The sequence below is a fragment of the Lotus japonicus genome, chromosome 3 (genome assembly GCF_012489685.1).
Source record: "Lotus japonicus ecotype B-129 chromosome 3, LjGifu_v1.2".
Taxonomy (NCBI): Eukaryota; Viridiplantae; Streptophyta; class Magnoliopsida; order Fabales; family Fabaceae; genus Lotus; species Lotus japonicus.
In genome coordinates, this window is record NC_080043.1 from 40,455,414 (window position 1) to 40,599,592 (window position 144,179).

Consider the following 144,179-nt stretch of genomic DNA (forward strand, 5'->3'; position numbering starts at 1 on the left):
TTGTCAATTTCTGGGAAGCAATCTAGTCTCATGGGCAAGCAAGAGGCAATCAACCATTGCACTATCAACTGCAGAGGCAGAATATATCTCAGCAGCAATATGCAGCACTCAGATGCTCTGGATGAAACATCAGCTGGAGGATTATCAGATCCTTGAGAGCAATATCCCAATCTATTGTGATAACACTGCTGCAATCTCATTGAGTAAGAATCCTATCTTGCATTCAAGGGCAAAGCACATTGAGGTAAAGTATCATTTTATTAGAGATTATGTACAGAAGGGCGTACTTCTTCTGAAGTTTGTTGATACTGACCATCAATGGGCAGATATCTTTACAAAGCCCTTAGCTGAAGATAGATTTAATTTTATTCTGAAAAATCTAAACATGGACTTTTGTCCAGAGTGAAGATGGATCAGAACCTCTGACTATGATACTTCTTGATCAGAAGATGTCTAGTCCAGAAGGTAACTCAATCAGAGTGTGTGTGCCCACTGGTACTGACTCTAAAGCTGAGACAACAACACGTGCGTCAGAATTTCTGATGCATAGTTCCTTGTGCCCGTGTGACAGTCTGTTATGATTGCGTGTAGATATGCTTATCTCCTGTGTGTGATTGTGTATTTTACTGTTACTATATATCTTTAATTTTCAACCGTTGATCTTAAAGTGCTTTTTGAATCAACAACGGTTATTTGATAAAACCCACTATACACACACGTTCTCTCTCACTTCCGGTTTTCACTCTCGCACTCTCTGCTTTTCAAAACCGCCTCCTTCTTGATTTCTCTCTCGATCTCTCTTCATCCTTCAAACTTCATCTTCTACCTCAAACCCTCAACCTCTTCAAAATGGTGAGACAAACCAGACGATCTACTGCAGATGCACCTCAGTTCCCTCACATGGTAGTCGGTTTGGCAACGGGTCAACAAGGCTCTGAGAACCCGGCACAAGAACAAGTTCAAGCTCAAGAGCAGGTTGTTCCTATTGCAGAACGGGGCTGTGCCGTTCACTGTGTATTTCCTCCTGAGGAACTCCAAGTCCTGGCAGAATGGAGATTCAACCTCGACAACTTGGCTGCAAATGGGTTTGATCTTCGTCCTGAAGTCCAAGCTCAAGGTTGGGGAAACTACTTCAATCGACTTCGAGGACCGGTGTATGAGAAATTGGTAAAGGAATTCTGGAAGCACGCAGACTGCGATGACACTCAGGTGGTCTCTCACATTCTTGGCAGGAAGATCATCATCACTGAGAAGTCATTCGTGAATCTGCTAGGAGCAGAAACTGCTTATGGGTATCGGTTCCAACTGACGGAATCCAAGCTGAAACCCAGCACCAAGGACATCGTCAACAAGGCCCTGTACACCACCTTCAAACCGGGCAAGACGAGTTACAAGGTGATGGACCTTCACCCCAAACTGAGAATCTGGCACAAGATCCTACTCAACTGCATCAATCAGAGACCGAAGGGTAGTTCTCCAGATTACATCAACTTCAACCAGAAGGCGATGCTGTTTTTCATTCAAGACAAGGAGAAGATTTGCCTTCCCTACTTCCTGTTCTCCTACTTGAAGGAATGCATCCGGAAGTCTCGCACCACCGCCTCCATCAAGTCTGCAATCAAATATATCCCTTTTGGGAGACTGCTCTCAGACTTTCTCATTGAAAGCAACTTGGTGCAAGATTTGATCAATGCTGGTTGCACAGAGGACTTGAGCACAATTGTCAGTGATGTCTTCACTGCCAACTCTCTGAAGAAAATGGGCTTAATCCAGAAGAAGATTGCTCCTGCTCATGAAGACACATCTTCTGAGATCAGAGGAAGAAGAATGCCTCTGAATGACTACCCTCTGTGGACTCAAGCAGACCATCCTGACGCCATCAGATGCTATGTTGAAGACCTCAGGGCTCAAGGATTCGAGATTGACCTTGATGATTTTGTCAGCAGACTTCCACCAGCACCAGAGTTTCCTTCTCCTCCCAAGAAGAAAACCAAGAGGAAGATGGTTCTGGAAGAATCCTCAGAGGAATCTGATGTCCCTCTGGTCAAGAAACCGAAGAGCAAGCCTGCTGATGATGATGGTGATGATAGTGAGGATGGTCCTCCAAAGAAGAAGCAGAAGAAGGTCAGAATTGTGGTGAAGCCTACTCTGGTGGAACCAGCTGCTGCAGCGGTCAGAAGGACTGAAGCTCCTGCCAGAGTGACTCGATCATCAGCACATACAAGTAAGCCTGCACTTGCTTCTGATGATGATTTGAACTTATTTGATGCACTTCCTATTTCTGCCTTACTTCAACACTCCTCAAATCCCCTCACTCCTATTCCTGAATCCCAGCCAGCCGCACAAACCACCACTCCACCACATTCCCCAAGATCTTCCTTCTTTCAACCTTCTCCTACTGAAGCACCTCTCTGGAATTTGCTTCAGACCCAAACCTCTAGGTCAGAAGATCCAACCTCTCTCCTTACCATTCCATACGACCCATTACCTTCTGAACCCATCATCCATGACCAACCCGGGCCCAACCAAACAGAACCACAACCCAGAACGTCTGATCACTCTGCTCCCAGAGCATCAGCACGTCCTGCTGCCAGAACCACGGATACAGACTCTTCCACAGCCTTCACCCCTGTATCCTTCCCAATCAATGTCATTGACTCTCCTCCCTCCAATACCTCTGAATCAATTAGAAAATTCATGGAGGTTAGGAAAGAAAAGGTATCTGTCTTGGAAGAATATTACCTTACCTGTCCAAGCCCTAGGCAATATCCTGGCCCTAGACCTGAACGTCTAGTTGACCCAGATGAACCTATCTTGGCCAATCCTATCCAAGAGGCAGACCCCTTAGTTCAACAAGCTCATCCTGTCCCTGACCAACAAGAGCCCATTCAACCAGACCCTGAACCTGAACAATCAGTGTCTAACCAATCCTCGGTTAGATCACCTCACCCTCTGGTTGAAACTTCAGACCCTCACCGTGGAACCTCTGAACCCAATGCTCCCATAATTAACATTGGTTCTCCACAAGTGGCCTCTGAAGCTCATAGCAGCAATCACCCAGCCTCTCCTAAAACCAACCTCTCCATCATTCCCTATACTCACCTCCAACCCACATCTCTCTCTGAGTGCATCAATATTTTCTATCATGAAGCCTCCTTGAGGCTCCGCAATGTGCACGGTCAGACTGATCTCAGTGAGAATGCTGAACATGTGGCTGATGAGTGGAACAATTTGAGCACTTGGCTAGTGGCTCAGTTTCCAATCATGTTGCAGCTCCTGCATGCAGAGGGAAGTCAGAGGATTGAGGCTGCCAAGCAGAGGTTTGCTAGACGGGTGGCTCTTCATGAACTAGAACAGAGAAATAAGCTTCTTGAAGCTATTGAAGAAGCCAAGCGAAAGAAAGAGCAAGCAGCAGAAGCTGCACGTCAAGCAGCAGCTCAGGCTGAACAAGCCAGACTTGAGGCAGAGCGTCTTGAAGCTGAGGCTGAGGCAGAGCGACTTGCACCAGTTATGTTTACTCCTGCTACTTCTGCTTCCATTCCAGAACCTCAAGCTGCTCAGAACGTTCCTTCCAGCTCTACTCAGACAAGCTCATCCAGACTCGACCTCATGGAACAACGTCTTGACACTCATGAATCCATGCTGATTGAGATGAAGCAAATGATGATGGAACTTCTGCGACGCACTGACAAACCTTAGTCTTAGGATCTCTTCTTTTTCTTCTTTCGTTTACTTTGTTTTCCTTTTTGTTAAACTCTGTTTCCTTTTTTATTTACTTATTTTCATTTGTTCGTTTGTGATTCTATATACATATATCCATATATATTTGTGTCACATATGTTTGCAAAACTTGTTTTATTCATAATTGTTCTATGTTCACATCATAATTCTTTCCATCATACATTATTCCCTACATCTAGAATGGAGGATCCTTCCTCATTCTTCTGCATTCTTGGCGCTGCTCCACTATTTCCTTCTCCAGACGATCCAGTGTATACTCTATGTTGCCGAGTTTGATGCTCAGCTCATCTCTCTCTAGACTATCTTCTGTCGTCTTGAGTCTCTTTTCCACAGTCTCCTTCTCTTCCAGCAGATTCAGCTCTCGCTGGCAAAGCTCCTGAATCTCCTCCACGAAGCAGAGGAACTCCTTCAGATCTTTCTCCATCTCTAGACCAAGATCTTCTTCCAGCAGTGTCTTCGTCAGCTCTTATATGGTCTTTGTACCATCGGGATGCCTAATATTGAGGAACATATCTTCCTCAAAAGCCTTCCTTCTGAGCTCTTCTAATGTCGTTCTGTATGATGCCAATTTTTTCTTACTGAAAATTATTCGAGGTGTGAAGCTTACCTTTCTCTCCAACGTTTTTTATAGGCTTCACTTTCTCTCTGAAAGTTAATGCTCCTACAGTTTCTCGAGGTTAAGTTCTTGGTAACTGACCCTTCTATTTACTCACTTGACCGGTGGTAAACGTTCATCCCTTGCATTAACTCTTCTATTTATTTTCGCCTAACTCTGATTCTTACATCATTTTCATTTTCTTTAAACTTAGACCTTCTCTAAGGGGGAGTACCTTGTACTTCAAGCTAAGTTTTTCACACCCCAAGCTTTTTGCTTATGACAAAAAGGGGGAGTACACCCAGTTTTTGATGTGTAAGATGTGTTAGTGTGACTTATTTTTCTTTTGGAGAATTTAAAAGTTCCACCTTCATGACCATAGATGTGTCACTGGGCAAATACAAGGAATACATTTCACTTCTTCTGAAGTGATTCTAAGTTGACTCTGATACCCAAGACTCTGATACCTTGTCCATGACTCTGATCAATTATGCGCTCTGATTATTCGTTTTTCATCTATGTCATAAGCTTTTCACTCTGAACTCTTATATGTTTTAGCTCAGAATCTAGACTTTACTAACGTTTTCATCAAGTATTAGATTCAGGGGGAGCTAAGCTCAGAATCAAGCAGTGACTTGAATTCAGAATGAGCAAGATAAACTATTCACATCAGGATAAGTCTTATTCTATATCTCTAAACTCTGAGTGAATTCAGTTTAATGTTTAAGAATTGTTCATCAAAAATCTTAGTTTTGTCATCATCAAAAAGGGGGAGATTGTAAGATCAAGTTTTGATCTAGTAGTACAACTCTATGTTTTGATGATTACAAGTTAACCTTTTGATATGAACAATTGTGGTACTCTAACGTGTTTTTCTGAGTGTGCTATTTACAGGCTCTGACCTCAACTCAATCTCACACAAATCAGAAGCACTGTGTATAAAGGGTAACCCAAGCAACGCTTTCGCATTCACCATGTTCAGTATGAACAGTGGAAAAGCTTCAGAAGTTCTGAAGCTATACAAACTCTGATGAGGACTCAGTCGCTAGAAGCTCTGAAGATCCAGAAGTTCTAATAGCCAAGAAACACTGAAGGTTCAGATGTTCTGATGGTGTAGAAGACTCTGAAGATCCAGAAGCTGAATAGTGGAAACTCTGAAGTCCAGAAGCAAGAAACTCTGAAGGCCATGTTCTTCCCTCTGAGTTCAGAATCAGAAGATACAATGGTCAGAGGATCTGTGCTTTCCCTCTGACTCTGATCAACCGGCTTCACAAGTTCCAATATGAAGTATTCCCCTGATCAGAAGTCTCCTAGGTTAAAAGGTCAAGTCGCTATCCAAGTACAAAAGCAAGTGTACCTTCCTGACGACCTACCTAACGTTCTCAGCCACAGCAGAAGCTGGATTTTCCAGAACTGCCCTCCAACGGTAGCATTTCCCATGCAACGCTCAACCCTAATCCTTGGAGTATATATAGAGGCTGAAGATTGAAAGAAGCGGCTAGAAGAATAGCAAGAAGCAATACACACGCGCAAGACATATTCAAAAATATTCTAAGCCTTCTTTCATCTTGTAATTTATTTAGTTTACACTCAGCTTATTTAGAAGCAAACCCTTGTAAACACCAACCTCAAACAGTTGTTTGATTTTCCTTAAGGGACCGGGTAGGTCAGTATCCTTAAGAAGACTAAGAGAGTGAATCTTAGTGGTAGTTCCTTTAGGAGATCAAGGTTGATCGGATCCTAGAGAAGACTAAGAGAGTGAATCTTAGTGTGAGCTAAGTCAGTGTAATTGTTAGTCACTTGTAGGTTTCAAGTGCAGTTGTAACTCTTACCTGATTAGTGGATTGCCTTCATTCTAAGAAGGAAGAAATCACCTTAACGGGTGGACTGGAGTAGCTTGAGTGATTTATCAAGTGAACCAGGATAAAATCCTTGTGTGCTTTTCTATCTCTTATCTTTAGCATTTAAGTTCTCGAAAGATTTGTCAAAATCTTTAAGGTGGTAGTTTTGTACTGAAAACGTTATTCAAACCCCCCCTTTCTACCGTTTTTCATACCTTCACAGACCATAGACCATCAACAAGAGAGGCATCAAACTGATTATCAGTTACCTGATATAACCAGTTCAGTCTTCTGGTGGCCTCTTCAGAGAACTCCTGAATGAGTTGAATAAGATTTTGAGGTCGGAAGGAGGTTGCCAAGGTCAGAACAGGCTGAGGAGTTCTGGTTGCATTGGAGCTTGAAGCATTTGAGCTATCAGGTCTGGGTTGTTCTGAAGGAATAGAATCAATCTCATGGTCCTTCTCTATGCCTGAATGATCTGATTCATCCATATGCTCAGCTTCAGAGATCGTTACTGGCCTTTGCCTTGAGGTAGCAGTCTTCTCAGGTGAGGTAAAACTCAGATCCCGTGAGTTTACTGCAGAATAGTTGGACAAAGACACATAGGAAGTTTCAGGAGCATCTTGAAGCTGGTCTTCAAAGTTGGAAGCTACTTGTTGAAGAGGCTTCACATTGAAGGGCGGTTCAAGGATCTGAACATCATCATCCTCTTTTTCTTCCTCAGCAGGGATCTCACCAGTTTGAGTTATTAGGAGGGTCTATGAAGTGGATGGAGGCTTGGGAGTGAATTGTTGAACCAAGGTTCTCAGAGTAGCCTTACTTTGAACAATACCTTGAATGAAGAAATTGACAGGAGGTACAGGTTCAGTTGTGGTGGATGTGGAAGAGGTGTGAATTGGGATGGAAGGGATGGCAGTGGTAGCTGTTTGGATAGTTGATTTAGGAGCTTGTGTTTCAGCTTGTGTTTCAGGTTGAGTGGGTGCTGTTTGGGTTGAGGTAGTCATGGAGGTAGATATAGGCAGAGGTTGTTCAGGAATAACTACTAAAGCAAAATCAGAGTTAATGCTTTCAGTAATTACCTTACTTGGACTTCTGATGGGAGTGGTTCTGGTGAGTTTTGCAGCCCTTGCAGGATCAGAAGTGCTTTTTGATCTTATTTCCCTTTGTGCTTCTGAAGCAAGTATTGGATCAAGCGCTTACCACTACGCCAAAAGCAATTGCTGTTAGTGAGGGTGCAACTTTATTTCCTTATAGCACAGAGTCCTCAAGGGGCTGCGATGTTAAGCGCCATGGGGTGGGATGTTAAGCCCATCGAATCCTAAGGGTGACGCTGGATTAATAAATCCAACAATCTCCCCCCCGGTGTTAGCCGGGGGATTCGAACCCATGACCTTGCTCTGATACCACTTATTGGATCAAGCGCTTACCACTACGCCAAAAGCAATTGCTGTTAGTGAGGGTGCAACTTTATTTCCTTATAGCACAGAGTCCTCAAGGGGCTGCGATGTTAAGCGCCATGGGGTGGGATGTTAAGCCCATCGAATCCTAAGGGTGACGCTGGATTAATAAATCCAACAGCAAGGTCAGATGCCTGCTTTGATTCTGCCTCTTTCTGCTAAAGTGGACCTGTCAGAGACAGTTTCTTTCTCTTCACTAAGGGTACTTCATCAGAATCCGTGGATTCTTCAGCTTCTGAAGATTCCCTTATAACCTGAAGCACATCCTGGATGATCTCACAGTCATCCTGCTCATCTTCTTCCTAAAAAATAACTTTTCGCCTCTTGGCTAGAGGGACATCATCATCTTCAGTCTCCTCACTTGAGGATTCTTCCAAGGAGTTCTCAGAGCTTTCAGACTCAGATAGTTGAGGTGATTGCACTGAGGTTCTCTTAGGAGGTCTTTCTGGAGTGGGTTCCCTGATGACCACTGACTTGGATGCAGCTTTCTTCTTTTTAGGTTCTTCTATCAGAATCCCTTTACCCTTGGGATCTGAAGGCTTGCTGGTTGTTTTCTTTCCTCTCCTCGTTGGAATCTCAGGAGGACTGTCAGGAAGAGTTGTGACAAATTCTTCAAAGGTGATAGGATCTCCTTCTCTTCTGAGCATCCTCACATACTCCAGAATGCATGCAGGGTTGTCCTTCTTGGACCAGAGAGGAAAGTCATCAACAGGATAGTTCCTCTGACGAACCTCTTCAGATGTGTCTTCCTTCGGTTCAATCTTAACTTTCTCAATAATCTGCATTCTCTTCAGCTTAGTTCCATTGAGAGGGTCTCCAATGGTTATAGCCAAATCATCATGAAGTCCCAGATAAAAAAGAGCCTTGACCAGTCGATTCTGAGTGAAGATATCTGAGAGTAACCTTCCATACGGAATGTAGGAAATAGACCTCTTGTTCTCACCTCCAGTAGTTCTTGACTTCTCAACACATTCTTTCAGATAGTTGAAAAGTAGAAATGGCAGACATACAGGCTCACCCCTAGAAATGTAGTACATGATTACCTTCTGAGTTGCATTGAGGTAATCAGTTCCGCCTGTTCTGGGATGGATGCAGGATATGAAAATCTTCTGCCAGATCTTCATCTGGGGCTTCAGATCCTTTATAGCATACTTGGTCCTATCCATGGTCCAGTTGTCATAAATAGCAAAGTTGACAAGCTTCCTCATGCCAGGAACATTGGCATCAACGTTCTTGATTCTTTTTCCCTGTTGAAACTCCATTCCCAGTAGCTTTGCAATGGACTCTTCTGAAATCACAATCTTCCTATCCAGCACATGGGAGACGACGTAGTAGTCGTTGCAGACTGCATTCTTCCAGAATTCCACCACCAGTTTGTGGTAAATAGGACCACAGAGCCTATTGAAATAACCAGTCCAACCTTGTAAGTCGACTTGATCCCTGATGTCGAAACCATGATCTGCCAGGTTGTCGAAGTTCACTCTTGCTTCTTGGCACACAACCAGTTCTTCAGCTTTCTTGACACAAGTGACCACATTGGGTGTGTCCAGAATCTTTTGAGCTTCTTCAAATCTTTTAGTTTCTTGGTCTTTGGCAGTTTGTTTGGAAGAAGTAGTAGCACTTGCTCTTGATTTCCTCGATTTGCCCATGATTTTCCGGTAGAGAGGTTTAGGGTTCAGAGAAAGAGAGGAATGTTGGAGAGAAGAGTGAGAATGAATGCAATGCACACGAGGAGTTTGAAAACCGTATGTGTAAGTGTGTGGGAGATCGTGTGTGAAGAGTGCATATAGTGGGTTAAATGGTAACCGTTGAGATTTTAAGAAGAAAAGAGTTAAGACAAGATCAACGGTTCTAAAATAGATAGTCTGAAAATAGCATAGTGGAGGAGAGTAGGCATCATCATTATAGCAGATACACCACGCGACTCAAGGAACTATGTCACAAATGAAGTGACACGTGTATTGTTGCCTACCACAGAAGTTTAACCAGTGGGTTAAGTGCTTTTGATCGAGTATCTTCTGAAGGGGGTAACATCTGATGACTTCAGAGGTACCAAGGTCAGAAGTTCTGAAGAGAACCTTACTCTAGACAAAAGTCCATGTTCAGGTTTTCAAGAATAAATAAAAATCTATCTTCTGCTAAGGGCTTAGTGAAAATATCTGCCCACTGATGGTCAGTATCAACATACTCTAATGATAGAGTCCATGTTCAGGTAACATATAATGATACTTTACCTCTATATGCTTTGCTCTTGAGTGTAGAATGGGGTTCTTGCTGAGTGAGATAGCAGCTGTGTTGTCACAGTAAATAGGGACCTTCTTCAGAGACAAACCATAGTCCTCCAGATGATTCTTCATCCATATGGTTTGTGTACAACACGTGGCAGCTGAGACATACTCTGCTTCAGCAGTTGATAGAGCAATTGTGTTCTGTCTCTTACTTGACCAAGTGACAAGATTTGCTCCAAGGAAATGGCAGCTTCCAGAGGTGCTTTTCCTTTCCACTCTGTCTCCAGCAAAGTCAGCATCACAAAAACCTGAAAGTGTATACTCTGATGTTTTTCTATACATCAAGCCAAGGTTAGTGGTTCCTTTCAGATATTTGAGAATCCTCTTAACAGCAGTTAAGTGAGTCTCTCTAGGATCTGATTGGAATCTAGCACAGAGATGCACACTAAATAATATATCAGGTCTGGAGGCAGTTAAGTAAAGAAGAGAGCCTATCATTCCACGATAGAGCTTCTAACAAACCTTAGAGGAAACTTCCTCTTTCTCAAGAATGCATGTTGGATGCATTGGAGTCTTAGAGATGTTGCAATCACTCATGTTGAACTTCTGAAGAAGTTCCAAAGTGTACTTCTTCTGATGGATATAGGTGACTCCTGGTCGTTGATCAATTTGAATTCCCAGGAAGTATTTGAGTTCTCCCATCATGCTCATTTCGAATTCAGCCTGCATCAACTTAGAAAATTCCTTGCACAGAGAGGGATTAGCAGAACCAAAAATGATGTCATCAACATAAATCTGAACTATAAGAATATCATTCTTATAGGTTCTGCAGAAAAGAGTATTGTCACCTTTACCCCTTACAAACTCATTATGTAGAAGAAAGGAGCTGAGCCTTTCGTACCACGCTCTGGGAGCTTGTTTCAGTCCATAGAGTGACTTCTTGAGCTTGTAGACATGATCTGGATATTTGTCATCTTCAAAGCCAGGAGGTTGCTTGACATACACTTCTTCAGAAATGTAGCCATTTAGGAAGGCACTGTTGACATCCATCTGATGGAGAATGATGTTGTGATTTACTGAGAAGGAGATCAGTAGCCTTATAGCTTCAAGCCTTGCTACAGGAGCAAAGGTCTCAGTGTAATCAATCCCTTCTTGTTGACTGTAGCCTTGAGCCACAAGTCTTGCCTTGTTTCTTGTTACTTCTCCTTTTTCATTCAGCTTGTTTCTGAATACCCACTTGGTTCCTATGACATGGAAACCTTTGGGTTTAGGCATTAAGGTCCATACATCATTCTTGGTGAACTGATCTAGCTCTTCTTGCATTGCCAGAATCCAGCCTTTGTCTTCAAGAGCTTCATCAACTGATTTGGGCTCAATGAGAGAAACATGTCACTTCAGACTCAGAAGAGTCTCATCTGAAGGTTTGAGCATAGACCTGGTTCTGACAGGAGCATCTTTGTTGCCAATAATCAGTTCTTCTGGATGAGAGACAACTATTCTTTTCTTCTTCTGAAGCTGATCAGAAGTTGTTGGAGCAACTTCAGATGCTTCTGCCTTTGGAGCAACATCCTCTGAGCTGTTCTTTGGTTGATTTGCTTCCGAATAATCAATGCTTAAATCTGCAAATCTTTCAAACAGCTTTGACTTTTCTGAGCCAAGCTTATCATCAAATCTAATCTGAATAGATTCCTCAACAGTTTGATGAATAATATTATAAATTCTAAAACCTTTAGATCTTTCAGAATAGCCAAGAAAATAGCATTTTAAAGCTTTAGAATCGAATTTACCCAATTGCTCCTTAGTGTTGAGCATGTAGCAGGTACTTCCGAATGGATGGAAGTAAGAGATATCAGGTTGTCTTCCTTTGCTTAGCTCAGAAGGAGTCTTCTCCAGAATTGGTCTGATGGAGATTCTGTTCTGGATATAGCAAGCAGTGTTGATTGCTTCTGCCCAGAAGTGCTTGGTCATACTTGATTCTTGCATCATGGTGCGAGCCATCTCCTGAAGAGTTCTGTTCTTTCTTTCAACAACTCCATTTTGTTGGGGAGTGCGAGGACATGAGAAGTTGTTAGAGATTCCTTGTGAGTTGAACAATTCTTCAAAAGCTTTGTTCTCAAATTCTCCACCATGATCACTTCTGACAGTGATCACTGAAGTTTGGAATTCCTTCTGAACTTGAGTGATGAAGTTGGTAAACATAGTGTGTGTTTCATCTTTGTGCCTTAGGAACTTTACCCATGTCCACCTGCTGTAGTCATCTACAATGACTAACCCATACTTCTTTCCTCCAATGGATTCAGTTTTCACTGGTCCAAAGAGATCAATGTGAAGTAGCTCAAGGGGTCTTGTTGTAGATACCACATTCTTTGCTTTAAAGGGCTTCTTGGTGAATTTTTCCTTCTGACAAGCTTCACACAGAGCCTCTGATGAATACTTCAGACGAGGCAATCCTCTGACGAGGTTTAGCTAGCTGAGTTGAGAGATCTTCCTGAGGCTGGCATGCCCTAGGCGTCTGTGTCAGATCCATTGCTCATCATTAACTGACATGAGACACTTGACCTTCTGAGATAGCAGTTTAGAAGATTTGATTTTGTAAATATCATTTCTTCTCTTCCCAGAAAACAGAACAGATCCATCTGTTTGACTAACAGCTTTGCAGCCGGTTTGATTGAAGATTACATCGTAACCTTTGTCAGCAATTTGGCTTATGGAGAGCAAGTTATGAAATAATCCTTCCATGGAATTTTGTAAATATCATTGATAACTGGAATTTTTCCATCTTCTATGGAACCTTTTCCAATGATTTTTCCCTTCTGGTATCCTCCAAAGCCAACATCTCCTCCTGACTTAAGCGGTACTAGCTTTTGGAATATAGACTTTATGCCCGTCATGTGTCGCGAGCATCCACTGTCCAGGTACCATGACAGGTGTCTTAACTGAGCTGCATAAGATGTCTGCAACAGGAATAATTTTTGTCTTAGGTACCCATATCTTGGGTCCTTTCTTGTTAGTTTTCCCAGAAGTTCTTGGAACTTTGGGTGCAACAGGAGGATAATACATAGGAACCTGATTATAATACTTAGACATGTCAAGTTTAAACTTTCCCTTTGGTTTCACCACCTTTGGTGTAACCTTTTCTGGAATGACAGTGCCAGCGGGAACGAAATGCTTATGCAATGGTTCGCGTTTGAGCTCAGATGACTCATCTCTCATGGATTGAGAGTAGCCAAGGCCATTGTTCCCATTTTTGCTTATACCATAGATCATTGAAGCCATAAGACTTCTGTCTATGCCCTTGGCTAGGAACCTTTGAAACGCTTTCTCATATAATGTCTCATGCTTAACATCAGATGATGCAAGTTGATCTTCTAGCATGGCATTTTTAGAACGAAGAACAGAGTTGTCATTTTTAAGAGAGTAATTCTCTTCTGTGAGTTCAGAGACTGACTTCTCATGAACCTCTGATGAACTAGTTTTAACAGCATACTTTCTTTTAAGCTCTTTATGTTTACTTACTAGAACATCATGTTTCCCCATTATTTCAGACAAGGCAGTTCTTAGTTCAGATGGAGAAAAATTAGAGAATACCTCATCATCATTCTCAGAGTCTGAGTCATCTTCTGAAGCTTCATCACCTCTGCTGGTGGTAGCCATCAGAGCCTCCACAGCTTCATCTTCTTCTGACTCAGCTTCATCAGAATCAGTTGCATCGAAGGTCACGAGAGCTTTCTTCTTGAAGACTTTTCTTGGTCTCTTGTCCTTCTTTAGCTTGGGACAGTCACTCTTGTAGTGCCCAGATTCCTTGCACTCGAAGCAAGTGACTTCCTTTCCAGATGATTTCTTCTGACTAGATGAAGATTCATATCTTCCTGAACTTTTCTTTGGTCCTTTGCCTTTGCTATGTCTGTTCTTCCAGAGTTTGCTTAATTTCTTTGTGAAAAGAGATAGCTCTTCATCACCAGACGCATCTGATAGCTCTTCAGAGGAATCTTCCTCTTCTGCCTGATAAGCTTTTGCTTTGTCAGACTTTGACTTAAGAGCAATAGATTTGTCTTTCTTTTGAGGCTTATCCTCTTTAAGTTCAATCTCATGGCTTCTGAGATGACTTACGAGTTCTTCTAACTTCAACGAGTTCAGATTCCTGGAGAGTTTCAGTGCAGTGACAAAAGCCCTCCACTCCTTAGGCAAACTTCTGATGATCTTCTTGACATGATCACCAGTAGAGTAGCCCTTGTTTAGCACTCTGATTCCAGCAATCAGAGTTTGAAACCTTGAGTACATCTCCTCAATGGTTTCACCAGATTCCATCTTAAACTGCTCATATTGTTGTATGAGAGCAAGAGCCTTGGTTTCCTTGACCTCTTCATTTCCTTCATGCGTCATGACCAACGAGTCAAAGATGGATTTTGCTGTTTCTTTGTCAGAGATCTTCTCATACTCAATATATTGAGCTGAATAGCATAGACTTCGCCTTGTGATGATCCTTGAAACGCTTCTTCTGGGCGTCAGTCATTTCAGAACGAGGGATCTTCACTCCTAAAGCATCTATTGGATCAGTATAGCCTTCCATGACCATATCCCAGAGATCTGAGTCAGTGCCAAGGAAATAACACTATATTCTATCTTTCCAGTACTCAAACTTTTCACCATCAAAGATTGGTGCTCTGAGTTGATTGTTGTTGTTGTTGTTGTCAGCGGAAGTATTGGCTTGGGCCATCGTTTGTTTTTCACACAAGGTTCTGGATCACTGAACACTGTTAGGTGTTAAAATCAGAACCGGAGCTCTGATGCCAATTGAAGGTGCGAAAAACACTAGAAAGGGGGGGTTTGAATAGAGTTTTTGAATAAAGGGTATACTTTTAGAACTTTTTCCAAACTCAAAGATAAGAACTAGGTGCTGAAGGATGAGAAGTAAAGCACGCAAGTATTTTATCCTGGTTCACTTGACTTGAGATAAAATCTCAAGCTAATCCAGTCCACCCGTGAAGGTGATTTCTTCCTTCTTCTGATGAAGACAATTCACTAAAATCAATGAGTGTTACAACTGCACTTTGCTACCTGCTAAGTGACTAACAATACACTGATTTTCTCACTAGTATCCTCTTAAGAAGCTGATCTACCGATCCTCTTAAGACTAGCTAAACACTGAATCAACATTGATTCAGTCCTCTCAAGATCCGACCAACCTTGGTCTCTTAAGGAACTTTACAATGTAATGTAAAAGGTTTCGGGTTTACAAGAAGTGCTTCTAAAAAGCTGATAGTAAACTCAGATGTTTCAGCAGAGTTTCTTAGCCTCTTTCTTCTTTCTTCAGCCTTTATATACTCCAAGACTTGTGATGTAGCCGTTGCTAGGGTTTTGTCCGTTGGAGTGGCAATCTTGTAATATCAGACTGCTAGGCTGAACAAGGTAGGTGGCGGACAGACTGAGGCTTGTACGATGTCGTACTATGATAGCGACCTGTTCTTTCACCAGTTGACTTGAGATTTGAAGGCTTTAGATGAACGTTGGTGAAGCTTCTGATGAACGTCAGATTAAGGCTTGGATTCTTCTGACCTTGCAACTTCTGCTTCTGAACAAGTTCTTCAGAACTTCTGAACGTTAGAGCTAGAATAGCTTGGGTCTTCAGAACCAACTTCTTACAGGTCTTCAGAACTTGAGTCTTCTACTTCTGGACCGTTCCACTGGAACATCTGGTCTTCAGAACTTCTGACTCTGGTTCTTCAGAACCTCTTGAGAGCTTGTATCTTCAGAACTTCTGAAGGATTTGCCACTCTTCTGAACGAACATGGTACGCTTTAGAGCTCTCTTTTTAGTATCCCTTGGTTCTTCTTCTTCTGAATAAATAGGCTTGGGTTAGATTCAGAACCTGTTTGTCACAACTAAAAAAGACAAACGTTAGGGTACCACAATTGTTCATCATCACAAACCTTAATTGTAATCATCAAAATATAGAGATGCGACCACTGATCAAACCTTGATCTTACACGTTTATCTGAAGCACTCCAGATCATAAGTCAGCTGGTGAAAGGATAGGTCACTGTCATAGTACACATTGTACAGTCTCAGTCTGTCCGCCACCTACCTCGTTCAGCCTAGCAGTCTGATATTACAAGATTGCTACTCCAACGGGCAAAACCCTAGCAACGGCTACACCATATGCCTTGGAGTATTTAAAGGCTGAAGATAGAAGAAAGAAGCTAAGAAACTTTGCTGAAACCATTCAACTTATTCGAACTAATCTCTTAGCAATACTTCTTCACTGTTCTTAAACATCTGAGTTTACCATTAGCTTTTTAGAAGCATTTCTTGTAAACTCGAAACCTTTTACAAATACTTTGTAAAGTTCCTTAAGAGACCAAGGTTGGTCGGATCTTGAGAGGACTGAATCAAGGTTGATTCAGTGTTTAGCTAGTCTTAAGAGGATCGGTAGATCAGCTTCTTAAGAGTATACTAGTGAGAAAATCAGTGTATTGTTAGTCACTTAGCAGGTAGCAAAGTGCAGTTGTAACACTCATTGATTTTAGTGAATTGCCTTCATCAGAAGAAGGAAGAAATCACCTTCACGGGTGGACTGGATTAGCTTGAGCTTTTATCTCAATTGAACCAGGATAAAATACTTGCGTGCTTTACTTCATTCTCTTCAGCACCCTGTTTTTATCTTTGAGTTTGGAAAAAGTTCAAAAGTATATCTTTTGTTTAAAAACTCTATTCAAACCCCCCCCCCCATTTCTAGTGTTTTCCGCACCTTCAGTAGCGTGGTGGTTGCAAATCTAGTTAAGATGGGAGAAACAAATGGTGGTGGTGTTAGTCTCATATCTGAGCCGATGAGAGGGCGGAAGTGGCCCAAGATCTGGTGAAGATGGAAGAAACAATGACTGGTGGCGGTGGCTGAATATCTGTCACTAATGGCGGTGGATTGTGGCAGAGGAACGACAGAGGAGAAGGTGGTGGTGGGAAAAACAACGATAAATAAAAAAAAACCACTTATTTGGATAAGAAAATCACCTATTGTAGTAGAAAACTACCTGATGTTGTAGAAGTTCACATAACGTACGAAAAAACATAAACTGAGTAGAGGGGAAAGGCGGAGCAATCCCCAATGGGGGTGGAGGCGCTGTTACTAGCCAAGGTTGCCCTAGAACAATGAAGGATTTCTTTTTTAGTTCTAATTCAGTTTAGATGTACTTAGGAGTCGTGTGCTTAATTGTTAATGAATGTCTTATAAGTTATTTTGGGCATATGGCCAAAATTTTCTTCATTCAATGTATGAGTGATAAGTTGTAAGTGTCGTTGGGCAACCCATTGGGTATTAAATGAATTATGAACCTTTAAAATAACATGAGCAGGGGTTAATTATCAAAAAGCTTTAAATGTTCTCACTGAACCCCTCTGCTAGGGTTTCTAGGCAAAACATCCCAAGGGCGGCGGTGGCGAATCAGGAGGGCTCGTCGGCTGCTCGCGGTGAAGGCAATGTGGACGGCGAGGCGGAAGGCGGTGAGAAGGACGGTGATGCAGACGGTGGGTCTGGTGGAAGAAATGGAGGAGGGAGGAAGTGTTACTCTGTTTTCATTGACGGAATTGAAGAGAAGGCCGATTATCTCCATCTTCGCAACTTGGGTTCGAAGTTTGGTAAGGTTCTCAATCTCTTTGTCCAGAGACAAAGAAAGATTGGGCGACTTTTCCGTTTTGGTTTTGTTCGGTATGGGCTTCGAGACCAGGCGGTGAAGGCGATTCAGGGTCTCAATGGCGTTATGCTGGGGAATGCCTCTCTGTCGGTTGCCATGGCCAGATGCCCACGGGTTAGTGGTTCTTTTCCGTGCATTTCTGGTTTGGGAATCCAGAACGCTTCAGTTCAGGGGAAGCGACTTTCTGCTCCAGTTCATCAATGGGTGGATGGTTCTTCTCCCCCTTTTTCCCCTTCCTGGCGTGATGTTGTCGTGGGGCTTAGGAAGGGCAGAGATGTGTCTTCTTTTTCTGAGGATGAGGTTAGGATGCTTGATGGAGTTGGTTATTCGATTAAGGAGGGGACGAGAGCTCCGGTTCAGTTCCTATTTCTAGAGATTTCAAGGGCGGTTTTTGATGTGGCTAGTGTTGCGAGAGGAGCAGAAGGGAGAAGTGGTGAAACCAGTGGTGGTCTAACCCTAGGTTCGGCCCGGATGGAACGATGTTTCAGAGGCGGTTTAGTTGATGTTGAGGCGGCGAATGCAGAGGTAGTGCAGGGAGGTGAGAACTCGTTTGGCACTCGGTTTGCCTCGAGGGGGTTTTGGGTGAACGACTTGTCCTTTCTTCTCAAAGGGTCCTCGGATGGGTGTTGGCACCGGGACCTTATCTTGTCTGTTGCTCCCTCTCTTCTGTCGGTGTCTGTGGGTGTTAGGAGTGCTTTAAGGACTTTTATTCCTTTAAATTTGTTTCTTGCAGGTTTGAGACGTGGTTCTGGGCTATTGGAGAACACCAAGTCCTTGGATTTGGTATCCTCTGGTTTTTATGCAGTTGCTGCTGTTGTTTCTCCGATGCAGGTGGGCACAGAGGTTCTGCCAGTGTCCTCTCCTTTCTCGGCTATGGTTCCTTTTGATGGGGGTCAGATGCCGTTGGTTCTACTCTTGAGGAGGGATGCGTCGTGCAGAAGCAAGTTCAGCTACCACGTAGGCGTGGGCGTCCCAAAAAGGTTCCTCCTTCTTCCCAGAGTGCTCCGACTTTGGCTTGTGAGGAGCAGCGGGTTGATTTTGAGGAAGATGGCGCTACTCCTGGTAGTGGTGGACCTTACTTCACGCGCTCGAAAAAGACGTGGTTGCTTGGCAAAGTCTTGGGGTTAGAGTTCGAGGGTAGCGACATAGAGGTTATTCGTGGTTTGGAGAAGGTCTATGAGGAACATTTTAAGACTTGAGTCGTGCTTGTATATCCTGGTTGTGTCTGTGAAATAATAGGGTGTTCTTTGTGGCTTGTGCCCATGGAGGCCAGTTTGGTTCATACCGCTCTTGTTTTTTCTTGTTTTTTTGCCCGTTTAAGTTCCTGTTCGGTTTAGCGGGTTTTCTTTTTGTTCGTCGAGGTGCCTTGTTTTTAGTGGGGTGATCTTCACCCCCTGAGGGTCCTGTCCTTATGGGTTTTTTGTGATAATCAATATATATACCTTTATCTTTCAAAAAATAAAATAAAATAACATGAGCAGGGACAAATAGAAAATTAAATACTTTAATTTTTTCGGTTTCCATAGTCGACAATTGTGAGACTAATCCCTCACATCACTGTTAGTGCACTAAACTATAGGGTGATGGCTAAACAGTATTTTTTGTTCATAAGAGTTAAGAAGAATCGAACGCTCAATCATTTATTTAAGAGTTTTTTTTTTCCTTCTCATGTGTAACAACTCTTCTTTTGCCTCAGAATTGTGAGCTAGTTTGTTATAGTTTTTGGCTTCCCCTGCGCTTACAGTGGGGGTTTTGCCCTGTTTCTTTTCTTCTTCCTTCTTCTTGTACAAGGGTTGGGGCACCCCTTGTGCCCCTATTTATTATATACTCATTAAATTTGCTGAGTTCGAACCGTTTTCAGGCAGCAGTGAGAGAAATTGCCATTCCAGACAATATGAAGAATATAGTGATGGAAACCTACAGTGGAAAGGCTGATCCCAAGGAGCACTTGCTGTATTTTAACACGAAGATGGTGATCAGCGCCGCTTCTGATGCGGTCAAGTGTAGGACGTTTCCAGCCACATTCAAAGGAACGGAAATTTCATGGTTCACGACTCTACCACGAGGATCCATCACGAACTTTCGTGACTTCTCGTCTAAATTCCTTGTCTAGTTCTCGGCGAGCAAAACTAAGCAGGTGACGATTGAAGATTTGTACAATGTGCGTCAATCCGAGGGCGAGACTTTGAAGCAGTACGTGAAGCGGTTCAGCGTTGCGTCAGTAAAGATAGAGGAATCCGAGCCAAATGCCTGCACCCGCGCCTTTATAAACGGATTGCAGCCAGGAAAGCTAAATAGTAAATTGAGCCGAAAGCTAGCCAAGTCAATGGCGGAGGTGCGAGCCCGGGCGAACACGTACATTCTTGACGAGGAGGATGACGCTTTTAAGCGAAGGCGAGCGAAGGTAGAGAAGGATGGCGAACAGAGGGACGTGTCACCAGAGGACAAGCCGAGCAAGGAGAAAGCAGAGGGAAGCAGAAGACGGGACAGGAAGGTTCGGACTGGGGAAAAGGCACCGAGGGAATCTTTCTATCCTAAAAAGGAAAATTTTGAGCGACGCCGGCCCTGGCATCAGGCTGACCCTCGTCGCCGAGAGGAGGCAGGAAAAAGCTTGAACGCCCACCTGACAGAGCTGCTACGTGAAGTTAAGGCGACGCATGCAGTTGAGGAGGGGAAAGAAGGAATGACCCGCCGTGAGCAATGGCGGACAAAACCAAGTGGTGTGAGTACCACCGTTCAGCAGGACATGACACAGGGGATTGCTTTACTCTGAAGAATGAAATCGAGAGGCTCATCCGAGCAGGCCGGTTGCAGTTGAATGAACGTGGCGACCGCTGGAACGGAGAACGACAGCAGGGGAACAGGTACAGGGGGTCTCACTAACAAGACGAACGACGGCGGGAGGATCGTCGCCAAACGCCGACTACTGACAAAAAGGAGACGCTGGCTGCACGAAAGAAGGGAGCAGAGGAAACCTTTAATAAAGATCTTGAACTGTTGGTTGGCACGATAAATACAATTGCAGGTGGTTTTGGCGGGGGTGGCGCAACGGCCTCAGCAAGGAGAAGACACGCTAGGGCGGTGACGTCGGTGCAACAATACGAGACTCCTTTCGGTTTCCAGCATCCCGACATAATAATTTCAACGGCAGACTTTGAGGGGGTTAAGACGCACAAGGATGATCCTATAGTCGTCATGATGAGGATCAACAGTTTCAACGTCCGCCGAGTTCTTCTGGACCAAGGCAACTCTTTTGATATCATCTACGGAGACGCATTCGATCAGCTGGGATTAACGGATAAAGATTTAATGCCTTATACAGGGACTCTGGTGGGGTTTTCGGGCGAGCAAGTTTGGGTGCGAGGATACATAGATTTGGACACAATCTTTGGGATTGATGAGAATGCCAAGCTCCTTCGTGTGAGATACCTTGTGATACAGGTCGTAGCTTCATACAACGTCATTATAGGAAGGAACACACTTAACCGTCTTTGTGCGGTGATCTCCATGGCTCACCTGGCAGTTAAGTATCCGCTGATGTGTGGAAGAGTGGGAAAGATTGCAGTCGACCAAAAGCGAGCCAGAGAATGTTACAATAACTGCCTCAGCATGTACGACAAAAAAGGAGCTGGCGAGGGACATCGGTGTCATGAAATAGAGATTCAAGAGGGAAATCAGAACAAGAGGGGTAAGCAGGAGCACAGGGTAGGAGAGATTGCCGGGGAAAAGGTAAAGAGACAACAGAAGAATCAAAGGCAAGCAGAAGAGGTTGAGGAAACAGAAAGAAAAGGATCGTTCACAGATATTAGAGTAGAGGAACGCTGGGTAGGGATAGTTGATGATCTAGAAAGGTACAAATTCAGTAGAGGAGTGTTGGCAATTGAGCCCAGGCTCACGTCTGAACAGGAACGGCGTTTGGAAAAGTTGGTAGAGGAAAATTTTGACCTCTTCAGCTGGAGCCCTAAAGATATGGAATTTTGGGAACTTCCGCAGTTCAGGACACCAGCTTTGATAAGCAAGGGACCGAGTGTGCAGGGGGAAAGAAGAGCATTGAGCCCAGGGGCGGACTTGAGAATTCTCCAACGCCAGGAGGGGGGAAGAAAAGAACAGAGCTGGTTGGACAGGATTGGGATAGGCTAGAGGCAGGGCGAGGAGGCCCGACTTACCGCATCAAGGATAAAAGTAAGGCCAGGGCGAGACAGCGGAAATCGGCGAGAGGAGAGGTCTTCAGGGGCAAGAAAGGTAAAAGGAGCGTGCAAGAGAGTGAATTGGAAACCCGCTGGCAAGAACACCAAATCCGCGGCGGCGTGGAGTGGGTGGCAATCACGTCAGGAACAAAGGATGAGGTTCTGGGCACGATACTTTGACAGGGAAGTTCGTTGACAAGGGCGAGAGCGTAGCGGAAGGGTCAGATCAAAGCCAGTAGGATCAAAAATAAAGATGCACTATTTTTCTCCGACACGGGAGTTTTTTAATGAGGCATCCCTCGCTGTACAAAAAATCTTTTACAAATGAAATACAAAAAGGATATTCACTAGCAATACTCCTAATTCAAAAGATACGGTAGCTCGGTGGGAAAAATTCCCCGAATGTGGCAATCCCAACACGACCTTGATGTCTGGGGATTACTCCGGGAAAGTCCGGCGCGAACCGGTGCTATCCAAATAGCAACTCAACTAACACGTCACGTTCGCTTGGTGGGAAAAATTCCCCGAAGGTGGCAATCCCAACACGACCTTGATGTCCGGGGATTGCTCCGGGAAAGTCCGGCGTGAAACGCTGACCTCTCGTTGGCGATGTGTGCGGGAAAGCGACTCATTCCCAAAATGGGGCAAGTCCCTTATTAAACTAGGCCTCCCCGAAATATGGGCGAGAAAATAAACTAGGCATAAGTCTGGGTAAACCCATATGGCCATTGGACCCCCAGCAGTGTAAGCCCTTGGCGGGATGAAACCGCCATGGCCACACCTGCTCTTACGGGAAATATTGGTGTGAAAAAAAGCCTCAAAATGAGCAAAAGTCCTAGTTTCTTCGGCACACCTTCAAATCGCTACACGAACGCAAGGCGAAAATTCCTAAAAAATTGCCTAAATGGCGACGGGCGAACAAAAATTGCCTAAATGGCGACGGGCGAACAAAAATTGCCTAAATGGCGACGGAAAGACGCAAGACGAAGTCAAAATTAAAAAATATATAACAACATTAATCCATTACAAAAGGTGATATTTACAAAAGATGACAAAACATAGTTATCTTTACATTGACGATTTTTCCCTCTCAATTTCAGCAGCGGCGAAATGCTCGGCAGTGAGGCCCGGAGGATCGTCAGGGCCAACAAGCTCACGCGGGATAATCTTCTTGAAAGCTCCTATTCCATCAAGGTTAATTCCTTGATAAAGATGTTGAACTTGAGCCTTGGCAAGAAAGAAGCCGCGACCACGTTCTTCCACAACTTCAGCAGCAATGTCAGTTACCAACCTGGCTTGAGAAGTCTTGGTCTTGGAGTCCATATCTGCGAGGGCCTGGTTTTCTGCGTCAAGTTGCGACCTCACGTCAGCCAGGGCCTCATTCGTCGCTCCCAACTCGCTCTGAAGGAAAGCGATCTCTTGGCCTTGAATGATGCAAGTGGCCTTCCCAGCGTTGATTGACTCCGTTTTTGCCTTCACCTCTTCCTGAAGTTCGTACCAATCCAACTCCAATTCATCTGTCCTTTCCTTACAAGCAGCCATGTCCTCGTCGTAGTAGCTCATCTCGACGCCCACGTTGGTGAGTTTCCTCGTTTGAGCTGCCATTTGGGTCAGCAACTTGTCCCATTCTTTGTGAGCCTCCTGCGTGGCCACACGGTAACTGTCAGCCTCTTGTTGACGTTTCTCTACTTCTGCGGAGGAAGCTGAGTCTTGAGATAGTTGGGCAAAGAGGCACCCCGCTCGTAAGAGGTGGTTGAGGGCTTCCTGCGCTGCAATATCAAGGTCAGGAATCTCGGCTGCTCTCATATTGCCAAGGGAGGCGTTAGACAACATAAATTCGATAAGGGAAGGTTGTTGGCTCGCTGAAGGTCCCGCTTGGTCGCCAGAAATAGCATGGTTAGTTTCAGAACTGGGGAGCGAAAGACTAGCGGCCCTTGGGAGTTTGCACCTTCGTCCTGAGGGCTCGCCGTGAGCGAGAGAGGCTCCCGCTGGGTCCGCCTCGATTGGATCAGGAGAAGGAGTTGTTTGGGGAGAATTTTCAGAGGGTTTTTGACCAGCGGAAACCCCCTCCGGACAAGGTGAGGACTCAGCACCGCCCACGTGTTTCGGCGTCTCTTCGCTCGCCAGGTGTGGGGCGGACGCTTCGTCAGCTGAAGGTTTCTCGCTTTTCTTTTTCTTCTTTTTGTCCAGGCGTGGGGCGGATGCTTCACCAGTCGATGATTTCTCGCCTTTCTTTTACTTTTTCAACTTTCGGGGCGAGGAAGTCTCGACGTCGGATTTTCCCTCTGAACCAGGGTTAACTTCTTTGGATTTCTGGGACCTCTTCGGGGGGGAAGGCGGAGCGGCATCACCATGGAATCTGGGAGCTAGGTCGTCAGTAGGCTGCAATGGGGCGACACCCGGTGTAGCCTCATCAGTCCCCGATGCGCCGGGAACGGGGTCAGCTGAGGAAGATCCTTTGACTTTCTTTGATGGAAGAGCGGCAGTCTCGGCGTTAGAACCGGCGGCGACGCGTTTCCTCTTGCTCACCTGGGTATTGAAAACAGGAGGAAACTCAAGTGGATCGGCAGTTAGGGCGCGCTGTAGTGCGGTGTTGGTCAATCTGCAAGTGTACAGAATTCACCCGGTTTTAATTTATCGAACCACAGAGAATTGGTGTGGCAATTCAGTTTAAGCCTCGAGTTCACGGTAGGAAAGCGAGTAAAATTCAGTTTTAAAGTTGATTGTTTAGGTGATACTTAATTAGAAAACTAACAAAGATAAGGGTGTGATAATCAATGGTGAGAATGCCTTGGGTTCTTGCTTAACTAATTCAGTTCTAGTCAACCTATTCTATCCACAAAACTCTGAGTCTCTCCTTGATGTTCTAGCCTAATCAATCATCTATCGATGCCTCACATAGACAATCCTCTCAAGCCAAAAGATAAGCACAATTCCTTGATAACCTAAACATTTGCTAAAGGCATTAAGCATGCAATTCAGGCCAACAAACCTCAACCCTTCCTCTATTCCTAGTAGCAAGCATAGAAGAGGTAATCCCACAACAAGTCCCTAATCTATAACAAACTTCCGTTCTATTATAGAAAAGCATAAAGCATGGATATAGGATTCAAGGGTTTACTCAGAGGAATCATGAATAGAAATAGGAATTAAGATTAAAACATCATAAGTCTTACAAAGAACCCAAAGCAAAAGGGGTTTTAGCCAAACATGGCTATGTAATCTATACAAGATAAAGATGAAACCTGAAACATAGGGCTTAGAGAAAGCTCCTCAAGCTCTAGAACTCAAACCCTCTCTTCTAACTTATGAAAATATGATAAAATGACAAAAGGTTCCAAGAGAAATGTCTAAAAACCAATTTATAGGTAAAACAGTCGAGTCTGGGCGCTCAGGCGCCAATTCAGAGGGCCTGAGCGCCAATTCCAACTGAAAACATGCTCTCTGGAAGGTTCCCAGCGCCTAGGCGCCAATTCCCAGAGCCTAGGCGCCAATTCCAGAAGGCTCAGAAAATATAACTAGCGCCTAGGCGCTCGAAGCTCGCTGGAAAGGCTTTTTTGCTTCTTCATAACTCCTCTTCAAGCACCTTTAAGCCCTCCTTCAATTCCATGCTTCTTGGCCTTCCTTCTCCTTCAGTTTCTGATCTGAAAACAAAACCAACAAGCCAAGGAAAATATCCAGAAGCTCAAAGAGCTCATTAGCAAAGAGGACCTTCAAATAACATAAGAAAATCATGCAAGTCCTAAACTTACTTAAAATGCAAGAAAAGTCCCTATAAAACTACAAAATTACCAAAACAAAGTAAAGACTCAAAGAAAGATAAAAATGCATGAGAATGCATGAAATACTACATGAGACTCAACAAAAAGACTTAAAACAAACAAAGAAATGACCCTAAAAACACTACTAAACTTGGGTCATCATGCGGCCGCAGTAAAGTCAATCCCTTCTAGGAGGATGTGGAGTGTGTTTTCGCGAGAGGCTTCGAGCAACTGGGAGCATTCCAGGATGGGGAACCCAGCGAGGAAGCCGAGGATGGCTTTGTCTTCATTGTCCAATGATGTGTCGGCTGGTGGAGGAACGTCGCGGGGATCCTCGGTCCAGTAAAAGGGAAATGAAGCAGTCCCATCCCGGCGTGTGAAAGCTTCAGGATAGGAGGGGTGCACGATTACGCGAAAATATCGGCGCCCAGGCCCCATCTTGATATTACTCTTATAAGGATGGAGACGCTGTCGACCCGTTCGGGACTACAGGGATACCCACCAGGGAGTCTCAGCTTTTATAGATCTGGGTTCCACGCCATAGAAGTAAAAGAAATGGGAGGTTTTGGCTTCAAGGTTGATCGCATCACACAGGATCTCGTAGCATCGGGCGAAGGCCCAAGCGTTCAAATGAAGTTGGCTTGGGGCCACGTTGATTTCTCTCAAAACTTGGCAAAGAAAGGGGGAAAAGGGTAGTTTGATCCCAGGTCAAGAAAGAAGTACTCATAAACGTAGAAGAAGTGGGGCTCTTCCGCGCCTTGATCGAGTGTGCGGCACTTCCAGGTGTAAGATCAAGTTTTGATCTAGTAGTACAACTCTATGTTTTGATGATTACAAGTTAACCTTTTGATATGAACAATTGTGGTACACTAACGTGTTTTTCTGAGTGTGCTATTTACAGGCTCTGACCTCAACTCAATCTCACACAAATCAGAAGCACTGTGTATAAAGAGTGACCCAAGCAACGCTTTCGCATTCACCATGTTCAGTATGAACAGTGGAAAAGCTTCAGAAGTTCTGAAGCTATACAAACTCTGATGTGGACTCAGTCGCTAGAAGCTCTGAAGATCCAGAAGTTCTGATAACCAAGAAACACTGAAGGTTCAGATGTTCTGATGGTGTAGAAGACTCTGAAGATCCAGAAGCTGAATAGTGGAAACTCTGAAGTCCAGAAGCAAGAAACTCTGAAGGCCATGTTCTTCCCTCTGAGTTCAGAATCAGAAGATACAATGGTCAGAGGATCTGTGCTTTCCCTCTGACTCTGATCAACCGGCTTCACAAGTTCCAATATGAAGTATTCCTCTGATCAGAAGTCTCCTAGGTTAAAAGGTCAAGTCGCTATCCAAGTACAAAAGCAAGTGTACCTTCCTGACGACCTACCTAACGTTCTCAGCCACAGCAGAAGCTGGATTTTCCAGAACTGCCCTCCAACGGTAGCATTTCCCATGCAACGCTCAACCCTAATCCTTGGAGTATATATAGAGGCTGAAGATTGAAAGAAGCGGCTAGAAGAAACTAGCAAGAAGCAATACACACGCGCAAGACATATTCAAAAATATTCTAAGCTTTCTTTCATCTTGTAATTTATTTAGTTTACACTCAGCTTATTTAGAAGCAAACCTTTGTAAACACCAACCTCAAACAGTTGTTTGATTTTCCTTAAGGGACCGGGTAGGTCAGTATCCTTAAGAAGACTAAGAGAGTGAATCTTAGTGGTAGTTCCTTTAGGAGATCAAGGTTGATCGGATCCTAGAGAAGACTAAGAGAGTGAATCTTAGTGTGAGCTAAGTCAGTGTAATTGTTAGTCACTTGTAGGTTTCAAGTGCAGTTGTAACTCTTACCTGATTAGTGGATTGCCTTCATTCTAAGAAGGAAGAAATCACCTTAACGGGTGGACTGGAGTAGCTTGAGTGATTTATCAAGTGAACCAGGATAAAATCCTTGTGTGCTTTTCTATCTCTTATCTTCAGCACTTAAGTTCTCGAAAGATTTGTCAAAATCTTTAAGGTGGTAGTTTTGTACTGAAAACGTTATTCAAACCCCCCCTTTCTACCGTTTTTCATACCTTCAATTGGTATCAGAGCGCAAGTTCTGATTACCACACCTAACAGTGTTCAGTGATCCGGGCCGGTGTGAAAAACAATGGCTGCCACCACCAGTGAAACTCAAAGAGATGGTTACAACGCAAAGCCTCCTATGTTCGATGGTCAAAGGTTCGAATATTGGAAAGATAGACTGGAAAGTTTCTTTCTGGGTTTCGATGCAGATCTCTGGGATATTATTGTGGATGGCTATGAGCGTCCAGTTGATGCAGATGGCAAGAAGATCCCAAGGTCAGAGATGACTGCAGAACAAAAGAAGCTGTACTCACAACATCACAAAGCAAGAGCAATTCTTCTAAGTGCTATTTCCTATGAGGAGTACCAGAAGATTACAGATCGTGAGTTTGCTAAAGGCATTTTTGATTCTCTGAAGATGTCTCATGAAGGAAACAAGAAAGTCAAAGAATCAAAGGCATTGTCTTTGATCCAAAAGTATGAATCCTTCATCATGGAGCCAAATGAGTCCATTGAAGAAATGTTCTCCAGATTTCAATTGCTTGTAGCTGGCATACGACCTCTCAACAAGAGCTACACAACAAAAGATCATGTCATAAGGGTCATCAGGTGTCTTCCTGAAAGCTGGATGCCTTTGGTGACTTCAATAGAGCTCACGAAAGACGTTGAGAATATGAGTTTAGAAGAACTCATCAGCATTTTGAAATGCCATGAGCTGAAACGCTCAGAGATGCAAGATCTGAGGAAAAAGTCCATAGCCTTGAAATCCAAATCTGAAAAGGCTAAGGTTGAGAAGTCAAAGGCTCTTCAAGCTGAAGAAGAAGAATCTGAAGAAGCATCAGAAGATTCTGGTGAAGATGAGCTGACTCTGATCTCCAAGAGACTCAACCGCATCTGGAAGCACAGGCAGAGCAAGTTCAAAGGCTCTGGAAAGGCAAAAGGCAAGTATGAGTCCTCAGGCCAGAAGAAGTCTTCAATCAGGGAAGTCACATGCTTTGAGTGCAAAGAATCTGGGCACTACAAAAGTGATTGTCCAAAGTTGAAGAAAGACAAGAAGCCAAAGAAGCACTTCAAGACCAAGAAGAGTCTGATGGTGACATTCGATGAATCAGAGTCAGAGGATGTTGACTCTGATGGTGAAGTCCAAGGACTCATGGCCATTGTCAAAGACAAAGGAGCAGAGTCAAAGGAAGCTGTTGACTCTGACTCAGAATCAGAAGGAGATCCAGACTCTGACGATGAAAATGAGGTATTTGCTTCCTTCTCTACCTCTGAACTGAAACATGCTTTGTCTGATATCATGGATAAGTATAACTCCTTGTTGTCTAAGCATAAGAAGCTGAAAAAGAACTTATCTGCTGTTTCTAAAACTCCTTCTGAACATGAGAAAATCATATCTGATTTGAAAAATGATAACCATGCTTTAGTTAATTCTAACTCTGTGCTTAAGAATCAAATTGCTAAGTTAGAAGAAGTTATTGCCTGCGATGCCTCTGATAGTAAGCATGAATCTAAGTATGAAAAATCTTTTCAAAGATTCCTGGCTAAAAGCGTAGATAGAAGCTTAATGGCTTCAATGATCTATGGCGTAAGCAGAAATGGAATGCATGGCATTGGCTATTCTAAACCAATTAGAAATGAGCCTTCTGTGTCTAAAGCTAAATCCTTGTATGAATGCTTTGTTCCCTCTGGTACCATATTGCCTGATCCTGTACCTGCTAAAGTTGCTAAACATCCTCTTAAAAAGGGATCTTTCTCTATGACTAAATATCATGCAAATATTCCTTTAAAATATTATGTTGAGACACCCAAGGTGATCAGAACCTCTGGGGTAACTAACAAAAGAGGACCCAGAAAGTGGGTACCTAAGGACAAGATCATCTATGTTGCAGATATCCTAGATAGCTCCACTGAAACACCAATCATGGTATATGGACAGTGGATGCTCGCGTCACATGACGGGAGAAAAGCGTATGTTCCGAGAGCTGAAACTTAAGCCTGGAGGCGAAGTTGGCTTCGGAGGAAATGAAAAGGGTAAAATTGTTGGTACTGGTACTATTTGTGTAGATAGTAGTCCATGCATTGATAATGTTTTATTGGTAGACATTTTAACACATAACTTATTGTCTATAAGTCAATTAGCTGACAAGGGTTATGATGTTATATTCAATCAAAAGTCCTGCCGGGCTGTAAGTCAGATCGATGGCTCTGTTCTGTTTAACAGCAAGAGGAAGAACAACATTTATAAGATCAGATTATCTGAGTTGGAGGCTCAGAATGTGAAGTGCCTTCTGTCTGTTAATGAAGAGCAGTGGGTATGGCATAGACGGTTAGGGCATGCCAGTATGAGAAAGATTTCTCAGCTGAGCAAGCTAAACCTTGTCAGGGGCTTACCCAATCTGAAGTTCGCTTCAGACGCTCTTTGTGAAGCATGTCAGAAAGGAAAATTCACAAAAGTCCCTTTCAAGGCAAAGAATGTTGTCTCAACCTCAAGGCCGTTGGAACTTCTGCATATTGACCTTTTTGGACCAGTGAAAACTGAGTCTATAGGTGGCAAGAGATATGGGATGGTTATCGTTGATGACTATAGCCGCTGGACATGGGTAAAGTTTCTAACCCGCAAGGATGAGTCTCATGCTGTGTTCTCTACCTTCATTGCTCAAGTGCAAAATGAGAAGGCTTGTAGGATTGTGCGTGTCAGAAGTGACCATGGTGGAGAGTTTGAGAATGACAAGTTTGAGAGTCTGTTTGATTCCTATGGAATTGCACATGATTTCTCTTGTCCCAGAACTCCTCAACAAAATGGTGTTGTTGAGAGGAAGAACAGAACTCTTCAGGAGATGGCTAGAACCATGCTCCAAGAAACTGGCATGGCTAAGCACTTTTGGGCAGAGGCAGTAAATACAGCATGTTACATTCAGAACAGAATCTCTGTGAGACCAATTCTGAATAAGACTCCTTATGAATTGTGGAAGAACATAAAACCCAACATTTCTTATTTTCATCCTTTTGGCTGTGTTTGTTATGTTCTCAATACTAAGGATAGATTGCATAAATTTGATGCTAAGTCTTCTAAGTGTCTATTACTTGGTTATTCTGATAGATCTAAAGGCTTTAGATTTTATAATACTGATGCTAAGACTATTGAAGAATCTATTCATGTTAGATTTGATGATAAGCTTGACTCTGACCAGTCAAAGCTAGTTGAAAAGTTTGCAGATTTAAGCATTAATGTTTCTGACAAAGGCAAAGCTCCAGAGGAAGTTGAGCCAGAGGAAGATGAACCAGAGAAAGAAGCTGGTCCCTCTAACTCACAAACTCTGAAGAAGAGCAGAATCACTGCAGCTCATCCTAAGGAATTGATTCTGGGCAACAAAGATGAACCAGTCAGAACCAGATCTGCCTTCAGACCTTCTGAAGAGACCTTGCTGAGTCTGAAAGGATTGGTGTCCTTAATTGAACCCAAGTCCATAGATGAAGCTCTTCAGGACAAGGATTGGATTCTGGCCATGGAAGAAGAATTGAATCAATTCTCCAAGAACGATGTTTGGAGCTTAGTGAAGAAGCCTGAGAATGTCCATGTTATTGGAACGAAATGGGTATTCAGAAACAAGCTAAATGAGAAAGGAGATGTAGTCAGAAACAAGGCAAGGCTAGTTGCTCAAGGCTACAGCCAGCAGGAAGAAATAGACTACACTGAAACATTTGCTCCAGTAGCAAGACTGGAGGCAATCAGACTATTGATTTCTTTCTCAGTAAATCACAACATAATTCTACATCAGATGGACGTAAAGAGTGCCTTCCTAAATGGTTATATCTCAGAGGAAGTCTATGTTCATCAACCCCCAGGTTTTGAAGATGAAAAGAAACCAGACCATGTGTTCAAATTGAAGAAATCACTCTACGGTCTGAAGCAAGCTCCCAGAGCATGGTATGAGAGACTTAGCTCATTCCTTCTGGAGAATGAGTTTGTAAGGGGTAAAGTAGATACAACTCTTTTTTGCAAGACTTATAAAGATGATATCTTAATTGTGCAAATTTATGTTGATGATATTATATTTGGTTCTGCTAATCAATCTCTATGCAAAGAATTTTCTGAGATGATGCAGGCTGAATTTGAGATGAGTATGATGGGAGAATTAAAGTACTTTCTGGGAATACAAGTTGATCAAACACCAGAAGGAACATATATCCATCAGAGCAAGTACACTAAAGAACTTCTGAAGAAGTTCAATATGCTGGAATCTACAGTGGCCAAGACTCCAATGCATCCAACATGCATTCTGGAAAAAGAAGATAAAAGTGGTAAAGTATGTCAGAAGCTCTATCGTGGCATGATAGGTTCACTTCTATACTTAACTGCATCTAGGCCAGACATATTATTTAGTGTTCATTTATGTGCTCGTTTCCAATCAGATCCAAGGGAAACTCACTTAACTGCTGTTAAGAGGATCCTAAGGTATCTGAAAGGCACCACTAACCCTGGCTTGATGTATAAGAAAACATCAGAGTATAAGCTTTCAGGTTATTGTGATGCTGATTATGCTGGAGATAGAACAGAGAGAAAAAGTACTTCTGGAAATTGTCAATTTCTGGGAAGCAATCTAGTCTCATGGGCAAGCAAGAGGCAATCAACCATTGCACTATCAACTGCAGAGGCAGAATATATCTCAGCAGCAATATGCAGCACTCAGATGCTCTGGATGAAACATCAGCTGGAGGATTATCAGATCCTTGAGAGCAATATCCCAATCTATTGTGATAACACTGCTGCAATCTCATTGAGTAAGAATCCTATCTTGCATTCAAGGGCAAAGCACATTGAGGTAAAGTATCATTTTATTAGAGATTATGTACAGAAGGGCGTACTTCTTCTGAAGTTTGTTGATACTGACCATCAATGGGCAGATATCTTTACAAAGCCCTTAGCTGAAGATAGATTTAATTTTATTCTGAAAAATCTAAACATGGACTTTTGTCCAGAGTGAAGATGGATCAGAACCTCTGACTATGATACATCTTGATCAGAAGATGTCTAGTCCAGAAGGTAACTCACTCAGAGTGTGTGTGCCCACTGGTACTGACTCTGAAGCTGAGACAACAACACGTGCGTCAGAATTTCTGATGCATAGTTCCTTGTGCCCGTGTGACAGTCTGTTATGATTGCGTGTAGATATGCTTATCTCCTATGTGTGATTGTGTATTTTACTGTTACTATCTATCTTTAATTTTCAACCGTTGATCTTAAAGTGCTTTTTGAATCAACAACGGTTATTTGATAAAACCCACTATACACACACGTTCTCTCTCACTTCCGGTTTTCACTCTCGCTCTCTCTGCTTTTCAAAACCGCCTCCTTCTTGATTTCTCTCTCGATCTCTCTTCATCCTTCAAACTTCATCTTCTACCTCAAACCTTCAACCTCTTCAAAATGGTGAGACAAACCAGAAGATCTACTGCAGATGCACCTCAGTTCCCTCACATGGTAGTCGGTTTGGCAACGGGTCAACGAGGCTCTGAGAACCCGGCACAAGAACAAGTTCAAGCTCAAGAGCAGGTTGTTCCTATTGCAGAACGGGGCTGTGCCGTTCACTGTGTATTTCCTCCTGAGGAACTCCAAGTCCTGGCAGAATGGAGATTTAACCTCGACAACTTGGCTGCAAATGGGTTTGATCTTCGTCCTGAAGTCCAAGCTCAAGGTTGGGGAAACTACTTCAATCGACTTCGAGGACCGGTGTATGAGAAATTGGTAAAGGAATTCTGGAAGCACGCAGACTGCGATGACACTCAGGTGGTCTCTCACATTCTTGGCAGGAAGATCATCATCACTGAGAAGTCATTCGTGAATCTGCTAGGAGCAGAAACTGCTTATGGGTATCGGTTCCAACTGACGGAATCCAAGCTGAAACCCAGCACCAAGGACATCGTCAACAAGGCCCTGTACACCACCTTCAAACCGGGCAAGACGAGTTACAAGGTGATGGACCTTCACCCCAAACTGAGAATCTGGCACAAGATCCTGCTCAACTGCATCAATCAGAGACCGAAGGGTAGTTCTCCAGATTACATCAACTTCAACCAGAAGGCGATGCTGTTTTTCATTCAAGACAAGGAGAAGATCTGCCTTCCCTACTTCCTGTTCTCCTATTTGAAGGAATGCATCCGGAAGTCTCGCACCACCGCCTCCATCAAGTCTGCAATCAAATATATCCCTTTTGGGAGACTGCTCTCAGACTTTCTCATTGAAAGCAACTTGGTGCAAGATTTGATCAATGCTGGTTGCACAGAGGACTTGAGCACCATTGTCAGTGATGTCTTCACTGCCAACTCTCTGAAGAAAATGGGCCTAATCCAGAAGAAGATTGCTCCTGCTCATGAAGACACATCTTCTGAGATCAGAGGAAGAAGAATGCCTCTGAATGACTACCCTCTGTGGACTCAAGCAGACCATCCTGACGCCATCAGATGCTATGTTGAAGACCTCAGGGCTCAAGGATTCGAGATTGACCTTGATGATTTTGTCAGCAGACTTCCACCAGCACCAGAGTTTCCTTCTCCTCCCAAGAAGAAAACCAAGAGGAAGATGGTTCTGGAAGAATCCTCAGTGGAATCTGATGTCCCTCTAGTCAAGAAGCCGAAGAGCAAGCCTGCTGATGATGATGGTGATGATAGTGAGGATGGTCCTCCAAAGAAGAAGCAGAAGAAGGTCAGAATCGTGGTGAAGCCCACTCGGGTGGAACCAGCTGCTGCAGTGGTCAGAAGGACTGAACCTCCTGCCAGAGTGACTCGATCATCAGCACATACAAGTAAGCCTGCACTTGCTTCTGATGATGATTTGAATTTATTTGATGCACTTCCTATTTCTGCCTTACTTCAACACTCCTCAAATCCCCTCACTCCTATTCCTGAATCCCAGCCAGCCGCACAAACCACCACTCCACCACATTCCCCAAGATCTTCCTTCTTTCAACCTTCTCCTACTGAAGCACCTCTCTGGAATTTGCTTCAGACCCAAACCTCTAGGTCAGAAGATCCAACCTCTCTCCTTACCATTCCATACGACCCATTACCTTCTGAACCCATCATCCAAGACCAACCCGAACCCAACCAAACAGAACCACAACCCAGAACGTCTGATCACCCTGCTCCCAGAGCATCAGCACGTCCTGCTGTCAGAACCACGGATACAGACTCTTCATCAGCCTTCACACCTGTATCCTTCCCAACCAATGTCATTGACTCTCCTCCCTCCAATACCTCTGAATCAATTAGAAAATTCATGGAGGTTAGAAAAGAAAAGGTATCTGCCTTGGAAGAGTATTACCTTACCTGTCCAAGCCCTAGGAGATATCCTGGCCCTAGACCTGAACGTCTAGTTGACCCAGATGAACCTATCTTGGCCAATCCTATCCAAGAGGCAGACCCCTTAGTTCAACAAGCTCATCCTGTCCCTGACCTCAAGCTGCTCAGAATGTTCCTTCCAGCTCTACTCAGACAAGCTCATCCAGACTCGACATCATGGAACAACGTCTTGACACTCATGAATCCATGCTGATTGAGATGAAGCAAATGATGATGGAACTTCTGCGACGCACTGACAAACCTTAGTCTTAGGATCTCTTCTTTTTCTTCTTTCGTTTACCTTGTTTTCCTTTTTGTTAAACTCTGTTTCTTTTTTATTTCCTTATTTTCATTTGTTCGTTTGTGATTCTATATGCATATATCTATATATATTTGTGTCACATATGTTTGCAAAACTTGTTTTATTCATAATTGTTCTATGTTTACATCACATTCTTTACATCATATAACTCTAGAATGGAGGATCCTTCCTCATTCTTCTGCACTCCTGGCGCTGCTCTGACCTATTCTTCTCCAGACGCTCCAGTACATGCTGGATGTTGCTGAGTCTGACCTCTAGCTCATCTTTCTCCAGAATCTCTTCTGAAGTCCTGAGCTTCTCTTCCAAGATTTCTTTTTCTTCCAGCAACTTGAGTTCAAGCCGGCTGAGTTCTTGCACCTCCTCCACGAAGGCAAGAAATTCCTTCAGGTCCCTCTCCAACTCTGGACGCAGGTCCTCTTCCAGCAGTGTCCGTGTCAGCTCCGCGATGGTAGTTTCACCCTCTGGATGCCTGATGTTCAGGAACAAGTCCTCTTCAAAGGCCTTCTTCCTCAGTTCTTCTAGTGCTACGTTGTATGATGCCATTTTTTTTCTTCTGAAAATTATTCGAGGTGTGAAGCTTACCTTTCTCTCCAACGCTTTTTATAGGCTTCACTTTCTCTCTGAAAGTTAATGCTCCTACAGTTTCTCGAGGTTAAGTTCTTGGTAACTGACCCTTCTATTTACTCACTTGACCGGTGGTAAACGCTCATCCCTTGCATTAACTCTTCTATTTATTTTCGCCTAACTCTGATTCTTACATCGTTTTCTTTTTCTTTTAAACTTAGACCTTCTCTAAGGGGGAGTACCTTGTACTTCAAGCTAAGTTTTTCACACCCCAAGCTTTTTGCTTATGACAAAAAGGGGGAGTAAACCCAGTTTTTGATGTGTAAGATGTGTTAGTGTGACTTATTTTTCTTTTGGAAATTTTAAGAGTTCCACCTTCATGACCATAGATGTGTCACTGGGCAAATACAAGGAATACATTTCACTTCTTCTGAAGTGATTCTAAGTTGACTCTGATACCCAAGACTCTGATACCTTGTCCATGACTCTGATCACTTATGCGCTCTGATTATTCGTTTTTCATCTATGTCATAAGTTTTTCACTCTGAACTCTTACACCATTTAGCTCAGAATCTAGACTTTACTAACGTTTTCATCAAGTATTAGATTCAGGGGGAGCTAAGCTCAGAATCAAGCAGTGACTTGAATTCAGAATGAGCAAGATAAACTATTCACATCAGGATAAGTATTATTCTATATCTCTAAACTCTGAGTGAATTCAGTTTAATGTTTAAGAACTGTTCATCAAAAATCTTAGTTTTGTCATCATCAAAAAGGGGGAGATTGTAAGATCAAGTTTTGATCTAGTAGTACAACTCTATGTTTTGATGATTACAAGTTAACCTTTTGATATGAACAATTGTGGTACTCTAACGTGTTTTTCTGAGTGTGCTATTTACAGGCTCTGACCTCAACTCAATCTCACACAAATCAGAAGCACTATGTATAAAGAGTGACCCAAGCAACGCTTTCGCATTCACCATGTTCAGTATGAACAGTGGAAAAGCTTCAGAAGTTCTGAAGCTATACAAACTCTGATGTGGACTCAGTCGCTAGAAGCTCTGAAGATCCAGAAGTTCTGATAACCAAGAAACACTGAAGGTTCAGATGTTCTGATGGTGTAGAAGACTCTGAAGATCCAGAAGCTGAATAGTGGAAACTCTGAAGTCCAGAAGCAAGAAACTCTGAAGGCCATGTTCTTCCCTCTGAGTTCAGAATCAGAAGATACAATGGTCAGAGGATCTGTGCTTTCCCTCTGACTCTGATCAACCGGCTTCACAAGTTCCAATATGAAGTATTCCTCTGATCAGAAGTCTCCTAGGTTAAAAGGTCAAGTCGCTATCCAAGTACAAAAGCAAGTGTACCTTCCTGACGACCTACCTAACGTTCTCAGCCACAGCAGAAGCTGGATTTTCCAGAACTGCCCTCCAACGGTAGCATTTCCCATGCAACGCTCAACCCTAATCCTTGGAGTATATATAGAGGCTGAAGATTGAAAGAAGCGGCTAGAAGAAACTAGCAAGAAGCAATACACACGCGCAAGACATATTCAAAAATATTCTAAGCTTTCTTTCATCTTGTAATTTATTTAGTTTACACTCAGCTTATTTAGAAGCAAACCTTTGTAAACACCAACCTCAAACAGTTGTTTGATTTTCCTTAAGGGACCGGGTAGGTCAGTATCCTTAAGAAGACTAAGAGAGTGAATCTTAGTGGTAGTTCCTTTAGGAGATCAAGGTTGATCGGATCCTAGAGAAGACTAAGAGAGTGAATCTTAGTGTGAGCTAAGTCAGTGTAATTGTTAGTCACTTGTAGGTTTCAAGTGCAGTTGTAACTCTTACCTGATTAGTGGATTGCCTTCATTCTAAGAAGGAAGAAATCACCTTAACGGGTGGACTGGAGTAGCTTGAGTGATTTATCAAGTGAACCAGGATAAAATCCTTGTGTGCTTTTCTATCTCTTATCTTCAGCACTTAAGTTCTCGAAAGATTTGTCAAAATCTTTAAGGTGGTAGTTTTGTACTGAAAACGTTATTCAAACCCCCCCTTTCTACCGTTTTTCATACCTTCACCAGGGGCGACGACTGCTCAAGCCCCGACTGGTGATTAAGGACATCTTCGATAGATTTTTCATGGCATAACCCTCCGGCCCGGCGTGCCAGCTCGGCGATGGATTGGTCAGTGGACAACTCAGAGGGTTGGCAGATGGCTTTCAGAACGGGTTCTCTAGTGGCGGACGAAGGGAGGGTAGAAAGAATTTTGTGCCAGAAGGCATTCTTTTCATTTTGAGTAAAATACACTCACCACCCTCAAGATTTGTGAGAATAACACTTAACTCCATTCTTATCCAAAATATGCACTCCACCCTAATAATAATCTCACAATTACACTTAACTCAATTCTTCTCTAAATTCTACACTCCACCCCACCCCCTTTAACACCATCCAAAAGAGGCTAACGAAATATTCTTTTAACTCAAAATTAATTAATTTAAATATAAATACATTACATTATCTTCTAACTAAATAAAAAATATACTTTTTTTTTTAAAAAAAAAAAAGTAGCACGAGATAATCATTGCTCATTCAAGTAAAAAAATCCTTGTTATTTGGAGGGCAGCACAAATGATTTACAATAAAGCATGTTCTGGCCTTCTTGGTGTAATTCCAAATTCATAGAACTAGAACATTTCTTAAACGAGAACAACTTCTGTTTTACTTCTTCCGGATCTGAGTTACGTAGCTTCTAGCTAAGTTTGAGATCATCCTCTTCAAGGCAACAACATTTTCCATCACAAATTTAGCAAAACATAACTCAATGTGAGAACCATCAAAATTCAAAAACTTTACCACTGAGTTTACTAAAAAAATTTGTCAATAAGTTTACTAAACTTTCAAAATATAATTGTGTTATGACGATATGTGATTACCTTAGTTATTAGGTTGTATGAGCACTTAAACAAATGGCATTTTAAGTTCTAAAATATAAGTTGTTTAAGGTTATACACAGATATTAAGAACTCATCATTTGATAAATATTTTGACTGAAATACTCCATATTTAAATTTGAGTTATATTAGAGAGAGAAATATTTTGACCATAATAAACATCAAGTTTAATTATTATTTTTCATTTGGAGGTATTTAAAATATTTTATAAATATTTAGAATATTTACAAAATTATAGTACAATTATTATTTGGTTAGAGGATAATGCAATTTATTTATCATTTATATTTTAATTAATTAATTTGAGTTAAAGGAATATTCCGTTAGCATCTTTTGTATGGTGTTAAAGGGGTGGGGTGGAGTGAAGATTTCAGAGAAGAATTGAGCTAAGTGTAATTATGAGATTATTATTGGGGTGGAGTGTATATTTTGGATAAGAATGGAGTTAAGTGTTATTCTCACAAACCTTGAGGGGAGTGAGTGTATTTTACTCTTTCATTTTCATGAAGGGGATGCCCCCCTGCAGGAGGAGGAATGGCCGGGGCGTGAGATGTTTGAGCGGGGCTTTGGAGTCGTGAGGATCTTTTGGTGCGGCGTTGAGGAGTCATCTTTTTGCAGAAAGGAACTGAGACGGAAGAGGGGAAGATGCTGAGGTAATAGCTTGGTTAACTTTGCAAGGCTGTGGAGGGTTTCAAAAGTGGCAAGTGAGAGAAAGGAGTTGAATTTAAAGGTTAGGATAAGAGGCGGTTGGGAGAACGTGCCTCATCATGGCAAAGGTGGAATGATTACCTCAGGAGACGTGACGCGGTTTTTGGGGAAACGGGGGTGCCGCATTAAATGAAAGCCGCAACGGTTGCTGTCGATTGGTTAAAATTCAAATTCTCAAAGTTGTGATGTGACTGGAAGGGACATGTAAAAGGTAGCGGTTGAGATTTTGGGGATTCACTGATCCTGGCGTCATTTCAAGGCTTGACGCGTGGGATGGACGCAACATGCAACAGAGTATCACGATTCAAGGCACGTGCGTAACTATGTTAAGGCGGGCGGACTAGAAGCTTTCGCCACAAGTTTGCTTGTGGACTTGGATCGCCCGGAAGAGGAGGGCACGACTGGAGACCCAGAGTGTTGGTTGTAAAGGCTTTATTTATCAGGCCATGTTGGCCATTGTTTTTCACTTCTAAATTCTTATTCTTAGGGATGTCGCCTTGTTTTTGCTTAAAGACACACTTAGCTCTCATGCTTCGAGCTTGGTGTCTTGTGGACTTGTAGACTTGTGGACTGGGCGAGACCCCCGGGTCCCTCGCCCAGGGAACTTGACCTTTGGCAGGAAATGCGCCATGACATTGGGCCACCCTTCCAGAGGCCCAACTAGCCCATTTACGCAAGTTAAAGGCGCCAAAGCCCAACCTCACTTCTATAAATAGGGGAAATACCAATTGTAATGGACTCTTAGCTCATTCGAGTAATAAGAGCATTGAAATTCAGTTACATTTTCTCTCTCTAAGTGGTTAGAGCTTCTCTCTCTAAGCATTCTCATCACCTTCCTCATACTTTGGGTACTACATTCCCTTCCTATGTTCTAGCACGGAACAAAACGTCTCAAAGAGATGTTGTCCGCGCCACCCGTGTTATCAAAACCTGCCCAAGGCCTCCCTTTGCACTTGTATTTTTCTGTCAGCGATCATGCAATCAACTCTGTCATTCTTTAGGAGGTAAACGGAGAATATGCCAACATGTGTTTTATCAAAATCATTTTTCTGCCGGTGCACCGTGCAGAATATAAAAGTACATTAATTTGATAGAGAAAATATGTGGTAAAAAAATCTCACCGGAGGAATATTTTATATAAGTACTTTAATGTACAAACTAAAAAAAAAAATCGATATGATTTCAGTTCTTTTTTAAAAAATATTTTAAGAGCAACAAAACATAAAATTGTAAACATTTAGTAGTGAAAATGAGGTGTTGTTTAAAGAATGATAGAGAAAGAAAATTATTGATGAAGTCAAGTGAAATAAAGTTTCAATTAACAAATCAAATTTTATTATTTCCTAATGGTGTTGGGCCATTTTGTAGGTCCCAGTCCAATACATTAAAATTTATAAATTTACCCCTCATGTGTGGATTTGAATATTTTGGCCCATTAATTCCTTTATTTTTGATGATGAAATGTTGTCTGTTCGACTGCCAGTGTCAACTAGAGCTAGATTTTCTAGGGCCTCTATGAACTTCTCTAAGTGCTCATAACATGCACACTGTTGCTGTAATTCAAACTCAAATACCTCCAGTTCCTTATCCTTATTGCTGATTAGTTTGGGATTTATATCTATCTTTTTGTTTTGTAGGACTTGCTAAGTCATCTTTCCATCAAGTTCAAAAGTCCGGGCCTCTAACTATGCAATCCTAAGTTAGCTTTTTGGTGCTGATATCGATCTTAGACTTTGATGCAGAAAATTAGAATGCTTCTTCTTTCTGATCTACATGTATTGAAGTTGTCGATGCTATGTTTTTTTTTATTATAAGCTGATATTGTGAAATAGGAGGCTTCTAATAATGTCCATGATATAGTTGATTATTTCAGGAGGCTTCTGAAATTTCTTTCTTCTCAGTTAGCATTGGTTGTATTGTGCAATTTCAATAAAAGGAATGTATCAATAGAATTTAACAATGTAAAATAATTTTTGTGTTTCTATTTTTGTGGGAAGCTTGATAAAAAAATGGAATTAAATTCTGCACAGAGCACGTTCTTTTTGAATGTTGGAATATATTTTTCCAATGTCTTTTGAATGAAATTTTCTAAATCGGTTGCATCCTCTTAAAAGCTTTGTTTCAAATTAAATTGTGAAAATCGGACTTCCACGGGGAGGACATTTACATGTGAAGCTCATACGACGACGGTTAATATTTTACATGAAAATTCTTTTGAGTTGAAACTAATAGAGAAAACAGATGATGCATGCACAATTTAAATTTTTTGTACGCTGTTAACTAATCAAATTGTTAGGATGTGCCACGTTAACTAACGAAATTAATCTTAAAGTCTGATTGGTTGACTGTGTAAATAAAATTTACACTGTTAATGCAAAGAAATTAAACTCAATAAAACATATTTTAATATACTTTTAGTAAAAAGCTATTTTAGTAAACATATTTTAAAACATATTTTTAATTTAAATTCTAATTGAAAAATATTCTTTTAGAATTTTAATTTGGGGAGTTAATAACTATATATTTTTATATATATATATATAATATATATATATATATATATATATATATAATTGTGAAACTTTGATGTTAAAGTTATGTCATACAAAATTAGGAAATATTATTATATGTAGTTTCAATCATTTATGTTTAAATTTGACGGTATTCAGCTCTCACGAGGAGGAATATTTTACAAGAAAATAGTTACGTTAAAACTAATTTAAAAATAAATCATATGCACTGTTGAACAAATATTTGCTGGACTTCTTGAGAAATCTAATAAGATGTCTTCCTACTATTCTATTTTGCTTTTTCATAATCTTTATTTTTTTTCTAATTTTGAGAAATATGATTTTTTTTTTAATTTTCTAAAGAATTGGCAAATATTGATTTTAGTATATCACTTTTGTTTTTGTAAGCAAAATGTTTATTTAAGGAGGTAACCTACAATGGGTACCTCAACTGCTTGAACATATGTCATAGGGAAGGAACATTTTATATGAAAATGTTGCTGAAAATATTAATATTTAAGTATACTTTTATTTATTTCTATACATTTTGTGTAAAATCTGGTAAATCTGGACCGTTCATGATTAAATTTAACGGTCATTATTTATTCTCATATTCTCACATAAAAATATATTTCTCATATGATACATCCTCTATATATATGTGTGTGTGTGTGTGATTGTGTGTGTATAAAAGGATAAAAAACTTATAGTAATAATATTTCAAGCTCCCACAAGGAATAACGAAGATGAAAATTCTTTCATGTGAAAATTAATAGATAAATCAGTTCTGATATTTTACAGTATGATATTCTGTTAAAAGAGTAATATCAAAATTCAGTCTATTTTTATTTTTTTTACAAATTACAGGGTAAAAATCACTCACAGGAGCAACATTGTACTTGAAAACTTTCACTTTATTTTTTCAAATTACCGGGTAAAATGAATATTTTTGGCGTTAGTATATAAATAAAAGTATGAAAAATTGAATCAAAAGATTGAAATCATTTATATTTAGTCATTTCTTTACCAATCAATGTAATCATTTTCCGATGTATCAAAAAAGAACCGATGTAATTAGTGTCGTCTATACATGAATCTCTTTCAATGAAATTAGCCGTGCAGGGTCTTTGCTACATGTTTTCATATCTTTTGTGAGTAACCTATATATGGTTCTCAATTACAAATCTCTCTATTAGTAATCTATTTCAATTCTCAAACATAATTATAGAACTCAACGTGCAACGACGAGTAGAAATATTCTTCTTCAATGGTATAAATCAAGTTTTTTAAAGTCTTCATACTTATTATGATTGAAATTTTTTTCATATTTTTTGTTTTGTTTATAAGTAATGAATTGACTAATATAATCAACACAGTAGTAAACTTCGTCGTGCAACAATGGTGGTTTTCATTTTAGTAAGTAGAATTTTTTGTACCTCCCACTGTGTAAATGAAGTTTTTACCAGTTTATTTAATATTTTTTTTTTGAAATATTTATATTTGTTAAATGAGTGTATTTGTACAAAACACTATAATTGAGTTTCACAATTTATATTTTTAAAATATCTTCATTCTTATGATTGTTTTCATTCTTAATATCTCAACTTTTTCATAATCAAAATATTGATTGATGTCTAAATTATAATATCAATCTTCGTCGTGCAGCGCACAGTTTATATTCCAAGATTGAGTTTAACTCCTTCTGACAATAGCCTTCCATTCAAATTCCAAAGAAGGCACTTCCCTATAACTGTGTGTTTTGCTATGTCTATAAATAAGAGCCAAGGATAAGATAGGCATAAAGGTCAGATTATATCTACCTAGGCATGGGTTCACGCACGGTCAGCTATATGTAACACTATTGAGAATTAAATCTAGAAGAGTTAAATCTAGAAAAGGGTTGAAGATGCTTATTGTGGATGACAAATGGATAGTTTCCAATGACACTCGGAATGTCGTGTACGAAGAAGTATTTTAGAACATATTATTGGTTAGATTTTTTATCTTATATTTTATAATTCTTTGTATCATGCGCATTGTAATTAGCATGTTGTATTTTTTTTTAATTATTTTCTAAATTGTTGCAGATACAATAGATTTGAATTCAACATGGTAGAAAAAACAACAACTCTAATGCATAAGGAAGCTCTTATTGTTGCTGATTTATATTGTTGTAATATTGGGCTTTTGTTGGATTTAATTGAGATTTGATTATTGTGGAAATTTTTTCAATTTAGGTTCAATTGTATTTTTTTTATTTATCACAACAAATCTGTTCAATTTCAATGGTTTATTTGCATTTTCGTGCTTTCATGTTGACCTTTTTCTTATTTGAATTTTTGCAGTCCTTTTCAAATCACTTATTTTCAACACTAACTTTAAAGAAAATGATGTCTTATTTTTCATCTCATCCTTATTAATCTTAAGTTTAGTTTATCATTGAACCATTGTTTTCTCCAAGGTAGTCAAACTCGAGAGTTTACGTAAACTCGTGGAGTGCCCGTAAACTCGATACATGAACTCGACTCGTAAACTCGTAAGAGTTTACCTCATGCAAAAATAATATTTGTAAAATCACATTAATGGTAAAAACACCAATAAAATTAAAAATATGCGCTTAAATAACAAAATAATTGGCAATTTTAAAAATATTGCAGTAGCACACTCTTATACACAATAAACAAATAAATGTTAGAGAAAAGAGGAAAAGACACACGAAGAGGGATTGATTTGTGAATAATAAAATTGCAAAGACTTTGTCATGAAATATTGTCATTTTGATAAATAAATTATTTTTCTCCTTTTTTTTTGCTAAACTCGTGAACTCGTAAATAAACTCGCGAGGTGAGTTTATCGAGTTTACCCGAGTTCGCCCAATTTTATAAAAAAGAGAGTTTACTACGATTTAACTCGTTCTGGTTACCTAGGATCGTAAACTCGTAAGAGTTTAAGAGTTAAAACTAGAGTTTAATAACCTTGCTTTTCTCCAACTGTTCTTTCTCACATGTTTGCAATTTTGTGATGGTTTCAGGTTGGTCTCACCCCATTCCCCATAGGTGATTGTATCTATTGTGATGCTAATCATATTGAACATATGCATGTCCTTATATGATTTAATCTATCTTTTATTATTGTAACTATTAACTTAAATTAAAATAAAAAATAGAGTAAAAATTAACGATGTCTTAAATTTGCACAAAATATAATCAATATTTATTTGGAAATTTTATGATGCTGTAAAATCATTAATGATGCTATAAAATATTGAGGAATATTAAGAACTAAAAATTAAACATATTTTCAAAAAACATTAAAATAAAAACATTAATGATGCTATAAAATCATACAAAAATAGCACATAACAACCAATTTTTAATTTATTATCTAATTTGGAGAAAACTTAATAATCTATATGCTCTTTTAAGAGTAAATTATGCATCACCTATTTGTTTTGATTTATTTTGTATTTTTTATATATTTAATTCTTTTAATCTATTAACATAATGGTGGGATGACCTATATATTATTTTAAAGTATATATTTTAATATTAACAATGAAATTGTTTGGGTCTACATTTAGCAAATATATTTATTTATTATTCTTTTATTTAAATTATTTAAGATTTTTTCATGAAGAAAAATAAATATAAGAGTCCTTCTTACAATTAATATTATACTTTTTTTATAAATTAGTAATTATGAAAAATATTACCAAGTAATTTTAACATTTTAAACCTTAATGTCATTTATTTTATTATTATAATTTAAAATTCAAATATTTGATGTAAATTTATCATCCGAAAGTTAGGAGGCTGTTTATTGCGAGCTATAGGGTTGGAATGCTATTTAATTGTCCAGAGGAGCTGGTAGTTCAGAGTTTGGCGGAGCAGATTGGGAGTCGCAGGAAGCAATAGGAGGTGAGGGTTGTGTTCCTTTGAGTTTTGAGTACGAGTGCAGCCGGAAATGATGTTGTTGTAGGGACCATAGCTTATTATAGGGAGAAGAGAATTGTTGGATGATTGGTCAAACTATATTTATGAATAAATTTCTTAAGGTTTAAATAAAATCATCCAAAAGACTTCTCTCAATTAATATTAACATCTCTTATTTTTTTAGAAAATATTAATTTATATTAATTCATTCAAAAGGCTTGATTCAATGCCTTAGTGATCTAATTGCGTTTAATGTTGCTTCTAGTGGCATGACATCATTACTCATGCCTAGACGAGGAACCGTTCATTCTAAGTTTTGCATTGATACGAGCAAAGCTTCTGCTTGAAACAAATCTTGTTATATGGAATGAAGCTCAAATGTTGAAAAAGTTTTATTTTGAAGGCTGTTACACTTCGAGATTTAATGCGGATGAAAAATGAAGACATCGTACATAAACCTTTTAGAGGAAAATTAGAAATACTTTGAGGTGATTTTAGACAAATACTAAATGTAATAACTAGAGGAAGCAGACAGGAAGTTGTGGAAGCTACTGTAAACTCTTCATCATTGTGGAAGCATTGCAAAGTTATGAAATTGTCTAAGAACATGAAGCTAACTGCAGTTGAGACGGCTGATAAAGCAAAATAAATCAAATAGTTTTCAGATTGGATTCTTAAAATTGAAAATGACAATCATCCTGATTTCGGAGCGGGAGAGTATGATGTTCAAATCCTGTCAGATTTGCTCATTGCAATTAGTCCTGACCCATTAATGGAGTTGATTAAATATACATATGATGACCTTTTGTCCAAAATGAAAGACACGTAATTCTTTCCAGATAGAGCAATTTTTTTTTGACAGTAAGATAGATAGAGCAATATTGGTCCCTACATCGGAGGCTGTTGAAATGATAAATACTTACATGTTTGGCATGATAGCTGCACCAGAACGTAAATATCAGAGTTTCGACTCTGCCTTGGGATCTGATGAGGAGTCTGAAATTCGAGGTGAGTGGTTTACCATATAATTTTTGAACGACACTAAAAGTTCAGGAATCTCTAACCACAAACTATTATTGAAAATTGGTACTCCAATCATGCTTTTGAGAAATATAGACCAAGCAGCAGGTTTATGCAATGGAACCAGGTTAATTGTGGATGAACTTGATGAACGTGTTATGGGTGCAACTGTTATCATGGGAACAATTGTTAATGACAAAGTTTACATTTCAAGAATGAACTTGGTTCCTTCTGATTCCAAATTTCCAATTCAATTCAGAAGAAGACAGTTTCTAAGTGCAGTATGCTTTGCGTGTTGGGGAGAGACAGGGGAGCCCATGGGCCGATGAGCAAGACACCAAGAGATCTCGACGCCACATCTTAACCCAAAACCTTAAGGCATTAGGTTCATGGGTCCATCACCTTATAAACTCTCCCTCTCACCTTGACTTCTCCGATGTGGGACTTGACTCTAACACTTGATTCCAACAATCTCCCCCTCAAGTGTGAGTCCCTCAACCACATCACCCGTGGTCCTCCCGTATCTCCTTGGTGTCTCCTCTCGGCCTTGGCCCATGGGTCCTCGCCGTGACTCTCCCTGACAGTGGTATCAGAGCCGATGGTTTGTGGGACCATGACAGCTCCTTGTGTCGAAAGTCTTCCTAGAAGTGGGCTAGGCGGTGGGTTCCGTTGGCAGCGAACGGCGGTGCAAGGTGGATAGCTTCCGCAGACGGGAGGACCACGGGTGATGTAGTTGAGGGACTCACACTTGAGGGGGAGATTGTTGGAATCAAGTGTTAGATTCAAGTCCCACATCGGAGAAGTCAAGGTGAGAGGGAAAGTTTATTAGGAGATGGACCCATAAACCTAATGCCTTAAGGTTTTGGGTTAAGATGTGGCGTCGAGATCTCTTGGTGTCTTGCTCATCGGCCCATGGGCTCCCCTGTCTCTCCCCAACATTGCGATGACCATAAACAAAAGCCAAGGACAAACATTGTCTTAGGTTGGGCTCTTCCTTCTGAGACCCGTCTTCACTCATGGTCGGTTATATGTAGCTGCTCTCTCTAGAGTACGCTCAAGAAATGATCTTAAACTTTGTATACTAGACGATTCGGGCAAACAACAGACCAATACTAAATGTAGTGTTAAGGAAATTTATGGAAATGTTTGATGTATAGAATATAATTTCATATATTTATTCTCTTTTTCTCTTCATACATTATTATACAGTTGACTTATACATGATTGACTTATAATCATTTAAAAATTACATATATATGAAAACTAATTTATTTATTAAAAAAATTCCAATATAAAATTCCGTGCGACGTACGAGTTATCACACTTGTCTCTAACTATGTATGGATACTCATTGACACCAGTATAAATATTGGGTGTTAGTACATATTTTGAGATAAAAAAAGTAAATAAAACTCTTTTAATTGATGATTGTGAATGTGCTTACACGGTGACTTTACCAGTATCTAAACATACATGAAGAATAGTTTTGTTTGCTAATGACCATTTGTTGTGCCTCCGGTGGCCGAACATAGTTTAATCATTTCATATCATATGAGATTTTGACCCTTAAAGGAGGTCCAAGAGTTAATATTATTATAGCTTACTAAAAGCATTGGTCGTACCTACAAATTGTTCTCCCACATATGATATTCACAAAAATTTATCAAGAACCAAGCAGACACATCGCTTTCTATGGTAAAGTTTATTAATTAGCTGCTCAATGGCAACCTCAGTCAAAGAATTTTTGGGACCTACTCTAGGGACCTTTCAACAGGTAGTAGTAGTATATAGGGTTTGGTCTGAGTTTGAATATATTCGTGAGAAATATTAATATTCTTAATCATTTATGTGTCTCTTGTACGAGAGTTTAAATTTTAGGGATAATTGGTTGTTTGACATAGTATTAAAGTCTATATGATTAAGCGGTCAAGAGCTCGATCATTAGCATATGGTAGGTGATCATGTGCATTGTCTGCGCTTCAAGCCTAAATAAGTAAAGTCCAAATGGGCTCTTCCATGAGGGGGCGCGTTAGAAATAATAATATAAAACTATTGATGTGATCTTTACCCAACAGTTTAAACTTTTGGTATTAGAATTTCTATGTACAAGCGGTCTAGAGTTCGGAGTTTGATCTTTCCTGCCCCTGATAAGTGCCAAATTCACCATGTGTTTTGGTCATTCTTTAGGCACTTGTCTATTGTAATTATGAGAAATTACTTGCAAGTTAACTCTCTTTTGATTAGAATTTGTAGAAATGTGATATTTAAGTTAGAATATGTGATGCATGATTCCAATATCAATTTGAGTTATATGATGAAGATTTTTAGAGGAAAATACATGATTTAGATGAAAAGGAAACTTAGGGATGAAGAAATCCACTTAACCCTTGAAGAATCTTACTCAAGCCCTAAATCTCACTCAAGCCTTGGGGCGTTATGCACTAAGTCGGCTGAAGCATTCTTCACCTTGAAGATACAGGGCGCTTAGCGCCCATAATGGAGAACTAAGTGCCCTATCTAGATCTGAACTCTATAAACACGAAATATAGTCAGAAAAACATGGTAGCACTTGGAAAATGAGATAAAACTCGAGAAAAGAAAGAGGGATAAAGAGATTGAGAGCTTTTTCACCCTCCGTCGAGTTGGGAACACGTCGACTATGGCACAGATCATCCTCTTCTCTTAAACACTTGTAAGCTTTAAAGCTTCTAGTTCCATGGAAATGGATAGCTAAACATTTTTGTGTTGGGATGTAATGTAATCTTTTAACTTCTATGTATTCATCTTCATTCTCATATATGAGTTCATGTTTTATGTGATGATTTCAATGGGTTATGTTGCTCTTAATGCTAGTTTTAGATTGATCAACTAGAACTTGATCTTTGAATTAATTACTTTGCGGAAACTGAGTTCTTGAATCTGAAATGGGTGAACTCATCTATTGACTCCAAAGTTCTAGGAATAGAGTTAGTTCAAGAGTCAAAGAACAGCTAAGTTTAATGCTACTTGCTTCCTGAATTATTCAAGGGATTGATGGCTAGAAAGTGAGTTGATGATCTTTTTCATGAGGGAACTATGAAGAAGTTAAGAAATGGTGCAATGAAATCAAACATAAGTCGTGGTTTATATGTGAGATCATAGAATGCGGCAAGTTAATCGGTAAACTCTGATTCCAGCTGTTTTCTCAACTTGTTTACAATCCTTTTTAGAACCGTTTGTTTTACTTTCCCATGTGTTATTGATCGTTCATCAAAACAACCTTTAAACAAACTTTGAATCCACTGTTTAAGTGATTTTACTAGAGAACGAGTTGTATTTCCAATTTCTTGAGGACGACCAAAACCCTTTACGTATCCAGGATTTTATTGTTGAAGGGCGAAATAAAATATGAAAATGTTGGCAAAATCTATAGGGGTAGGGCACATAATAAGATAAAAAAAACTATAAAAATGCATGGTGTGGATAAAGAAACTAAAATTCTTGGAGAGTCGCGACCTCTGCGAACTCTCTTAGATACGCCCATGGGTTCAACCCTCTATTTACTAGAGATATGACTAAAATAATGATTATAAGTTTAGAACAATCCTCACGATTAATCTAGTTTTTATGCTATGGTTGGGTTTAACTCGAATTTTATGATGGTACTAGAGCTTATCATAGTCCGTTTATTGGGCATCCATCAAATGGTCACCTATAGATATCTAATTCTGCGAACTTCACTCTCAAAACATCCAACTCTAAAAGTGAGAAGAGTATGTTAAAGTCTCACATTAATTAAAAATATAGCCAAAAATTTGTTATACTCGATATATTAATTCTAACCCTCAACTAATTTTTAAGTAAATTTAGACCAAATATTTTAATATAAATATGACAATTTTATTTGTAGATCATGTCAAATACTGGTCCACAAAGAATCATGTTTTTATTATAAACATCTTGGATATTTTATTTACAATGTGCTCCTCATATGCTAAAATTAATTTGCATTGAAATCGATATAACTTGTGAATTTGTTTTTTCTTGCCGTTCCACATTTAATAATGCCGTGAATATATACAATATCTTTTTATAGCGTCACAAGGCGGTCCATACCACCTCCTCTTTAATCCAAAGGGTCCAAGGAGCTCAGCCCTAAGCTGACTCCTATCATATTTAATTATGACATACTCGTTTCATTCTCGTACAAAATTTGAACCATATGTTGAACGAGAGACTAGGTGCATATGAGTTATCAAAATGACTAATATATAACACTCTTTTGACAATAATTGACTTCTATATATAACCTATATCCTCTAAATTCACATATGCGGTAGATAAGAGCTAGCTAGAAAGGAAATCCTCAAATGACTTAAAGTGTCCACTAATCATTTTTTGATTATGAGATCACACTTTTCATCTCTCAAGGCATATGATCACATGGTTTCTTATTTATATCTATTTTTTTGAAACGCAGTTGTTAGGTAGACAAAGTTTGCTTGGGACATATATAATGACTATACTTCTTAGCTCAGCTCACAATGGTGACAGCTGTAGAATTCCTCTACGGGGTTTCTAATGGTCATTTGTCGATATTATATACCTTCATTTGGGCGAAAGCAAGCGGCCCTTAAAAAGTGCTATCGAACATAGTGCCCGGGAAAAACTAAAGAAATAAAAACAAAACTAAAGTTGAACCTCATCAGCCAAATCTGGTCAAATCACTAGGGAGTGTTCAGAAGCACTATAACAAAACCGTCATGAAAACTCATTGTCAGTGGTTGTGAAATTGAGCGTTGCCAAAAGATACAATGGCAGTTGGATGAACCGCTGCGTAAACCACTGCAAGCTCCCCCTCCAGGAAGAGAACGACGAGCTTCCAAATACATGGTGCTTCTTTAGGGGATTGCAAGTTTTCAATTGCTGAACCGCGCCGGTTGGGATACTGGGAAAACGAATCTAACTGTCAAGTTAGAATGGTGGAGTGACAAGTAAAAGAGAGATATGGAACGAGAAATGTGTACCTTAGGTTTTCTAAAGCTCGCCTTTTAAAGGATTGGGTTTTCAGGACTCCAAGGTTCGAAGCGTCATGATGAGCACTAGGTACACCTTGCAAGGAGAGTTGTTAGATCTATGACGTGTCATTTGATCAAATTGTTGGGGGTGTGCTAGCCTATTGTGCAAGGGCTTTGAGAGCGCCATGCTTCATCCTCGTTTAGAGGGTTGCTGACCATGGATTGAACGATGTGGATGATGGGGACGCACCACACTTATCCTATTCTGTCTCATTAGAAGACGAGCTCAAGTGCTATCTTTTTTCTTTCTTTCCATATACGTATCTTGTATACGAATTCAAGCCCCCATTGTGCTTGCATTAGTTCATTTGGCTTATTAAAAAAAACACTTATGCCCTGGATCTAGTTAGAAGGTTACGAGGATGCAGTCTGTTTGTGATGCATGCAGTTGAATCTGTGGGATGATGTCGTATATAACGGAACGTAGTTAGATAAGAGGTTTATTGATTGTTGGCTTTGTGTGGTTTAGTATCTTGAAGTATGATGCTTAAGTGTAGGATGCCATGTAGGTCAGACTGTCGTATCTGCAGCTCTTCGCTTGTTTGTAGGGGCAGTTGTACTAGACTATCGTCACTCCGATGGCGATCGGTGGTTGGAGCTGGGGTCGTGTATAGTTTGGCAATCAGTTTTCTTGAATATAAAAATAGTAGTCCCCTAACTCTGAGTAGGCCCTATCAGGAACCAGTTATCCTAAAAGTATAAGATGTTGGATAAATGATACATGAATGGTTTAATATTGTATTTCTAATGTGCCCAATTACGCAAGAGCTCAAATGGACTTGAAGCGTGAACAATGCACATCTCCATACCATGTGCTGAAATTCAATTTTTTTTTATTAGAATAATGACGGCAAGAAAGATCGAACTCTAAACCACTTAGTCATAGAGACTCCGATACATGTCATGAACCAATTATCCCAAAAGTTCAATGTATTGGTAAATGATACATGAATGACTTTATTTTATACTTCTAATAAACATGAATGTGGATGCCGAGAGATATGAGCGTCCGATTGGATGTTACAGTTGGTCTCTTTGGAGGTTTGCATGCAGGTCCGGAGATTGTTTTCGGGTCGGTCATGGAGCCGTCAGTTGATGAGAGGGTCGTCGGCTACTAGTTAGTTAAAGTCGACAACCGGTGTTTTGTGTGCGCTGAGAGGTAGTCTTCTCAGCTCACAAGAAAATCATTACGTTTGCTTCTCAGTTAACCCACACATTTATCCCTTATCCTATTAATTTGATCCAATCAACCTAAAATTTGACTCAAAAGTATATGGAATATGCATTTTTTTTTACTAGACTCAACTCAAATATCTGAACGAATCCAAATTTTTTAATGTGTTTCACATTTGCTAGTTGGTTTCACTGATCACTATTCTACTTAAACCTGTGACCACCCCTAGTTAAGATAACTTGTGTGCTATTTTAACCTAACGAAACCTCTTATATAAATAATCCCTTTATATGATCTTCCAAACTACACCAATCTCTTCCATCATTCTACTAGCATCTTTGTTCTATTCTAAATCAGGCATGGAGAATGCAAGTGAAGTGCAAGTGTCGATGCTCATAGCAATGGTGTTCTGTACCTTGTTCGTGACTTTGCAGGCTCGTAGTCTCCATGAACAATATCCCTTGGTTCAGCAAAACATCAACAGCCTAGCCCTTCTGCACAAGTTAGGCATTGACCCATCAAAGCATGTACAGATTCGAGTTGATGATAGTAATGTCCCACTTTCACCAGGAGATAGACTCTCACCAGGAGGACCTGATCCTCAGCATAATGGAAAAAGACCACCCAGCAATCATCATTAGCTTTGTGTTAGCTTATTCAAGCGCATGGTTTAGTAGCACTTTCTTCTCCCTTGAGTATTATATTTCATGGTTTCTTCGATATAAAAGTCCTACTTGTTTGGAAAAGACTGTGTTCTGGAATCTGGAGCATGGGAAGGTGATGTATGGTAGACCATTTGTGTAATTCCGTCTGCACTCCTCTTTAATGTTTTTTTCTTAATTTATTTATTCTGTATTTTTCTTTATAGGAGGTGTTTGAGTGAAGAGGCTGAATGTCAGGGTTTTGTTTTGTATTGTTTTTTGTTTAATTTTGTTTGTCTTACAATTTAACATATATACAACTTTCCATAGCTATTGGTTAAAGTCATACATGTTTTATTCTCTTCGATGGTTGTTTCCAGCTCGGTCGAACTGCTTTTCGAGGAAATATCCACTGAATAATTTATTTATTTATTTAAAATCAAGCCCCCTCTCTAATTTGGTTACAGCGTTGTAATTGGTGGTGACTACAAGAAATAGTCATTTTAACGTCAAAATATAGCGTCAACCCCGATGTTGACACTAAATTTGTCATTTAGCATTGGCTAAACCGACTTAAAGCATAAAAAATTATGGCGTCGGTCTGACCAACACTACTTATTGTCGACATACTGACAATTACCGCTGGTTCCGACGAATCCTAAAGTCACCTTCAACTTAACTTCTTCCCAACGACAATAAACGATAGATGGGGTCGACGCTACATTCACATGCCGATTTAGCATCGGCTATGACCAACGCTAAGGGCTCGAAGGTTAGCATCGACCTAGTTGACGATAACCCTCTTTGATTTCGCCACCTCATATTCCTTATAAGTCCCTTCTCTCCCTCACTCCCACAAGGCCTCACATTTACTCTCTCCCTCCTTCATCCCTCTTTGTCGTCCTTCGACACCCTCTCGCTTAGCCACTCCCTCATCCCTCCTCCCCCACCTCCATGACCCTCTCCCTTTGCTCCTTCTTCAACCTCCTCGAGCTTCTTCCTCCTCCCTTCGACGACGCCAATCGCACCCTCCCTCCTCTACCACTGTCACCTTCACGCTAGCTAGCTTGACCAAAAAGTTTACCTCCATCGTCCCTCTGTCCACTGATCTCACTACTGCGACGCCCTAATGTCACCCCCTTGCACCACTGTCGCCATTGCCTTCCCACTGCGTCGCTACCCCTCCGTCACACCGCCATTGCATCTAATAACTTCTGTTGGATCTGTCTGGGTCTTGAGCTCCAAGAGTAGCGCAGCCAATCGACTTGTACTGCTGGTATAATGATTAATTTGTGAGTTATATTTTTCTTAAAAAATTCTGAAGGTTGATTTGTATGAGTACTAGCTTGGGGTTGTCTTGAAAAAGTTTTCGTGAAACTTTTTCAAAAATTGAAATAAGAAGGGTACGGCCTTTGAAGTTGCATTGTTTAATTGAGTCTTAGTGTTGTTATTTAGTCTTTATATATGGAAAAAAGGGAAAAATCATCCTAATCATGTACATTAAGATTTGAGTGAGATGAAATGGTTGATGAATTATTTGTGGTATTTGATGTGTTTTTCATTTTGCAAGGAATAGTGATTTTTGTGGAGCAATTCTTCAGAGTTGGAGGGTCAACCATTTGAGGAAGTCTTTTTTTTTTTTGAAACTACCAATTGAGGAAGTAATGATACTCTCAAGTTATGAACCTAAAATTGAGCAAACATAAACCACATCTTTTCCTTCCTTTTATTTTCATTTTGAACTGAATTTATAATATCTGGCGACACTGGTATTGCACGTTCCATGTTTATTTAGGATTGTACACCTTTTTTTTGCTAAGACTACGGTTAACTTCAACCTCTTTTCGTAAAATGGTCCGTGTGGATTTGTTAATTGTCGAATCAAGCTATAATTTTGATATGTTATTTACAACACATGCATTTTCAATTTGACTAGTGGGGTCGTCAAGAAAACATATGTTCTTTGAGAACCATCCCATGCAATATGCAGCGCTCTTCTACAACTTCCATCAGCTCAAGCTCTTGCCTTCAATGCAATTAAGAATCATCATTGGCCTACATGTACCTTCATTCTCTTTAATGCTAACTTCTGAAACCTCCCTTCAACCTTTGCCCTTCATCAACCTTGTCCTTTCTTTGTTCTAAAAGATTCCAAGACATCCCTGCTAAGTTCAAACGCATCATATCGTTTTAAAATCTAATTTTGATCAATAACAATTTTTATATAGAAGCACTTCAATGTGAACTAAGCTTCTCAATTAATTTTAATTTAAGATATATTCAATTTGAACAAAGTACTTCAACGTCAAATCATTCCAAAAAGAAAAAGATTCAGAATTCGCAAGACCGTCTGGCACACATACAACACAAGTCAAGACACATTCGCTCCTGATCGTCCAATGCCAACTCATCATTCAGAAAAGTTGAAGACAAATTTCAAGGCGCCAAATACAAAGTCAGAATGCAACCAATTGTTAAGGATTCAAATAAGATCACGTGAAGACTATCTCTTTCCTTAAAGCTTGCTGACCAAAAAGGGAAAAGGACAACATGTCAACATCATATTTTCCAATTGTCTCATGCTTGAAAAGTAGCCAAAGTCTATTGCCACCTACTAGCTGACAAACATCACCTTTTGAGCTAAATGATGGACTTGAATAGCAAAATGCATTTAATGCATCTACCAACCGAGGCATTTGAATCAACGACCAGATCTTATCACACAACGGCTAGAACAACGACCAGATTTATCTCACAACGGCTACAACAATTGCAAGCAAGTATTTAAGGCAGATCTGAAGAAAGAAGAAAACAAGAGTCAAACGGAAAAAAGAACAAGAACATCAAAGCATTCATTTTCTTCATTCTTCTAAGCATTCAAAGCTCTTCAAGCCGAAAGAAGAAATTTTTTAAGTGTCAAATACTTAACCACCAAATCTGCTGAAAGAGAGAAAGAACCTACAGCCATAAAGAGTCAAACCTCTTCATTTATTTCTCTTTAGATTCAGAACTCTTGAGTGATCCAAAGTCAAATCTGAACCAAAACACTTATAGTTCGAGTGCTATAAATTATCTATCATAACTCTTGTAAGAAGAGAATCTTTGTAGAACCAAACGATCTTTGTAAAGATTGTAGAAGAAGTCTTGGACAATACTTGTAGGAGAAGTCCTGTAGAATACTTGTAGGAGAAGTCCTGGAGAAAACTTGTATTGGAGAAGTCCTTGATACTTGCTGGTGAAAATCTTGGTGGTGGCCAAGTACTGGATGTAGCCCATCGTTCAGGGGTGAACCGATATAATATTGTGTGTGCTGATCATCCAATAACTGTTTATATTTCCACTACACTAAACGTTTACGAAAAGCTTTCAACCCCCCCTCCCATTTCTTGTGTTATTTACTTACATCTCAATTGGCATTAGAGCTTAGTCTCTAGAACTAACATCTTAACAAGTGTAAAGTAAAGATCCATGACAGAAGATCTAGCTATCACCACGAGCTCATCCACCAACAAACCTCCCTTCTCTGATGGAATTGAGTATCCTTACTGGAAAACTCATATGCAACTATTCATTGAGTCATCAAACTATTTATGGGACATCATAGAGACAAGAAACGTCCACAAAGACGATTCTAGAGAACCAATCAAGAAAGATCAGCTGACAAAAGCACAACGCAAAGATTACCAACTCAATGCGAAAGAAAAATTATTTCTTCTATGCACATTGAGTAAGGCTCAACTAGACAAGCCAAAGAAGTATGGGATGCTCTAGGAATTGCATATGACGGTACAACAAATGTTAGACAAGCCAAAGTTAGTCTGCATGTGGCTGAGTATGAAACCTTTAAGATAAAGGAGAATGAAAGCATTGATGACATGTATGGAAGATTCCAAACCGTTATCAATGGTCTTAGAATTCTTGATCGAAAATATGAAAATATTGATCAATTCACCAAGATTCTAAGATGTCTTCCCAAGAAGTGGAGACCCAAAGTCACCGCTATTCAAGAAGCTAAGGATCTTAGCACCTTGAAGATTGAAGATTACCTGGGGTCTTTGAAAGTTCATGAAATAGAACTTGCTCAAGATGACGGAGAGAAGAAGCAGAAGACTGTTGCTTTCAAAGCTAAAAGTTCCAAAGCTGTTCAAGCTAAGGAATCGTCTGATGAGGAAGAAACTTCAGGAGAAATGCCAGATGATGAACAAGCCTTCATAAACAGAAGGTTCAAGATGTGGACCAAGTAAAAAAGAGGTAAAAGACCATCGAAGAAAGACAACAAGTTGGACCAAGGTCAAAAGAAGAAATATTTTGCCCACAGAGGTGAAAGCGGTCCAAGCGCAGACAAGAGTCACATCGTCTGCTATGAATACAAGAAGTTAGGACACATCAAATCAGATTGTCCGAATCTAGCCAAAAAGCCTCTCAAGAAACCGTTCTACAAGAAAAAGAAAGCTCTAATGGTAGAATGGGACGATTCTGAGGAAAAATCAAATGATGAAGAGTCTTTCTTTTCACTCATGGCGTCTGTAAATGAATTAGACAGTGAGGAAGACGATGAGGTACAATATGAAAACCTTAAAGAAGAATATGATGAACTACTTGCACATTCTTATGCATTATCTGAAAAATACAAGGCTTTAAAGAAGCAGTTTTCAAACCTACAACAAAAGCATGAAAAAGTTTTGCAAGAAAAACATTCCATCGTTCAAGAAAATGAAGTTTTAAACAAACAAGACTCTACAAAAATAAATAACTGCTTTAAAGAAGAGAGTCAAGGTTTTAATTGATGATCTAATAAATTTCACTATTGGTCATGATAATCTTGTTAAATTGTGTGGAAACAACTGTGATCTATATGATAGAAGTGGTTTAGGATTTGATAGTGAATCATCGTCTGGTGAAACAATATCTGATATATCATTTACATCATCTACCTTTAAGCAAACCAAGTTTATTGTGAACTGTACAATAGAGCAGGATGGAAAGAAGGATTCTTATGAAAAGAAGACACCTTCTAAGTTTGCAACTAACCACTCAGGACCCAAGAAGATTTGGGTACCTAAAAAGTCAATTATCCATGTTGCAAATATGCTTAACAGGACGAAAGAAACACCAACAATAGTACCTGGACAGTGGATGCTCACGACACATGATGAGAGAAAGGTCTATGTTCCCAAAGATCCAAGCTAGAAAGGACAGTGCAACAATCTCTTTTGGAGGTAACCAGAAGGGATTCATTGTTGGAGAAGGTGATGTTGGTAAGGAACCCCTTCTCGTAATAAATAATTTCATGTTAGCTAAGGGGCTAAAACATAATCTACTTAGCATAAGTCAATTATGTGATAGTGGGTTCACTGTTTCCTTTAACAAAGTGAAGTGAAGTGTCACTGATTCTAATGATGAAGTCATCTTTGAAGCTCAGAGACAAGGGAATCTATATAAGACGAACTTGGAAAATCTAGGAAATCAAAATGTAACTGGTCTAGTATCGTCAGAGGAAAATACTTGGCTTTGAAATAGGAAGCTAGGGCATGCTTCCTTAAGGACCATTGCTAATATAGTCAGTCATGACTTAGTATGTGGTCTGCCAAAGCTATCTATCAAATCTGATGTTACATGTTCTGCTTGTGTTCAAAACAAACAGCACAAAACCTCTTTTCGTGCTAAAAACTTTGTTAGTACTAGCAAACCTCTGGACTTATTACATATGGATATGTTTGGACCTACTAGAGTAGATAGTATCTCTGGAAAAAGATATTGCTTTGTCATGATAGATGACTACAAAAGATTTACTTGGGTACACTTCCTAAGAAACAAAGATGAAGCCATTCAAGTGTTCAAAGCTTTTAGCAAGCGAGTTCAAAATGAGAAAGGCTACTGCATCTCTACTATTCGTAGTGACAAAGGACGAGAATTTGTCAATGAAGAATTTGAGAAACTCTGTGAACAAGAGGGAATCACCCATCAATTCTTAGCTCCAAGAACTCCTCAACAAGACGGTGTTGCTGAACGAAAGAACATATCTCTTCGGGAAATGGCAAGAACAATACCCAGTGAAACATCACTTCCAAAGTACTTCTGGGCTCAGGCTATTGATACAGCCTGCTACATTTAGAACAAAATAATGATACGACCTATGCTGAAGAAGACTCCATATGAGCTTTGACGTGGAAGGCGACCAACAATATCATACTTTCATCCATTTGGGTGTAAATGTTTCATTCTTAACACAAAGGACAACATTGGAAAGTTTGATAACAAGTATGACAATGGAATTTTCCTTGGGTATTCCATTTACTCTAAATCCTATAGAGTGTTCAAATCTAGAACTCAAGTTGTGGAAGAATCAATCAATGTCAAGTTTGATGATAATAGTTCAACGGTAGCCGCTGATCGTCTGGAAGAACACTTTCTAAACCTAGACCTATCTGATAAAGGTGTAGATGACTCATCCAACGAAGCTCAACCTTCAAACGCCTCACATGAAGCTCCATCTAATCAACCTCAATCGTTCAACTCTCAACCGTCTGGTCAGATAATGACCTCAAGTGGAATCTCTCTTCCTGGGAATGGAGATAAAAGACAGATTATCCACCAGAGAAAGTCTTTGGCAGTATTTTAGAAAGAGTGAGAATCAGATCAACCTTCAGAGAAGAATCCAACTGCGTATTCATCTTAAAAATTGAACCAAAGTCAGTAGACGAAGTTCTACAAGACGAAGGATAGATTCTCGCCATGCAAGAAGAATTGAATCAATTCGAAAGAAGTCAAGTCTGGACACTTGTACCAAGACCCAAAGGCAAAATTATCAATGGTACCAAGTGGATCTTCAGAAACAAAATGGATGAAAATGGAAAAGTCACAAAGAACAAGGCAAGATTGGTAGCTCAAGGGTACAATCAACAAGAAGGAATAGATTACACTGAAACGTTTGCTCATGTAGCCAGAATTGAAGCTATTCGAATCCTCTTGGAATTTGCATGTGAACATTCCATTAAGTTATATCAAATGGATGTCAAGAGTGTAAGATCAAGTTTTGATCGAGTAGTACAACTCTATGTTTTGATGATTACAAGTTAACATTTGAGTATGAACAATTATGGTACTCTAACGTGTTTTTCTGAGTGTGTTATTTACAGGCTCTGACCTCAATTCAATCTCACACGAATCAGAAGCACTATGCTTAAAGAGTGACCCAAGCAAAGCTTTCGCAACATCTATGCTCACTATGAACAGTAGAAATGCTTCAGAAGATCTGAAGTCATACAAGCTCTGATATGGACTCAGTCACTAGAAGTTCTGAAGATCTAGAAGTTCTGACAACGAAGCAACTCTGAAGGTTCAGATGTTCTGACGGTGTAGAAGACTCTGAAGATCCAGAAGCTGAATAGTGGAAACTCTGATGTCCAGAAGCAAGAAACTCTGAAGACCATGTACTTCCCTCTGAGTTCAGAATCAGAAGATACAACGGTCAGAGGATCTGTGCTGTCCCTCTGACTCTGATCAACCGGCTTCACAAGTTCCAACATGAAGCATTCCCCTAATCAGAAGTCTCCTAGGTTTAAAGGTCAAGTCACTATCCAAATACAAAAGCATATGTACTATCCTGACGACCTACCAGACGTTCTCAGCCACAATAGAAGCTGGAATTTCCAGAACTGCCCTCCAACGGTAGCATTTCCATGCAGCGCTCAAACCCTAATCCTTGGAGTATAAATAGAGGCTGAAGATTGAAAGATGTGGTTGGAAGAATTACACACGCGCAAGCTATATTCCAAAACCTCTAAGAATTCTTTCATTTTGAATTTCATTGTGTTTACTATTATCTTTTCAGAAGCAAATCTCTTGTAAACATTCTTTGTTAAACAGTTTGTTTAGTTACCTTTAGGAGATCAAGGTTGATCGGATCCTAGAGAAGACTAAGAGAGTGAATCTTAGTGTGAGCTAAGTCAGTGTAATTTTTAGTCACTTGTAGGTTTCAAGTGCAGTTGTAACACTTTACCTGATTAGTGGATTGCCTTCATTCTGAGAAGGAAGAAATCACCTTGACGGGTGGACTGGATTAGCTTGAGGGATTTATCAAGTGAACCAGGATAAAAATCCTTGTGTGCTTTTCTATCTCTTATCTTTAGCACTTAAGTCTCGAAAGATTTGTTGAAATCTTTAAGGTGGAAGTTTTTAATTGAAAACGTTATTTAAATCCCCCTTTCTACCGTTTTTCATACCTTCAATTGGTATCAGAGCGCAAGTTCTGATTACCACACCTAACAATGTTCAGTGATCCGGGCCGGTGTGAAAAACAATGGCTACAACCAGTGAAACTCAAAGAGATGGTTACAATGCAAAGCCTCCCATGTTCGACGGTCAAAGGTTCGAATATTGGAAAGATAGACTTGAAAGTTTCTTTCTGGGTTTTGATGCAGATCTCTGGGATATTATTGTGGATGGCTATGAGCGTCCAACTGATGAAGAAGGCAAGAAGATCCCAAGGTCAGAGATGACTGCAGATCAAAAGAAGCTTTACTCACAACATCACAAAGCTAGAGCAATTCTTCTAAGTGCTATTTCCTATGAAGAGTACCAGAAGATTACAGATCGTGAGTATGCAAAAGGCATTTTCGAATCTCTGAAGATGTCTCATGAAGGAAACAAGAAAGTCAAAGAATCAAAGGCATTGTCCTTGATCCAAAAGTATGAATCCTTCGTCATGGAGCCAAACGAGTCCATTGAAGAAATGTTTTCCAGATTTCAGTTGCTTGTAGCTGGAACACGACCTCTCAACAAGAGCTACACAACTAAAGATCATGTCATAAGGGTCATCTGATGTCTTCCTGAAAGCTGGATGCCCTTGGTGACTTCAATAGAGCTCACAAGAGATGTTGAGCGTATGAGTTTAGAAGAACTCATCAGCATACTGAAGTGCCATGAGCTGAAGCGCTCAGAGATGCAAGATCTGAGGAAGAAGTCAATAGCCTTAAAATCAAAATCTGAGAAGGCTAAAGCAGAGAAGTCAAAAGCTCTTCAAGCTGAAGAAGAAGATTTTGATGAAGATGAGCTGACTCTGGTCTCTAAAAGACTCAACCGAATCTGGAAGCACAGGCAGAGCAAGTACAAAGGCTCTGGAAAGGCCAAAGGAAAGTCTGAATCCTCAGGTCAGAAGAAGTCCTCACTTATGAAAGTCACATGCTTTGAGTGCAAAGAATCTGGGCACTACAAAATTGACTGTCCAAAATTGAAGAAGGAAAAGAAGCCAAAGAAGCACTTCAAGACCAAGAAAAGTCTGATGGTGACTTTTGATGAATCAGAGTCAGAGGATGTTGACTCTGATGGTGAAGTCCAAGGACTCATGGCTATTGTCAAAGACAAAGGAGCAGAGTCAAAGGAAGCTGTTGACTCTGATTCAGAATCAGAAGGAGATCCTAATTCAGACGATGAAAATGAGGTATTCGCTTCTTTCTCTACCTCTGAACTGAAACATGCTTTGTCTGATATTATGGATAAGTATAACTCTTTGTTGTCTAAGCATAAGAAGCTGAAAAAGAACTTATCTGCTGTCTCTAAAGCTCCTTCTGAACATGAGAAAATCATATCTGATTTGAAAAATGATAATCATGCTTTAGTTAATTCTAACTCTGTGCTTAAGAATAAAATTGCTAAGTTAGAAGAAGTCATTACCTGCGATGCATCTGATAGTAAGCATGAGTCTAAGTATGAAAAGTCTTTTCAAAGATTCCTGGCTAAAAGCGTAGATAGAAGCTTGATGGCTTCATTGATCTATGGCGTGAGCAGAAATGGAATGCATGGCATTGGCTATTCTAAACTAATTAGAAATGAGCCTTCTGTGTCTAAAACTAAATCTTTGTATGAATGCTTTGTTCCCTCTGGTACCATATTGCCTGATCCTTTACCTGAAGTTGCTAAACCTCCCCTTAAAAAGGGATCTTTCTCCATGTCTAAATATCATGCAAAAATTCCTTTACATTATCATGTTGAGAAACCCAAGGTGATCAGAACCTCTGGGGTAACTAACAAGAGAGGACCCAGAAAGTGGGTACCTAAGGATAAGATTATCTATGTTGCAGATATCCTTGATAGCTCCACTGAAACACCAGTCATGGTATCTGGACAGTGGATGCTCGCGTCACATGACGGGAGAAAGGCGTATGTTCCAAGAGCTAAAACTTAAGCCTGGAGGTGAAGTTGGCTTTGGTGGTAACGAAAAGGGTAAAATTGTTGGTACTGGTACTATTTGTGTAGATAGTAGTCCATGCATTGTGTAACACCCCGATTTCGGTGGCGTCACTTTAGTAACCAAAAATTAACTTAATGCGGAAAAACGTGAATATTTTTTTTTTGATAATATAAACAAGACTAAAATAAATAAACGCAAATGCGAGAGATAGCAGAACTAATACACAATATATATTACAGCCCCCGCTGTAAGTAGCAACCTCGTCACGAGTAACCTCCAGTGACGGAAAAGAGAAAGACGTAACGCCCGTAGGCAATATCTACAAACCAAATATAAAGGTGAAGTGTCCGCAACACCATCCCTCAAAACTGAGAATAAGCTGACCCAATGGTCTGAAAATAGACCTCCTAAGTCCAACCAACTCTCTGTGATTCCCGTAAGGAAACCACACAAAAAGCTATAGGTGGGAAACTACCCTGTCCCCAAAGAAACAAATGACAGTCAGAGCTACGACTCTACTCCTACACTAATCCTAATCTCGAGGAGCTCACACTAACACTCAGTCCTACGTGTTAGCATGATCGTCGTCTGAATCGGAATCCAGAACGACCAAGTCTACATACACTACCTGTCCTCCTCTCGCAACCGCGATGCGCTCCGGTGCTGGGCTCACGGGCTTAGGGCCCGATCCATGATCATCTATAACAGCAACGGTGGGTGAACTGGACTCTGCTGAATGCACTCCCACAGGCTCCTCCTCTGAGGGGTCCTCATCATCCGAAGACGACGGTGGTGGTGGTGCTCCTCCTAATCCTGGTCCGCAGTGTACACCAGGTGGTAAGTTGAAACTGACAGTACATCTCCGCAGCACTCCTGACGTCAAGTGTCCTACCCTATCTACATGGTCCTCCATGATCCACCCCGAGTACGTCGCTCGATGGCTAGCGGGGTCAACCACCCACGAACCGGGGTCATCCTAGTCTATCATCTCGTATCTAATCCCCCCCGAAGGGTGGACCATTATGAACCAGTCCGCAATGGACATCTGACAAAAAGCGTTGTCCGCCAAAACACACACAGAAGACGCGAGGGTCAACTCCAAAGAATTATGTAGATAATAAACCCAATAGGTACAGATAATAAATTTCCACTTAGGCTTATAGTTAGTGATAACATCCTAGGGTTGCATATTCCACAAAGAACATAAACGACAATAATAACACTTAACATGTTCCAAATAGGATTATCAAGTAGCAATCACACTCATTAACTAAGTCAGTATGCATGTTGCATGACATGATATGACGGTTAACCCAGTTAACCAAATGCATTCCGGAACGGATGGACATCAACGGATCAGCCCTAGCACCAGCCACGGTGGGACCATTTCGGCCCGCGTGCCTCTTACTCCAACAACAACGGTAGTCAGATCAGCCGTAACCCGTAGGTCTGCCATTTCGGTCTGCTACAAGAGTCGTCTACAAACGCTCTTACACGGAAATCCGGGTCTTATGACCATTTTGGAATCCGACGAGGTCCAGAGTACGTCCTGTGTTAATACCTCATTAATGTTGCATGAATGCAGGATGATTAGTCAAACAACGTCTCCGATCTCACTCGACACGTCGCCACGTGTTCTAGCTAAATTAATGTCTCTAAAAACTTACCCTAAGGTAACAGTCGATTCTGCGACAAAAGACACATCTTTCAACAACATACATAACTCATGATGATCTCCAAATCATTCGACTCATCTCAATCCGATGGTCAAAACTGCTCAACGAGCAAGAGTATCAACATACTCGGAAACTATCAATTTCCCGGTTTATCCCTCGGATAACCCAACAACACAACTGCTCCAACAGCACAAGAGTATCAACATACTCAAAAACTTCTCAACTTCCTCAACACTTGGATCCGACGACACTTCTCGTTTTCCAAAACTAAGATTTGCATCCTAAGCTTCCTTTCGAGTTTAATATCATTATTTGAAGATTTAGAGGTTGTTTAATGTCTTATGAGTTTTCTTTACAAAATAATATCCTTTTAGTCTTATCGCAAATCCTATAAGTTCTCGGGATCTCCTAATCCCCAAATGACACCAGAGAATGTCTCGATCCATAAAACACCATAACAATGCCCGAATCTCATTCGTCCTATCAAACTTTCTCAAACTCTCAAAATAAAATCGGCATGACCTGCCCGCTATTCTCACTACTCAGAATCACAGATATCAGCGAAAGACATAATTACATCATCACAGTCAACAAACATGTCAGAATAAACACGTAGCACTTAGCATATAAAGCATGCACCACACATCCTAGATTACCCACATAGCACATAGCATGTAAGTCAATCTCAAAAACAGTCAGTAGATGAATCATCTACATTGTCAGCTGAAGCCTCAGAAAACATTTTTCCAATCAAACACAACCAAGTGCATAAACAGTAAATCAATGTCGAAAGCATCGAGCCTAAGCATTAACTAGAGATTCAGTGAGTAGCCCTCACCTGAAGATTCTCCAGGGTGATCTTCTAACACTTCTTCACACTCGAAGCCTTGTTCCTCAGGGAAATCCTCAAAAGCACCTTCAAAGTAAAACCACAGAATTCTATCAAAATCTATCGGAAACTAAGCTATCAATACTCACTAAGGTTACACGAAGTAGTACATACTCCGAGGCACGATAATCTAGCGCGAAAGGACAAGTTTTTGAAAAAGGAATTTTCCCCCTCCCCCCTTAGGGTGCTCGGCCACTTTGGTTAATTAGGTGGGTCGATTTTTCTTCGATCAAACTTGGTTCCTATGCTATCATTAGCAGTAACTAAGGGTATTCTAAACTCGGAAAAATTATCTGATCAAAAACTGTCGCAGGGGTATTTTGGTCAATATTTTTAGCTCAGAAATTCAAAACTGAAATTTCAAAATGCAAATTGGATGGGGACGTCACCAACGACGTTTATGACAACTAATCCTACTAGCACTAAGCTAAGGCGATAGTTTTCAGCCCAAAGGACGAAGCTTTGCCCCAAAATGGGTATTTTCACCAGAATTGAAACTCGACGGTAGTTTTTCGAGAATCGGCGAGGTATTATTAGCTAAACATACTCAGGAGAACGTAGGGAAGATGTTTAGAATCAAAAATGAAGTATTCAGGATAGTTTTGCAAAAACCTCAAAACTATGAGCACAGAAAGACATAGAGAAAAGCTATGGAAAAAGCGATCAGAGGTAAGGATTAGCGACTATACCTCGGCACCTTGAAGTAGCAACTGTTTAATCGATGATCAAGCAAGAAATGAAGAAAATATCTTCTTCCTCTTCCTTCAATGGAGCTCGCGGCCTTGGAGAGAAAATGGAGGAGTTTTTGTGATTTTTCTCACCTTTCTTGCTATATATAGAGGTTGGCAAAACGCGGTAAAATGAAAGTTTCGTGAATCTGATTTTTCCGGCATCATTCTCCGTGAATTCTAAGATAGGTTTTGGCGAAATAATTCCAAAACTAAAATGAGGTCTCCTTGTATTTTTGGTAACTAATGCAAAGTCGGTGTAAAACTATTTTACCCGATAAGTTACTTTTTGCATCGGATGTCGGAATAGAAAACTTCCTTCTGAAGAAAGATTGAAATCATTAAGAGAAATGGGTGTACGCGTGTAGAATCTTCATTTGAAGCTCTGAATAGAAAAAGTCTTCATTGTCGGTTGATTCTAGGGTTTTGAAATACCAGGGTTTCGGTTTCGACAAACTTCCGATGATTGGAATCGGACGTTCGTAGATCCTAGAGTTTCGCCTCGAAACGATGGTTATATATGGAATAAGAGAAGTTCTAACATTTCTCTGAAGATTTTTGGAATAAATTCCTACAGTGTTCCAAGGGTGGAACTTAGTCTTTTCCTATGGTTCTTGTCCTAGGTTTAAGCGAACCGATCGTGCTATACCTTTATCGATTCGGATACAATCCTTAGACTTTTCCTGAACTTTCTCCTTCATAAATTTATTTCATTTAGTAAACTCTTGTTCAGCTTTCCCTTCACAATACATCAACCCTAATCGTGAATAAGATTTTATTCACTTAGTATAAGCTTAAAAACTTGGGTCTTACACATTGATAATGTGTTATTGGTAGACGACTTAACTCATAACTTATTGTCTATAAGTCAATTAGCTGACAAGGGTTATGATGTTATCTTTAATCAAAAGTCCTGCCGGGCTGTAAGTCAGATCGATGGCTTTGTTCTGTTTAACAGCAAGAGGAAGAACAACATTTATAAGATCAGATTATCTGAGTTGGAGGATCAGAATGTGAAGTGCCTTCTGTCTGTTAATGAAGAACAATGGGTATGGCATAGACGGTTAGGGCATGCCAGTATGAGAAAGATTTCTCAACTGAGCAAGCTAAACCTTGTCAGGGGCTTGCCCACTCTGAGGTTCGCTTCAGACGCTCTTTGTGAAGCATGTCAGAAAGGCAAATTCACAAAAGTCCCTTTCAAGGCAAAGAATGTTGTCTCAACCTCAAGGCCGTTGGAACTTCTGCATATCGACCTTTTTGGACCAGTGAAAACTGAGTCTATAGGTGGCAAGAGATATGGGATGGTCATTGTTGACGACTATAGCCGCTGGACATGGGTAAAGTTTCTAACCCGCAAGGATGAGTCTCATGCTGTGTTCTCTACCTTCATAGCTCAAGTGCAAAACGAGAAGGCTTGTAGGATTGTGCGTGTCAGAAGTGACCATGGTGGAGAGTTTGAGAATGACAAGTTTGAGAGTCTGTTTGATTCCTATGGAATTGCACATGATTTCTCTTGTCCCAGAACTCCTCAACAAAATGGTGTTGTTGAGAGGAAGAACATAACTCTTCAGGAGATGGCTAGATCCATGCTCCAAGAAACTGGCATGGCTAAGCACTTTTGGGCAGAGGCAGTAAACACAGCGTGTTACATTCAGAACAGAATATCTGTGAGACCAATTCTAAATAAGACTCCCTATGAATTGTGGAAGAACATAAAACCCAACATTTCTTATTTTCATCCTTTTGGTTGTGTTTGTTATGCTCTTAATACTAAGGATAGATTGCATAAATTTGATGCTAAGTCTTCTAAATGTCTATTACTTGGTTACTCTGAGAGATCTAAAGGCTTTAGATTTTATAATACTGATGCTAAAACTATTGAAGAATCTATTCATGTTAGATTTGACGATAAGCTTGACTCTGACCAGTCAAAGCTAGTTGAGAAATTTGCAGATTTAAGTATAAATGTTTATGACAAAGGCAAAGCTCCAGAGGTAGCTGAGCCAGAGGAAGATGAACCAGAAGAAGAAGCTGGTCCCTCTGATTCACAAACTCTGAAGAAGAGCAGAATCACTGCAGCTCACCCAAAGGAATTGATTCTGGGCAACAAAGACGAACCAGTCAGAACCAGATCAGCCTTCAGACCCTCTGAAGACACCTTGTTTAGTCTGAAAGGATTGGTGTCCTTAATTGAACCCAAGTCAATTGATGAAGCTCTTCAGGACAAGGACTGGATTCTGGCCATGGAAGAAGAATTGAATCAATTCTCCAAGAACGATGTTTGGAGCTTAGTGAAGAAGCCTGAGAGTGTCCATGTAATTGGAACAAAATGGGTGTTCAGAAACAAGTTGAATAAGAAAGGAGATGTAGTCAGAAACAAGGCAAGGCTAGTTTCTCAAGGCTATAGTCAGCAAGAAGGAATAGACTACACATAAACTTTTGCTCCAGTATCAAGACTAGAAGCAATCAGACTGTTGATCTCTTTCTCAGTAAATCACAACATAATTCTACATCAGATGGATGTTAAGAGTGCCTTCCTAAATGGATACATATCAGAGGAAGTCTACGTTCATCAACCCCCAGGTTTTGAGGATGAGAAGTATCCAGACCATGTGTTCAAATTGAAGAAATCACTCTATGGTCTGAAGCAAGCTCCCAGAGCATGGTATGAGAGACTCAGCTCATTCCTTCTAGAGAATAAGTTTGTAAGGGGTAAAGTAGATACAACTCTCTTTTGCAAAACTTACAAAGATGATATCTTAATTGTGCAAATTTATGTTGATGATATTATATTTGGTTCTGCTAATCAATCTCTATGCAAAGAATTTTCTGAGATGATGCAGACTGAATTTGAGATGAGTATGATGGGAGAACTCAAGTACTTTATGGGAATACAAGTTGATCAAACACCAGAAAGAACATATATCCATCAGAGCAAGTACACTAAGGAACTTCTGAAGAAGTTCAATATGCTGGAATCTACAGTGGCCAAGACTCCAATGCATCCTACATGCATTCTGGAGAAAGAAGATGCAGGTGGTAAAGTCTGTCAGAAGCTCTATCGTGGTATGATAGGATCACTTCTATACTTAACTGCATCTAGGCCAGATATATTATTTAGTGTTCATTTATGTGCTTGTTTCCAATCAGATCCAAGGGAAACCCACTTAACTGCTGTTAAAAGGATCCTAAGGTATCTGAAAGGTACCACTAACCTTGGCTTGATGTATAAGGAAACATCAGAGTATAAGCTTTCAGGTTATTGTGATGCTGATTATGCTGGAGATAGAATAGAGAGGAAAAGCACTTCTGGAAATTGTCAATTTCTGGGAAGCAACTTAGTCTCATGGGCAAGCAAGAGGCAATCAACCATTGCACTATCAACTGCAGAGGCAGAATATATCTCAGCAGCAATATGCAGCACTCAGATGCTCTGGATGAAACATCAGCTGGAGGATTATCAAATCCTTGAGAGCAATATCCCAATCTATTGTGATAACACTGCTGCAATATCATTGAGTAAGAATCCTATCCTGCATTCAAGGGCAAAGCACATTGAGGTAAAGTATCACTTTATTAGAGATTATGTACAGAAGGGCGTACTTCTTCTGAAGTTTGTCGATACTGACCATCAATGGGCAGATATCTTTACAAAGCCCTTAGCAGAGGATAGATTTAATTTCATTCTGAAAAATCTGAATATGGACTTTTGTCCAGCATGAAGATGGATCAGAACCTCTGACTATGATACTTCCTCATCAGAAGATGTCTAGTCCAGATGGTAACTTTATCAGAGTTTATGTACCCATTGGTGCTGACTCTGAAGCTGAGACAGTAAACGTGTGTCAGTATCTCTGATGCATAGTTCCTTGTGCCCGTGTGACAGTCTGTCATACTAAGTGTAGATGTGCTTCTCTCCTGCGTGTGATATGTGTATTTCCTGTTAATATCTATCTTTAATTTTTAACCGTTGATTTTAAATTGCTTTTTGAATCAACAACGGTTATTTGTCAAAACCCACTATACACACACGTTCTCCTACACTTAAGTTTTTACACTCTCTCTCTTCAGTTTTCCAAAACCTCTTACCCACGATTTCTCTCTCGCTCCCTATTCATCTTTCATCTTTCATCTTCATCTTCAACCCAAAACCTTCAACCGACTCCAACAATGGTGAGACATACCAGAGCTGAAGCTGCTGAAGCAACCAGGTTCCCTCACATGGTAGTGGGTCAAGCTACAGGCGAAATGGGTCCTGAGAATCCGATTCAAGGTCAAGCGTCGGAGAGAATGATACCAATCGCAGAACGGGACTGTGCAGTTTACTGCGTGTATGCTCCTGAAGAATTCCAAGTTCTTGCAGAGTGGAGATTCGACCTCGACAATCTTGCTGCAAATGGGTATGACTTGCGTCCTGAAGTTCAAGCTCAGGGATGGGAAGAGTACTTCAACAGGCTCAGAGGACCAATCTATGACAAATTTGTCAAGGAATTCTGGAAGCATGCCGACTGCGATGACACTCAGGTGGTTTCCCACATTGCCGGAAGGAGGATAATCATCACTGAGAAGTCGATTGTGAATCTGCTGGGTGCAGAAACTGCAAATAGGAATCGATTTCAACTGACAGAATCGAAGCTGAAACCCAAAACCAAGGATACAACCAATAAGGCTCTGTACACCACATACACACCAGGCAAGACTATCTACAAAGTGGTGGATCTTCATCCCAAGCTCAGAATCTGGCACAAGATTCTGCTACACTGCATCAATCAGAGGCCAAAGGGCAGTTCCCCAGACTACATCAACTTCTGCCAGAAGGCGATGTTATTCTTCATCCAAGACAAGACGAAGATCTGTCTCCCCTTCTTCCTGTTCTCTTACTTGACGGAGTGTATCAAGAAGTCCAGAACTACTGCCTCCATCAAGTCCGCCATCAAGTATATCCCCTTTGGGAGATTGCTGTCAGATCTCTTCATTGAGAGCAACTTGGTGCAAGATCTGATCACGGCTGGATGCACAGAGGATCTGACCACCATCGTCAGTGATGTCTTCACTGCTAATTCCTTGAAGAAGATGGGTCTGATCAAGAAGAAAATAGCTCCTGCTCATGAAGATACGTCTTCTGAAATCAGACAAAGAAGGGTGCCTCTGAACGACTATCCTTTGTGGACCCAAGCAGACAATCTAGAAGCTATTAGGTGCTATGTAGAAGATCTAAGGGCACAAGGCTTTGAGATTGATGTAGATGAATTTTTTAGAAGATTGCCCCCAGCACCAGAGTTTGACTCTCCTCCCAAGAGGAAAGTTCAGAGGAAGATGGTCTTAGAAGAATCCTCTGAGGAATCTGATGTCCCTCTAAAGTGGAAAAAGAAGGCTGACCAGCCTAAGAGGAAACATGAAGAAACCACCAAGCCATATGATGGTGATGATGGTGATAATGAGGATGGTCCTTCTCCTCCCAAGAAGAAGAAGAAGCAGGTCAGAATAGTGGTGAAGCCTACAAGGGTGGAACCTGCTGCTACAGTCATCAGGATGGATACTACTGCCAGAGTGACTCGCTCTGTCGTGCGTACAAGTAAGTCTGCTGTTGATTCTGATGATGATTTGAATTCATTTGATGCACTCCCCATCTCTGCTATGCTCAAACGATCTTCAAACCCACTCACTCCTATTCCTGAGTCCCAAACAGCTGCGCAAACCACTTCTCCACCCCACTCACCAAGGTCTTCATTTTTCCAACCTTCTCCAAATGAAGCACCTCTCTAGAACATGCTTCAGAACCAACCTTCTAGACAAGATGAACCAACCTCTCCCATTACCATCCAATACAACCCATTAACTTCTGAACCCATCATTCCTGAACAACCAGAGCTTAACCCAACAGAACCTGAACCCAGAACGTCTGATCACTCTGTCCCCAGAGCATCAGATCGTCCTGCTGCCAGAACCACTGATACAGACTCCTCCACTGCCTATACCCCTGTATCATTCCCAATCAACGTTGCTGACTCCTCCCCATCCAATAACTCTGAGTCACATCGTAAATTCATGGAGGTCAGAAAAGAAAAAGCGTCTGCCATCCCTGAGTATTACCTCACCTGTCCAAGCCCTAGGAGATATCCTGTACCTAGACCTGAACGTCTAGTTGACCCAGATGAACCTATATTGGCTGCTCCTTTACATGAGGCAGACCCTTTGGCTCAACAAGCTCAACCTAACCCTGTCCAACAAGAGCCAGTCCAACCAGAACCAGAACAATCTGTGTCTAACTACTCCTCGGTTAGGTCACCACAACCTCGGGTTGAAACTTCTGAACCACACCTTGGAGCCTCTGAACCTCATGTCCAAACCTTTGACATTGGCTCTCCTCAAGGTGCCTCTGAAGCTCATAGTAGCAATCACCCAGCCTCTCCAGAAACCAACCTCTCCATAGTTCCCTACACTTACCTCAGATCCACCTCTCTCTCTGAGTGCATCAATGTTTTTAATCATGAAGCTTCCTTGATGCTACGCAACGTGCAAGGTCATACTGACCTGAGTGAGAATGCTGATTGTGTGGCTGAAGAGTGGAATAGTCTGAGCACTTGGCTAGTAGCTCAGGTTCTCATTATGATGCAGCATCTGACTACATAAAGGGATCAGAGGATCGAGGCTGCAAAGCAGAGGTTTGCAAGAAGAGTGGCTCTTCATGAACAACAACAGAGACATAAGCTTCTTGAAGTTGTTGAAGAGGTCAAAAGAAAGCAAGAGCAAGCAGAAGAAGCTGCACGTCAAGCAGCAGCTCAAGCTGAACAAGCAAGATTAGAGGCAGAGAGACTTGAAGCTGAAGCTGAAGCCCTTAGATGCCAAGCACTTGCACCAGTGGTTTTTACTCCTGTTGCTTCTGCTTCCATTCCGGCTCATCAAGCTGCTCAGTCTGTACCTTCCAGTTCCACACAGCCAAGCACGTCCAGACTCGACATCATGGAACAACGTCTTGATACTCATGAGTCTCTGCTAATGGACATGAAGCAAATGATGATGGAACTTCTGCGTCGATCTGATAAACCCTAGTCTTAGGATCTCTTCGTTTTCTCTCTTAACTTTGTTATTTTAACTTCTATTTATTTTCTTTCAGTTACTTTAGTTGTTTTGCTTTGTTAATTGTTATTTATCTTTGCACATCCATATATATATATATATTTGTCACCTGTGTTTGCACAAATTTTCTTTATTCATATTCATTATGCTTTTACATCATACATTTATTTTCCCTAAACTCTAGAATGGAGGATCCCTCCTCATTCTTCTGCACTCTTGGCGCTGCTCTGACCTCTCCATCTCCAGACGATCCAATGAATATTGGATGTTGTTGAGACTGCCATTCAGCTCATCCCTCTCCAGAATTTCTTCTGTTGTCTTGAGCTTCTTCTCTATGGTTTCTTTTTCTTCCAGCAGCTTTAGTTCAAGCTGGCTGAGTTCTTGCACTTCCTCCACGAAGGCAAGGAATTCCTTCAAATCATTCTTCAACTCTGGACGCAGGTCCTCCTCAAGCAGTGTTCTCGTTAGCTTTGAAATGGTCCTTGTACCCTCTGGATGCCTTATGTTAAGGAACAAGTCCTCCTCAAAGGCCTTCCTTCTGAGCTCTTCCAGTGCAACCACGTATGATGCCATTTTTTTTTAAAATTGATCGAGTTGTGAAGCTTACCCTCCTCTATATTGCTTTATATATGCTTCATTCTCTTCTTGGAAGTTATTGCTCCTGCAGTTTCTCGAGGATAAGTCCTTGGTAACTGAAGTTCTCTTTACTCCCGTGGCCGGTGGTAAACGTTCTTCTCTTGCATTAACTTCTTTCTTAATTCGCGTAACTTTCATTCTTACCGCGGTTAATTTCTGCGTCTTTTCACTCAGACCTTCTCTGAGGGGGAGTACCTTGTACTTCAGGATGAGTTTTTCACACCCCATGCTTTTTGCTTATGACGAAAAGGGGGAGTACACCCAGTTTTTGATGTGTAAGCTGTGGTAGTGTGATTTTTTTTTATTTTGGAGAATTTAAGAGTTCCACTTTTATGACCATAGATGTGTCACTATGCAAATACAAGGAATACATTTCACTTCTTCTGAAGTGATTATACTTGACTCTGATATATATTTGACTCTGATATCACTTACCGTTGACTCTGAATATTTATGCGCTCTGATTATTCTATTTCATCTATGTCATGCGCCTTCACTCTGAACTCTTACATTATTTAGCTCAGAATCAAGACATTTCTAACGTTTTCATTAAGTCTTAGATTCAGGGGGAGCTATGCTCAGAATCAAGCTGTGACTTGGATTCAGAATGAGCAAGATAAACTATTCACATCAGGATAAGTCTTATTCTATTCTCTAAACTCTGAGTGAATTCAGTTTATTGTTTAAGAATTGTTCATCAAAATACTTAGTTTTGTCATCATCAAAAAGGGGGAGATTGTAAGATCAAGTTTTGATCGAGTAGTACAACTCTATGTTTTGATGATTACAAGTTAACATTTGAGTACGAACAATTATGGTACTCTAACGTGTTTTTCTGAGTGTGCTATTTGCAGGCTCTGACCTCAATTCAATCTCACACGAATCAGAAGCACTGTGCTTAAAGAGTGACCCAAGCAACGCTTTCGCAACATCTATGTTCACTATGAACAGTAGAAATGCTTCAGAAGATCTGAAGTCATACAAGCTCTGATATGGACTCAGTCACTAGATGTTCTGAAGATCCAGAAGTTCTGACAACCAAGCAACTCTGAAGGTTCAGATGTTCTGATGGTGTAGAAGACTCTGAAGATCCAGAAGCTGAATAGTGGAAACTCTGATGTCCAGAAGCAAGAAACTCTGAAGACCATGTACTTCCCTCTGAGTTCAGAATCAGAAGATACAACGGTCAGAGGATCTGTGCTGTCCCTCTGACTCTGATCAACCGGCTTCACAAGTTCCAACATGAAGCATTCCCCTGATCAGAAGTCTCCTAGGTTTAAAGGTCAAGTCACTATCCAAGTACAAAAGCATATGTACTATCCTGACGACCTACCTAACGTTCTCAGCCACAGCAGAAGCTGGAATTTCCAGAATTGCCCTCCAACGGTAGCATTTCCATGCAGCGCTCAAACCCTAATCCTTGGAGTATAAATAGAGGCTGAAGATTGAAAGATGCGGTTGGAAGAATTACACACGCGCAAGCTATATTCCAAAACCTCTAAGCATTCTTTCATCTTGAATTTCATTGTGTTTACTATTAGCTTTTCAGAAGCAAATCTCTTGTAAACATTCTTTGTTAAACAGTTTGTTTAGTTACCTTTAGGAGATCAAGGTTGATCGGATCCTAGAGAAGACTAAGAGAGTGAATCTTAGTGTGAGCTAAGTCAGTGTAATTGTTAGTCACTTGTAGGTTTCAAGTGTAGTTGTAACACTTTACCTGATTAGTGGATTGCCTTCATTCTAAGAAGGAAGAAATCACCTTGACGGGTGGACTGGATTAGCTTGAGGGATTTATCAAGTGAACCAGGATAAAAATCCTTGTGTGCTTTCCTATCTCTTATCTTTAGCACTTGGTTCTCGAAAAGATTTGTCAAAATCTTTAAGATGGAAGTTTTATATTGAAAACGTTATTCAAACCCCCCCTTTCTACCGTTTTTCATACCTTCAAAAAGTGTCTTCCTGAACGGTGTAATTGAAGAAGAAGTATATGTAAAGCAACCACCAGGATTTGAAGAACCGTCTACGCCAGACCATGTGTTTAAACTCAGAAAAGCTATGTACGGTCTAAAGCAAGCTCCAAGGGCATGGTATGATCGTCTAAGAAGCTTTCTTATGAAGAATGAGTTCTCAAGAGGAAAGATAGACAACATGTTGTTAAAAAAACAACTAAAAGATGATTACATACTTGTACAACCCTATGTTGATGATATCATCTTTGGAGCAACAAGTGACAAGCTTTGTGAATAATTTTCTACTCTCATGCAAAGTGAATTTGAGATGAGTATGATGAGCGAACTGAAATTCTTTCTAGGTCTGTAAATTAAACAAGAAAAAGACAAGACCTATATCCATCAGATGAAGTACATTAAGGATATGCTCAAGAAATACAACATGCACAAGTCTAATTAAATTAGTATTATATGTATCCAAACATCGTACTGGACAAGAATGATGAAGGTTCACCTGTTGATCCAACGTCCTAGAGGGGAACGATAAGATCACTTCTATACCTAACATCCAACAGTCCAGACATTATGTTCAACGTTTGCTTATGTGCAAGGTTTCAGGTAAACCCTCAACAATCACATCTCAGTGTTGTCAAAAGAATCTTTAGATATTTGATAGGTACTGTTAATCTTGGTCTTCTATATAAGAAAGGTACTGATTTCCAGTTAAAAGGATTTTGCGATGCTGATTATGCTGGAGATAGAGTTGACCGAAAGAGTACCAGTGGAGAATGTCATTTTCTTGGTGACTGTCTAGTATCTTGGACTAGCAGAAGACAAAGCACCATATCACTGTCCACTTCTGAAGCTGAATATGTTGCGGCTAGCTCTTGTTGTATGCAACTTCTATGGATCAAACATCAACTTGAAGATTACAACATCCATGAAGGAAACATACCATTATTATGTGACAACACCAGCGCCATCAACATAGCCAAAAATCATGTCCTGAACTCAAGAACAAAGCATATTGAAATCAAACATCTTTTCATCAGAAATCTGGTGGCAAAAGGACATATTGATATATATCATATGCACACTTGAGATCAACTAGATGATATTCTTACCAAGCCTCTCCTAGAAAGCAGATTTACTCATATGAGGGAACGAATTAATATGCTCTCTGCATATTAAAGGTATGAGAAACATGTTTTCTATGTTTGCAGGTACCGTTTGATGAATCTATCGTCTGACAAAGATCGCATACCGTCTAATCAGACATCGTTCAATGAAGAAGCATATTGGTCGTTCTAATCGTTCACTCACAGCTGGCCAAAATTGTAAAGTTCAACATCATCATATCTAAAGCACGTGCTTCAACAGTTATTCTTTGAAGAGTCATATCGCATTAAAGGCGGAACAGTTATTCAAGCAACTTTTACAGCGCGTGGAGCCACAACTAATTGTTTATTATTTTCTCTCTCTAAAAAGAAACAGCCAGTGTACAAGTTTCTAAAATCGTCACGTCAAACCCTTAATCAACATATATCTTCAATACTTCAGAAGTGCAACCACACGCCATCAATTTCTATCACTTTCTTCCACAAGCAACATCATTCTCTCTGAAAACTCTCTACAGTTTATGCAATCTGCAATGGCCGGAGCACTAGTAACCTCATCCAAGGCACCTAGCAAGAAGGGTGGCAAGGCTATCTACACAGCAGAAGAGATGAACATCTTGAGACAAAGGGCTGCAAGGATTCAACAACAACGATCTGTCCAACTTCAAGAAATTGGAGTTGTGAGGATTGAGAAGTTGGGGGACAGCTCCATTGTTTCCCCAAGGTATCTGGATATGAACATCTTCTTGTTTGTGAAAATCGGTGGACTTCCTGATCTTTTCCATCAGGACTGGGAGACCCTATACATGGTGGCACAAAAGGAGGTTTATGTGCCGCTGATCAAGGAATTCTCCGATTGCGCTGTGATCGTCAACCGGGATACGATCAGAACAAGAGCCAACTACAAGATCATCAGTGTCACATTGAATGATGTGGCTGAAGCCTTGAATGTAAGGCTCGATGAAGGAGAAATATATTATGCAATCTGGGATAGCAAGGTTAACGATTCAAGATGGATTTGGAAAGATGTAAAGGAACCATTATGTGTCGAAGTTAGCAACTTGATAGACTAATGCAAGTTCAACAACGTTGTGTTCAACAAGGTACTCTTGCCAAAGGAGGGTGCAAGGAACCATGTGAATGCACATGCAAGGTACGCTTTATACAAGATCCACAAGAGGGTGAAGGTAAACCCTGCTTATTTAATCTGGAACTACTTAATCAAATTTCTGGAAAAAGAACCAAGGACATCTTCCTTTCGGTTCTCTGCTGACCACAATCTTGGAGAAGAAAGTTCCAACTGCTGAGTATTTAGGATTAGCAGAAAGATTGGATGAAGACATTGTCTTTCCAACCCCCATAAAGCTAGGAGACGTAAGCAAGAAGAACATTGCTTATGATGATTCTGAAGTTCCTGGGGAATTCTTGAAGAAGAAGAAGAAGATTTCTGAAAGGAAAGAGAAAGGTTGAAGCTGTTGTACAGTCTGGCGAGGACAAGAAGAAGAAACAGAAAATTATTTCTGACAAGGAGGAGAGGACTGTCTGGTAGGGTTGTCCCCAAAGTGCTCAGGATTTCACTGTGCAGTGATGATGAGGCTGAACCGTTTGGAAACCTTCCCAAGGTTCCCACCAGTGAACTGTCCATAAGAATCACCAGAAGTGGAGCACCACTACCACCACCTTCTCATCCCATTGCTTCAAGAATAAGATCTGGCAGAGGGTCCCCAGTGACCAGCAAGCCAGCTGAGCCTGCAAAGCTGAAAAAAATAAGGAAGCAATTTGAAGAACCTGTTGTGGAGGTTACCAACCCTCGATCCCCCAAAAGAAAAATCTTAGCAGATGAGGCTGATGAGGCTGTGGAAGAGGAAGACATTGCTCTCCATACAAGACTAGCTGAAGCTCTTGGCTCTTCAAACCCTACTCAAGAGGTACACACTGAATTCTCGCAACAAGATTTTGTTAATTCATTGTTCAGTGAGAATGTTGAGTATCAAATCCTTGAAACTCCACCTCATCACACACAACAATCACCACCTCATGTCACCACACCATTCACTGAACCACTCAGTCTATGACCTTTAGAAATCCAAACCACTGAAACACCAATTGTTGAACACACTGTTCACAACTCACCACAGTTCAAACCATTAAACACTCTTGAGTCCTCTGATGATGAAAGGACAATTGATGAACTGTTGAACAACAACAACACCAATATCTCTCAACAAACCACCTCACCCATAACTCCTTCACCATAAACACCTGTAACTGAACAAGATGCACCAACTTCTGAACAAGCCCATGCATCAAGCTCTTCCAAAACAGCATGTTTTAGCACAATCCTTTCTGTTGTTCCTTGTTGTCATCAATTTTATCAAAAACAACCTGATGTCCTAGCCGATGTTGTGACATCTGCCTTGGTAAAGGCCAGGACATCCGCCCCAGCTGGCATGCAAGTGGGTCCATTATAGACAAAGACCTGTAGCTTGACGGATCGAGAGAATTACCTTGAAGATCAAGTGTTCTTAAGAGTGTAAGTTGTTCTTTGTCTTTGTTAGTTGTGAACTAGTCTCGCTCACTGATTCTATAAAGTGAGACTGAGTTCTGTGTTGTGTTTGAGTGTCAAACAAACCTTGTGTTATTGTTGTTACCAATCACTGTGGCAGTGATTGAGGAAAAGTGAGAGGAGCTCTCATACTTAGGCTGTGGTTCTAAGTAGAATACCACTGGGTAGATTAGGTTAAGAAAAATGAACTTGATGTGTTCATGTGGGTCTGTAATACCTAGTTCTTGAGATAGTGGAATTCCTTTTCATTGGGCGAAAGCTAACCAGACGTAGGTGTAGTTTCACCGAACTGGGTTAACAACTTTCTGTGTCCTGTTTCTTTTAGTTTTTTTTTTTTTGTGTTCATGCTTTTCAGTCATATGATGTTCTAATCGATTGTCCCAGCATCGTGCAGGACATTTGTTCTAAGGGATCTAGAATTTCAATTGGCATCAGAGCAGGCACCCCTGTTCTGTGTGGGTGAGCTCCAGGGAGATATTTTCTTGATCTCATGGACAATAAGGAGGGAGGATCGATCAACAGGCCACCAATCCTGGATGGCTCCAATTATGATTACTGGAAGGTTCGAATGATATCCTTTCTCAAGTCTATTGATATCAAAACTTGGAAGGCTGTTGTCAAAGGATGGAAGCATCCTGTCAAAGCTCAAGTAGAAGGAAGTACATCTACTCCTGAAGAAAAACCTGAGGATGAATGGACAAGTGCTGAAGAAGAAGCTTCTCTGGCAAACTCAAAAGCAATGAATGCTATCTTCAATGTTGTGGACAAAAACATGTTTAGATTGATTAATACTTGCACTGTAGCCAAAGATGCTTGGGAGATTTTGAAAACAGCACATGAAGGTACAACCAGGGTGAGGATGTCTAGACTCCAGATGCTCACTACTCGTTTTGAGAACTTGACAATGACAGAAAATGAGACAATTTATGAATATCACATGTGTGTGCATGATCTGTCAAATGCTTCATTTGCTCTGGGAGAACCTATGTCAGATGAAAAGCTTGTGAGGAAAATCTTGAGGTCTGTAACCAGCAAGTTTGCAATGAAGGTCACTGCTATTGAAGAAGCTCAAGATATCAGCAGTTTGAAAGTGGATGAGCTGATTGGTTCTCTGCAGACTTATGAGTTAAAGTTGGGTGAAAAACCTGAAAAGAAGACCAAAAGCATTGCTTTTGTATCCAACACCACTGAAGGAGATGATGCTGATAGTGAAAGTGAGAATCTATCTGAAGCTCTGTGTAAGACCCGAAATTTAATAGACCGCTTATTTACTTAATTTCTTTAAATTAAGATAACCCGTATTATTTATTAATTATTTTTGATTGAATATTATTCACGCCACGACGGCAGGAAATACCTTAAGGAATACTTTCCATACAATCATTTAATCGCGTGTTTATATTTATTATTTCTATATTATTTTCTTAACTCGAATCTAATCGCGATTCGGGAAAATTAATTAAGTAGTAATTAATTTCAATATTTTGATTTTATAAAGTTATTTAAAAGTAAGGATTTAATTATAATTATTTTTGTGTGTATTATCTTATTTTAATTTTGATAATTTCTATTGTTAAATTATCTCCTTCTTCAATGAAGAGATGACCTGTTCTAACAGGTCACCATTCCTTTATTACTTGTGATAGCCTATCAAGCATCACAAAGGAATATTCTTTATTCCTTTCCCTTCCCAACCACTCATTCAAAATATCTATTTTTCCTCTTATCCTCACCACACATTCAAATTTCTGATCACACTCTCTCCACGTGGGCCCCACCCACACCCAATCAGATTTACTCTCTCTCTCTCACATTCACTCTCTCACTCACGCTCTCCCTCTTCCACTCTCGACATCTCTCTCTCACTTTCTCCTTCTTCACTTCTTCTTCTTCTTTGCAACAAACACCATCACCATACTTCTTCTTCCCTCCTTGGCTAAGCAGCCGCCACCCATGGCCAACCACCGCCACCACCGCGCTCTCCTCACGCGAGCCAGAGCACCACCACCTTCTCCCTCACGAACCAGCCCCATCAAGCCATCATCTTCCTCTTTTCCTTACCTCTGGTTCAGATACGAGCACACCACCAACGTCCAGCACCACCGCGAGCACCACCACCACCAGGATTGACCAAAAACGGCGCCAAACAGAGGAGTTTGAAACCCTAACTTCAGCCACCTTCAAGCTTCGATCTCCGGCGAACCCCTTAGCTTTTGGAGAAACGAATACCACCACTGAACTCCCCTCATCATCAGCTTCAAAACCCCTAAAGAAATTTCTGATTCTGACCATCTCCGCCGGAAACCGCCGCCAGCCGCCGTCAACCACCGTCTTCTCCGGCCAACCTTCGCCGGAGAAGGAACTGAACTCAGAAATAAGGAGCTCTCCTCCTCCTCTTGCTGAATTGATTATCAATTTTGGGTAAGAGATTAATCCTCCCTTCCAATTTCTATTTTACCCCTTTCAAAACCCTAATCCATGCTCTGATTCATCTCTTATTTTGCGTGTCCAAGTTTTGTGTTATTGCCGTCAGCCTTGATGATCATGCTTGGAGAGGGCAGCCATGACCAGCCAAGGAGAACCTTACCACTGCCTTCAACTTTGATAAGGTTGGCATTCTTATCTAGATCAATTAATTCTAGGGTCTTTATGCTCCTCTAAGTCATATATCATTGTCAATTTTGCTGTCCATGTACCTTGTAAAATTAATGAAAGAACATAGAATAGTGTGTGTGTGTGTGGTGTGAGTGATAGTGTTATGGTTGTTGATTTCTGAGGGCATGCGGGTTCAGCCCTTACTGTGCTTGAAAAGCTTTTGCGAAAACTCACATAAAACTGTTGTTGTTTTCAAAAGTAGTAGTCGCTGTTCTGTTAAAATCGTATGTTTCGGTTAAGATTTTCTAACTGTGTTCTTCATAAACGTTGTAGCTTTTTCTGTTAGCAAACTTTTGCCACTGGTTTCGTGTCGTTTCGATTTCCCTAGCTCAAGTTATACGCATTTTGGTGAGCACGGGTTAAGCTGTCCCGTTTCTCACGAACTGCTGTAGTATTTGATTTTTCGTGAATTTTGTACTTTGAATCTGGACTTGAAAATTTATGAGGATTTACAAAACCTGTAGATGAAGCCAGGATAAAAATATTAGATTTTTCTGAGTTTATTTGACGTGTTTTAAAATTATCCAAAGTCGCTGTACAGTTTATAATCGTTTGACAAAATTAGTTATTTCAAGTGAAAAGAATTGCTTTGGGAAAAAGATGATAAAACCTTTTATTTTAAAATTATATTGCAAGGTTTGGAGTAGGAAAACATCTTTTGAAGCTTACTTATGCACGTTGTTTATTCGTTATGAAAATCTTTGAGCCTTTATGCACATTTATTCGTTAAAGAGCGATTGCGAAAAGTTTTAAAAGTCGAACGAGTCTTTGGAGTGTTATAGAATAAGTGTTCGAATATTACCTCGTTTGAATGGATGCTTAGGAATAACAAGATTGGATAGAGTTAGAGCAATTAAGTTTGGATTTCCGAGTGAGGAATTAGACTCCGAAAGGTATTAATTAGAATGGATTAAGTTGTGATGAAAATCTTGATGTTGGAAGATGACTTAGGATTGAATCTTGAATTCCAAGAAGTTTATGAGCTTTACTACAAATACTTGATTTTAGAAGGTCTAGATTTGAAACTTTGGAAGTTCGAGGACTTAGAAGTAATTAAGGGATTAATTGAGGACTAGAAGCCGTTTCTTAGAGATTGAGGACTAATCTATAAGTTTGGGATTTTTGTAGAACCAAGTGGAGTTTCAAAGAGACTAGGGTCTTTGCCTAACGAGACATCCCGAGTTTAAGTTTAAGAGAAATGATTCGATTGTTTTGAAGGAGCTTATGAGTCTTGAATAAGTACATAATCATTAGGTAAGAAGAATTGTTTGTCTTGGAAGTTAACTATGGTTTATGGATTACTTGATAAGAGTTAGTGGATTTGATAAGAATTGATAATGATACAACGTTGGCTTGAGGAATAGATTGTGAGAGCGAGTTGAGACATTAAGTTGTTGTAAGTGACTCGATAAATAAGTATTCTTTATTTGCTCTTTCTATTTTAACAAAGATATGAGTATTTGGTTTTAAAGCTGATTTACTAAGTCAAAAGCTTTTGAAGCATTATTATTGTTTTGTTGTCATTTCGATGACTTGTCTTAATTTCAGCGATTGATCCTAATGGTTTATAACCATTGCGAAGATTTAGTTTAACTTGTGTTTTCTTTGAGTCTTTTGCTTGAGGTTGTAGCTCTAGACTTAAGTAGTAAGTAGCGCGATTAGTGATTTCGTTCAGTATGCTTATGAAAGGTACGAAGAACGGAAGCACCTTGCATCGAAGCTACACAATGGAATAAAGCGAGTCTACATGGGGAAAGCAAATATGTGATTGGATTGGAGTTGCAACTTAGTAAGGGAGTTGGCTAAGGTGAGGGCAACTTACTTACTAGCTATTGCTTTGTAGGCGTCGATCAATTCGACTTGGTTATTGTGTTGATATTGAATACTGCTTTGGTTTTGATTATTGCTTGGAACTGAGAAAATGATTTATGGAGGTTTCGGCCAAGTGAACTTATATGAGACGTGTGTCTCCGTTTTCTGAGTGGCTTCGGCCGTTTACTGGTTTCTGTCTTATCGCTTTCTAGTGGATATGACAGGGTTATGTTTTGCAGCACTGCATTAATGTTTCATCGCTCAATAGAGCTTGATGTATTTGTGTTTATGATTAAATTGTGCTGACTATATTCGTGCATTTAATGCGACTTTCGGAGTGTGGATTACACTTATCTTCGTCATGGCAATGACGGGTTTGTTTTGGGAATGTTTGATAGGTCGAACCGAGGTTCGAGCCTTTATTGTTTTAGGATCGAGACCTTCCCGGGGAATTACTTGGGTTTATTGGGATCTTTTTACTTATAGGGTTTTGGAACAAAAGAGAAACGAAACTTGACTTCATAAATGAAATTCATAATGCATTAACCAAAGATAGAACATCTTCAAATAGTAATAACAATTTCTTGGAAAAGACTTAGGATCTGAATTAAGTTTGAAAACAGGAAGTGTCGGCGATCCTAGCGTTGTGACTGGGATAGTCACTGAGTGTGGATGACACTCCTTGCTCCTTGAGCATTTGGTTCAGTCTTCAAGAGGATGAGCTGTTGTGACGAGAAGTCACAGAATGCGAGCAGCATTCTCTCTAATCGTTGATGAGTTGTTTGGCCATCGAGATGGTGAGCCAGGGTAACTTGAAAGGTCACTGAGTGCGAGATGCATTCTTTTGCTCGTGGAGCAGTTTGATTGGCCATCGTGACGGTGAGCCAAAGTGACTAGGAAAGTTACCAAGTGCGACTAGCACATCTTTGTTTACCTTAGGGTATTGTAGAGACAATGTACTTTGGTGAGGACGTTTCGTTGTTTGGCTAACCATATTGCATTCATGCATACATTTTTTGGAAAGTGTGCTGCTTTCCGAAGGACGATCTCAGATCGGACTTCATAGGAGCGTGCTGCTTCACAGGAGCGAGATGCTTCATAAAAGCGAGATGCTTTACAGGAGCGAGATGCTTCATAAAAGCGAGATGCTTTAGCGGAGCGAGATGCTTGGCTCGTCCCATCCATCGAGATGGTGACATTTTATCCGGATCATCTTTTGAGCATGACATTGCATTGGCACGCCATGCACCTAACTATATTTGTTGATGTGTTGAAGATCCAATTGTCATTCGTGATTCGATGTTGATAAATATGCTATGTATATACCTTAGGGTAGGCAATACATAAGTTATACGTATATATACAACATATATATATATATATACCCCCCCAACAAGGTTAATGCCTTCTCAGGGGCTGTCAATGACTCAGATTCCAGTGGTGATGAAATGACATTTGAGGATTTTGAAGACACTTACAAACTCTTACATGTTAAATGGAAGGAAACTTGCAAACATCTGAAGGAGCAAGAAGATGAGATGAAACAAGTTAAGACTGAAAATGAAAACCTGAGGGAGACCATTGATAAACTGCAAGATGACTTGGATAAATGGAACTCAAAATTAAAGGATCTTGAAACTGTTGAAAAAGCCAAGCTTCTGTTAACTATAGCTGATCTTCAAGAGAAAGTAGCTACACTGACAGCCAAACTGGAAAATACCTACAAGTCAGTGCGTATGCTGAACAGTGGATCTAATATGCTTGAAGAGATTCTGGAAGAAACAAGCAAGCAAGGAAAGAGTGCTAAAGGCATTGGTTTCAGTTACAAGTCTGAGAATGGAGGTAATCAGAAAGCATCAAGGAAGTTTGTAAGAGCTAAGGAAAACTCTGAGTTTAAAAACCCAGAGAACCATCAGATGTCAAGCCCGATGTCACAACATATGCCTCAACATCCTACTACTCAGAAGGCTACTGCTCAAATTCCATGGAGATGTCATTATTGTGGTAGGTTTGGTCACATTAAGCCCTACTGCTTCAAGCTATACGGATATCCTCAGATCCAGAAGGTTCTCAAAACATCTAAGAAAGCTTGGGTACCCAAAGGAGAAGTTTCATGTCTTATAGCACACACATCTTTTAGAGTCTCATCAAGTGAAGACTGGTATTCTGATAGTGGCTGCTCAAAACACATGACTGGGAAATTTCAAGGAATATTCCAGCAAATCAGTCACCTTTGGAGATGGTGCTAAAGGAAAAATCAAAGGCATTGGGAAATTGGTAAACTCTGGATCTCCTAATCTGAACAACGTTCTTCTTGTCAAGGGGTTGGCAGCAAATCTAATCAGTATAAGTCAGTTGTGTGATCAAGATCTGGATGTGATGTTTAGCAAGACTGAATGCATGGTTACCACTAGTGATCAAGAGATTGTGATGAGAGGTGTCAGGTCCAAAGACAATTGCTACATGTGGATTCCACAAAAGAAAGCCCGAGTGTCTAGATGTTTGATATCAAAGGTGGATGAGTTGAATCTATGGCACCAACGTTTAGGTCACATCAATCTCAAGAGTATGCAGAAAGTTATCTCTAAAGATGCTGTTCGAGGGCTACCAAAACTGAAAATAGATGAAGAAAATATATGTGGAGAATGCAAGATTGGAAAGCTGACCAAAACATCTCATGCAAAGCTTCAGCATCCAACTACAACAAAAGTCCTTGAACTTCTTCACATGGGACCCATGCAGGTAGAAAGTCTAGGAGGTAAGAAATATGTTTATGTCTGTGTTGATGATTATTCCAGGTTCACTTGGATTGACTTCATGAAGGAAAAATCAGAAACCTTTGACATATTCAAAAAACTATCTCTGAAACTTCAAACTGAGAAGAATTGCTCTATAGTAAGAATCAGAAGTTATCATGGAAGAGAGTTTGAGAACTCCAAATTCTCTGACTTCTGTGATTCAAAAGGAATAAGCCATGAATTCTCAGCTCCAATTACACCTCAACAGAATGGAATTGTTGATAGGAAAAATAGGACTCTTCAAGAATCCACCAGGGTTATGCTTCATGCAAGGAAGATTTCCAACAAGTTCTGGGCAGAAGCCATGAACACAGCCTGTTATATTCACAATAGAGTAACCATTAGAGCTGGAACCACAGTCACTCTATATGAACTCTGGAAAGGAAGGAAGCCAACTGTGAAACACTTTCATATCTTTGGGAGTAAATGTTATATTCTGGCTGATCGTGAACAAAGAAGAAAGCTAGATCCTAATAGTGATGAAGGAATTTTCATGGGATACTCTACAAACACCAAAGCTTACAGAGTGTACAATTCTCGAACAAAGGTAATGATGGAATCTGTAAATGTCTCGATTAATGATCAACCAAATGAAAGAGAAGACACTGGTGCAACTGAAGATGATGATGGTCCACATGTCACAGCCGATGTCCCAACTATTGACCTCGACATTGAATCAGAAACCAGTTCTGATGAGCAAGATCACCAGATGACCTCTGCAAATAAAGCTCCATCGATCAGAATTCAAAAGAATCATCCTCAAGAGAATATTATTGGTGACCTCAAAGAAGGAGTTACTACCAGGGCTAGAAGCTACATTGCTCATGAGTGTATATCCAAGTTAGAACCCAAGAATGTCAAGGAGGCTCTGACAGATCAATACTGGATAAATGCTATGCAAGAAGAACTTGATCAATTCAGAAGAAATGAAGTATGGGATCTCATTCCTAGGCCTGAGGGAGTAAACATCATAGGAACCAAGTGGATTTTCAAGAACAAGTCAGATGAGAATGGTGTAGTAACTAGAAACAAAGCAAGACTGGTGGCTCAAGGATACACTCAGATTGAAGGAGTAGACTTTGATGAAACCTTTGCTCCAATGGCTAGGTTGGAATCCATAAGACTTTTGCTTGGTGTTGCCTGTCTTTTGAAGTTCAGATTATTCCAAATGGATGTCAAAAGTGTCTTTCTAAATGGCTATCTGAATGAGGAAGTTTATGTTGAACAGCCAAAGGGATTCACAGATCCACATCATCCTGAACATGTCTACAAACTCAAGAAAGCATTGTATGGATTAAAACAGGCTCCTAGAGCTTGGTATGAACGTCTTACAGAGTTTCTGGTGAGCAATGGTTATTGCAAGGTAGGAATAGACAAGACATTACTTGTGAAAAATGAAAGAGGAAAACTCATGATTGCACAGATATATGTTGATGATATTGTGTTTGGTGGGATGTCGAACACGATGGTGGAACATTTTGTCCAACAAATGAAGTCAGAGTTTGAGATGAGCTTAGTTGGTGAATTGAACTACTTTCTGGGACTTCAGATCAAACAAATGGAAGACTCCATGTTTATTTCCCAGAGTAAGTATGCTAGGGGCATTGTCAAGAAGTTTGGACTTGAAAAATCTGGACATAAAAGGACTCCTGCTGCTACACATATCAAGCTGTCTAAAGACAATCAGGGAGAGGATGTTGATCAAAGCTTATATAGAAGCATGATTGGAAGTCTGTTGTACCTCACTGCTAGCAGACCTGACATTACCTTTGCTGTTGGTGCTTGTGCAAGATATCAAGCTGCTCCAAAGACCAGTCATCTCTTACAAGTGAAAAGAATCATTAATTACATAAATGGTACTTGTGACTATGGGATTCTTTATACAAATGATACTAACTCTTCTCTTGTAGGGTATTGTGATGCAGATTGGGCAGGGAGTGTTGATGATAGAAAGAGTACATCTGGAGGGTGTTTCTTCTTTGGAAACAACTTAATCTCTTGGTTTAGCAAGAAGCAAAACTGTGTGTCTTTATCCACAGCTGAAGCTGAATATATAGCTGCTGGAAGCAGTTGTACTCAACTTATTTGGATGAAGCAGATGCTCAAGGAATATGAAGTTGAGCAAGATGTCATGACATTGTACTGTGACAATTTGAATGCTATCAATATTGCCAAGAACCCTATTCAACATAGCAGAACCAAACACATAGATATCAGACATCACTTCATCAGGGAATTAGTGGAGGATAAAATTGTTACTTTGGAACATGTCCCCACAGAGAGACAATTGGCTGACATTTTTACCAAACCCTTAGATGCTGCTACATTTGACAAATTAAGAGGAAATCTTGGAATTTGCCTCTTCGAAGGAGCATAGCAATTAAAGCCCCTTTTCTGTCTAACGGCTAGTTTCCTCGTAACTACCATTAACTGCCGTTGTGACATCATTGCTTCCTTCTCACTCAACTGCTATATAATCATCACAAATGGCTACATCACAATTTCACCACAAGTTGCCAATCTTTCTCTAACAATCTCTGTTTCTCATCACTTACATTTTTCTCGATTTCTTGTATTTGTCCTTTTGCTTTACCAGTTCATCATGTCTTCAAGAAAGAAAGAGTCTGTGAAGGGAAAGATAGAGAGAACTGCTGGTGGTGCTAGGGTTATGGGTTTGCACACAAGTTCTTCCACTCAATCCAAGAAGAACTCAAGAACTCCTGCCAAGAAGCCCTACAAGTCTCGTGCAACCTCATTGCAACATCCTGAAGCCCCTGCACCTGAGGATGTTTCAAACACTTCTGTCTCTGCAAATGATGAAGACGATGTCAAGACATCTTCCCATGGCTCCGATGAGACTTTGTCTGATAAGCCTGCCAAGGAGGTTTCACTCTCAAAGGATTCTTCCTCTTCATCCAAGAATTCTGATTCCAAGGCTGCTAACTCAACGGATGTTTTGTCAGAGGAGTCGATGAAGACCCCTCCCATTGTTCATGATGTCTCTGATGATGAAGACTTAGAGGATGTGACTCTGGCGAGTGTTGCTGCCAGAATGCTTAAACGAAGAAGAGCATCTGTTGAAGAAACCCCTGTTGTCCAGAAGAGAAAAGCCAAGATCACTACTGGGTCTTCAAAATCAAGAACAAAAGATGTGTCAGGGAAAGGCAAGCAGAAAGCTGTGGAATCGTCTAGGAAGAAAGCCAAGAAGACTACTGGGAAAAAGCAGAAAGCTTCCAGAATTGATTTGGAGATTGAATCAGATGTTGAAGGCGATGTCCTGGACATCACTGCCTCTAAGAAGAAAATGTTCTCTGGTAAGCGTATTCCCTCAGATGTTCCTAATGTTCTTCTAGATAATGTGTCTATTCATGCTCCAGAAAATGCCTTCAAATGGAAATATGTCTATCAAAGGCGTGTTTCCAAAGAGAGGGAGATTGATACTGATGTGTTAGCCTGCAAAGAGATCATTGCCTTGATTGCAAAAGCAGGGTTGAGGCAGACTGTGATGAACATAGGAAAATGCTATGACAAGCTTGTGAAGGAATTTGTTGTCAATCTCTCTGATGATGTTAATAATTCTGCCAGTCCTGAATTCAGGAAAGTGTTTGTCAGGGGTAAGTATGTGAATTTCTCTCCTGCTATCATCAACCAAACCCTTGGAAGAAGTGTGGTTGAATTTGTTGAAGAAGAACTTTCTCTGGATACGGTTGCTGAGGAATTGACTGCTGGAAGAGTAAAGAAGTGGCCTGCTAAGAAGCTTCTGTCAACTGGGGTTCTGAGTGTGAAGTATGCTATTTTGAATAGGATTGGAGTGGTGAATTGGGTTCCCTCTAACCATACTTCTGCTGTTTCTGCTATGCTTGTCAAGCTTATCTATCGCATTGGGACTGAAATTGCCTATGACTTTGGCAACTTTGTGTTTTCCCAAACCTTGAAGCATGCAGAAACATGTGCTGTGAAACTCCCCATCTCTTTTCCTTCTTTACTGACTGCTATCATTCTGAAACAGCATCCTAATATCCTCACTGTTGATGATGTTCATGTGCCCAAAGGCCCTCCCATCACTTTGGACCAACGGTTGTTCCTGGACCCTCATGACCTGGACATTGATCTGCCATCCAGTAGGACATCTGTTCCTGCCTCTATGTCTGCCTCAGGAACTCATAGTGTCATTGCTGAACTTGAGGCCATTTCCAAGGAATTTCAAGAGACCATCAGGATTGCTGCTGCTAGGAAGCTAAAGGTGGATGCTCTCATCCAAACTCTCAAGGGGGAAGCTGGTCAAGAGGGTGAGCATGCAGCTGATGCTGAGAAGGAAGGATCTGCAGAACATGTTGAGGAAAACTCCTCTTCTTCTGATGATTAGTGCCTGTCCTAGTCTGCGTACTAGTTGACTTTTATTTGGCTGTGCTTACATTCTTTCCACCTTTGCCAAATTTGTGCTAAAAAGGGGGAGTAGTAGTAGTGTGTTGTAGTGTTTTTTTTGAAGACTTGGTATTCTGGTTATGTTCTGTAATAAGTATGAAGCTTTGTGAAGACAAGTTCAGGCGATCTTCTATGTTCAAGTGCTTCAAGCTAGCTTCTGTTCAAGTGTTACCAAGTGTGGTTGTTTTAGTTTGTACTGCTATGCATATGGTTTCTATATACTTCAGGCAGTGTTTATTTGGATGCATCTTTTGAGGGGGAGTTCCTCCATGTTTTGGCTGTTGTGGATGCATTGGTTTGAGGGGGAGTATTTCTGCTGCTGACTCTGATGATTTTTTTTCCCTCTCAAGTAGTGAAGTTGTTTTTAGACAAAAATTGACAAAGGGGGAGATTGTTGTTCCTTGTTATCATCAATTTTGTCAAAAACAACCTGATGTCCTAGCCGATGTTGTGACATCTGCCTTGGTAAAGGCCAGGACATCCGCCCTAGCTGGCATGCAAGTGGGTCCCTTATGGTTATGTTTTATGGTATGTTTTGTGCTTACTTGAAGGTCAAGTAACTGAATGTTGGGAGCCAATTGCGGGTTGTTAATTGTTGGAACAAATTGTGATTAAAAGATTTGTTTCTATTTTATTTGTTGATCACTCATATCAGATCTTGGAAGATTCTCTACTGATAGGAGTTGGATCAAAGTGTTCTTCAGCCCAAACAAACCTTAGTCGCTGCTGCTGAAGTATATATAGACAAAGACCTGTAGCTTGACGGATCGAGAGAATTACCTTGAAGATCAAGTGTTCTTAAGAGTGTAAGTTGTTCTTTGTCTTTGTTAGTTGTGAACTAGTCTCGCTCACTGATTCTATAAAGTGAGACTGAGTTCTGTGTTGTGTTTGAGTGTCAAACAAACCTTGTGTTATTGTTGTTACCAATCACTGTGGCAGTGATTGAGGAAAAGTGAGATGGGCTCTCATACTTAGGTTGTGGTTCTAAGTAGAATACCACTGGGTAGATTAGGTTAAGAACAATGAACTTGATGTGTTCATGTGGGTCTGTAATACCTAGTTCTTGAGATAGTGGAATTCCTTTTCATTGGGCGAAAGCTAACCAGACATAGGTGTAGTTTCACCGAACTAGGTTAACAACTTTCTGTGTCCTGTTTCTTTTAGTTGTTTGTTTTTTTTTTGTGTTCATGCTTTTCAGTCATATGATGTTCTAATCGATTGTCTCAGCATCGTGCCGGACATTTGTTCTAAGGGATCTAGAATTTCACTTTCGTTCTCCCAAGTTCGAAAGAGGTGTCTCCAAACGTTCGTGTCCTCTACCATAAAACGCAGACGAACATCCAGAACACCTAAGGCTGCGACTTCAAGGATTTCCAACACCGTTTGACAAAACGGATTGGACGAGCTCCAAATAACCAAGTGTCTGTCTCATGGAAAGAACCGTCAAACGTTGGGTATGTCTACACGTTACAAGCTCGCAAGGAACCTGATTGGAGAACTTGGAAATTGTGCACCGCTGAAGGATATGTTGGAACTTCATTGTTCTCTCTAGTGCGGCTACTGACTACCCTAATTGTAAAACTGGGCAACTGGGTGTTCATATTGCTACCTACTGATATCCCATAGTCAGTATTACATCTTGAGAAGTTCCAGCTGATCAAGGTCGAACCACCACTTCGTGAAGATGGTGAGTACTTTGTTGAACTTCCTCCAGAGGATGACCCTGCTGCTGAACAATCCAAGTCTCCTCAGATGACGATGATGAAGAAGAAGGAGAAGAACAAGCAAATGATGATGTTGCTGAAGTGAACCAGAATCAGCCCTGGCAAATGAGTTTGTCACTGAGGAAGCCTTTGAAGGATATAGAGATCATATGAACCATCAATTGCTCTGCATTGCGTCCAAGATTGACAATCTGCTAGCCAGATTTAGTTGATGGTCGTTCTCTATCTATTTTTCTATCTCTTTAATTGCATCCGACAATATTTATTTTCGTTTACTATGCTATAACTGACTCATGCTTCTAGCTGTTATGTTGTACTGTTTAACGTACTCTATCACCATGCTATGATGAATATATGCCTGCTTTGCTAACCTGCTTTGACACCACTTTTTGGCTATACTTGTTTGTTGGTTTATAATCTTTTTAATAATTCCAAATGGGGAGAAGTTAGAAAAGTATTTTAAAAGTATAGAGGCATAAAGGTTTCAAAGTTTCTTTTAGAAATTTGAAAAATATGTTATGTTTTATAATACTTAAAAAGGTTGTTTCTCACAGGGGGAGGTATATAGTAGAAAAACTTATAACGTTTTGAAAAACAAAGAACCTCAACCCCTTCTTCCAAATTCTTTTTCATAAGATGAGGTCAGTTTATATAGAACTCAGGGGGGTTTATGTTTTCTTTAGAAAAAATTTAACTACCCTCAATCCTTTTGTTAAAAATTGTCATTATCAAAAAGGGGGAGATTGTTATGTTCAAACGCATCATATCGTTTTAAAACCTAATTTTGATCAATAACAATTTTTTATATAAAAGCACTTCAATGTGATCTAAGCTTCTCAATTAATTTGAATTTTAAGATATATTCAATTTGAACAAAGTACTTCAACGTCAAATCATTTCAAAAAGAAAAAGATTCAGAATTCGCAAGACTGTCTGGTACTCATACAACACAAGTCAGTATACATTTGCTCCTGATCGTCCAATGCCAACTCATCATTCAAAAAAGTTGAAGACAAATATCAAGGCGCCAAAGACAAAGTCAGAATGCAACAAATTGTTAAGGATTCAAATGAGATCACGTGAAGAATATCTCTTTCCTAAAAGCTCGCTGACCAAAAAGGGAAAATGACAACATGTCAACATCATATTTCCCAATTGTCTCATGTTTGAAAAGTAGTCAAAGTCTATTGCCACCTACTAGCTGACAAACATCACCTTTTGAATTAAAGGATAGACTTGAACAACAGCATGCATTTAATGCATCTACCAACCGAGGCATTTGAATCAACGAACATATCTTATCACACAACGGCTAGAACAACGACCAGATTTATCTCACAACGGCTACAACAATTGCGAACAAGTATTTAAGGCAGATCTGAAGAAAGAAGAAAACAAGAGTCAAACGGAAAAAAGAACAAGAATATCAAAGCATTCATTTTCTTCATTCTTCTAAGCATTCAAAGCTCTTCAAGCGCAAAGTAGAAATTTCTTAAGTGTCAAATACTTAACCACCAACTCTGCTGAAAGAGAGAAAGAACCTACAACCTTAAAGAGTCAAACCTCTTCATTTATTTCTCTTTAGATTCAGAACTCTTGAGTGATCCAAAGTCCAATCTGAACCAAAACACTTAGAGTTCGAGTGCTATAAATTATCTACCTAAACTCTTGTAAGAAGAGAATCTTTGTAGAACCAAACGATCTTTGTAAAGATTGTAGGATAAGTCCTGGACAATACTTGTAGGAGAAGTCCTGTAGAATACTTGTAGGAGAAGTTCTGGAGAATACTTGTATTGAAGAAGTCTTTGATACTTGCTAGTGAAAATCTTGGTGGCGGCCAAGTACTGGACGTAGCTCATCGTTCAAGGGTGAACCAGTATAAAATTGTGTGTGCTGATCGTCCAATAACTTTGTTTATATTTCCACTACACTAAATGTTTACGAAAAGCTTTCAAAAACGTATATTCTTTTAGAAAAATTAATTTTAAAAAGAACACAATTCAACCCCCCTTTCTTGTGTTATTTACTTACATCTCAATCCCTTCATGAACAATAAATGTAGGGCTGCACACTAAATGAACCATAAAGTCTATCTTGTAACAACAAAACATCAAATAATGAACATCAAGCCATGAGAATTCAGATTATATATTCAGGACATGATAGAATTCCACATTTCCAATCTTGCCCTCAATTCCTCTAACATGCTAGACCTAGGACCAAAGTGCAAAAAGACTCAACTTTAGGCTAAAATGCAATAAAGACACTAAGAAGAACTAAAATGCAAATAATGATGCTAAAAATATAAAATGACACAGCTAAGACTAAAAACACTAAATGAGACTCAAAAAGATAAAAATAAAGACTAAAAAGAAAGATAAGACATAGTAAAAAGACCATATAATCTCAGGTCATGAGTAGGCACACAACGTCACCGTCTCTCCCAACCTTCTCCTTGTCTATTGCTCATCTTGAGTAAGATCATGAAGTATGGTGTGGTAGGTGCACAACAACACTATATCTCCCAATCAAGTGGAGACTTGCCTAACAAAAATAAAAAGAAAGTTTAATAAGGCTATGTTTAGTTTTCCGATAGGGAGGGCTATATAAAGTTGTCATCATATTTGGCAATTTTAAAAGTACATTCACCAGACTCAGTTACATGCCTAAACACACATTCATCTCAACCCAACTCATGAGTCACATTTCCGTTGGCCTAAACACACATTAATCTCAACCGCATCCAGGTGAAATGCAGCCTTGTTTATGAAGTGCTCTTTTCTGGCTCAGTTTGTTTAATCACGTGCCTAAATAGGTTGGCCCAAATAGACCGAGTTGACAATTACCATATGCTTTAAGCATGTAATTGGTTGTATATGGGCCCAAGCCCACAAGTTGTCTCCCATAATCCGCGATGTGTGCGGGTTAGGACCAAGTAAAGTAGACTCTCATTTATATATGAAGCGAACTTTTTTGACTCAATCCATTTAACTACAGTCCTAAACGGGCCAAACCTAAATGGATCGGACATAAACCGACCGGGTTGACATACAGCTCAAAACATGAGTCAAAGTGGTTGAGAGGGGGCGCTCTTGGACGATAGTGGTGGCTTGAGGACGTTCACAATGGAAGTAGAAGGAGGTGTGGAGGCGGCCGCGCAAAAGGGTTTGACAGCGGTTGCATGCGCGAAGGTTGTAAGTAGGAGAATAGAGGTTTGTTAAGTTCAGAAAAAAAGGAAAGACATATGTGGCCGTGAGGTTGGAGAGGACCTTTTTCACTAAATTTTAGCATCAACCGATCATACTCTATTTTTTTTATACGAGAGCTACCATTAGATCATAAGATCTTAAGCCTGTAACAGGGCTGTGTACAGACATTCTGGGGCCTAAGGTGAAAATATTAAATGGTTTTTTAATATAAAAATCTTAAATAGACTTAGTATATCATAAAAATTATAACTTTTTTTATATTAATGTTCTAGCTTTTTGAGCTGTAAATCATTTATCAAAGTTTTATAATTAAGTCAGGAAAGCGTAAGCGTTTAATCGAGGGAGAGAGTGAAAAACTTAGAGAGTTAGAATAAATTAAGGGATAAAAGAAATTTATTTTTTAGGATAAATAAATATATTAAACTATATTGATGGTTTTTTTTAATAGTTTCAAAAGAAATGGTAATTTTTTTGACATATATAAAAGAAATGATAATATTGGTGTAATTTCTCTTTTTTTTTGAACCAATGAAATTTCTCTTTTAATTGGCTGATATTTAGGAAAGATGAAAGGTTCTTATTTATTTTATTTTGGTCCACTATGAATTATTATTTTTATAGGTATTACCAATGAATCTAATATCAATCTATTTCTAATATATATCACTCCAAGTCCCAAGTTTCAATTTGGCTTCCAGTTTCAAAAACAAATCCGTAAATGCTACTATCTTTTTTTTTATCAAAATAAATGCTACTATCTGTTTGGTTCCAGACGCTGAGATTGCATGCATTTTTAGCAACAAAAGAAAAAGATTGGGCCTTATATTTTTGCACTACAACATTTTTCACTTTAGGTCACGCTAATTTCTTCGACGGAGAAGAAACCGTGGCCTAAATATAGTATATACCACGGTTCAAAAGTTGTGGACGTGTGATGACCACGACTGAGAAAAACCGTGGGATCTACATTGTATACCACAGTTCCACAATTGTGGGTAGTTCATGGCTACAACTTTCCAACCGCGGCAACCTAATCCCACAAATATAACCGTGGCATAAAAATCTTCATCTTAATTAACTAATTAAACCGGGCCTAATAATACTAAAAAAATTCCTTCCGCCAAAAAGTAAATGATTAATTTTTATTAAAAAAAACTTAAAAGTAATAAAATTAAAATAGTAGAAATTAAGTTAAAAAAAATAGAAAATAGAAACCCCCAAAAGTGGAGGGGAGGGATTTTTAAAATCTGATTTTGTTTGGTTCAAACTTCTGGAGGGGAGGGGAGGGAATTGGAGGGGAGCAAAATCCCTCCAACCTCAATTTTTTGTTCCACCCAAAAGTGGGGGAATTAGGAGGGGAAATAAATTTCAGACAAAAATAACCCTGCACAAATTTTAAAATTCCAATTTTTTATCTTAGGGTTTCCCTTCTTTTTGTTAATATTCCACCGTCACACTCACTATTGGATCCTGGCTTTCCTTCCTCAGTTACTCTAGTTCTACATTTTTTGAATCCGTTGTTCTCTGTTCCATTTCCTTCTTCCAGGTGGGTTTTTCATCTTTCTTACAAATTTCCCTTTTTTCTTTTTCCTTTTCCATTTGTTCAATGTTATCAAATTCACACCATTTCGCAATAACCTAGATCATTGATTTTCGCAATAGGCTATATACTGTGCTGGCCTTGAGATTTTATATAACTCCTTTGAACTTTTTCTGAGATTTTCTCCTTGCTTTTGCACTGGAACGAGTAGTGCTGTCGATTGAGGTTTATGGTAATTTTAATTATAAAATCTCTCCCCTCCCCTCATGAACCAAATAAAAATAAGTTATTTCCCCTCCCCTCCTATGAACCAAACATAATAAGTATTAAAATCACTCCCCTCCCTTCCCCTCCCCTCCCATCCCCTCCATTAAAATCTCTCCCCTCCCCTCCCCTCCTTTGAACCAAACAGTATGTAACACTACACTCACATATAGCTACTTCAGAGAAAAGATCGAACCCTAACTTTCTCCTTCTTGGTTGAACAAATGTGACCCTCCTCCTCCGCTGGCACTGCTCATCTTGGTGACCCTCCTTTCTTGATCGCTGCAGCATCTAGGGTTTCTCGAAGTGCATGGGCCATGGCTTCCCCTGCACATTTCGACGAAATAAGTACTAACATCTCTCTCCATTCCCTTCTCTGAATTCATTTCCCCCTTCTACCTATCCCAACTGATCCCAATTTCGGTTTTGCCAAACGTAGGACTTCGATTTTGGAGGCGAAATTGGCGGAAGGCATTCAGGTTTTTCGATTTTGTTACCAAACCACGTTTTCTCAGATTTTATTATATTGGTTGGTGTGTTGTTAACTCTGATCGATTGTTTCGTTTTCGGAATCGCAGGTAGTAAGAGGCCATCCCCGGATTACGATGATGATGATTACGACAATGATCCTTTTGCACCGAAGAAGGTAACTGCTTGATTGATACGAATCGCTTATGCAATTTTGCAATGCATGCTTTTAGCTTCGATGATTGCACCTTGTGTTCATTCATTTTTTTTCTTTTTCTGTCTAGAAATTGGATTATGGGTTTTGGATTGCGAAAAGTGAGTACTGCCAACCAATTGCCAGTTCTTTTCTTACTAAATCTGGTTTTTTTTTCTTCTGGTTCTGGCTTCTTGGTTGCTGCATATTTTTGTGTGTGCCCTACTTTGATTTATGATGGCATCTCGGCTTAGCTTTATGTTGGACTTTGGCTGGACTATTCCTCCTAGTTGTTTTCTTCTGTTGGTGTGCCTGTGAGGTGTAAGAGCAAGCCTGCTTGGCTGTAATGCTTTGTACTTATGCTGCTGCTTCTTTTTCTTTTTCTTAGACATGTTTCCTTTCCTCATCTTTTACTGTTTTAGTCTTCTACTGTCTTAGTTTTAGTATCTTCTTTTTCTATTTTTTCTAGCTTGCTTTTTTTTCCTTTTTTCATGTATCCTTGGAAGCACCTCACTTGGGAGAGTTTGTTTCCAAGACATTTCTTTATCAATTGAATGATTTTGATTCTCTAAAAAAAAACTTCTATTCAGTTCATGGAGACAGTGCATTGTCAATTTTGCTGCTATATTTGCACCATAGAGAAGTTATATGTTATATTAGTTAGATTGTTAGTGGATATCTGCCTTAACAAATAAAAAGGATAAAGATTAGTAACTATGCTTCTGAACTATTCCTTCCTTGGTTAAACAAAGAAAAAGGATAAATAAAGATTAATAACTAAAGAAAATGGAGAAAGAAGAAGAAGAGCCAAGAGATGAAATTTTTATGAAGAAGAATATACCATGAGACAAGAAGAAAATGCACAAGAAGAAGAAGGGGGCGAAACAAATGGTAATAAATTTTGTTTGACTTATAATAATTGTGTTATGTATTTCTCTTTTAGTATATTATCTAATGAAAGGTTTATGTTAAAATAGGGACAAGTAAGAAAAGAACATGAGGACCAACACAAAAGTTAAAAGTTCATGCTAGAAATATTGATGATCGTGAAAAAGTTGTCCTTGATGATGATGGAGAGTCAATTGGACCCAATGATCAAACTGTGTTTTTGACTTGAGAAATTTCCTTGGCACTGTTGCAAGGAATTCAGACTTGTGTCCTTTGATTTTTACAAACTTCAAAGTGTTGGTCAAAGAAAATGGAAGTCATATATGGGATTATGTATGACAAATGTAATTTCAAGTTTAATTTTATTCGATACATAATTAGTTATGAAAATTCTGAGTAATTCCTTCTTTTTTGTAGGACAAATACATTATTTCTGAAAAAGGAAGAAAAACAGTATTTTCTCGTATCAATGATGCTTGGTGTTACAAGAGAAATCTCAAGAGGAGTTGTTTCTTAAAGTATTCTACGATGAGGGACAGATTATAACACCGCCCCATGGATGTACCTGAAGATCATTTCAAGAAATTATGTGGTTTATATTAGAGAAATAGTACTGTTCAGGTAAGATAATTATGTGGTTTATTCTTTTGAACATTCATATTTTACTCTCTAACCTTTTACTTCTACACAATGCACAGAATTAGCCAAATAAATGCTACAAATAGGGCAAAGCAAAAGTATATCTTTTGGATCTCCAAAAAAAAAAGAATAGAAATTTTCAAGAGGTTTGTTTACATGCGACAATTTGTTGTTTTTCTCCATCGGTTGGTGGCTATATTCTTGACTAATATGAAATGATTATGTGGATTGTTTATTTCACTAATTTGTGTGTATTGCGTTTCATGTTAGCAGAATGGGGAGAATGATGATTTTCATGAAGAAGGAGAAGGAGAAGGAGAAGGAGAAGGGGTTGAGATGGAGATGGAGACGGAGAAGAAGAATATTGATTGCTCTTGGAATTGATCGTATTTTCTTATTTTGAAAGGTTGTTTGGAATTTAGGATGACATCTTGAGATTTTATGTTGTTGATGTTTATGTTGATTTTAACATTGGTATGAATTGACTAGAAGCTGTTAAGTTGAACAGGATCGATTAGGCATTGGCATTTTTTTGGTAGCAGTTATATTTTTTGCTGTGTTCCAAAAACAATATTCGTGTTAATTATGATTTGGTCTTAGTTTCATGTGATTCAGTTTTTTGTAATGGCTCTATATCTTGATATTGTAAGATATTGTAATTATTTTAATTGATGTGTGCATTTGTTATTGTTATAATACTTTAATAAATTAGGTTATTAAAATAATATGGAAGCAAAACAGATGGTTCCCAAATGGATTACGTGCAAAACAGTGGCTAAATCGTGGTTTTAAGCTTCCATAATAACCGTGGCTAAAAGCTATTGGCCACGCTTACAAACGAGTGGTGTAAATATAACTGTGGCTCAAGAGCTTATGTACAACCGTGGTGGAAATATATAGGCCGCGGCTACGAATTGGTGGTGAAAAATTAATCGTGGCACTAGAGTAGTGTGTAAACCGCAGCTAAATTGTCTAATGCTACGGTTTACGACACGCGGTGCTTAATAAACCGCGGCCTTACGTTTTTTTAATAACCGCGGCTTAAACTTGGCAAAACCGTGGCACTTGAACTTGGCCACGAAAACATAACCCGCGACAAGGAAACCGTGGCAGAACTGTGGCATAAGCTTTTAGCCACGGTTTTTTCACATTGCCCCGCGGTTTTCCGTCCATAGTGGAAGGCCAAAAATGCTGTAGTGTTGCTGGGGCCTTAGGCAGCTGCCTGTTTTGGTTAAAGGGCTCCACGGCCCTGGCCTGTAATGATTTTACCTCATATTTTCTTGGGTTGATTTTGACAAAGCATGTAAATAATTAAATAAATTAAACTCATTTGCAAACGTACTCTTGAAGCATATAAGCAGGAAGAGCCATGAATTTTATCTTAAAATATGTGATTGGTCTTTGGTCACATATGCATCCACCTCTTTACTGTGGCAAGGTTAAAATATTTCACATGAATTTAACCCTTATATAATAGTATCTAGTGAGAGAGCTTAAATAGTGAGAGCTTAAATTAACCACTCTAGCTCAACTCTTCTTGAAACACACACACCAAGCTTTCTTGTTTACCACTTGGTTGTTGCATGGAGAATAGAGCCAAAGTGGGAGTTTCCAGACTTGGCCTAATGATAATCTTGTTGATGATCTTTGTTCATGATGATTTTGGACGCTCGAAGACTGGAAAGGCATTTAGATAGCCAACGCCTTCTGAATGAGTTAATTTTTTACCAAACAAAGCACACACGTTATCGAGTTGCTCTTGAGGATAAGGTGTTACCAGGAGGACAAGATAGGCTCTCACCAGGAGGACCAAATCACATACATAATAATCAGGTCCACCGTTGATTTGAAGAAGATTCCCCCATCTCACCCTTTTCCGGATTTTAAACTTTTTTTGTTTAATATCTAGTAGGGTTGATTTATTCGAACTTGTGTTTTTATCAATCTGTTTCCACTTACTTTCTTTAACACATCACTCATTATATATCTATCATTTCTTCCTCTCTTCTAGTTTCATCCCTCTCTAGGGGTGGGAGAATTTGGAATGTTGACAAAAATATTCCTTTATAAAACCACGAATTCTCTCACCAGTAAGCATGGTGTGTGTTATATTAATTATCATTACTTTTTTTCATGGAGTTAATATCATTACTTTGCTCCATGTTCTTTGTGCAGAGTAAGATATCTTTTTCCCCATATGGGGGTTTATGCTCTGAATCAAGTGATGCATGCAGCTATGTTTTGTATCTTCTCTATATTGAAATCTTTGACCTTCTCTCGTTTCACATTTACTTGTCTTCTTTAGCCAGTATTGTTTAAGGCTTTCTCTAAGATACACAACCTAAATTTGATAGAATATATGCTGGAAGTACGTTCTAATAATACTAGCATTATCCCCGTTTGTCTGTGCGATGCACGGATAATTTTTTACGAACTCCACTGACCACCTTTCACTACAATTATTCAAATTTTGATATATATGAAATAGTACAATGATGTATTTTCTAAGATATATAATTTTAATTAGTCAAACACTTATATAACGTTATTATCTTATGTTTATGTTTAAATGTTTTATCTTTCTTATATATATATGAATTATATGAGTTTCAAATGTTAATTGTGTTTGACCCCCTTATCGACTTGTAATTTGGCGCAATCTTTACTGTAAAAGATGAAAAGTTAGCTGAAATGTAATAGCATATTAGACTATGAGGGAGATATTTGAAACTAAAGGAAAATATATATATACACATATCCAAGAGTAATGATTTATTCATATCTCACTTTCATTCCTATCTCATTTCCACACATTTCTCTATTTTGTCTTCCTATATATCTAAGGTGGATGTGGATAAGAAATGTCAACAAAACATTATTCCATGAGTCCAAACTACTAAAGGGCAATGATAACAGAAAAATTCCTTCGTATCTATTATTTCTTTCATAAGTTTTACCTCATAAAATATTTAGGAAATTATGAATAAAAGTTCTTAAATTATAATAAATCTAATTTTTTATTAGTTTTAATATGAAAATATTTTCGTACAAACCCCATGAAAGCTTTTTACCTCGTAACTTAAATGTAAATAAGACTTAAATATATTTCCAGTCCCTTTAAAATTATGGTGTTTTGGTTTCTATCAAAGTAGGTTATAAAGAAAATAGATCCGGAATATGGAGAAAGAAAAAAATGAATTTATTATTATAAACTAATCCTATCAACCTTTCTTGAAGGTTATAAAATTAAGTCCATATGATTTATAAAATGGAAGAGATGAATCCAATACTTTTCAAATGATGGATAGTTAAGCAAGCGAATAACTAATTTTGGACAACTACAACATATATTGATAGAGAGAAAAAACAACACTCCTCTCATGCTAGAGACCAAAACAGACCAAAACATTAGACACAAAAATTCAACAGTGCTAACACAAATACTGATAAAACATACCACAAAACAGATAGTTGTTAAACACATGAAAAGAAATTACTCCACTACAATAGTTCAAACAATGATTAAAATTACATGTCATACACATCAACAATGTTAATCACATCATTGTCTTCATCCCCACCAATGTTAGGATTCACCTCAAGAGCCACTTCAGGAGCAAGTTTGTAAGAAATCTCCTAGTGAAATGGAATAAATATGTGGGTATAAAATCTGGTCTGTCCACAATAGATAAAGTGCATCATCGCAGTAGTTTGTATTTGGTGAACCGAGCGGATGTCGAACAAACCAACCCCAATTTTGTACTCCCCTAATTTACATGATAAAACTAAGGATTAAATCCTTAAATCCCATTCATTATGACATGAGAGCTGGATTTCAGGTTCTGTTTTGTCTAAAAAAATGTTATATGTAATTACTAACCAAATAGATTTAACAAATAAGAAACATGGAATTTTCCTCTGTAACCAAAATAAATAAATGAGAAACATGGAGATGCTTAATAAAAATTATCATAATATAAAATTAGATTTGTCTACCAAACAAAGTCTATTGTGTCTTTTTTAAAATCAATGTTTAGAGTTTCAATGGATCCTTAGTTTCCTTAGTTTCTTTTTTAAAATCAAGTCCATCCTGTATACTATATATACAAATTCAACTTAGAAATGAAATCAAAAAATAAAGACAATTGAAAATCACAATCAACTTTGAGATTTGAGCAGAATATGCAGTTTTTGAACGAAATTATCAAGATATATGTTCTCCAGCCCCTTACTAAGCAAGAATTCTCTCCATTTAGCATGAATAGTTCTCACTTCGACCCACTTCAATATCATTGTCCATTAAGATTGTGACTACATGCTTACGCAAGTAACCAATATGTGAAATAAAAAAATTCCAGATGAGATCTTTGCTCTCTTAGAGAACCTTAAATTTTAGGCTTAGTGAGATCCATTGCAGTCATAAGAAGAGAATGCACTGAGGAAGGAAAGTCTGCAATTGTTTCATAGCCATCAAGAAGGCCATCATGTGGTATGAGATTGGAATGAAGGATATTTGATTTGGGTGGAGGTCCTGTGATTACACTTTCCTCCCTAAACATTAGACCACCTTAATGAGAATTCAGGTTAGATATTCAGAAGAAATTGCAGCAAATGAAGGATATGCCTCCATTCATGTAGAAACATAAACCACTAATGAGGTCAACATTCTTCACACAGTATTCTAAGATTTAGAATTCGAGCTTAATGAATAATGAACTTTTGGTGATTTATTCTTATCAGTTAAAAATTTGTCTTTCACTATGAAGTTAATTTCCAAATTGTCGAAGCAGCATTTGTAGTATACTTGTAGATGATTCTAGTCACATAAAGACAAAATATCAGTAAGAAATCCAAGTCCAATAATCAATATTTTTTAGAGGTTTTGCAAAGCAACCATGAATACCAACACATTAAACTCTGCAATTTAACCTCTGGTAGTCTCTCCCTCCTTACATACCCACTGCCTAGAATGCCTATTTTTTTCTCAATCTATCACACATAGATAGAAAAGACAGGGATCCTAACTTTGAAAAAGGAAAAAGATAAACTAAAGTCCATGAAGGGCACTTTTTACCCATTACATTCAACCTAATCTTTCAAGCTACCCATTTCAATCCCATATAAGAAGATCAAGCATACTGTTTATTCAATATTTAATACATGAAAATAGAGTTCATGTTAGAAGATGCATATACTTTAAGACAACTTTACCAACCCTTGACTGAGTCTTGAAGTTCATGATTGAGACAAATTCCTTGCAGTGCCCTAATACAGAGAAGAAAATAAGGCTTAGGTCCCAAATTCCTTGAACAAATTTCTTGCAGAGCCCTTACACATTTAGATCCCAAAATATGAATCTCTTGTTCCACATTGAGTTCCAAATTCTCATCCGAGTAGGTACTGTAGGTCCAAACAAATTAGAGAAAAATCAGAGATAACATATTTTTAAGTAAAATCAAAGATAACAAACACTAATTTTTTGGTGAATTTTAAAAACAGCTCTTATGTGGCAAAATATGCCTTGTGTAGTTTAATCTGTTTCAGGCTTAGTTTATAGATTCACTATCAAGAAATTGAAAAATATGTACATGCTCTTAATAATTAACATGACAAACTAAATTTCATATTTCAAATGAGATACCTGAGAAAGGGAACACATGAAGGGGAAGTCATGAACACGGAACAACCAATCGATGAATATCCTGAAGAAACAAAAAGAAACAACTCCTCTGCATCAGAAAGTTACCTCTCACAATTACATTTTTCTAATAATTTCCAGAAGGTAAATAAGAAGTCAATTTCAAGTCTATATACTATACACATGTGCAACAACACATACTCTTCACTCACTTTCTCTTCATCTCTGATCACCAATAACTGCTGCAGATTTTGGTCCACTTGCAATCTTGTGTAACTGAAACAAAAATGAAAACATATTCATGTGTTTGGAAGAAGCAATAGAGCATTAACTTAATATAGTATAGCAGTAAACTTAATTTAGAATGGAAGGAAAAGTAAAGTGCAACTACAAAGAGACTAATTAACTGCCTAGCTGGAAGAGGTAGTGGGGAACACATTTGGGCAGGAGATAGTGTGAGAAAGGGTATAAAAATGAGATTAAAGGTGAATTTGAGGTAGGCTGGAATTTGGACTGGACTTGGTAGATATCTCTGACTTCAAAAATAAAAGTAAGGTAACATAACATTATAAATTGAAAACCAGGGTATATAGTTGTAAATGAAATGGATAAATACTACATTAAAGGTACCAATTTCATTGTCAAAGTTTACTATGACCAGGTTATATAATTTGCAACTTCTTTTAACATCAAGAAGTGGCCTTAATATTTTCATTCACAAACTCCCCAAAAGCAATTCCACCGTAAAGTCATATGATGAGAACTCAAAATTCAGTATAAGCATTTGGGTGAACACATGGAATGCATCATAAGTATGATCAGATTTGAGAAAACAAAAGCCATGATTTTAACTTGTAATTGATATATTTTAAACACTAAGTAATGAGAACATAAAGAACAATCAAATTTGCAAAAACAGAAGCCAGTAATAACCTGGGGTGAGTATAAAGCATGAGAGATTGAATGTTGCAGTAACTTGGGACACAGTTGGAGATGGTTTTTTCTTGAGTAGAAAACATCATGATTGATAAAAAAGAAATTCTTGGGAACAGATCTCCCCCAAGTGAGATTAAAGGCTGGCACAAGAAAAACAGAAAAGGAAGACAACAAAGGGTCCAAAAACACAAACGATAAAAAATAGCAAAAGAGAAACAGTTCTAACAAACTAAAGGCACTAACAGATTAAGAGCAACAAAAAATAAACAGAAGCAGCAGCAGCACACCGCACCAGCAATAACATTTACCCCTTTCATGAAACTCGCAGCACCAACAAGCAAGCGATCGGCAACAGCAAGCAGCAACCAAAAACCGACAGCAAAAGCAGAAAAACATCAAAGGACCCCAATAGAAGAGACATCACAGCAACACAAAACCCTTGTCAAACCTATCCCTGGAGATGATAAAACATAAAAAAAAAATTAAGACATCACAACAACAAAAGGTGATCAGATGCTTGAGAATGAGCTGATATTTTACTTGAAGAACATAGCTAATGAATTTTATGAAGGAAGCAGAACTTTAATCTCAACCATGATGATAAATCTATCTCTAACAGCAAATTCATGAAGGAAACCAGATTCTCATTAAGATTACCTAGTTAAGCCTCTTATTTTTAGTTATATCTTAGGCATCAGAAAAGTATTTTACTGATAACCTTAACTTTGAACTCCTACCATATTCAGATTGGAACTATTAACAGATTCATTTTAGTTGTCGGCATTGATCTGTTCTAAAGACCTAGTACACTCTAATGGTCATGACTTGTATCACAAAGTCAAGTTAATGAGAAAACAATATTGAAGAATCAATGTTAGCTATTGAGAATCAAAGAAAATGGTAGTTCAAACTCATCTAAAATCTAACCCAATCAATATAAAAAACTAAGAGCAAGCTCCATTCAAAGTATTAAGTTAATAAAATAATTAGACAGACTTTCTAATTTCAGATGCATTCAAAGTATATACTTCTTTGCTCATTTTTCTATTAGTTCCAAAGTAGGTTATGACAGTCCCATAAAACAAAACTATTACCAACAACAATGAACCAAATACAGTGGGAAGGGGAAAAAACCTAGAATGTACTACTACTGAGGAGAGGAGTAATAGTGGTTAGATGAGCTTACAGCCCAATAATGGTGGTCACTGATATTCCATCCACTTAACTACTTATTGAAGTTGTTTAGAGGGTCTTTCCTTCTTGTTCTCTCTGGAGCTCAGGTGAGTGGTGAGTTCTTAAATGGTTCAGTAGCAAACACATCCAACCTAGAAAAGCTCAAAGCTTTTCCCTCTTTTCCAGCAGCAACAGTAGGTTTTGTTGTGTTAGCAACCTTGGCCTCTTCAGTTCTTGTTTCAGGTTTGCCTATATGAAGATAATTATTAGCTTCATGTGTGAAGATACATGAGAAATAAGAGAATAGGAGAAATCAAACAGATCAATGAAATCAGATAAAATATAAGTGGGAGTTTCAAGCAGAAGGATTGAGATATGGGAATGGTGAGAATGGAAGTTCACAACATGGATATTTATAGCCAAAATTTGAAAGTGTACTGACAGAAACAGACCTCAATGAGCTGACAGTAATCATCAAATATACATGTGAAAAAATTGTGAATTTTGAAATCTCACTTAACAAAAATAAACAACATGATATCAATTTCACATCTAGTACGAAATATATTCAACAAAATGACCAAAATTAATGAGGATTGGGATTGATACTGACCATAGGGTAAAGGATTTAACCTTTCTTGATGCATTCAACCATAGTAGTTGAGGAACTCGTGAAGAAGGATGACGAGTGAACAGTGGAGAAATTGAGATGTCGATACGCGATTGGTTCTACCATAATCGGCGGCCGAAAGTAATTCCTCATCAGATCAATCGGAAGAGACTCTCTTGATGGATTGGTGAGAAGTGGGTTAAAAGAGGAAGGGTAACACGAAAGCACAGCTAGGGTTTGAGATTGATGTGGAGGAAAGGAAGGTTGTGAAAGACAAAACTCGAAATTAGAAGGAGGTGGATGGTACGGTGGAGTAGGTAGGGAGGGAGAGAACACACGCGATTAGAGGGGTAGGGTTCCTGAGAGTTGATGAGAAAGAAAGCTACACGAACAAACGACGTCATATTGGGTTTGGAAAATTGAGAAAAAAAATTAAAAAACAAAGGTCAGCAAATCAAGCCAGGTGTCGCTTCGCAATTGGCGGTCTTTTAGCTACAGTAGTGGAAGAATAAGAAGTAGTAGATTACTCCCTCCGTTCCAAAATGTAAGTTGTTTTAGAATTTATACTATATTCTAAAATATAAGTTTTTTTTGTAAACCAATGCATATTTTCTCTCTTTCTTCCACATATACCATCATTTAATATTATATCTTTTAATTACCACCTCTAATTTTCACCTATCACAACTCTCACTATTCACTTAATCCATAATAATATTTCTCTCTCCTTAATATATATAACACAACTTTAAATAGGGGTATTTCAATCAAAATATTTATCAATTAATGAGTTTTTAAACAATGTGCACAATCTAAAACAACTTATATTTTGGAACGGAGGGAGTAGCTCGTATATATAAGGTTCAACATTTGAGTGCAACCGTACCTTAAAAGTTCTATAGCAGCTGTGTCTTCAAAGTGTTTAACAAATAATCTTGAATAAGGGTATTGATGTAAAAATGTTAGACAAATAATCTTGAATTTTTTACGACAATCATTTTAAAAATATGTGAAAAGTTAAAACAACAATAATTTTACACTGGATTGAATATTTCATTGCCTTCTTAACTATCAATGACAAATCAACTAGCAGTTTGAGATTTCTCTTCTCTCAGAAGTTTACGTGAAGAGAAATATTAAATTCACGTGTCATTTTGAGTGACACGTGTATATAGATCAAACAAAATGTAAACCTCTCAAGTGCAATAGATTATGAAAGAATTGGAACCTTTCAAGTTCTTTATTTAAAAAAATAGTTTCAACTTATAACTCTTTTAGTATGTTTATTATCTTTAAATTTTACAATTAATATCAAATAGTCTTAGACTTATTGTCCCTCGGGTCAACCCGGTCCCGTCCTACATAGACCTGTCCTAAATTGGACCCGCATAATGTCGGGTTGCTTTGGATCTAGGGACGGATTACAGTCTATGAATTGGCCCGGTCAATATTTAGGGCCGGGTTAAGGTTAACCAAAACCCGTCCCAACCCGTCCCTTGTACACCCATATTAACTAATTATAAATTTAGTTTCAAATTTTAATTCAAATGGTATTGCTAGGTCACAGGTGGTCCCTTTCTCAAAGGACCACCATAAAAGGCACCCATTGGAGGATTTAGCTCCTATAAAGTAATTCATTAGATAGGATAAAGTAAACATTTTAATTGCGGATTATAGTTGAAATTTATTGAACACTATAATTTATTTTATATTTACAAGTATATGGTGATAATATCAATATTTTTTTTATAGGTAAATGTTAGTTTTGTTAGAAATGTTAGTAAATTAATCTCTCCTCCGGGTTCGAATCCGGGACCCTTCACCCCACCCAATTCTTATATCCCTAGCTCTTACCACTTGAGTTATCATTCAGGGACGTAATAATATCAATATTTAAATTCTCAATCAATAGGTATCGATTATTAAGAGATCTCAAAAACATAATTAAGCAGTTCGATAAAGGATACAAGAGGAGTAGTTTTATATATTCTGAACACGTTCTCTCACATAAGGGTCATTTGGCTTTGAAGCGTGATTTGTGCACGGACCATGCATGTGCTAAAACTCAACTTTTTACTAGAATAACAAGAGTAAAAAGTATGGAACTCTAGACCAATTAGTCATAGATGCTCTGATATCATATTAGAATTCAGGTTAGCTTAACCCTAATGCTTAGTTTGGTAGAGGGTGGAATGGTGAGAGAGATATAGGGTAGAGAGTTAGAGTGGAGGGATGCATGACACCCTTGTTTGGTAGTCCAATCTGACAAGAGAGAGAGAGAGAAAGAAAGGGTGCTTCAAAACCACTTTTTAGGTTCTGCGCAATTTGTGAAGAAATAGTGTCTGCTGACTTTTTTTTCTTATGTATTTTGTGCATTTAGTGGCGGTGCACGTGCTACGCCCCTACAAGTGTGCATTCTGACTGCCACGAAATATATGTTGAATTTAAAAATCTTTTTAACTAAAATTTTTTTTTTTTTCTACCATCTCATTCTTTCTCTTCTTTTTCTTTTTTATCTCTATCATATTTTTTTCGACAATAAAATATTTATGGAAAAGGGTACATGATAGCAAAAATCTCATGAAGAGTACAAACAAAACAACATTAGAACAACAATAAAAGTCAAAGCTTCAATAAAGAAGACAAAGACAACACCCAAAAGAAATAGTACAAGAAAGCCAAGTGAGCACTAACAAAGCCCACCCCAGCCCTCGAGAAAAGAATCAAACAACCTATAAATTTACTCCATGTTTCACATCTTTCTTTCTATTCACTTTTTACTACTCTCTATTCTCAACAATAAAGTGTAAAAGTTAGGTCAGAGGTGAATATTTATCTACCCTATATAAAGACTTATTTAGTCATATATCTAGTCATTGTGAGACTTCTCAAAGCACCCCGTATCACACACGTGGCTGGACACCTAAAGCGTGAAATTTGTATGAATGGAATATGCGGGTGACTCATATATCGTTAATCTGCAATAAATGAATCTAGTTGACATAGTCTCTCATATCGTCTTAAAGTTGAGTGGAAATCACCTGTCTTGAATTCCTGTCCCCCTTCCTGTCCATCCACTAAAATTTTGACACATCAATAAAATAATCCACATCATATAACTATTCAAGCTAACACTGTTTCTTTGTAAACAATGAAAACATTAACACCTACTCCCACTGTTCTTTCTCCACAGACCCAGACAAATAGCACCGCCTCCACTCATCTCCCTGTGCTCTCTTTCCGAATAGCCCCAGATACGATTTCATCCTAAAAATGCAAAATTGATGAATACCCAGTTCATATTTCATCTTAAAAATGACAAATTGATCAGGATCCAGATCATATCTCATGGTAACGAAGCAAAATTAATGATTACCTAGTTTAGATTTCATCTTAAAAAGGGCAAGACCTAGTTCATGTTTCATCTTAAAAATGAAAATTGATCCAAAAACATCCTTGAAAAGCAAACTTGATCGAAACCCATTTCAGATTTTATCCTAAAATTGAAAAATCGATCATGAGTCATGACTCATCTCAGATTTCATCCTAAAAAGCTCTAATATGAATAAAAACAAAACTTGGCATGGGTCTTCCGGCACCCAGAGGATGAGGGAGAGTAGAGAGAAGAAGAGAAGGAAGCCCAAAAAGAAAACGATGAAGTAGCAGCGATGAGAGAGTTCTATGGCGATTCTCCTCTTGGAGATAACCTTCCTCCTGGATGACTGGGTTTTCATCCTTATGCCACAAATGAACAATACTAAATTATAAAATATTAGATTTAGCATTTAGGCATACTGATTAGTTGAAAATGGTGAAGATAAATCGCAAGGGTTTTTTTATTTGGTATTGGGTCTGAAGCTTTTGTGAAGGAAGTTAGAAGAAGATGAACAAGAACAAGAATGTTGACGGCGTTTACGTTTCATAGAAGGTGACATGGCTCTTTTATTGAGTTGGCGTGAAATTAGTGGACGGACAGTGAAAGGAGACAGGAAACCAAGACAGGTGATCTGCACTCCTTAAAGTTTGGGTAGGTCTAGCCGTACCCTAAAAGTTAGATTTTGGATAGAGTTATGTCTGACCCAAATTCTATGACATGTTAGGAACTAATCATATATCCTTAAAGTTTAAGCTTTTGAGTTAATGATATATTTATGATTTATATTAATTATTTTACCTTTCAAAATGACATTATCACTTTAGATGATGAAAATCCCAAATTCAAATATCCAAACAGTAATGTACATATATACAAACAATATAGACACTTTATTTTTCTCTCTAATTCCCCCTCCTCTTCTTTTCTAAGGTTGAATGTCTGTTGAATGTGCGTAATATGCAGATGTCTGCCAAACATTTTCTATATCCAAACCCCTCCTATACATGATGCTGCCATGACCAGATATCCATGATGTTACTTTCAGACCCCTAAAGTAGCATGGGGACAGGAAGACTGTACCCGTTAGTTTTACAACCTTTATGAGTGATTAATCATGGAGACCAAGGGACAAATGAAGGTCACAAAAGCAGCATTGAAGCTAGGTATCTCTCGATGGTTGCACCATATGTATATACTGTAAGCGAAGATAAGGAATGTGCAGGCCAGGCATGCTTTCCCACTAAAGTCGGAGAAAAGTTTGAAGCTGCTACAGTTGAGTTGAGTTGTTTACATAGCAGTGGTTTATATATAGAACCTCATAGGGTAGAGGGTAGCAGACCAAAAAGAAAACAGTAAACTACCTCAAAATATGTTGACATTTAGTCATTTATTGAAATTGAGTGGTGCTACAGGAAATTACCTCAAAATATGTTCGTCTATTTTTACATCCAAAAAAATATTTAGTGAGGATATGACTCATTCCTCGTGTACCAATGCTTGCAAGCACTTTATTTCATTTATACATCAAGCTTTTTCCCATTATTGTTGCTTGTGTTGGGGTAATTTTGGTCGACCCCCTACTTAAAACATTGGCACAAATAGTATGGTGTTGGGGTAATTTTGGTCGCCCCCTACTTATTTTCGCTTGATTTAAGTCCTCTAAGTTTTCCAATCAAACAAGTTTGATCCTTCTTTTACATTTCCATTCAGTAATAAACGCTTTTTATGACTAGACAATTATTTGACCAAATTAATTCGCTTCAATAGTAGATCGGTGAGGAAAGAATTGACGGCACCCATGTTTATGATTTACACTTGACCAAGACCAACTGTCTTAAATGGTCCAGAACCTTCTTCGCCATCCTCAACAGAGAGGCCCACCTTTGAATCAAAAAGGTGTCGCCGTCGTACCAAAATCATATGTCAGTGTTGGTGTACTACAAGAAAGGACGCTATTAGCTAGCATTACAAGAAAAGATGTTATACCTTGCGTCGGTGAACCGATGGTGGCCAACACAACATTCATTGTCTAACATAGCTTCCACTTGCCAACATGTAGTAGCGGCTTTGTGCGACACTAATTTTTTCGGTGAACGTGGCGTAGGTCGTGCATGGCTGACACAATGTTGTCAATGTACGACCATTGCATGGGCCTCGAGGCTTAGCGTCGACTCTGTCTGACGCTATTGTGTCAAGTTGGGGCTCATTTTACAAGACACCGCTCTGGGTGATGCTAGTTACCATAGATTTATTCGTCCATGATTCCTTATAAGTCGGTCTCTCCAAGTTCCTATTATCGATATGCGTCGTATTGCCCCCTCCCATGGTCACCCTACTCCTTTGTGTCGTTTTCATCCTCCTCCTCCACCCCTCTGCCTTGTCTTCCCATTGTCCTCTTCACCATTTTTTTCATTATGAGTCGCCATCGTCCCTCCTCCTCCGCCATTATCACCCTCCCTCCGAGGAAGCCACTTGTTTCGCTTCCATTCGTCCTCTTGCACCACCCTTTCCCTAGCCGTTAACCTGATTTTCTCAGCCTTTTCCTTTATGGTCGCCTTACTCCCTCTACTTGTTCCATCAATGTCCTACCGCCATGTCTGTAAAAGCCTTGATTGTCGCTAATGCTATCACTTCAGCTGTCATCTGGCCGCTGCCATAGCTTGAACTTTCACGGTCTCTTCCATCGTTGTACCTGCTCTACGAAGATCCCTTATGTTGTCGTCACTTTCGGTGATGTATGGTTACTGCCATGGTATCCAATTCACGGTCTCAACTATGCTCCCATTTAAGTTTCGCAGCCACCGTTTTTGTTGTGACGACACCACCATTCCGCTTCCATTTAACATCAAAAAAATGCTCCAAATAATTTAGCCGGAAATGTGTTATCTTATTGCAAGATATTAATGTCAAATTGATATCTAAAATTGTGCATACAGGAGGCCGGCTACCTTTCATGTATATCAAATGATAAGGTTTTGCATATTGCTTCACATGGAGATAGATACTTGCAATCATAATAATGTTTGATCTTATCCTTAACCTTTTCCTTCTTTGAACTCTGATCAGTACCAGCTACCTCAACAATTACTCTATCAGGAACTCTGTTAACATATTTGAATAGGTACTTTATGGCATTTGATTTGTTACAATATTCAACATTAGTGTTGTTAAGTTCAAAATGCTAGACATATAGTTTATCATATTTTGAATGATAACAATTTTCAAGAGAATAAGTAGAGTGATTAAATATTTCATATGAATTATATTTCAAGAAATCGCACTTATATCCCTCATGCCTTATCGTGTGATGATAAAGTGCAGGACAAAGCAAGAAGACGCACATGGTAGACTATACAAGTAAAGAACGCCAAACCAGTCAGATCGTCTTAGCAAGAGAAGAGAAGATCGATCAAAATAGAAGACAGTACAAGACCAGAGCAGTCAAAGCATCAAGAATTGTTTATACAAGTACAATCAAAGCTTCTTGACAAACTATGCAAGAACCGTCCAAGCAAATTGTTCGTCCGTCAGAAGAGACCACACTGATGAAGATATTCATCGTCTATCTCGAAAGCTGACCAATGGAAGTAATGTCCAGAGAAAGAGCGGCATATTCAAAATTGAAACTGACATTCTTGAGGAGAAAGTCAAGTGCAAGGAATCACGTGATATTTCACAAAGAACATTGAACAAGGAAACAAGTACAACGTTGTCACCATCAAAGTTTCCTCTATCTCTCACTAAAGAACTGAAACGTTGCTGCTTATGCTACCAACCAACTAAAAAGATACATTTTGTAGAATTTGGCTTCAGCAAAGGAAACAGTGCATTAAATGCACCTGACAAGCAGACCGTTTGATCCAACGGCTAGTACACACACCAACGGTTCTTAACAAACCCTTGAAGCTCTTGAAGTATAAAAGGAGGACTTGAAGATTTTCAGATGCAAGAAACTGAGCTATAATTTTCATCTAAGTCTAAAATCTTCTTTAATCAAGCAAGAAAGAAAAGCTCTCTTCGTTCTGAGAGAAACGCCAAAGAGTCAAATCTTTATATCCAACTCTCTCTAGATCAAAACCATAAAGTATACCCTAGAGTCAAATTCACTCAAACACTTTGTAGCTCCTGTGCTTATAAATTTCTACTATCCCTCTGCTGAGAAGAGAACCCAGTAGAGCCAAACGATCTTGAAAAAGATCTTAGAAGAAGTCTTGAACAATACTTTGTTGGGAGAAGTTATGTCTAATACTTGTTAGGAGAAGTCCTGTAGAATACTTGGTTGGGAGGAGTCCTGTCGAATACTTGTTGTAGGAGAAGTCCTTGAAACTTGTTTAGCGAAATCTTGGTGAAGCCAAGGACTGGACGCAACCCCATCGTTTGTGGGTGAACCAGGATATATTGTTGTGTGCTTATCGTCTATTCTCTTACTCATATATCCGTTGCACCAACGATTGCGAAAACATTTTATAAACTTATAGTAGTTTGAAAAACCCAAGTTTTATTTGAACACAATTTAAATCCCCTTTCTTGTGTTACTTTTTCTGATATCAAATGTGAGCCTTATACCTCATGAGAAGAGTCGGGTTGTACGACACAACATATGTGTTGTCTATTTTAACATCCTTTTGAATAATAGTTATCCCATTATTTCTCCTTCTATACTTAGGAAAGCCATCACCATCAATTTATTTTACGATTCTGAATATTTTTTTCTGAAAATGCTTAGAACAAACACCATCATTCATGTAAGGAGAGTACTTGTTGGAAGCACCACATGGTCCATGAATCATAAAACTTGATACCGCAGCTGATAAATTTGGATACAGATCAGGATGAAGTAATTCAGCAGATATCACTCTTTCAATATCGTCAGTTGTTTTCAACTTGGCATCTCCTTTTAACCATAATAAAATTTGAGCATGTGGTAAGCCTCCTTTCTAGAACTCAACAGTATACTTTCCTTTAGAAATACATCAACAACAAAAAAAAAGTTCGTTAGACTTGGATCTGAAATTATATACATGAAATACTTTAAGATAAATTATAAAACAATTAAACTTGATACATGCTTGCTTCAACTTCTCAAAAAAAAATTGTCTTTCTTCAAGTCAGTCAAAAGTTGATCAAGCTTCATTTTGAAAACTCTAGACAATATATCATATCTTTCATCAAGTTGTTGGTCTCTAATGGATAAAAATTACATATTTTTTCCCAATTAGTATTACAAGTCATTGTGATAAACAAATCTGGATACCTAAACCTTTTACATATTTCCATAGCATATAGCATATTAACAACTATTAAACATATACCTTGTACCACCAGTGAAAAAAGATGGTAAAATTATTCTTTGGCCTTCACTAGAGGGTTCAATGTCACCTCTATGTACAACATCTTCCAGCCCACTAAGTATGTCAGACCTAAAAAGATCTTGATTCTTTTTGTAAAAAGTCATCCTTTGCACCTCAATCATTGTGTAGCAGTCTATAACAAATTGCTGAAACAACCTTCCGGCAAGCACAATATTTCCATATTCTGTTAAGCGTCTTGTAATCTGAAACAAATGAACTCTCGCATGCTTATTTTAAATCTTTTCATGTCCGCATATTTATTAAAGGTCTCACTCAAAAGTATTTCATCTTGAAAGCCATCTTCGCCATATGGAAATAGCATAAGGTATTGAAGGGGTAAAAATGATGCATAATATTCAGGAATTCTAACCAGCTCACCAGATTTTTTTTTCACTATGACATCCCTTCCAGCCTCCGAATTCTCTATGTCTCCTACAATTAACCCTGCCACTTCATCTGACGTGAGAAAATTATAAACCCTTGTTAAGTTCAAAGCGAGATATATCATTTATCATATTTTGAATCATAACAATTTTCAAGAGTGTTAGTGATGTGATTAAATATAACATGTGAATTGTATTTCAGGAAATCACACTTACATTCCTCATATCTCGTAGTCTCTTATTCAAAGCATAAGACTACATAAGGAGACACTCAATCAAAGAAGAGAGAGGACAAAAGTATCAAATGCAAACTATGCAAGCAAAGGAATGTCAACCCTGCCGGATCGTCTGACCAAAGAAAAGAAAAGAATGATCAGAGCTACAAGGCAACTACACTAGCGACGAAATGTCAAATCCTCTAGTCCGCCCAAACAGATGAAGCAGGAAGAGTCAAATCATCAGGATCATCTGAAGAAGAAGATAAAGCCTCAGGCCAACTCATGCATGATCAAGCAAAGCTACCAGATCGTTTGGGAAGACTGAAATCAATGTCTACATACATCATATATCTCAAGGACTGAACAAATGAAGCAATGTCCAGAGAAAATAGTCATATTCAAATAGAAATATCTCAGACATTCTAGGGGAAAAAGTCAAGTACTAAGAAATCACGTGATACTCTACAAAGCACGCTGACCAAGGAAACAAGTACAACGTTGTCATCATCAAGGTTTCCTCTTTCTCTCTCATACAAGAAATGGAGAAATGGAGCGCAACTTATTTTCTTTGCCTACTATCATTTACTCATCTAGGCAACATACTTCAAGACAATCCATCTCCATAAGAGAAGCTTCAAGAAATTTGTCAAAGGCTAACATTCACATTCTGCATGACCAATAGATGAAGAAGAAGAAGGATGAGCAAATCTGAATCATCGTCTAAAGCTTAGAAGAACGATGAAAGTAAAACTTCTAAAAGGAACAATGTCTATCATGAAATGAAGTCTGCGGCTCCAGAAAAAAAAAGCTTCATAGTAAGATCATCTGAAAGAAAGCAGAATGACTGAAGCATGAAACATCGTTTGAAGAATAGAGAGAATAGAAGAACGATGAAGAAAGATTGTTTGAAGCAAAAGGAAGACGACAAAAGCAAAACGATAATCTAAAGAAGAAATCAAGCTTACACTCAACGAAAGCTACAACGTCAAATCAAGTACACTTCCCGTTGAATAAGAAGCCAGGAAAGCTTTGTGCAGAAGTTTCATAGACTAAGTCACATGATTTGACACAATGTTATGATGAAGATAAAGGAACTGTGGTGTCACTATCAAATTGTCATATTTGTACACCAACAGATATAAGTTTAGACCTATGCTACCTGCTAAATGACAGAATACATATTTTTCGGAAAACAATCTCTATTTAACAGTACTACGCATCTGACGCAAGTAAACTTTGTACTGTTTGATCCAACGGCTAGAAACGTCATGAAGAACATGCTCCAACCAGTGTTATCAGACTCGGACCGGACCGGCCGATTCGACCAGTTGAACCGCGAACTGGGCCCCTAGCCGGTTCGAGTCGAGTATCGGATCGGCCATGCAATCGACCCACTAAGAACCGGATAGAACCGGCCGGTTGGTCAAAAAACCGGTGACCCGAAGCTGCGGTTGGACCGGTAAATTTGTTTATAAAAAAACTTCAAATCAGATTTGATTTTTTTTGGAAAAAATAAAAGAAAGAATTGTCTAAAAAATGTTACAATGCCAAAACTGGACATACTGATACAAATTTTCAATTCAGATACCATGCTCTTCCACATTATCAAAAACCAACTCACAACTTAAAACTAAATTTAATAAGCAAAACTAAATCCAATCTTCATGCCATTTGCTCTACTCCTTTGCTATCCCATCCTTAGATTTCCTGGTGTCAGACCATACAATAGTAATTATACTCCACGCTCCATAGCTTGAAAAAGCAGCATCCCTAAATCCAGCAACTGTTCAAAACCACCGTGTATTTATTTGTTCGAAAGATGAAACAATCAATAGGGAAATCAATCTATTTTTCCTTCTTCAACATCATTTGATGGCCCTGTAACACCATCGCTAGCATCCCACCGGCGGAGCTCACCATCGTTGTCGCCATGATCGCAGAGATTCAACAGCGCCACCGTCGAGCTCCGCGAGATTCGCCCTACAGGTCCTCGATTTGGTCTGCTACCACCATGGAGCCATCATGGCTTCTCATGTTTGAAAGGTAAATATCTATTAACATACTTGAATCAATGAATCAAGTATCAAGTTGATGGACACATAAAAAATTCAAAGAGATCTAGAAGTGAGAGAGGAGACAGGGAACAACGTTGGCCACATTCACAACAATCCTCTTTGAGAGGGGAGGGAATTCTAGGGGTTGTGTTATGTTTTAGGCAGCTGTAAGGGAATTCTAGTGAGTTTTTTTATTTATTTTAGTGTATTGGTCCAGGCTCAGGTTAATTTTTCTTTCTCTCGGCCCAGCTTAGTATGTGATAAAGCTTCATGTTTTTTTTCTGTACATGCCCAACTCTATGTTATGAATTTTTTAAATTTTTTTAGTGTCAACCGAGTCAAACGGTTCAACAAGTGACCCAGTGGTTGGACCAATGACCCATTGACCCAGTGTCCTGACCGAGTCGATCTCTGGGTCGAGTCTGATAACACTGGCTCCAACAACTATAATCTATCTCACAGATGATTCAGAAGTATAAAGGGAAGAAGTGAAGACTAAGAGTAAGCTTCTGAGCACACGTCTAAAGGAGCCTTTGTGCTCAATAAAAGAAGTCTTTAGTCCACAACTGCAGAAGTCGATGATACACTCAAATGAATAGATCTTAATCATCATCCACTTCACCCTGAAGAGTATAATTTCTTAAGAGTCAAATCCTCTATAACTCTCTCATGTAATAGAACATATAGTATAATCTTATTGTCAGACTTCTGATTCATGAACTTAAACGTATCTACCATCACTCTTTCTAAAAGAGACACTTGTAGATGAAATGATCTTGGAAATGATTTTTTGAGGTGAAGTCTTTAAACTTGTTGTAAAAGAGGAGTCCTGATATTACTTAGTGAGGATGAGTCCTACTAATAATTGCATTGCCTGGAGAGGCAGCGTCCAAAGAATACTCAGTAATGCCTAAAGAGGCAGCGGCAAAATAATACTCAGTCTTCTTGAAGAGGCAGACATAAATTATACACCTAAGGAGAAGTCCTTGATACTTTAACTTAGTGAAATTTTAATATAGCCAAGGACTGGAAGTAGCCCTATCATTCAGGAGGTGAACCAAGATAAAATGATGGTGTTCATTTACTCCTTCCCTACTCACATTATTTCGCTGCACCAAAAGAGCCCAACAAAGATGATGAATCTTTCAATCGTTTGAAAATCTAAGTTTTTGGATGGCACAATTCAAACCCTCTTTCTTGTGCTACTTTGACCACCTTTAGTGTAATGGTTATGAATTTCATTTCAGGTAATAATTTATTTTACTTGCATCCCTTATTGTCTTGTAATCAAGCACAAAATAATGACAGAAGACAGCTCTACAAAAAGGAGAATGATCAAAGCTAGAAGACAGTCTGAAAGAACAAAGCTAAGCTAAATCAAGTCTACCAGAGCGTCTGAGCAAGAGAAGAGAAGAACGATCAAGATACGAGACAGTCAGCACAAGTAAAGTCAAAGTATCAAGACCGTCTTTAGAAGAAGAGTCAAAGGTATCAAGGCAAACTAATTCAAGATCAATCAAAGCTATCAGTTTGTCTGAGAATACTACATTAAACGTTGATCTAAAAGACTGAAAAGTGGAAGCAATGTCTAGAGAATGAGCGCCAACTATAAATTTGAAATATATCTCTGACAAACTAGAGAAGAAAGTCAAGTGCAAGAAATCAAGTGGTACACTACAAAGCACATTGATCAAGGAAACAAGCACAACGACAACAAGCTCAAGTTTCATCTTTCTCTCTCACACAAGTAATGGAACAAAGCCTATCATCTATGATTATTAAATTCAAATGTAGTCAGGCAAAGCTTGTTTAAGTCAATCCATTTCTTGAAAAGAAGCTACAAGCAATTAGTCAAAGCTTATCGTCTAACTCCAAGCGACCAATAGAAAGAAAGAAGCAGAAAGGACATCTGGAGAAAAAAGCATAATGTATGAGGCAAAAGATGTCTATCGTCTGACGAAGAAAGTCAATCTTCAGAAGGAAGTTGTACTGTCTGAAGAATATGTCTATCTTGAAGGCATAAAGAGAAGTCAGAATATATTATACAAGAAGTCTCAAAGCAAATCACATGATCTGACAAAGCACATTGGCCAAAGTTGAATACAACGAGTCACCATCAAATTGCTATTTTTGTGTATCAATAGATAGTAACAAATGCCAACGCTACCTACAAGCTGGCAGAATACATCTTCTTAGAAAAGGGTCTTCATCAAACATTATTGTGCATTTACTGCAATTGACACAAGTACACAAAGTATTGTTTGATCCAACGCATAGAAAATCTGTGAAGAACAAACTCAAACGGTTATATCCTATCTCATAGAAGATCATGAAGTATAAAATCGAAGATCTGAACACTCTGCAACCAAGGATTGGAAATCCCTCAAAGGATTCCGTTTATCCTTCAAAGGACTTTCTAGGCTTTCAATCTTCAAGCTTCAACGCACTTCATCTGAAAAGAAGGTTAGCATCGTCCGCTTCATACAGAGAGAATTCTCACTTTTCCTACCATGTATATCTCTCATGTACTAGAACATAAATTATAACCTTGGAGTCAAATTCTTTCGTCAATACTTTATGATTCATGTACTGAAATGTAACGACTATCACTCTTAGAAGAAGAGATCTTTGTAGTAGCAAAAGATCTTGAAAAAGATTGTTTAAAAGGAGAAGTCTCACTAATACTTTAAGTCTTTAACTTGAAATAGTTACCTTAATTTGACTAGGAATATAAGGACCTTTAAAATATCTCGAAATAGTTACCTTAATTTGACTAGGAATATAAGGACCTTTAAAATATTTTTGGAAGGCTTCTATTTCTTTGATGTGCATACCTCGAGTCTTTTTGGAAGCTGCCTTTTTCTACACAAAGCGGAGAACTTGAGTCATCTTTTCGATACAATCTTCAAGTGAGGTTTGAATCATTTTGTAATATGTGGACCACCAAACTTCGAATTCTGTTGTAGACTCAAAAATTAGTTCGAACGCCATTGGTTTGAGATAAAAAAAAATATCTTCTCATAGTATGCAATGGTGGTGTTGAAAGAAAAAACATCTTTTCCGCAGAAACCTTCATGACAGGTTGCATCTTTCTTTGTGAAGAGAGGGATTCGTTCCATTTGACTCAAGCCAAATTGCCTGGATACTAGCTTAGGTTGGTAGCCGAAAAGATTTATTTCAGCTTTCTTGATTCCAACCAATAGTATTTGGGGTCATAGAATCTAGAATCTCTTTCTAGATGGCGATACATTTATTTTGAGCTCCAAAAGATGAACAAGGAAATGGTTGAATTTTCCATTCAGTTCCTTGGAGTCGAGAAATGAAAGGAGAAAGCTTTGGAGTGTTGGAAGATATTTCCGAGAAGTAGATGTAGAATTCTTCAAAAGATGTTTCAACATTGATTTTGTCTTTCTTAGAAGTAAGATGAGAAATTCGAAAGGCTTCAATAATCCTCGATACATTTTGAGATGGTTTGGTCGAAAGTTTGGATTCGAAAATGGCGTTGAGCCACAGTTGTAGGAACCAAAAGGGGCCAGCAAATAAAGGAATCCTATCTTGAATGGGTGGCTTTCGAAGGGTATCCACAACTTGACTAAAAAATATGTAAAATTCCCCCAAAAGAATTTTGCTTAAGCAGCCATCTGAACCCTCATGAAGAAGTAGGGCTACAATTAAGAATTTTTGAGAAACTTGGAGGGATTTCGAGCATAAGAAGAAAGCAGAGAGCCAGAGAAGAAAAAAGGCTACATGCTCCTCATTAAAACCATTTGTCGTGGTTCTATCATAGTGCCTAAGGATGAAGTTGGTATAGGTCATGGTTTTGAAGGTAAGTTCGATGTTGGCCTTAGGTTTCATATCGAAACGGAAAGTAGACTCGGTAGGTCGAAGCCCAGTGACAATTGCCGCATTGAGAAGTGTGGGTGAAACCATTCCCTAAGGAGTGTGGAAAGTGTTTGTCGAACGTTCCTAGAAGAAAAAAGAGCTAATCATCATAGCGGGATGATAGGTTAGTTTCAACGTAGACAGTTGAATCAGGTCAAAAATACCTATTGTTTTCCAGAAATCTCCTTTTACTTTTTCAAACTTCTCGAACCAATCTAGATAGTCTTCTAAGGTTGAAGGAGGAGAAGACCTAAAGGCTCTATTTGGGTCATTTATAAAAGACAGGTTGTAAGAATCCTTAATAGCTAAGATTTTTTCCTCTTCAACAAGGCAAGGGAAGAACTCTGATGCATTTGTAGAAAAAGTAGGCTTCAAAGGACCTAAGAAAGCATGACATTTTTATTCAAGAGAGAATAGAATGATTACTTGGGAATTCCACACCATCACCTTCTCGGTTACATTGGGAGGCTCTGAAACATAGCTTTTCCCATCAATGAAGAGGAGCTCATCGAGGTTGGCCGCTTCGGGGACTTTAGAGGATGAAGAAGAAGTCATTGTCGTCGGAAAATTGAACGGAGTAGAGGCTTCTTCAACAGAACGAAGGTTTTCTTCACTAGAGCAAGAGTTTTCTTCGCCGGAGCAAGAGTTTTCTTCACCAGAGTGAATGGGGTTTAGAGATCTCGGAGAAGAAAAGGGCTTTTGAGGTATGAAGAGTTAAAGAAGAAGTACGTGAGGGTTTTGCATATTTATAGGCCTTATGACAGCCAAGTTGAAGGGCTCAGATTGAGGTGTATCTAAAGAAAAGATTCAATTGCATTGAATCTGAAGAGTTACTCTTTTGAATTCCTTAGGGAAATGTGTGGCAGTTAAGACTCATGATTAACTTGGGCAAACGTCATTTTATTGATGAGATGTGGGAGTTATGGTCTTTTATAGTTTTGTCAGAATGTTAAAGGCCAGTGAATGGTCGAAATAAAGAGTCGAGTCAAAGTTGCAACTAGTGTTAGAATTTATCAATTTTTCTTATGTTTTGAACATATAAAAAATGATATTTTGGGGGGCATCTGTTGGCTCAATATTTTTATGACTTCGACCTTTGATTATAGGTTGGTTGAATTATGGTTTGGTGGAAATGGAAACTTGCTAAGTATGGAGAAAAGGTTTCTCGAGTCTGGGTCGAGAGTTTCAGAATTCAAACTTGATAAACCTTGACATTCGAATGGCTTAGAAGTTCTTTATTAGAGGTTAAAGCTTAAGGAACACGTGTGGAGTCAGATAGAAACTAAAGGACACTTGTAACGAAGGCATCATCCGACCGTTAGAAGGCTGTTTATTAATAGGTTTATAAATAGGAGTTTTGACGTTGTAATCCGAGTTCACAATTCATTTTACTCTAAAAACTCTTGAAAGCATCCAGTCGAACAAGAAACTACGGAGGAAAAGAGTTTTACAATTCATTCCTTGTGAAACTCTTACATTTTACTTATTTATTTTATCAAATAAAGATTCCAGTTAATATCATTTACTGTTTAGTCGAATTTTACTTTATCATTCTTGTCTGATTCGTTTCATTTTTAAAGTTTTAGTCATTTACTTTTTATTTACGTCAAACTTTTCATCAAAAGAATCAGAGAGGACTCGAATCCAGCCCCCAGATTGATCTTTGGATTCTCTTATTTGTTTTATCAAAATTTGGTGTACACAACAACTCCAACAGCTAAGAGTATCATCATTACAAACCAACTATTAGGAAAACCAACCCTACAACGACCAAACTAAGCTCATCCCTCTCTCTAAAACTCTCTCTTTGACCTGCGTCGTTTTTGGGTGGCCGCCGCGCCGCCTCCCCCTGGCGCGGCGGCAACCCCCCCTTCTTCTCCCTCTGTTATTGTCCTTTCGTCTTCTTCCTTTGCTAATAAACCAGATCTATTTCTGGGTTTGTTGTACCAGTGCTCATTCCTAGGTTTTCTTCCCCTCTCCCTTCCTCGACGGTTGCCTTCCTCTTTGCCCTCCTCGCCGTTGCCGGTGTTTCGCCCTTCGCTTGGAGCCGTTTCTTGGGCTCGAGTTTCGGAGGAGTTGGCAAACACGATTCTGGTGGATCTGTGTTGTTACTCTACTGGATCTGCTATGCAGATCCTTGCTTGTGATCCACCGTTGTTAGGGTGCGGCGCCCGCCGTCTTTGGTGGTGGGTTTTGGCCGCCGCGGCGTGGTGTTGTGAGGGCAGTTGCGTTGTCTTGCTGTGGTGCGGAGTTCGATCGGGGTTCAGTGCCGCCGACGCCGGCTTCCTGCTTTTCATCATCTTCCTAGTGGCGAAGTCATCATCTTCTTGGACAAGGCTCTCCATTGACAACCCTAACCCTGTGGGGCTAGTCTTCCTTGTTCGCTATTTGTGCTCCCCATCTTCTTCCCTTCTTTTTCCTCTTTCGCAAGATTTGTGTTTAAATCTGTGTTCGCGGATACCTTCGCGGTTGGTGAGGAGGTTGGGATTGCGTTGGGGTGTACAGGTTGGGACTGGTAGTGATCTGTGAGTGCCTGTTGAGGCCAGATCTGCCTGGAGAGTCTTGTTCTTTTCCTGCCTAGATCTGTGCGTTCCTGTTGAGGCCATATCTGCTCGGATTCTTGGATTCGGGTTCCCTGGCAGCGTTGATGGACTCTACCCTTTCTGGTGCCTTTCCTGTCAGATTCTCTGTTCGTGAGTGTGGAGGGTTCGTGGTTGATGATGTCTCTTTGGGCGCCGTCGTTGGTGTTTTTGGGCTACTGGAGCTGTAACCGGGTCTCTTGGATATAGTTGGCAGTGATCTCTTTGCTGTTTTCTATTTGTTTGATGTACTGTGTTTATTTGCGTCCCAATGTCGAGTTGAGCTCTATTTTTGTTGGGTTTGTGTGACGTTTGCCACACCTAGGTCCCCGATAGATGCTCTTCTTGTAGGTTTTAGGTGTTTATTCGCTGGGTAGAAGTCTTAGGACTTTCTTTATTGCATTGTGGACTATTCACATTATATGTACTATCAACTTTCTATTTTATATATATATATATATATATATATATATATATATATATATTCTGTTTTCAAAAAAAAACAACTCCAAGTCTCCAACAGCTTCTTTTTTTTACACCGAGGGGCACAAATCAAATTTTCTACCATGAGTCACAGTTACCTTTCTTTCTGCAAATCAAATTTTACTTTATAGCTTTCATCTTTCTCGCTTTGAACAGAGACAATTTTCTATCATGACTTATTACCCATGAAAATTTTCTACAAATCAAATTCTACTTGCTTCCTATGATGCGTAAAATCAAAATCGTGATATTTTTCCCTTGATGAATTATAATTGAAGAAATTCAATCAGGGTCAAGCCACCCAAGCAAGGGCTTTAGGCCTCAAAATATTTTTTTTTACTAAGTAAAAAATACCCCAAAAGTTGTAATAAATATATATTTCTTTAGATAAAAATGTCTTACTTTAAATTTTTCTTTAGGCCTCGTTTAGTGTTGGGCCGGCCCTGAATTCAATTCATCGAGAGACAAGGGTTTCATTTTTTGGCAAGAAGAATAATGAAGCAGTTGGGGCATCAAAAACTTTATTTGAAGGGAGGTACCTTTTGAAGAGATGAAGAACAATAAGGGAACAACCAATGGTGGAATATGGATGTGACAAAGACGCAGGCTAGAGATCTCGACAACTATGATCAATCGGTGGAAAATGGGGAAAAGTCGAGGGCTACATGAAAGTAACAACATAGACTAAACTGTGAATTGGGGATGAAGGTGAGTAGTGTACAAGCCGTTCAGAACTTCAGATCGACAACACCCGCCCGTCCAGTGTCGAAGATCTCCTCATCAAGGTCCTTAGCTTCATCGCCCACCTCATCGACAAGGAGTACAACATCAAGCTTGCGTATGGTGACCTCACCGTCGTTTCCCTCAAACATAAAATTGGGACATCGTTATCGTTCATGCCCAAAGAGAACGATGATGATTCCCATTCAAGCGACAGGGAAAGGAAAAAGGGGAGAAAAACTTTTTTTTAATTGTCGTGCGATGTCGTGCTTAAAGGCCTCGCCATTAAGCATTTTCCATAATATAGATATAAAAGTTTCCAAATTCAAATAATTTCATAAAGGGGTTGTCTAAATGACTTAAGAAAAGTTTGGGTTAAATAACCCATCAACCAATCACATTGGAGATAAGTGAGTTGGAAATAAATTAATAAATAAAATATAGAAATTCCAACTCACTTATCTCCAATGTGATTGGATGATAGATTATTTAACTCAATCTTTCACATGAGTCATTTAGACAACTCCTTTCATAAATTAATGAATAGAACATTCACTACAATCAATTTTAGTGTAAGATAATTAAAATTTTCGTTCATTAAATAATTTAAATTTAATTAATTTATTATACTTTTATTTTTCTACTCATAAAATCTGATAATGCATACAAGAAGAACCATTGTTTGAAGAATTAAACAACATACGAAGAATGAAAATATGGTTCGAAGATTAACAACAAGATCCGAAGACTAACCAATATATACTTTATACAACTCTTATAGAGGACTGGCGTATGAACTGAAGAACAAAGTATCAGGTCAGAGAACTGGCGTAAAAAGTTTTGAAGACAATCTAATGTCATCAAACTAGTAAATTAAATAAATCAATTCCAATCAAAAGTCAAAATCAAAATTTCTGTATCTCCAAGTCCGATCAGTGTCCAAGTGACTATAATTCTCTTGTTTCAATTTTTTTTTTAATATCAAATTTTGTTTCATTTCCATATTTTGAGTGTAAGAGATGGACTTGATCTCTCAAGCAATTAACAATGATTATTTCTTTTAAAAAATATTTAAAGAATCAAATGAAGAGAGAGATAGACATAAAATCATCAATATCAATCAATATATATTAGAAAAGAAGAACTTATATCAGGCTGATTTAGTGACGTGTCATTCTCACGTTAATTCTTTGTGACATGTCATTCTTACGTTAATTCTCATAAAAAAAAAAATTCACGTGTCATTCCCAGGTTAATTTTCATAAAAAATACCTTTTTAAATTTTAGATTTGATTAGGATTTAGGTTGTTTATTTATTGATTTTATCTTAATTTATTTTTGATTTATTTTTATAGTATTAATTAATTTTTATGGTATTTTTATTGAATTTTCGGATTTTTAATTAATTCAGGATTTTATGAGTTTTTATTGTGATTTGCTAGATTTTGATAGTTTTTATCTATATTTATTTAGTACCTTTTATTTGCCTTAATTATTTAAGATTTACCTAGATTACTCATTACTAATACTGCATCAGTCATCTTCTTCCCTATATGCCTCTACTGTGAACCGGTTGACATGGAGGAAAAATGAGGAAGATCACTCGAGTATGCAACTTGCTTCATGTGGTGCTAATAATTGTGTAATGTGATAATTGTGTAAGTGTTTGACATAAATGTTGTTGAGTAATTAGATTATTTTCCTGATCTTCTTTTGATATATTTGTTCCAATGTCCCTTATCTGAATTTTGCAATTGAAACTAATTCATCTTCTTCCCTGGGTTTTTTTTCGAAAAGAAGGAGCTTGCAGTGTTTTCTGTATGAGTCAAATCCACATATCGCGTTTCAAGGTATTCAGTTCTCTAATCTTTCTCTTCTTGATTTGGATTATCCATATTTATTTGGGTTCTTATTTTCTATTTTCATTTTATTTCTTTGTTCTTTTCTGAGTAGGAGGAAGAAAATCATAACGAGAAGAAATTATAGGAACCCAATAATTGACAAGAGAAGAAAGAAGAATCTAAGTTCGTGTGAGTGGTGAGTTTCTGATTCAGGTTCGATGTGAGAATTTTTTATAAGCTTTTCCCCCCTCTAGATTGTGATTACTTCATTGGTGAGATTCATGCCAGATTGTGAAGACCCCCAAGTTACAGGTGCTCGGAGCTGCTTGCTGATTTTCGGGGCTTCAACTCAGATATTCGTATCAAAGATCTCTTTTATGTTTAATCATTCATTATATTTCTTTTCAAGTTGGTTATGATGCATGAAGGCTAATTAATTGATGTTCCTTCTCTTTTGAGTTAACTTGCTAGCTGAGATAAGATGAGAACGCTTAAATGATGAAATTCAAATCCTTTCTTCACTAGATTTCAGTTTCATTGACAGGTTGAACTTAGTTGTTATTGTTTATGCTTATTTTCTTATAAGTTTTTCTTTTCATTTGTGTATCAAGTTTTTCTTCATTGTTATGAGATAATTATGCTTCATTCCATGAGTCTGTCTCCTCAATAGCGGTTGCTTTGCATTAAGGAAGTTGAGTCTAGTCAAGTATTGTGATAATTTTTAAATGCTATCATCATCATTGTCCTTGGGTTGGATCTTTGGTCTGCAAACTTTATTTTTCTGGTGAAAGAAAGTTTTGGGAGAATGGGGGATTGATCCCATCTCAAAGTCCAAAGAAAAGTTGTTATGTTATTTGTAGTGAGTAGTTTCTTTTAGATGTAGAATATATAAGGTTTTGTATCATATTTTATATTTAATCAACGCTTTTTGATCAAAAGAAATTTTCAGTGAACTGTGTTTTTGTGTCAGAATAACTTTGCTCTTTTCTTCCAAGTTTATTAGTCGGTGATGCATCATAATATTAGGAAAATCTAACTATTAAATGGTAGCTTAATGGTGTATATTATTTGACTTGAAAGCAGGGGCAGAGGCATGAATTTCAGAAAGGGGGACTAAGATATAAAGGAACATAATTTGCAAGAAAATTTCAATTTTTATCAAATAAAGAATGTGCAAAAAAAAAACATAAACAAAACAAGAATGAAGTAGCAGCCCAACCTAAGAAAAAACTCCTTTGTTGAAGGCCAAAACTTAAAGGGGACATTATACAAACAGTTGGTGTGCATAATTTAATAACTTTTTTTACAAGCAAAACACAAGAACCACAAATTTAATCTCATATAATCACACCGATTAACATGGTTATAAAACTGGACCGTTGATCAAATCGGTGAGGGAATTGGTTCACCGTTCATTAGATCAATCGTAGTTGAATTGTGATATGACCGGTATAGCCGCTATAAATTAAATATATCATTTTAAAAAAATTATATGGCAGATTACAAAAATTGATATTAAATAATTACCAAATTTTAACTAAGAAGTTAAATTTATATTTACCTTAAATATCACATATTTAAATTGATTTCAAATAGTTTTAGAGGATTGTTTAAAAATTAACACAAAAAAATGCTATCAAATGCTTCGTATAAGTTAAAACTATTCTTTTATATTTTTTATTACTATGTTGGAAAGAGGTGCAACTCTAATGTCAAAAAAAGTGTAGCCCAGTAGCTTTCACGTCTAATAAAAAAGGCCTATATGTAACAAGACCCTAATATCTATTTCTAATTTCAATTGTTAGTGGATAACACATAGGTTCAAAAGAATGTCTACTAAATCTGAAAGAGAAACGCAAACAACATAGAGATCACCCCTTCCTCTCAGCTCAACCTTCCCCTCCCTCCTCTCCTTCTCAAGTCTCACGCTGCTTCAATTTTTTTTCTTGAGACATTCCAAAAATTCATGTGTGACTAAGCATGGACAAGTCACCTCATTGCCTCCGCCACTGCTTGAAAGTGAATTATGTCATGGAAAATCTCTCTTCACTTCCATGTATGTAATTTATGGCTTATGCTCCATAAACTAATCTCAGTGTAACATTTAAAATTATGTGTCGTACGACGACTAGAGAACTATTAATATATTCGCATACAAATAATTCCATGTTAAAACTAACATAAAAATTAATTTTAATATCATTTCAACACTTTTTTAGTTTTTAAAACCAACTTTAGATGTAAATATAATTAACTGTTTGATAATTTGATGATAAAAATATTTGTGCGGAGATTAGAAAATATTAGTACATATATAATTTATATTTATTTGTGTTTAAAGAATTAAAAGTTCATACAAGGGGAACAAGCATGAAAAATTTAATAGAGAAATAAGTTTTGATATAATTTATGAGTTTAATGGACATGCACTGACAGTGTAAAATAGTTTTACACAGACATCCAATTGAATTTCGCCAAATCAAAAAATATATTATTCTTTTAATTAAAATTAAAGTCAAATGTAATTATGTCTCCTATGTGGCATGCTTTGATTTGATGACTGTGTAAAACTATTTTACACTGTCAGTGCATATCCATTAAACTCATAATTTATATACTATATAACACAATATCATGTTTTTATTTTTGGGCAACTCTCAATTTGATGATAAATTTATTTTGTGGAGATTAGAAAACATTAGTACATATATAGTTTATATTTATTAATGTTTAAAGAATTAAAAGTTCATAGGAGGAGAACGAGCATAGAGAAATAAGTTTTAATATAATTTCTATGCAACATCTGGAAGCCAAAATAAGTCTTAATGATAGTTTATCTTTTTGGCCACTTTATATCAGCTAATTCAGTATATGCTTACAAAGCACTAGAATTGAGTGTATGAATTTATGCTCTTTAAATATCTACATCTTTATTATGATTGTTCTTACATTCTTAGTATCTTACATTTTTTATAATTTAAAATATTGATTGATGTTTCAAATACAATAGACAAATTCCCCGTACAACGCGCGGGTAAAAAACACTAGTTTCAACTTATTTAAGGATTCTCATCTAGTTGTTGCCCAAAAGATACATGTATTTCAATCATTGGTCCCAAAATTATGTTTTAAAAATATGTCCGGAAAGAAAGGTAAACTTTTAATATTTGGAAATAAAATTCTTTTTTTGAAATCATATTTGGAAATAAATTTCAAATGGTCATGACTAACTTTTAGAGTACGTGTAATATTCCAAAAGAAATTGCTTTCAGAATTATTTTTTTTTATATTGGAAAGATAAATTGTCACATTCAGGAATTTATCCCTAGACCTCCTCACCTCAACCCACTAGCTCTTACCACTTCTTCAATTTATTTTTTGATAAAGGCTAGCATAATATTCATTTGAATATTTTATTTCAACTCTTTCATTATCGATTGAAATTCATATGAGTCACAAAATTGAATTTAAGACCTATATTTTTAACAAAATTTATATGAATTTTAACCAATTAAAAATAAAGAGAGTACATAGTACGGTAATATTCTTTTAATTTTATTTTAACATTTTGACATTGGAAACAAATATTGAATATCACTAAAAATAGTTTTAGAGAAAAACATAAATGTACGGATAGTGGAAATATTTTTTACATTATTAACCAATCAAATTCAAAATTGTGAAAAAAAAATATAATTTTATTTAATTTAATTGATTTTTGGGTGAAAAGAGGAAAAGTAAAAGTAAAGCACAACTAGCCTAAAACATCAAAACATAAAGTAGAAATAACATCTGAGAGAGGAATCCTTCACTTACGGTGCGGAGTAGAGAAGCTTATCTAGGCATGACGTCTGTTCTCTATGCACCAACTCAATCTTTGACATTCCATCCCCAAGCAAACTTTGATTGATTGACATATTTTTAAAATCTGGGTGATTTTTTTTTTTTTTAGAAATCTCAGTGATTAGTATACAAAGTGAGTGAATCGAAATTAAATTAGTAAAATTCGATACTTCTAGTGAGAGTTTAGTTTATATAAGGTAAATAAATCAATTCCAATCAAAAGTAGTCCAAATGAAAATTGATCTATCTGCAATCAGCTTCCTAGTACTATGGAACCATTATTCTCATGTCTCTCAGTACGTATCTCTGATTGAACGAGATTTCTGGTATTTTGCGCGTATGCAATTGACTCCATTAACAGCCAGCAGTCACAGAAACCCTATAAAGAACATGGCAAGTTTCTTGTTCAAATCATCCCCACAAAAACACACTACAAGATCACAGAAGAGAAATCAATCAACTGAAGATGGGTGCTGGTCACTATTACAAAATCCTGAAGAAGAGGTTGGCGATGATATTGCACCTAGATCAACAACACGGAGAGCAGATTTCAGAAGAAAATGGTGATGGGGAACCTAAGCCTGAAAAACTTGCGTGGCTGCTTAACAAAGCAAAATTGGAGTGTACCCTTGAGCAATTTTACAATGGTTGCACAAGGAGGATCAAGGTCCAAAGGGATGTTTATGATATTTACGGGTAATCACTCACTGTCTTGTTCTTCTTTTCTTGTTTTAGTTTCTGGGTTTTGAATTTTGAAAGAGATGATGGACAGAAAATATTGGGTGTATTGAGTTGTGTGTTATGTTTGGTGTCTATCAGTCTATGCATGCATGCATGCTAACTGTTTGAAAAAAAATTTGTGTGCGCTATTTTGCAAACTGTTATGGATATGGTTAAGATAAAATCTTGGGTTTGGTTGAAATCTATTATGCCAGGATTTACATATTCTTATTAATTTATTATGCTTGGGTCAAGGAACCATGGATCTGTTTTTCTGGGTTATGAGACAAGTACCATGAAACTGTTGCTGTGGTGGCATTTACTACTATTTGCGTTTATGTTGCTACTAATTGCTAGTTCCTTTTCTTTTTGGTTTTGTATTTAGGTTGGGGCACTCCTTGTGCTCCACATTAATTCAATTTGGCTTTCCAAAAAAATCTAGTTATTTTCTCAAATGGTAATCAAAATTCAAAACAAAATTTCTGCTATCAATTGAAACTACACCAAACCTGAGTGGCTGCAATCTTACCATGACTTTTGGCTCATGAACTTTTTTTACTTTTATAGAAAAGAATCCACGGTTCAATTTTCCGGAAATATAACTGTATTATTGATTTTGTGTATTACAGGATAGTTTACATTTTTCTTTGTTCATTCTCTGGTTTTGTGTTGGTTATCATCTTACTTTTATCTGTTGGCATTTTGGCTTTATTCTCTTTTGGCTATTTCCTGAACAGGTCTGATCACGTGTACCCATGCAGAGAAAGCTATAGCATAGACATTTTCTTAATCTGTTTTTTATTTTTTATATTTAGGGATTTGTGGTGGTATGGTGTTTATTTTGATGACATAAAAGTATAATAAAACGATGATCTGGAAGTTATATAAATTATAAAATATACATGTCTGTTTGATTCGTTGAAGATCTCAAAAGTTTCAGGTTTCTTCAAATAAATTTGCTTATAATTTATATTTCCTTTCCCTTTTTTGGTTTTTGTTGCAGTAGGAGGAGGAATGTTGAAGAAATTTTGTACCTCTATGTTATGCCTGGTTGGAAGAACGAAACAAGGATAACATATCCTGGGAAAGGAGGCCAAGTATACGGAAGACCTCCTACTGATCTAACACTTGTGCTGAAAGAAAAACCGCATGCTTTTTTTCAGAGAGAAGGACATGATTTGGTTGTCAACCTTAAAATATCTCTTGTAGAGGCTCTCACGGGGAAAACATTTCACATAACAACATTGGACGGAAGGGACCTCCCAATTGAAGTGAAGGATATTGTGAAGTCAGGTTATATGATGGTGGTCCCAAATGAAGGAATGCCGCTTATAAGGGAACCTGGCAATAAAGGAGACCTGTATATTAAGTTTGATGTAGTGCACCCATCAATGCTTACCACAAAGCAGATGGATGAGCTGAAAATGATTCTAAAGGAACCTCTTGACTAGTTCAATTATTTCTATTGGTTAATGTAAAGCTTGTTACTACTGCTAACAGGCAAAATTTATTAATATGGAGCACAAGGGGTGCCCCAACCCGTGGGTTTGGATCCTCTCATGTGTAAAAAAATTTGAGAGTGTCAAGTTTCATCATCTCATCATTAATTTTATTTTATTTTATTTTTCATTTATTATCTACACAAAAGTTAATGGTGAGATGGTAAAACTTGACACTCTCAAGTTTTTTTACACTTGAGAGGATCCCGGCTCCCCAACCCGTACCTTTTGAAGTAGTATGATGTAGCTTGGGAATTAAGCGTTATCAGCTTTCATAGTTTTTAATTTGATTACGGTTTATAAGTTAATATAATGCATTATAAGTTTTTTATTTGACAATATGTTTTTTTTTTAAGAAAAATGATCATTATATGTCCTCCATGCGTTGACTCGGCTTCAGCTAATCATTAAACAATGATACTTTTGTTTTATGGCTTGAAAGTAATGGCTACAGCTCCTATACTGTAGAGCCTTGCTGATTTTATTACGGTGCAAGAATATTGCATATTAATTAGTTTGTGTAATTTTGTCAGCCAACCATTGAAGCTCCTCCATTTCATCTCGAATTCGGGGAGTGAATCCAAATCAGTTGATCCCAAGTTATGGAAATCATTTGTTACTATAAAAATAATATAAAAACTATACAACTTCTGCCTTTTACTTGAAAGAGACTGAGTTTTATAGCAATCTCTTGGATAACTTATATTGGACCATGAGTTTGCAAGGTTCACGCCATGTAGCTGCGAAACCAGTCACCATCTACGTATAGCCATGGGTGATCTAAGTAAAACCAAAGATTTAGCATTAGATTATGATACTTTGAATATTTTGAGACTAATTCCTCTCGAGGTATAGAGATCTCTAAAGTGAGTTTTATTTCTTTCAATAAATTATTTTATGTATAGACGGTCAAAGTTTGAATTAGAGTTATCAATCGGCTTGGATCGACCGGATGAACCAAATAATTAATTCAAATCAAACCAATGCAAGATTTGCTAGGTTAATTGGTTCACTTCATGTTAAATTCTAAAACTGTTTGCAAAGGCCAAGAATTTCCCTATCGTGATTCCCTACCACTTCACAAGCCCACTCACTCGCATGGCCCAGCCTATATAAGGCCAAGAATAGCCTTATAACGGGCCATGCGAGTTAGAGAGAGTGGTCGAATGATCATCTAGTACTTGATTTTGCACCACTCAAAATGCATGCAATGTGATCATAAAGCATTGTTCTCTCTTCCATGAAGCATGAGAAAATCAGAAACATGTTGGTGAATAGAAAATGATGAGAACATAATTATGATTGAAGGTATGGTGCAGAGAAATAGTGAATAATGTAGTGATGGGTTAAGGGTTTTGCTTGTGAATAGTAAGGTCGATGATGGTGGTTCGTGATTTAAAGAAAGATTAGATTTCTAACTCAATTAATTTTGATATATCACTTAACAAGGGTATTAAGTGAAATCAGAAATGATACCATTTCATTAATTTCCTATTTTAAAGAAATATACTTATAATATAATAAAGTTGAATCAATACTCAATTTATTACTTTTTTTTAACAAATACTCAATTTACTCATAAGCACATTTATGTTTTTTCTTTTCAGAAAATGTGTTACAAGTTTTTTTTTTTAAATTGTGTTACAAGTTACAATATTTCAAAAAAAAATAGCAATGGTAAGTTTTGACCTCGATGTAGACGTAGTTATTGTTTTATAATTAAGCCAATCGAACTAACTATTAATTTTTTCTATGTTTTTCTTTTATTTCAAGAAATTCATTTGGACAATTATTATTCTTAATTTTATTTTCAATGTAATTACTGAGTTGCAAAAAGAGGATTTTCTCACTCTATTATTAGCTCATTTATGTTACTTCAACGTACCTCCCTACAATTAATTATTAATTTTTTTTATAAAAAATTAAATTAAATAATGTTAAACAAAGACAAAAATACACACATTCATCATGTAAAAAAAAACTTAACAAATTCATGTGATGATAAATTAAAATGAATATCCATATGAATTGCACAAGTCACAATACTAGTGAGCAATAAAAGCGAAATTATGTTGAAAGATTCAAGTATAAATGGAAAAAAAAAAACAGGCAAATTATAAATAAAAAACATAAAATATAAATTGAATTTTTTTCTATCAAAAACATTCATTTCCATCAAATGAACATAGATTATAATAAACTGCTAAAATGCTTCCATGCCTTTTTTTTAATTAATGATAAAAACAGATGAACATATATGGCGTCAAAGAGTAGCAAATGAAAATAAGGAAACCTCAAAATTAAAGCTATATATACACTCCAAAACATATTACCCTGTACCTGAATTTGAAGGAGAGGCTTGCGAGAGGTGCGTCAACTTTGGCTCTCACTATGTGACTCAATTTCTGATTCTGGTGTGGAAAATTGTAATCGTCGTTTTTGGTTACAAAATTTGGAGGTAGAAGCTAAAACGTTATGGGGTTTGAGCAAGGAATTGGGTGTAGCGTTTGCCGGGGAAGAGGGTGAGATGATTGAGAGATTCTTGAATTGGAAAAAAGGGATCATTCAGTGTGGACAGCAGCGAGAGGCACCGTAAATGGTGGGGTTAATGGAGGTATCCCATGAACATAGTCACCTATAATGTTAGAGGGTTGGCCAACAGGCCAAGTGGCGGGCTATTCGGGAACTAGTTGTGGCTCAGCAGGTGGAAATGATCCTGATCCAAGAAACAAAACTCCAGGTGGTGGATTCGAGGTTATGTGGCTCTCTTTGGGGAGATGATGATTTTGAATGGAAGGCGTCCCCCGCTATTAATAGGGCGGGTGGTCTTCTTTGTATTTTGCGCAAAGGACTTTTTATTTTCCAAGATCACGTGTTATGGGCAGTGGCTTCTTAGGACTTTTTGGGCTTTGGGGCGTTCAAACCTCGACTTGTGCAATTGTTAATGTCTACTCACCATGTGGTATCGAGGAAAAGCGTCGTTTATGGTCTGATCTTGTGGAATGGCGTAGAGGATCCCCCATGACAGCTTGGTGTGTAACCGGCGATTTTAATGCTATTACACATGTGGACGAAAGGAGAGGGGTGAGTTTGACGGGGTATGAAGGTAATGAGATGGAGGAATTCAACATGTTCATAGATAATTTGGATGTGTTGGGCATTCCATTGAACGACCGTATTTTCACTTGGTATAGGCCAAACGATCAATCCATGAGTAGATTGGATAGATTTCTTGTGTCACATGATTGGATTTTGTCTTGGCCCAATTGCACGCAGTTGGTGATGGACCGGGACTTCTCAAATCATTGTCCTATTCTCCTTAGGGATGTGGTACATAACTGGGGGCCAAAGCCTTATAGAGTTCTAAACTGTTGGTTTCAGAATCCGTCCTTTAGGAAATTGGTTGAAGACTCCTATTCCAATTTGCAGGTGCACGCCAGAGGTGCCTTTGTTTTCAAAGAGAAACTCAAACTACTGAAAGTTGTTCTTAAGTAATGGAATGTTGAGGTGTTTGGGGATATGAATGCAATGTGAAAGGAACTCTTAAGGAAACTGAATGATTTGGATTTAGTAGCTGAAAATTTGGGGTTAACAGAGGAGGAGGCAAAGGAAAGACAGAAAGTACAAGCCGAATTCTGGTGTGTATCAAAGCTTCATGAGTCTATTCTCTGGCAAAAATCAAGAGCACGATGGATTAAGGAAGGGGACATGAATTCAAAGTATTTTCATTCAATTATCAATTGGAAGAGGAAAGCTAGCTGACTCACTAGTGGGTCTTGTCATGGATGGCAGTTGGGTGGAAGATGTGAGGAGGATTAAAGGGGAGGTTAAGATATTCTTTGAGGAGAAATTACGCTGCCAGATTGGGGAGGATAAACTTGTGCTTGATGGGGTAAACTTCAGCAGAATCTCAGCAGAGGACAACGCCAGATTATGCTCTTGGGTTGACATGGAGGAAATAAAAGGAGCGTTGTGGGATTGTGACTGGAACAGAAGTCCGGGACCGGATGGTTTCAACTTCAAATTTATCAAAGCTTTTTGGGATATCCTCAAGATGGATATTGAATGTGTCGTAGAAGACTTATGGGCGGGTGGCTCATGGCCAAGAGGATGTAATTCATCTTTTGTAGTTGTGATCCTGAAAGTCCCGTCCCCTCAGGGACTTAGTGATTTCCGACCCATTTCCTTAGTTGGATGTCTCTATAAGATTGTGACCAAAATCCTAGCTCAGCGACTCAAAGTGGTGCTTCCAAAGGTGATAGATGAAAAGCAATCCGCTTTCTTGGGAGGCAGGAGCATGTTAGATGGGGTGGTGGTGGCAAATGAGATCGTTCATGCAGCAAAAAGCGGGAGGAAACCAACGATGCTTCTTAAAGTTGACTTCGAGGAGGCTTCTGATACAGTCAACTGGGGTTTCCTGAGATACATGATGCGGAGAATGAACTTCAGCGAGAGATGGATCAGATGGGTGGATGGTTTTCTGATCTTAGCATCAGTCTCAGTGTTGATAAATGGCAGCCCAGGAGACGAATTCAGTATGGGGCGAGGGATTCGCCAAGGCGACCCACTTGCACCATTCTTGTTCCTTATAATAGCTGAGGGATTATCTGGATTAGTTCATAAGGCTTTGGATAAAAGGAAGCTTAATGGTTTCAAGATGGGAACAATTAATGCGATTGAGGTGGCAATATTACAGTTTGCATATGACACTTTACTGATGGGGGAAGCTTCCTTGCATAATGTGCTAACTTGGAAATGTATCCTCAGGTGTTTTGAGTTAACCTCAGGACTCAAGATCAATTTTCTGAAGAGCTGTTGTGTAGGTATGCATGTATCTGATACAGATCTTCGGATGTTCACTTCAATTCTTAACTGTAAAGTGGCAAGTCTACCCTTTGTGTACCTAGGAATCCCGATTGGGGGAAATCCTAGAAGAGTTTTGTTATGGCAACCGGTGTTAGCAAAGATGAGGAGAAAACTATCTAATTGGAAACATAAAACACTTTCGGTGGGGGGATGTGTATGTCTCATAAAAAGCATCCTTACGGCAATTTCGTTGTTCTTTCTCTCCTTTTTTCGAATACCTAAAGGAGTGGTGAAGGAAACTAGAAGGATTATGAGGACCTGTCTATGAGGTGGAGCTGAGGAAACTCACAAGATTTCTTGGGTGAAATGGGAGCAAATTTGTAAGCCTAAGCTTGAGGGAGGTCTCAGAATTAAGGATTGGGATGTCTTTAATAAGGCCCTCTTGGGCAAATGGAGATGGAAATTGAAGGAAGAGGGAAAGGATCTCTGTAGCAAGGTAATTTGGGCTCGATACGGAAATAGAGTATCAAAAGGGGAACTAAATGTCACTAACCGCGACTCAATCTGGTGGAGGGATCTTTATCACTCGTGCTTTGAAACTAAGGAAGAGACTTGCTGGTTCGATGCGGGGATCCGACAGAAATTAGGAAATGGCAGGTTGATCCGCTTTTGGAAGGATGCGTGGTGTGGAGATGTACCTCTAAGTAGTAGCTTTCGCAGGCTTTTTCATTTAACTGTGCAGAAAAACAATAACATTCTGTCATTCTGAATATGGGGAAATGGGAGGAAGAGTCTTGGGTGTGGTCATTTAGATGGAGGAGGGAACTGAGTAACCGGGAAAACAATTTAATGTTAGAATTGTGTAATCTGATAAGAAGCAGGTCACCTATGGAGGGAACTAGTGATACTTGGATTTGGACAGCAGAGCTGGATGGCGTCTACACGGTACATTCAGCATATAAACTAATCCAGAAACCTTCACTTGTTGCTGCAGAATTTTTAGTCTTGTTTGGGGTACTCGTGTTCCATCAAACATTGCTGTGTTTATTTGGGAAATGGTTTTGAATCGTCTACCATCAAGAGTTAATCTCCGTAAAAGAAAGGTTATCACTACAGTAAACGACTCTTGCTGTCCTATTTGTTTGCAAGAGGAAGAAAGCTTGAATCACCTTCTGATTACATGTCCAGTAGCCGCTGAAGTGTGGTTGCGATGTTATAGGTGGTTGGGATGTGTTACAGTACTTCCTCCAGAATGCAATTCTCACTTGCTGCAGCATTATTGCACTGCTTTAAACCTGAAACAGGTGGTTTGCTATTGCTTGGACACTATGGATGCATCGAAATCAGGTGATCTTCAATGGGGGGAATGTAAAAGAAGGCCAGGAATTATTTGAAGGTGCTCAAATCAGAGCGTGGCATTGGCTAACAGGAAAGGCCAAAGGTTTCCACTTCTCACTTTATGAATGACTTCAGCAACCCATATTATGCATCAAGGCTGCGGTTTAAACTGTACAGGGTCGAGAAGAGAGGGATCTTGGATTAAATGGAATTATCTAATGTCAATCTTTGAGGAGAGTTACTTACTGAGGCTCTTTTCTTTGCTGGGCTGAATCATTCCCATATGATACTTTTATTCCTGTAACCTTGCTTTCCCTTGTTGCTTTTATTCCCCTTACGTTCTGCTCCTTTTTTTCATTTGATACATTGTCTTTCTCTTCTTATGCATGTTAGTTAGCTTAATGTGTTACTTAGCTATTGTATTATTTTCTCTATCTTTGTAATGGGTGGCACCACTTGTGCCTTATTTATACAATCAATTGCTTATCCAAAAAAACATATTACCATGTACCTAGCGCATATCCATAAGAAGCCTATCAGACATATTCGACCGTCCACTCAGTTTATATTCCGAAAGACTCAGTCTTAGACTGTTAGACATGCACCATTCTATCAATAAGCTTAGCATACTAATTATTTTCTTTCTTTCTAAATTTCTTTAGATACTTCTCATGATATTTATAGTTGCTACTTTGATAGTTTCTTCATTCCTCCTCAAGTCAGACTTCAATTCTTCAATCTGTGTCTGGAATCTGGATTGCTCTAGTTTCCGGAGGTAGATATTAGGAGGCATAACTCAACCCAAAATTCAGCTCAAGAGTTGAGGTTTGCACAACCATATATAAGCACTTGGCCATATCTCTAACCAATGTGAGACTCTATCACACCCCTCACGCCCAGTGTTGGACATCTGGAGCGTGAAATGAAACGGGTGACAATCAACAAATGGATCTAGGAGTAGGTTCTGATACCATATTAAAATGATTAGTTAGTTTTGAATGAAAGAAAAAATCAGTGACAAAAATCACTCATAGGTAAATATGAAGATTAAAAGAGAAACAGAACCATCACTGATATTCTAATAAGTCATACAACAGTTTATATAACATTATTTCCAATATATATTTCAAATAACTGATTAAATTATTAAAATTCCGGCCCAAAAAATCTTGTCATATGTCCGAGTGAGGGTATATTGAGATATACAAGAAATTCATCTTATTCTTCCAATATGTTTCATCGTATATCTCTTCCTTTTTCATCACTCACGTTTATATGGAGTAAATCAAGAGTAACAATAATGACATGTAAACCTAGAGAAAAAATAATGAATAAAAGACATATATTATTTCTCCCAAAAGAGGAATTTCAAAGATTTGCACTTTCCAAATTGTAATTTGATGTAAGAGTTTGGGTGTGGGAATAGAAGAATAAGTGTTTAACACTCATTTTTCTTTAAATAATATTTGGGTTCATTTACTGTGCACAATTTTTTCTTTGTGCAAGGTTA

General features: G+C 38.8%; 2 protein-coding genes across 2 annotated transcripts; both read left to right on the plus strand.

Moving 5' to 3' along the window:
* Positions 1–134,772: 134,772 nt before the first annotated feature.
* LOC130744144 (uncharacterized) lies at positions 134,773–136,477 on the plus strand. Its single transcript, XM_057596335.1, has 3 exons — positions 134,773–135,002; positions 135,656–135,763; positions 136,030–136,477. The coding sequence occupies exons 1-3, from the start codon at positions 134,773–134,775 to the stop codon at positions 136,475–136,477; spliced, it is 786 nt and encodes a 261-aa protein (XP_057452318.1).
* Positions 136,478–139,402: 2,925 nt separating this feature from the next.
* LOC130744146 (uncharacterized) lies at positions 139,403–142,798 on the plus strand. Its single transcript, XM_057596336.1, has 4 exons — positions 139,403–139,954; positions 140,063–140,244; positions 140,318–141,292; positions 142,636–142,798. Exons 1-4 carry the CDS (start codon positions 139,403–139,405, stop codon positions 142,796–142,798), a joined length of 1,872 nt encoding a protein of 623 aa, XP_057452319.1.
* The last annotated feature ends 1,381 nt before the right edge of the window (positions 142,799–144,179 follow it).

Excerpts from the sequence above, each read along its gene's own strand:
- LOC130744146 (XM_057596336.1), top strand. The coding sequence starts at position 139,403 with ATGGGCAGTGGCTTCTTAGGACTTTTTGGGCTTTGGGGCGTTCAAACC. Across the intron at positions 139,955-140,062 it reads ACTCCTATTCCAATTTGCAG|GAACTCTTAAGGAAACTGAA; the intron begins GTGCACGCCAGA and ends GCAATGTGAAAG. Across the intron at positions 140,245-140,317 it reads GAAGGGGACATGAATTCAAA|TTGGGTGGAAGATGTGAGGA; the intron begins GTATTTTCATTC and ends CATGGATGGCAG.
- LOC130744144 (XM_057596335.1), top strand. The coding sequence starts at position 134,773 with ATGGGTGCTGGTCACTATTACAAAATCCTGAAGAAGAGGTTGGCGATG. Across the intron at positions 135,003-135,655 it reads GATGTTTATGATATTTACGG|GATAGTTTACATTTTTCTTT; the intron begins GTAATCACTCAC and ends TGTGTATTACAG. Across the intron at positions 135,764-136,029 it reads TTTGGCTATTTCCTGAACAG|TAGGAGGAGGAATGTTGAAG; the intron begins GTCTGATCACGT and ends TTTTTGTTGCAG.